The sequence below is a fragment of the Phacochoerus africanus genome, chromosome 10, assembly GCF_016906955.1.
Source record: "Phacochoerus africanus isolate WHEZ1 chromosome 10, ROS_Pafr_v1, whole genome shotgun sequence".
Classification (NCBI taxonomy): domain Eukaryota; kingdom Metazoa; phylum Chordata; class Mammalia; order Artiodactyla; family Suidae; genus Phacochoerus; species Phacochoerus africanus.
The window spans coordinates 131,620,641-131,742,536 of record NC_062553.1 but is presented as its reverse complement, the minus strand read 5'-3'; the positions used below and the strand labels follow the sequence as shown (position 1 = coordinate 131,742,536).

Here is a 121,896-nt window from a genome sequence, read left to right as displayed (position 1 = left end):
ACCAACTCAGTACGTCAGATGACTCCCGTAGAGAAAAAACCAGTAACCTAAGTAACATCACCATGCTCCTAAATTCTATACCCATGACAAAGCAGAAATATGTTCAAGAAAAAAACATTTTAAACAATCTCAAAAACAGTAAGATCAAGATCCCCCCCCACAAAAATAAATAGAACACACTAGTAACTGCAGAAGACAAGAATTATAAGACAAGAACTCCATTAGACATGAGAAATAGTTAAAGCCAGGTTTTGACCCTTATTTTCCACATCCATCCAGTTGTAGTGAATCCAGTGAGTGCTACAGCATTAAATGCCTTTGGGATTGACTGCAATATGCTAACAATTGCACAAGGGAACAGTGGTTTAGATCCAGCCATGACTTATGGACTTGCACGCAAGCTGATAACAAAAAATGGCATAGGGAGTTCCCGTTGTGGCTCAGTGGCTAAAAACCCGACTAGGAACCATGAGGTTGCGGGTTCGATCCCTGGCCTTGCTCAGTGGGTTAAGGATCTGGCATTGCCGTGAGCTGTGGTGTGGGTTGCAGATGCAGCTGAGATCTCACGTTGCTGTGGCTGTGGCGTAGGCTGGTGGCTGCAGCTCCAATTCGATGCCTAGCCTGGAAACCTCCACACGCTGTGGAGCCCAAGAAATAGCAAAAAGACAAAAAAAAAAAAAAAGGCATAATCTGTGAACATTTTTTCTTTTCTGGTCGTGCCCACAGCATGCGGAAGTTCCTGGGCCAGGGATCAAACCTGAGCCACAGCAGTAACCCGAGCCACAGCAGTGACAATGCCAAATCCTTAACTACTAGGTCACCAGGGAATTCCATATCTGCTTCATGAAACACCTTTATTTTTTATTTTTTGGTATATACAGTTTAATGAGTTTGGACATACGAACATACCTGTGATGTCATCAAAACACATAAGAGAAAATAGATACATATACATCAACCAGAGGTGTTTTTGTTTTTTGAAGCTGGTTTGGTTTGGTTTGGTTGTGAAACACCTATGATGACATCTACCCTCTTCACAAAGTTTTAAGTGTCCAATATCATACTGTTAGCCGTAGGTACTGCGCTGGACAGCACATCTCTAGAACATATTCCTCTATCCTAACTGAAATGACACACCTTGAAGAACTCCCCATTTCCTTTCGCTTCCAAGCCCTGGAAACCACAGTGGTATTCTCTGTCTCTAGAGTTTGGCTATTTTCGATTCCTCATGTAAGTGGAATCACGTAACAGCTGTCTTTCTTGTATCCGGCTTACTTCATATAGCATAATGCCCTCCAGGTCCATCCACGTTGTACGTGACAGAACTTTCTTCCCTCATAAGGTTGAATAATATTCCATTGTATGTCTGTATCATTTTCTTTATCAGTTAATCTGTGGATAGATCACTTAGGTTGTTTGCATATCTTGACTATTGTGAATAATGAATAATGTTGCAATAAGCATGGAAGAATGAAAGACCTTTACCTAAGCCGTCTTACAATTTTTTTTTTCTTTTCTCTTTTTGATCTAATGTACCCAAGGCACTGGCTCTCACACTGTGGGTTTTTGCCTGGCTGCACGGACAAGCCCAGTTTGCTATTCACTAATGACCGTCCTCACAGCTAACAGGCAATGAATCCAGAGCTAATGGGCAGGGCCGCGTTCTTCACTGTCCCCGCTTCCTTGTCAACCAGATGACTGACCAGCAGTAAACAACACGAAACTCTAAGGCATGACTAAAGGAAAATTTAGGACGGCCTGGACAAGAGGTACCAAACTGCACTACAAATACAAAATAGCATATTTTAATATCTTCATAAATATTTATAAAAATATATACATAAAATGAATAGGCCACTATAATGCTGGTAAAACCATGATGAGCTGTTAGATCAGGAGATGTGTCAATATCCTGGCTTTGAATTAATGTAAAGAAGTATTTCCTATTTATTCAATAAAGAAACTGGAGAAAATTAAATACCACAGGAAAAAACATTAGTTTCAGTCTTTCTCTGTTTCTACAGTATCTTTTATTGGTAATGCTGGACGTGAACTATCCAGGAGACTACAGTCCACAAAGGGTCTTCGTAAAAACGCATTCGTTTTCTGATAATAAATAAGTCCAGATTCTGTACAGTTAGAAAAACTATGATGGTGGCAAATAGAAAAACAGAAAGATAATAAATCTTGGGTTCAAAATGAAATGATTAAATTAAAGAAGTGTTAAACATATTTTTGGAGTCCCCTCATTAGGGAGTCATGTAATGGACAGCAATCCCTTTCAAGGTGTCTTAACTGGGCATTAGAATAATGTCGACTCTAACGCCTTCTCCCCTTAATATCTTCTCTGGTTCACTTTTTGCCTTTTATGAAAAATTTTTTTTTCTGTTTTTTTCCAGGACTGCACCTGCGGCATATGGAGGTTCCCAGGCTAGGGGTCTAATTGGAGCTGTAGCCTCCAGCCTACGCCACAGTCACAGCAACACCAGATCCTTAACCCACTGAGCAAGGTCAGGGATCGAATTTGCAACCTCATGGTTCCTAGTTGGATTCATTAAACACTGAGCCACGACAGGAACTCCATTTTTTTTTTTTTTAAACAAATCTTTTTTGCATGAAATGAAGAAAATAAAAGTGTAGATTCATTCAGATGGAATTAGTTCAGTTAGGTCTTCTGATGTCCTAACAATTCAAAGTGAAATTAGGGGCTTCTTATAAGCATTCCTATAAGCTTCTGAAAATGCAGCCAAAGGGCAGTCAGAAAGATGAAACATTTTTTCTACTTCTGTAAATACCCAAGAAATTGAAAAATCACCTAGAAAAAAGCAAGGCATAAATTCATCAGCACCAAGTAAAAATGATCTTCAAATGAAGCAGGTCTGTTATGTGTCTTGACATCCTTGTGTTGATGAATAGCTTGGAATCTCCTTTCTAGGGAAAGTCCATGGCCTAGGATTAACTCCCTTAGGTGAAAGGTAAAGCTCAGCAAATGACTTCATTTTACATTTTGTTTCATCCACATTTTTTTAAAAAAGGAATCTCAAGGTTTTGGCACTATTTAAACTTTTTTTTGGAGGAGGAGGTATGGTGTCAGGTTAGACTATCTCCCTTCCCTACTTCATTATTTGCTGAAGTGGGAAGTACCAGCTTTAACTTTATTCCTAGTCATTCTGCAGCTACCATTCCAAATGTTGCACTTAGTCACAATACAGCAGCCCGGATTTAAGTAAGACTCTAGTAGGAGTTAAAACTGTTCAAAGGTGGCCATTACAAAATCCTGGTTGTCTCTCTTGCCCACCGGATAGGACTAAATTGTTGGCAGCTGGAACTCGAGTCACATACAGTCAACCACATTACTGGATCCGTGACCTACATCTCGAATTTGGCTCGTTAAACAGGCACACACAGCTACACCTGCTCCAGCTCTGCAGTGAGACACAGATCCAACAAGCTCCCACCTGAAAAGACAGAGGAGGAAGAATGTTACCTTAAAACAAATCATGATTTACTTTACTCAAGGCAAAACAAAAACTCCCTATCATGGATGGACTGGTTTTGAAAGACAGCAAGATAGCCCAGAAGTTTTCCATTAACTCTATCTAGCAGCACTTTAGCACTCGGAGTAATCTGTTATGGCAAGATTTCATCAAGGCATAAAGGAAACATAGAAAGTACCTATTCAGCACTGGATCAAATGCTTCTACTGTATTTAAGTATGCATTGCCATTATGGCCACCAACTGCAAAGATTTTGCCCATCACTGTTGCGATCCCCACTCCACCCCTGGGAGTGGTAAGGGCTGCTACATAATCCCACTTGTTGCTTCGAGGGTCATACCGCTCAACTGAACTCAGAGGGGAATTATCATCAAAGCCACCTATATAAAGAAAGATTTTAAAAACACCGTTAGAGTTCACAGAAATTAACCATTAAACCTCAATTCAATAGCTTTTACAAACCAATCTTTTCAAAACATTTAAAAAAACCCTATCTATCACTACTACCAACTCCTATTATACATTTTCTACAATTCGAGATAATTTAAACTGCATTTTCTTCAATACTAGGATTAAAATCTTAAAGTAAGAAAAACTGGAAGCCCTATACTCAAGCAGATAATTTAGGAAAAAAAAAAAACCCTAAAGATATTCATATAATTTTTCCTTAGTCTCCTAAAGGAAAACAAGATAGTACTGAGATTCCTTCTCTTTGTGTGTACATGTACATATTAGATTTTTAGACAGTAGAGGGCTTGAGAAGAGAATTAATCATTTGACTGATTTAGATATAAATTAAAGTTTTTCAACTATTTCCCTTAGTATTGTAATTGCCATCATAATTAGAGATGGTGGACAATGACTGAATTCCTAGCATTTTGCCAAAACTACATCATCCTTTTTTTTGGCCACACCCCATGGCATGCAGAAGTTCCCAAGCCAGGGATCAAGCTCGAGCCACAGCAATGACAAGTCTGAATCCTTAACTACTAGGGTACCAGGGGACTCCCCAAACTCTATCTTCATGCTACATACTCTAGAGGCTGACTGTCCTGCCGTAGGATGTCCTAACAATGTTCCTTACTATGTTCCTGGGGGTTAAACACAGAGACTGTTATTTTAACAGTGCTCTTTCCTTTAAAAGTCAATGTATCTCTCTGACATAAACCACAGCAACACCTTCTCAGATCCACCTCCTAGAGTGATGACAGTAAAAGCAAAAATAAACAAATGGGACTTAAACTTAAGACTATCTACACAGCAAAGAAAACCCTAAACAAAAAGACAACTCACAGAATGGGAGAAAATATTTGCAAATGAATCAACTGACAACGGATTACTCTCCAAAACTTATAAACACCCTCTGCAGCTCCATACCAAAAAAACAAACATTACTGTCAAAAAATGGGCAGAAGATCTAAACAGACAATTCTCCAAAGAAGACATACAGGTGGCCAAAAAACACATAAAAAGATGTTCAACATCACTCATCATTAGAGAAATGCAAATCAAAACCACGATGAGGTACCACCTTACACCAGCCAGAATGGCCATCATCCAAAAGTCTACAAACAATAAGTGCTGGAGAGGGGGTAGAGAAAAAGGAACCGTAGTACACTCTTGGTGGGATTGTAAATGGGTGCAACCACTGTGGAAACCAGTATGGAGATGCCTCAGAAAACTAAAAATAGAACTACCATTTGATCCAGCAATCCCACTCCTGGGCATCTATTCAGAGAAAACCATGACTCGAAAAGACACATGCACTCCGATGTTCATTGCAGCACTATTTGCAATAGCCAAGACAGGGAAACCACCTAAATGTCCATTGACAGAGGAGTGGATCCAGAAGATGTGGTACATATACACAATGGAATATTACTCAGCCATTAAAAGGAAAGAAATACCAGCATTTTTAGCAACATGGATGGACCTAGAAACTATCATGCTAAGTGAAGTCAGCCATACAATGAGACACCAACATCAAATCCTTTCACTGACATGTGGAATCTGAAAAAAGGACAGACGGAACTTCTTTGCAGAACAGATGCTGACTCACAGACATGGAAAAATTTATGGTCTCCGGAGGAGACAGTGTGGGGGGTGGGGGGATGTGCCTGGATTGTGGGATGGAAATCCTATAAAGTTGGATTGTGATGATCATTGTATAACTTCAGATGTAATAAATTCATTGAGTAAATAAATTAAAAAAAGGTGAATGTGTCCCTTTTTAGGTTCCATCTCAGTCTACATGAGTAAGAGCTCTCTCCCATGTGACTAAGCCAGTTTTACAGAGGACAGGAAGTGTTGATATGATGATTGGTCTATTTAGAAACATAGTCAGTTAAAAAAAAAGTCAACAAAATCAACTTCTCTAATGGGTTTAATTTTATTAAATCAACAGGTAAAATTCACTGATTTAGTGCATAACTCAATGAATTTTAACGAATGTATACAGTAGCATCATTACCACCATACTACGATATAAAGCGTTTTTTCATAACAAAGGCTTTAATGTTAAAAAAATTTATCATAGTTGATTTACAATGTTTTGTTAATTTCTGCTGTACAGCAAAGCGACCCAGTTACACATATACATACATTCTTTTTCTTATTATCCTCCACTGTGTTCCAACACAAGTGATTAGATATAGTTCCCTGTGCTAGACACAAAAGCTTTAGTTTTAATTATTGCCAATGCTAATGTAGAAGATTAGTTTTTAATACAGGCCCTCTTTTTCACTGACTCCTTATCATTTTCGTAGGTAATGCATAAAAATCTTGAATAAAAAACTCAAAGCAGAGGAAAACGCAGGATGCAACAGTTTCCTGTACATACAATTACCTTCAAAGTTTTCTTATTCAAATCAGTTGTACCTGCTTTAAGTAGGAGTTGAATAACCGAAAGTGTTTCCTTTCCCCCACGGTTCAGCCTGAATCAGTCTTATCTTTACCATGTCTGTTCTATCTATAAGGGCCCAGAAGTTTTAAGAAGTAACAGAAACAACGATACCTCTATTAGACATACAACACAGGTCAACGACAACACTAGATAGGGAGCTGTGAGAGGAAGCAATGGTGTACAGTAAGAACTCCGGGTTCTCACAGATCCTCCTTCAAGTTTCAGCTCTGCCAACTTGATTAGGCATGTGGTTATGAGTAAACTATTCCTCTCTCAGTCTCTGGCTACCTCAAAGATCTACTGTGATGATCAGGTAAAACTGAAAAGGAGAATTATGTTATTTCTCTTCTTTAATATACATAAGCACTGAAATAGTCAATATCATTTCTATTACTTGCAAATGTTTAAACGCTAACAATATTCTACTCTCTTATCAAGAAATCTAAGTTTTGGAGTTCCTGCCATGGGCCCACTGGGTTAAGAATCCAAATGCAGATGGGATTAAGAGGGCAGAGTACAAGGACTGGAGCTCACCTTCTCTCATAAAAGCAACAAAATTACAACCAACTGCTGAACAACCTTCAACCAAATGACTTCCAACTATCAAAAAAGACAGCCTATCCCAGAAGACAAAGAGAAGGCCCCATCAAGATGATAGGAGGGGCAATTATGTGATATAAGCAATCCCATACCTGCCGGTAGGCAGTCCACAGACTGGAAAGTAATTGTATCACAGAGGTCCACCCATGGGAGTGAGAGTTCTGAGCCCCATGTCATTCCCATGCTTGAGAATCTGGCACTGGTGGGAGGAGGAGGACCCCCCCCAGAGCATTTGGTACTGAGGGCCAGTGAGGCTTGTGCGCAGGAGCTCCACGTGACTGGGGGAAACAGACTCCATTCTTGAAAGGAGCACACAGGCTTTCATGTGCACTGGGTCCTAGGGCAAAGCAGATACTCCACAGGAATCTGGGTCAGACCGTTTGCAGTTCTTGGAGGATCTCCTGGGAAAACAGGGGGTGACCGTGCCTCGCTGTAGGGGGAGGACATCAGAGGCAAAGGTCTCTGGAAAAATCATCAGTGTGTGCTCCTCTAGATGTGGCCGTTTTGGGAAAATCTGGTCCCACCCTCAGGGCTGAGAAGCTCCAGCCCAAACAACAATCCAGGTGGGAACACAGCCCTACCCATCAGTAAGCAGGCTGCCTAAAGACCCCCCAGGCACACAGCCACCTCTAATGTCACCCAGAGACAAAGCCCCACCCAACAGAGGATTAAGAATCAGCTCTACCTACCAGTGGGCAGGCACCAGTCCTTCCCATCAGAAAGCCTGCAGCAAGTCCCTGTACCAACTTCAGCCACAAGGGGGGCAGACATCAGAAGCAAAAGAATCTACAACCACATCCAAAAATCTATACGAAATGAAAAGGCAGAGAATTGTGACTCAAATAAAGCCTGAAAGAGAAAAAGCCCAGAAAAGGAGCTAAGTGATTTGGAGATTACTAACTTCCATGAAAAAGACTTTAGACTGATGATAGTAAAGATGATTGAAGATCTTGGGAATAAATTGCAGGTAAAGATAAACTATAAGAAACAATAAGCAAAGAAATAGAAGATTTAAGGATTAAGCAGAGATAAAAAAATACAATAATTGAAATAAAAAATTCACTAGAAGCAACCAACAGCAGAAGATAAGAGGCAGAAGAATGAATAAGAAAGATGGAGGACAAACTAGTGGAAATCACTGATGAAGAACAGAAAAAAGACTGAAAAGAAATGAAAACAGTCTAAGAGAACTCTGGGACAACGTTAAATGCACCAACATCCATATCATAGGGGTGCCAGAAGGAGAAGAGAGAGAGAAAGGGCCAGAGAAAATATTTGAAGAAATAGCCAAAAACTTCCCTAGCATGGGAAAGGAATCACTCCCTCAAATCCAGGAAGCACAGTGAGTACCATATAAAATAAACCCAAGGAGGAACACCCACACATATTAATCAAACTGACCAAAATTAAAGACAAAGAGAAAATTCTGAAAGCAGCTAGGGAAAAGAACCAAGTAACATACAACGGAACCCCAATAAGGTTATCAGATTTTTCGGCAGAAACTCTGCAGGCCAGAAGGGCGTGGCACAATATATTTAAAGTAATGAAAAAACCTCCAACCAAGAATACTCTACCCAGCAAGGCTCTCATTCAGATTTGAAGGAGAAATCAAAAGCTTTATAGACAAGCAAAAGCTAAGAGAATTCAGCAACACTAAACCAGCTCTACGACAAATACTAAAGGAACTTTTCTAGGTGGAAATGAAAAGGCCACAACTAGAAACAAAAATGTTACAAATGACAAGGCTCACCTGTAAAGACATACATGTAGTAAAGGTAGGAAATCATTCACATACAAATATGCTACCAAATCCAGAAATCATGGAAAGAAGAGGGTACAAATGCAGGACACTGGAGATGCACTTGCAATTAAGAGACCAACAATTTTAACCTTGTATACACATATATAGACTCCTATATTAAAACTTCATGGTAACTGTAAACCAAAAATCTACAATAGATACACACACAAATAAGAAAATGCAATCCAAACACAACACTAAAGATAGTCATCAAACCACAAGAGAACAAAAGAAAGGAAGAAAAAAGACCAACAAAACCAAATCCCAAACAGTTAATAAAATGGCAGTAAGAACATACATTTCAACAATTACCTTGAATGTAAATGGACTAAATGCCCCAACCAAAAGACAGAGAGATTGGCTCAATGGATACAAAAACAAAACCTATATACATGCTGTCTTCAAGAAACCCACTTCAGTTCTAGGGACACATACATACTCAAAGTGAGAGGATGGAAGAAAATATTCCATGCAAACGGAAATCAAAAGAAAGCTGAAGTAGCAATACTTGTATCAGACAAAATCGACCTTAAAATAAAGGCTATTATCAGAGACAAAGAAGGACAGTACATAATGATCAAAGGATCAATTCAAGAAGATATAAAAATTGTAAATATATATGTACCCATCACAGGATCACCTCAAAATATAAGGCAACTGCTAACAACTTTAAAAGGACAAATAGTAACAATAATAGTGGGGGACTTTAACACTCTCACTTATAGCAATGGACAGGAAATCAAAAAGGAAACACAGGCCTTAAATGATCTATTAGACCAGATGGACTTAATAGATATTTATAGAACATTCTGTCCAAAGCAGCAGGAATACACATTCTTCTCAGGGGCGCACAGAACATTCTCTAGGATAGATCACATTCTGGGCCACACATCAAGCCTTGGTAAATTTAAGAAAACTGAGGTCTATCAAGCATCTTCTCCAACCACATTACTATATAACTGGAAATCAACAACAAGAAAAAAACAGGAAAAAAAAAAAACCCACACACCTGGAGACTAAACAACATGCTACTAAACAACCAAAGAAATCAAAGAGGAAAGTAAAAAATACCTAAAAGCAAATGACAACAAAGACACAATAATCCAAAACCTATATGGGATATAGCAAAAGCAGTTCTAAAGAGGAAAGTATATAGCAATACAAACCTAACTCAGCAAACAAGAAAAACCTCAAATAAACAACCAAACTTTACACCTAAAGCAACTAGAGAGACAAGAACAGGTAAAGCCCAAAGTTAGCAGAAGGAAAGAAATCATAAAGATCAGAGATGAAATAAATGAAACAGAAATGAAGAAAACACAGAAAAGATCAATGAAACTAAAAGTTGGTTCTTTGAAAAGATAAAAAAAAATTGATAAACACTTAGCCAGACTCATCAAGGAAAAAAGAGAGGACTCAATAAATCAAATCAATAAACTTTGAAATGAAAAAGAAGTTAAAATACAAAGGATCATGAGAGACCAGTACAAGCAACTATATGCCAATAAAATGGACAACCTGGAAGAAACGGACAAATTCTTAGAAAAGTACAATCTTCCGGAGTTCCTGTCGTGGCTCAGTGGTTAACGAATCCGACTAGGAACAATGAAGTTGCAGGTTTGATCCCTGGCCTTTCTCAGTGGGTTAGGGATCCGGCATTGCCGTGAGCTGTGGTGTAGGTTGCAGACGCGACTCAGATCCCTGCGTTGCTGTGACTGTGGCGTAGGCTGGCAGCTACAGCTCTGATTGGACCCCTAGCCTGGGAACCTCCATATGCCGCGGGAGCGGCCCAAGATGTGGCAAAAAAAAAAAAAAAAAGACAAGTACAATCTTCCAAGACTAAACCAAGACAAAACAGAAAAGAAGAATGGACCAGTCACAAGTACTGAAATTGAAACTGTGATTTAAAAGGCCTGCAATAAAAGAAAAAATTTTTAAAAAATTAAATAAATAAAATAAAAACTTCTAACAAAGTCCAGGACCAGATGGCTCCACAGGTGAATTCTACCAAACATTTAGAGAGGAGCTAACACCTATCTATCCTTCTGAAACTATTCCAAAAAAAATTTTCAAAGGAAGGAACACTCCCAAACTCATTCTATGAGGCCACCATCACCCTGATACCAAAACCAGACAAAGACACCACAAAAAAAGCAAATTATAGGCCAATTATCACTGACGACTATAGACGTAAAATTTCTCAACAAAATACTAGCAAACTGAATCCAGCAATATATTAAAAGGACTGTACACCATGATCAAGTGGGATTCATCCCAGGAATGCAAGGATTCTTCAATATCCACAAATCAATCAGTGATACACTACATTAACAAACTGAAGAATAAAAACTATTGGTCCTCTCAACTGATGCAGAAAAAGCTTTTGACAAAATCCGACACCCATTTCCAATAAAAACCTCCAGAAAGTGGTCAAAGGGAACTTATCTCAACATAATAAAGGATATATATGACAAACCCACAGCTAACATCATTTTCAATGGTGAAAAGCTAAAGAATTCATGCTAAGATCAGGAATAAGACAAGGATGTCCACTCTTACCACTACTATTCGACATAGTTTGGAAGTCTTAGCCACAGCAACCAGAGAAGGAAAAGAAATAAAAGGAATCCAAATCGGAAAGAAAAAAGTAAAACTATCATTGTTTGAAGATGACATGATACTATACCTAGAGAATCCTAAAGACTCTACCAGAAAACCGTTAGACCTCATCCATGAATTTGGTAAAGTTGCAGGATATAAAATTAATACACAGAAATCAACTGCATTTCTATGTACTAACAATGAGAGATCAGAAAAAGAAATCAGAGAAACAATCCCATTTACCACTGCACCACAAAGAATGGAATACCTAGGAATAAACCTACCTGAAGAGACATATACTCTGAAAACTACAAGATACTGATGAAAAAATCAAATTGATACAAACAGATGGAAAGATATACCATGCTCTTGGATTGGAAGGATCAAATTTGTCAAAATGATTATACTACCCAAGGCAATCTACAGACTCAACACAATCCCTACCAAACTACCAAGGACATTTTTCGCAGAACTAGAGCAAAATATTTTCAAGTTTGTTTGGAAGCACAAAGGACCCAGAATAGCCAAAGCCATCCTGAGAAAGAAAAATGGAGCTTGAGGAATCTGGCTCCCTGACTTCAGGCTGTATTACAAAGCTACAGTCATCAAAACAGTATGATACTGGCACAAAAACAGAAATATAGAACAGTGGAACAATAGAAAGCCCAGAATTAAACCCACACACACCTACAATCAACTAATCTATGACAAAAGAGGCAAGAATATACAATGGAGAAAAGACAGCCGCTTCAATAAGTGGTGCTGGGAAATCTGGACAGCCACATGTCAAAGAATGAAATTAGAACACTCCCTAACACCATACACGAAAATAAACTCAAAATAGATTAAAGACCTAGATTTAAGACTAGATACTATAAAACGCTTAGAGGAAAACACATGCCAAACACTCTCCGACATAAACCACAGCAACACCTTCTCAGATCCACCTCCTAGAGTGATGACAGTAAAAGCAAAAATAAACAAATGGGACTTAAACTTAAGACTATCTACACAGCAAAGAAAACCCTAAACAAAAAGACAACTCACAGAGTGGGAGAAAATATTTGCAAATGAATCAACTGACAACGGATTACTCTCCAAAATTTATAAACACCTTCTGCAGCTCCATACCAAAAAAAAAAACATTACCATCAAAAAATGGGCAGAAGATCTAAACAGACAATTCTCCAAAGAAGACATACAGGTGGCCAAAAAACACATAAAAAGATGTTCAACATCACTCATCATTAGAGAAATGCAAATCAAAACCACGATGAGGTACCACCTTACACTAGCCAGAATGGCCATCATCAAAAAGTCTACAAACAATAAACACTAGAGAGGGATGGAGAAAAGGGAACCTTCCTACACTGTTCTTGGAAACGTAAATGGGTGCAACCACTGTGGAAACCAGTATGGAGATTCCTCAAAAAACTAAAAATAGTATTACCACTTGATCCTGCAAAACCACTCCTTGGGCATCTATCCAGGGAAAACCATGACTCAAAAAGATATGTGTATTCAATGCAGCACATGTACTACAGCCAAGACATGGAAGCAACCTAAATGTCCACTGACAGAGAAGTGGATAAAGATGTGGTACATATACATGATGGAATATTACTCAGCCACAAAAAGGAATGAAATAATGGCACTTGCAGAAACATGGGTGGACCTAGAAATTATCATGCTAAGTGAAATTAGACAGTGAGGCACAAACGTCACATGCCATCATGTGTATGTGGAATTTAAACAAAAAGCACACAGTGAACTTCTTTGTAGAACAGAAACTGACTCAGAGACTTTGAAAAACTCAAGGTTAACAAAGGAAACAGGTTGTCAGGTGGAGGGATGGGCTGGGGGTATAGGGTGGAAATGCTGTAATGTCTGGGTTATGATAATTACTGTATGACTATAAATATAATAAAATTTACTGAGTTAAAAAAAAATCCAACTGCAGCAGCTTGGGTCTCTGCAAAGGTGCAGGTTCGATCCCCGGCCCAGAGCAGTGGGTTAAACAATTTCATGTTGCCACAGCTATGGCTCACGTCACAGCTGAAGCTCAGATTCAATCCCTGGCCCAGGAATTTCCATACGCTGTGAGTGTGGCCATAAAGGTAAAAAGAATACTAAGTTTCATAACACCAATTTACATCAACGTGAGAAAATGTGACACGCTAGTGACAACCTCTCTGAACTCGTTTTCTCCTCTAGTAAAGGAAGGGATTGCTGGTTAAAATATAGCTACACATTCATTAGAAACAAAGTACAAAACTCAGTTTGAGATGCTTAACATACATTACCTTGGATTCTTTTTTTTTTTTGTCTTTTTGCCATTTCTTTGGGCCACTCCCGCGGCATATGGAGGTTCCCAGGCTAGGGGTCGAATCAGAGCTGTAGCCCCCGGCCTACGCCAGAGCCACAGCAACACAGGATCCGAGCCGTGTCTGCAAACTACACCACAGCTCACAGCCACGCCAGATCATTAGCCCACTGAGCAAGGGCAGGGACCGAACCCGCAACCTCATGGTTCCTAGTCGGATTCGTTAACCACTGTGCCACGATGGGAACTCCACCTTGGATTCTTAAAATAATTTTTTTAACGGCCACACCCAAGGCATTTGGAAGTTCCTAGGCTAGGGGTTGGATGTGAGCTGCAGCTGCATCCTATGCAGCAGCTGCAGCAACGTCAGATCCCTTAACCCACTGCGCTGGGCTGGGGATCCACCCCATGCCTCTGCACTGACCCAAGCTGCTGCAGTCGGATCCTTAACCCACTGCATCACAGCAGGAACTCCTGTATTCTTAAAATAATTCTTAAAAATAGGAATTATTATTTTTATTTCATTGCCCTTTAAAAGTCTTGCTATTGGAAACATGCTGAGTAGACCAGAAATGGCACTGATTATCACTTGGGAACTGTTAGAAATACAGAATCTGGGCCTCTCCTTTGCAATTTAACATATCTCCTTATTATTCACATGCATATTAAATTCTGAGAAAGCACTGCCCTCCAATTCTACCATACGTAAATCAAAAAGCAATATAGGAGTTTCCATCGTGGCGCAGTGGAAACGAATCCAACTAGGAACCATGAGGTTTCGGGTTCGAGCCCTGGCCTCGCTCAATGGGTTAAGAATCTGGCATTGCCATGAGCTGTGGTGTAGGTTGCAGACACGGCTCGGATCTGGAGTTGCTGTGGCTGTGGCATAGGCCAGCAGCTGTAGCTCCGATTGGACCCCTAGCCTGGGAACCTCCATATGCCATGAGTGCGACCCTAAAAAGTAAAAAAAAAAAAAAAGGCAATATAGAGATACTAATAGCCATTATGCATATATATTACCTACTGGTTTAAGTAGTCAACACAATTTCCTTGAAATGAAAATGAGATAAACATGTCTTACATCTTTAAAGATTTTTAACAAAGCACATTCAATGTTTCCTTACATTAAAAAAATACGTATCTTAAATGTAATCCTCTACTTTAGACATACTTGCTGCTACTCGTAAAAATATGCAGGTAGAGTTTTAAACATGGAAGATGAAAAATGTAAACAAAGAAGCATGAATATGAGCCTTAAGAATTCAAAAGAAGATCTTAGGACTTATTCCACTTGAGCTTAAATGCAACGGAATTTGTGTTACTATGTTGTTTTATGACACTATCATAAAATTGAACTAGAGAAATACCATCCACTCACCAACAACATATAAGCAACCATGGAGCTCACTAACTCCATTGCCTGCTCTTCGCTGACCCATTTCTTTAACTTCTATCCACTTATCCAGGTGTGGATCATATCTCTCCACACTAGAGAGAGAAGCTACTCCATCATTGCCACCTACTGCATAAACGTGGTTCTAAATAAAAAAAAAAAAATGACATTAGATTTTGAACTGATTTATATGGTGTCCTAATGGTAGACCAGAATGTGCAAGAGAAGAGTACTGCATGAAGTAATCTGGTGTGTAATCAGTATCTGCATACTGGAGATCTGAACATACCAGATCTTTCCTTATCTGGTTAGGAATGTGATGCAATGCAAGCCAATGAGCAAGTTGCCACCTAACTTACCGCAAGAGCCACAGAGCCAACTCCTCCACGGGGAGTATTCATTGGTGCTACTGTACTCCACTGATCGGATTCTATGTCATACCTCTCCACATCGTTGAAGCAAGTGTTGTCATCTAACCCTCCAATTGCATAAATTGGGCCTCCTAAGGAGGCCAAGGCAATTCCTCGCCTGCCAAAACAAGAAAACACCCTTCAGCATTCTCATTTGTTTCCAGAAGAAAGTTAGCAAAAAATATTGCTAGTGCACCCATTAATCAAAGTCAATGTGGCTTTTCCCCATTATTTTTAGATTTATCAAAGCTTCTGAATAGATGGCTACAGAGTTGCCAAATTGTGCAAGTCTATGTGAACAGTGCCTTCTGGAATTTTATAATGCACAGGTTTCTTTAAGCTTAAATGAAATAAAGGAAAGCAAACAAAACTAAACAAAACAAAAAACTATAAATAGAGTCTAAAACAATTAGTAAAACATAGAGTTGTTTGGGAGGTTGATGAATTAAGAGATGGTTTGCCACAGAAGCCAGAAGTCAATCTCACTACTAAGTTCATGTGACTGTAGGTCACATTTTGTTGCAGTGTTTCATTACACCACACAAAAAATAATTTCTATATTACAAGCTTTATATCACATTGCTTTACTTCTAAATGGCATTTATCTTCCTGGAAAGAAGAGACTTAGCTCATGTTAAAAGCTAATTCACTGTAATGGTGACCGGAAAGCAATTTATTCGATTTCTTAAAAAACACACTGCAGCCATCGAAAGCTGAACTATTCTAAAACTTATCTGTCACTGACTTGGTATGTACTTTGGATAAAGTGGACTGTTAAAACTTCTTCTACCTTGCTTCCTCATCTGTCATCCATTTGAGAAAGGAGTAGACACAGCTGGACAGTAATGAGTCAATATAGGTTATGCCCTAAGAACAGTGACTGGCCCATATTTAGTGCTACACATTATACTGTTATTATTACTGGAGGGAGCTGCTGCCCTACTGAGATTCTGACTCTCAGTTTACCGGAAGAGTGTCCTAGGAAAGAATTCTTAAGGATAATGTTGTCACATTCATTTTGTCTCTAATCTCTTTTCCCTTGAGTATAAAGCAGTGACTTATAAAATACTGTGGTTATAAACATTTTGGGGTGTGGGTGAACACAGGCATGTGCACTCTAGAACATATATCACAGCAGAAGTAAGTGTGCCATATAATTCTCCACACCCCACAACCAAGACTGTAGGACATTATTTCCTTCTCGTCAAAATCGTCTTCTTTTGACTTTTGTGCTATCATACATTTGCGTTTCCATCTACATTACACCTCTGGCTGGCACTTTTTCAGTGCCTTTATTCTGTCACTAAATCATGAGGTTCTCTAAGGCTTCTTATCACCCTATACTCTCTCTGTAGGCGAATTCTTCTTTCCATGAATTTGTAATTAATATATATATATTTCCGGACATATACCCAACTTCTACTTCAAATCTGTCTGTCTGGATATTCAACCTCAACTTTAATCTGAAATAGAAATTTACTGTCTACCTCCCTGTGGTAGACAGATTTTAAGATATCTTCCTCCACAATATTCACCTTCTGGTTTTACTCCTCTGGTTATGCTACATTATATGGCAAAAGGAGATTACTTGAGTGGGACTAAGCTAATCACACAAGCCCTAGAAAAGCAGGGCTTTTCTCCAGTTGGTAGCAGAAGACAGGAGAAACTCAAAAGAACAAGGTGGATTCTGCAAGTCGCTGCTTGTTCAAAGATAAAAGGGAACACTTGGAAAGGATCTCAGAGTGACTTCTAGGAGCTGAGAGTGACTCCTGCCTACAGCCAGTTAAAACAAGAAACTCTATCCTATAATTGCAAAGAACTAAATTCTATCAATAACCTAAATGACCTCAGTAGTAGTTTATTCCCCAGAGCCTCCATGAGAAACTACAGCCTCTATCTTGATTTTGGTCTGGTGAGATCCTAAGTGGAAAACTCAACTAAAGCTGATGGACTTCTTAAACCATACAAATGTTTTCTTAGGTCAGTCTCCCAAAGCAATAGAAATAAAAACAAAAATAAACCAATGGGATCTAATCAAATTTACAAAAGCTTCTGCACAGCAAAGGAAACCATTAAAAAACAAACAAAAAAAACCCCAAAAAAGACAACCTACAGAATGGGAGAAAATCTTTGCAAATGATCCAACTGACAAGGGCCTCATCTGCAAAACATACAAACAACTCACACAATTCAACAACAATAAAAAAACAAAAAACCCAATCAAAAAATAGGCAGAAGACCTAAAAAGACATTTCTCCAAAAAAGATACATGGATGGCCAGTAGGTACATGGAAAAATGCTCAACACCACTAATTACTAGAGAAATGCAAATCAAAACTACAATGATGTACCACCTCACACTGGTCAGAATGGCCATCCTTAGTAAGTCTACAAATAACAAATGCTAGAGAGGGTGTGGAGAAAAGGGAACCCTCCTACACTGCTGGTGCGAATGTACATTGGTCATCTTGGCCTCTACCACAAAAACAGCTGAAGTACCTCAGAAAACTAAACACAGAACTACCATATACGATCTAGCAATCCTGCTCCTGGGTATCTATCCAGACAAAACTTTATTCAGGAAGACACACTCATCCATATGTTTACAGCAGCACTATTCACATAGCACAGAAACAAGCTAAATGTACACTGACAGATGAACAGATTACGATGTAGTACATATACACAATGGAATACTACTCAGCCATTAAAAAGAATGAAATAATGCTATTTGCAGGAAATAGAGATTCTCATACTAAGTAAAGTAAGTCACAAAGACAAATAGCATATGGTATTACTCATATGTGGAATCTAAAATATGGCACAAATTAACCTATCTACAAAACAGAAATAGACTCACAGACAACAAACTTGTGGTTGGGGAGAGGTGAGGGGATGGGATGGGGTTAGGAGTTAGTTTGGGGTTAGCAGATGCAAACTATTACATTGAGAATGGTTAAGTAATGAGGTCATACTGTATAGCACAGGGAATTACATCCAATCTCTTGGGATAGACCATGATGGAAGAAAAGGAATGTTTATATGTTTGACTGGGTCACTTTGCTGTAGAGCAGAAACTGGTACACATTATACAGCAACTATACCTTAATTAAAAAAGGAATGCAAAACGGATGGACTTCTGACCTATGGAACTGTGAGCTAATAAACAGATGTTGTTCTAAGCTGCTAAGTTTGCCATTATTAGTTTCACTGCAACAGAGAACACACCCCATTACAAGACAAAAAAACTTTTATCCCGTTCACTGTCTTTGTTTTTTCTTAGTGCAGAAAATCACACCACTATCCATACCCCACTGTTTAAGCCAGAAACTAAAGGGTCATCTTGGCCTCTACCTTACTGTTCTACCTTCCACATCTAATTATCATAAAATCTTACTGATTATACTCTTCTGAACTATTTCTCAGGTATGTCCTCCTTACCTCAACTTCCACCACTTTAGTCCAAGCCACCACTATTTCCTGCTTGAGATATTACAGTAACTCTTTTGGTCTCCCAGACTGCCTTCACTCTGGTCCTCCTCAAATACCATCTCCACGTCATAAGCAAAGGATCTTTGAAAAGGGAAATCTGGCACTGCCAATCCCCTCCTAGCAAAAACAACACGTGCATGCACGTTTTTCAAAGCCCACCAGATTAAAACATCTTGGCAAACTGCAAGGCCCTTATTTCTTGCCTACTATGTCAACCTCACATCTGGACACCGCTCCCTCGATCTCTCAGCCACACTGGACTTCTTTCATGCTCTGCTCTCATTCATCTCCGGATTTTCAAAGACTCTTCATCTCTTTCCATCAACCACCAGTAAACCAGTCTAAATTCTATTCCTTCATAGCTTAGGTAAAACGGGACTTCATGAAGATCTCTACTTTCAAGCATCCTTTACTTACCTTGGTGCTAACACTACTGCCCTGTACTTCCGTCTTTATTTGTATCTTGCCCTTCAGAATGTAAGCTCTATGGAGGTAGGGACCTTGGCTGTCTCATTTGTTGCTATATCCTCAGCACTTGGTATATCTTGCAATGAGCACTTAACCAGTATTAGCTGAATAAGTAAATCAACCCCAGAGATGCTGTGAGGATGATGGGTTTCAATAAAACCATAGCCTGAATGAACAGCAGTATCCACGTTAGTAAAAAGGTGGGGGGAAAAAATAAAACCAGATATTTAACATGTGAATATTATCTTCGAACGCACCAAAAGAATGATTTGGGAGGATACAAAAATAACATGAGAAAATGACTGCAGTTCTATTTTTTTTTTTTTAATACAGTTGGAAAGCTACTGTAGTGCTCAGGGTACTGTTTAAAAGATTAATGAAATTCAACCCTATTTTGCTAGAGAAGTTTCACTCAATTCTTGGGTAAAAATTGCTTAGCGTGGAAGTTCCCATCGTGGCTCAGTGGAAACGAATCCGACTAGCATCCAGGAAGACACGGGTTCAAACCCTGGCCTTGCTCAGTGGGTTAAGGATCCAGCTTTGCCATGAGCTGTGGTGTAGATCTCAGACACAGTTAAGATCTGGCATTGCTGTGGCTGTGGCACAGGCTGGCAGCTACAGCTCCAATTTGACTCGTAGCCTGGGAACCTCCATATGCTGCGAGTGCAGCCCTTAAAAAAAAAAAAAAATTGCTTAGCATGATAAGAAGACAAAGATATAAAGATTTAAAATGTACTTTGGGATTTCTCTTCCATTTTAATGCATGTGTTAGAATTTAAACTATTTGTGTTACCATGTAGCAAATCAATCCCTATTAAAGTATTAAAATGGTAGGTAAAATAGTAAAATTAAAATAGTAAAATAGTAGGTAAGTAGAATATTTTAAGACCATTTTTCTTGCTAAGATTCTTTCCCCTCATGAGAAAAAAGCTAAAAATCTCTTTTCAGAACTCCACATTTCCATCTAATCTTTCATACTTTTATCACACAAGAAAACCCAGTTAAAAACATTATGCCTAACTAATCAAGACAGAAAATTAGATGACAATATATCCCCACAGGCAGTTCAATTAAAAATTGCTGTATCAAGCCACAGTGTATTTTGTAATTCAATTTATCAACTTGAATCAGAATGGTAAACAATAAAAGTTTTCAAATGGAAAAAATAAAAAAAAAATCGCTCACTTTGGTAACAAGTAGTTTTTAACTCTTATGGAATGTTGCTACAGTTTGCAAACTATACAAGCCACAATATTTAAAATTAGTTTTTGTTAGTTTGGGTTTGTTAGTTTTTAATAAAACCGTAATAAAGGTTTTTGACTTTTGTTCTTTACACAAAGGTATTCTTAAGCAGTATTTTCAATATCTATTCAGATAGACCTTTTTCTTTCCTCTATTATATTTTCACTCTGAAACAAAGCAGAATTATTCTAATATCTAGGTTTATATAAATTAGGCTCAGTCTCACCCTAAATGCTGAATTTCCTTCCTTCTAAAGCACCACAAATTTCTTAAAATATCTAGATACTCCCTCACGTCCTCTTGTCTGTATACCAAATCCCTTCAACAGTCTTATATACATGGTTTTCAGATCTCTTACTAATCTATTAGCCCTTATCTAACACGCATCCCACTATTTACTCTCACATGTATAACCATTTTTGTGTACCTTCACATGCCATAATTATTTTCAAATTATAAATATATAGCACCCTGTCAACATTTTATGTTCACTATAAAAAAATCTACTATTTTATTCCCATCCTCCAACTAATGTCACACATCCTAGTTTGAGACCACAGCTGTAGATACGGACAGATGAGCACAAAATATAGTACAAACACCATCTCCCTTGTTCTCAAGGCTTCACTTCTCTTAATGCAGCAACTATGTTATTTTCACTTCTTTTTCCTGTTATTTTTAAGAGCTGCGCTTCATATTGGTTCAGGTGCTTTTTTCCATATGAAACATAAACACACACACTAATCTGACTTCCCACCATGCTGCAGTGGTGTCATTCATTTTTAAAATAAGTAAGGCAGGTTTTAACCTGTTTAACTCTAACTGAAATATTTTTCCGTTTTGCCTACAGATCTAGAGTATGTTTGGTCTACAGTGCTTTTGAATAATGATTTGGTCATAAGATATTAGCTATCCTTCTATCTTAAGATATCTCAAAGTTTGGTATTCAAGGCTTGTCAGCATTTTCTAAATCGTGTTACTAAAAATCTCTCCTCCTCTAAAGAGACTGACTCATTTATCAACATATATTTCAATTTATTATAGATGAAAAACAGGAATACTAATGCTTAAAATGATAAAAATGAATAGAAATTGAGGAACATTTTCTTGAGATGTTAGAATACATGTGCCCTGACCCTAAGGCCAGTATCTTATCTAATCGGGAAACACTAGAGACATTTCCACTAAGATCAGGAATAAGACAAAAACACCTACTATCTCAGTTTCCGTTATATTAGATTACTAGCCAATATAATCAGACCAGAAAGATTAATCGAAAGCATAAGAATGTGTAGAAAAATTGGCAAAAGTCGAATAAGGTCTATAGGTTAATTAAGAGCATTGTACTGATACTAATTTCCTAGTTTCAGTAATTGTAGTAAGCTGGCGCAGGATGGCAACATTATGGGAGCTAGGTGGAATATACAGCAGGACTTCCCTATTTTGGCGCGACTGATATCTGGAGCCAGGTAATTCTTTGCTGTGGGGCTGCGGGAGAGCAGGGTTCTTGTACATTACATGATCTTTAGCAGCGTCCTTGGCCTCTCCAACTAGATATCAGCAGCACCTCCTCCAACCTCCTTGCCCCTAAGCTATGACAACAAAATGTCTCCAGACATTGCCAAGTGTTCCACAGAGGGAACCAAACCATCTTCATTTGAAAACCACTAATAAACAGGGACTCAACTATTTTTGAAACTTTTCTGAAAATCTCAAACTTTACAATAAAAATAATACATGCTAAGATCTAAGTCAAAACCATGACCATCATTATTATACTCAAAGACTAGATTCCACTCTTAATGCTCTGGAAAATTTAAGAAGTTATAACAAAGCAACGCAGTGGATGCTTTAAAAAATATGCTTAAGAAGGTATTTCAAGTTCCCAAATATGTAAAAAGTAAAAAGCAGCCTTCTCAATCACAGGAAGCTTTACTTTCCACCACCAAATCAAACCAGATGTCCATGCCCATCTACCTCTTCGTGTTCATTGATGCCTTCATCATCCACTTGTTGGTGAGAGGATCGAACATCTCCATGCTACCTAAATGTTCATTTCCATCATGTCCACCCACCGCATACACTTTACCTGCCAAGGAGAGAAGCACTTTCATTTGATTCCGCATCAAGAAATGTTCATGTAATCAACCCATAATTAAAACAGCATGATTTCTATACAATGAGGATATAACTAAAACAGCATGATAAATTAATTTCCAGCAACTTTTCTTCTACTGCACATTATGATCAAGGTCACTTCAGTGGTCCAATGAAAATAAATGTAAGCTTCTACTTAATAAAATGACTGATACATGCTGTTTTACAAAAGGGTACTTAAGTGCTCAAAAAATACCCCACCATTAGGTTTCCCAACTTTTTATTACTTAGTAGATGAAATCACTAATCACCCTTTCAAAGGATGTTTAATAAAATGAAAAAAGCTCTTATATAATGAAAATATAAAGCTCTTAATGCAATATATCAAACTTTTTCTAAATGAAATAAAAATTGGAACTATTACATATTAAAATGTTAATAACTATTTTGAAGTGTTTGGGTTACAGATGATTTTTATTTTCTACAAAAATGTTTTCATATTTACTCCTGAAAACATTTATACTTTTATTATAATCAGAAGAAAAGTGACTTTTTAAAGTCTACTAACAATTTATCATGGTACTGCAATTAATTCATTTTGAGTAACCAGTAAAAAAAAACCAAACAAACCCTCATTTCAATAATAATAATTAGATAGGTATAGAAAAAAAGCTGATATATATTTGTTATTTGGGCTCAATAAACATTTTTCTTTAGTTTGGGCCTTTTGTAAATATGACTCAGAACAGTAGTTCGCTGGGTACTTTTTCTTTTTTGGCCACCCCTTGGCATATGGCGTTCCCAGGCCAAGGATCAGATCTGAGCCACACCTGCTACCCATGCCACAGCCGGGGCAATGCAGAATCCTTTAATCCACCCACTGTGCCAGGCTGGGGACTGAACCAGCACCCTGGTATGGCAGAGACCCTGCCAATTCCGTTGCATCATAGGAGGAACTCCAGAACAGTTTTAACTCCTCTTTCCCTAATACTCCTGTTAAGTTATTTATATGCAAGAAGTTGTACATTGAGCATCTATGGACATAAAGCAAGTAAATATTCACCACCCAAGTAACTTACTGATATACTGAAACGTGTTTTAGGATATACGAATTTTCTTATAGGAAGGAATTCTCAAAGTTAAAATATCTAACAAGAGCATTGTCATCATGTGATGTGATTTAACACGAGAGCAGACCCACCTTCCACTGAGATTACACCCACGTGTCGCCTTCGACTATTCATTTCTGGTCCAAAGAACCAACTGTTTTTGTTGATAGAATAGCATTCAATACTGCGAAAGGGGTCACCTGATCCACCTCGACCACCTACACAAAATAGCACACCTAAAGGTAAAGCCACAAAATAGAGGTTAAAATCACAGCCCCCGATTTAAAAAAAAAAAAAAAAAAAAAAAGTGGAAAAAACTTCAATAAAAGTCAAACTTTTGATGAACAGCAAAAAAAAACACCCCAAGTTATTTGGATAGCAGTTAACATCGTACTACTAAAAATTTAATTTTCTCCCCCTCATCGGAACTTCTCAAAGAACAGGACACATCAGTTTGTCTCTGCTTGCTAATATCCCACTACAATGGATGAGATCCTCATGCACTCCATAATAAAACTGCCCTTGCCACAGTCATGATAAAAAACCTAATGAACTCATAACGTTAATCTGATTCAACACAATCACAACATTTGTATGGTGATTATCACGGTCATTTTTTTTTTAAGGGCTGCACCTGCAGCATATGGAGGTTCCCATACTAGGGGTCAAAGGGGAGCTGCAGCAATGCCCAGATCCGAGCCGCATCTGCAACCTACACAGCAGCTTGGGGCAACACCAGATCCTTGACCCACTGAATGAGGCCAGGGATGGAACCTGCATCCTCATGGATGGACTGGTGTCAGAGGTTTGTACCCCGCAGAGCCACAATAGAAACTCTTTAAAAAAAAGAAAAGAAAGAAATTGCTGCACTCTCTTGATTTCCATAATATCAAAGCCTCTTTTTATCTCCATTCCTCTCTCCTGTGTTTTTTAAGCTTTATTCTTAGCCTATTTCTCACATACTTCATGCTCATACAAGAAAAGTTCAATCCTTTACTTAAAATTCCATCTGTAACATAATGCCCCACAATCTATATTTCTAAGCCACATTTCCACTTGATGTCCCATAGGCCCCTCAAACCCAAGAGGTTCAAAGGGATCTCCCTTCCTCACCTACCTGAACAGGCGGCCTCCACCCCTAAGGTGTCCCTTTCTCTTGTTAGTCCCGCTGCCACTGCATTAGTGCAGACCCTCATCAGCTATTCTCTCTTACCACTTAATACTCTCTTTGCTTTCAGGTTGTCAACAGAATCATCTAAAAGGCTCTTCAACAGCTTTTCATTATCTTTATCAGTAGTTCTTAAAATTTTTACTGAATGCCACTAAATTGTATATTTAAAAACAATTAAAATGTGGAGTTCCCGTCGTGGCGCAGCTGAAACAAATCTGCCTAGGAACCATGAGGTTAGGTTGTGGGTTCAATTCTTGGCCTCACTCAGTGGGTCAAGGATCTGGCATTCCCATGAGCTATGGTGTAGGTCACAGACGTGGCTTGGATCTGGTGTTGCTGTGGTGTAGGCCAGGAGCAATAGCTTCAATTCGACCCCTAGCCTACAAATAACCATAGGCTGTGGGTGCGTGGCCCTAAAAGGACAAAAGACAAAAATAAATAAATGAATAAATAATAAAAGCGGTTAAAATGGCAAATTTTTTTTTGTCTTCTTTATTTTTAGGGCCACTCCTGCGGCATATGGAGGTTCCCCAGCTAAGGGTAGAATGAGAGCTGCAGCTGCCGGCCTACACCACAGTCACAGCAACTGCGGGATCCGACCCGCATCTGTGACCTACACCAGAGCTCACAGCAACACCAGATCCTTAACCGACTGAGCAAGGCCAGGGATGGAACCTGTGTCCTCATGGATGCTAGCCAGATTTGTTTCCGCTGAGCCACGACGGGAACTCCACAACTTTTAAAAAATCAAAATTTTAGTCTGATTCAGAAACTAAACCACAGATTGCTGGGCCTTGGCCATCTCCCCACCTCCCACCCCAACCCTGAGAGTTTTTGATTCAGTAGGTTTGAGGAAGGTCCAAAAGTCTGCATTTCTGAGAAGTTCCCAAGTGAATGCTGCTGGTGAAGAGGCCACTGCTTGCTTCACACTGGAAGCACCACTGTTCTACAAGATAAAGCCTCAGTACAACAAGACCTTGCAGCCAAGGCCCTGTCTTCCTCTTTCTCTTTAACGTTCAAGCTCCTGCAACACACATATCGTGGTCATCTTCAATGTTCTTACAGCAACTTCTGGTAATTATCATTCACTTAATACACAATATTGCAATAATCTATTATGTTATCATAGAGTCTAAGATATCATAGAGTCATAGAGTCTAAGATTAAGACAGTGTGTTAAGCGTTTATGAATAAAGACTAGCCCAGTGCCTGGCATGTACTAAGCTGTCAATAAATGTAAAATGTAACTAGCAACCAGAAAAGCATCTATTTATTATTCAAAATTAAGACTGGGTGTTACTTTTCCTATAAAACCTTTCCTGTCCCTTCCAAAGTAAAAATAACCACTTCGTTCCTTTTTTTTTTTTGAGCGTTTATAAACATGTTTCATTAACATTTAAAGATAATAGCTTTCGAATCTTGCATAAACTTTTTGAGAATACAAAAAAATGCAGAAGTCTTCTGTTTTATATAACTTTGATACTGCAACCAAACACAGATGATAGGTGAGCAGACATTGACAAGTTATCTCACTTAGAATCACTCTTGTTTTTGCTTTCTACTAAATCTTGTGATTGTATTAAAACACCTGTAACACTTCATTGAATCTATTCTTGGAGTTCCCGTTGTGGCTCAGCAGAAACGAACCTGACTAGTATCCATGAGGATGCAGCTCAATCCCTGGCCTCGTTAAATAGGTCGGGGATCCGGCATTGCCGTGAGCTGTGGTGTATGTCACAGATGCAGCTCAAATCCCTTGTTGCTGTGGTTGCGTAGGCCAGCACCTGTAGCTGATTCGAACCCTAGCCTGGGGACTTCCATATGCCACAAGTTCGAACATTAAAAATAAAAAAAGAATTTACTTATTCTTGTGTCTATTTCCTTAGACCAGACCCAAAGCTCTCTCAAAACAGGTCTAGCTACACTCTATTTATGTTTGCATTTCTAATGCCTAAGCCAGAACATGGCACATAGCAGGCACTTAATAAATGCTTGCTGGAGTTCCCTTGTGGCGCAGCAGGTTACATATCCTGTGTTATCACTGCAGTGGCCTGGATTCAAGCCCTGGCATGAGAACTTGCACATACCGCAAGTGTGGCAAAAAATAAAAAAAGTTTCTTGAATGATTGCATGAATGAGTGACTAGAACTGCTTGTGCTATCTTTTCCAACTACTTCAATATTTTAAGCCAGAGAAATTTAAAGTTGGAAGAGACATTAAAGATCATTCAGGAGTTCCCATCGTGGCTCAGTGGAAACAAATCTAACATCCATGAGGACACAGGTCCAATGCCTGGCCTTCCTCAGTGGGTTAAGAATACGGCATTGCCATAAGCTGTGGTGTAGGTCGCAGATGGGGCTCAGTTCTGATGTTGCTGTAGGCTGGCAGCTACAGATCCAATTTGACCCCTAGCCTAGGAACCTCCATATGACCTGGGTGTGGCTGTAAAAAGACAACAACAACAACAAAAAAATCATTCAATCAAAATTATTAATAAATAAACTGAGGCTTTCAGAGACTAAATCTGAAATGTTTAATGGCACAGCTGGAATTAAAAATCCAAGAATTATTGATCAGGTCTTATTTAAGTGGACACTAACTAGTATTTCAGCTATATAGGTCACCTAAGAATATGACATGGAAGAAAAAAAATTTAAATGAATTTAAAAGATCAGGATGCAAATCCTTTCTCTACAGTCCTGTGTAGCCCTGGGCATTCTTTTACCCTGATTCTTAATTTCCTCATCCATAAAATGGATTAACACCCTCTTTCTCATAATGAGGATCAAATCCTTCACTAAAACCTGCTTTAAAAAAGTTCTTACTATCATGTAAGAGATCAGGTATTTATGGGTCTAGCATATGTTGGGCACATAACCAGGACTCCCAAGACATGTGAATTCAAATCTGAAACTGAAGAATTAAATGACTTCCTGTAACAGGATTCATAACTTCAAAAAATCTACACTTCAAAAACAATTTACTTGATATCAACCTACAAAAAAAGGAAAATAAGCAGTTCTTTTCATGTAAACTATTTATTTAGAACTATTTCTTCATAGGCAGATCTATGACATTTAAACTTCATATTATCTAGATAAAATCTCACTCTCATAATCAAGTATTGCCTTTTGTTTGTTTTTAGGCTATTTCATGCATCTCTTTATTTCATAACTATATCAAGTAGCAGAAAATGTACAGGAAATCTCTGTTCAGAGGACCGATTCGTGAATTCATAGACCTCATTTACTTTCCCTTATTGCACAAATATATTCTTTATATTTATAAAAAGTAATATAAATGAGCATAAACTATTTTCTCAGGAAAATATAAAGTCTGAAAATTGTAGCAAATAAAGGCAAAACTGCATGGCTTCATCAAATGCGAGAGCTTTACATTCTCAGAGTCTAACATGGTCTGTTATACTAATGTTAGATGTATTTAGTACCTTTCTTTTGACCTGATAAAAGGCAAAAACAAAAATTTAAATACACAATATGTGCCAAACTCAATGCTTGGCACTAGGGATATAAACCTATTAAGATACTTACCTGTCTTTGAAGGGCTCAAAATATGTCAAATCAATTGCAATCCAACACAGTAAAATAAGTGCAAAGCAAATGCTCTAAAAACACAAGTGACAGAAATTCTGCCTAGAAGAATAAAAAAGATCCCCAAAGAAGAAATATTTCAGAAGGCTCTTCAGAGTTTATAGGCTTTATTGTGGCTTTTTAAAAAAACTGGCTTATTGGTAAAACTATCTGAAATCATGTACAGTAAGAATTCATATAGAACTTTATTTGCCCATTAGTCACTTTAAGACGATCAGATACTAATCATCTTACAATTAGGTTTGGGGATACAGAACCAACCCTTAAATCCAACAAAACTCTTTCCAGCAGAGTTGATAAAATGAGTAATTTAATTACCGGCAGTCTGCTTCCTTGGGGTAGTGCGAATGGAGTATTCAAAGTCAGGTACTGCTCTGCTACTCAAGTGAAGGTGGTAATTTCTTGCTTCATCCAGTAAATCTCTACACTTTAGATTCTGCTTGACAATCTGTTCTTTTGCTACAACACCCATAAGAAAATCAACTGGCAACAGCGGCAAACGAACCTAAAATCATGAGTAGTTGCAAATATGAAATTTAAGTTGCAATTGGATAGCTCATTCTCTACTTTCACTGCAGCATGTTCTCTTTTTAAAACGCATATAACTTTCTAATGTGTGAATGAAGTTCAGTGTACGAAGTTCCAAAGCAATTTCCAGGATTGGTCTGCACTAAAGAAATGAGATTATATGTTAAATATAGATTTTTAAGTAGACTGGATAAAATAATTCCATTGTCTTCATTCAAGTTACTCACTTCCAAAAATGGTACCGTCACAATCACAAGGCCTTCCATTGTTAAAGAAAAGGCACAATCGAAACACAATCACAGCACTGTGTCTTTTGCCTTTTAAAGCTAAAACCAAACATATGGAAATGTGACATGTTTCTTACACACACACACACACACGTTTATTCAGGGATGCAGAATAATATTCAGTAGAGGCACTCACCACTCTTCTCTTAAAGATGTATTGATTTTCTAGTGAATTAAAGGGATGATCAAACCACATACTGTGATTTTGAGTTAAAAGCATACACACACAAGGAAGATACAGGTCCAAGATAATAAAACTTTCTGGTTTTGTTGACAAACTTATTTTTCAAAATAATTCTAAGGCCTATTTGTTATCTCCCTGACCAAAAAACCCCTGTTAACTGTAAGAACAAACAAGTGATTTTAAAGGAGACATACTACATTAGTTCTGAGGTTACAGAAGTAAAACCAAGGTGAGGGAAAAAACACCGAAGCGATGCCTTACAGCGCCTTCCAGAACAAACCTATACGCATTAGGAATAAAGCTGCTTTCATGAGCAAAGTAATCTAGTAAGTGTAGAAACTATTGTGAAACAATAGCTATAAATTAATTTAGAGCTGTTTCCTCAGAACATTTTAGCATAAATAAAATATTCATTACTACCGTCACAAAGGGATTTTTGAAACATTCACATTAGAAGGCAGGTAATGGTATTTCTACTTCAAATATTACACATTCAGACTTATCCTTAAATGGTACAGTAAGTAGGAAAGAAAGCCATTTTCACATTGTATTACATCCATGGATAATCTACACTTCTCATAATAAATGGGTCAGGCTGATTTGCTGCCATAGCATTTTGTTTCTGTACACGATCTTGTTTCAGCCCCTACCTGTGCAAGTGTTTCATCCAGCCATTTGGAATGGTGCTGAGGATTGGCGAGAAGCCACTTGATGGCTGCACTATAGACCTGCTTTTCATCCTCAATATTGAGATCACTGGAGGACAAGAGCTTATGGAGATGCTGGGGTGACACACTTACGAAGTCTTCACACTCCACCACTTCAGTAAAATGCTCACAGGCATACTGATCCGCCATGTCCATCAAGTCTATTCGGTTGTGACTTTCTGCAAAGGCTCTTACTGCGAGACAATTGGAGGGATGAAAATGTAACTTCATGTATTCGCAACAAGCTCTAGCTACCAGCTCAACCTGTAGAATGCAGGCTGCATATAAGAGAGGCTGGACGTTGTCAACAGTCAAAGTGAGCCGTGAAGAATAGACAAACTTCACCAAGTCTTCTATGGCATCACCATCAAAATCTCTGATCTCGATCAGTGTTTGCTTGGCTTCAGCCATTTCAGAGAGAAACATGGCTCTGAAGTAGGGAATGACACAAGCCAATGCCAGTTTGTGACAAGAGATTAGCTTTGAGCCAACCTGTTCAAAACAAAACAAGACTCAGTTGAATGTGAAAATCAGTGGGACAAACACTCCAGACAAGCTCAGTGCATTTTTTAAATAATGTAATCCTTTGATCACTTACTTTCAGTCTAGGCCGATTTCTTAAAGTCGGGCAACATTCTTCCAAATTAGAATCAAATCTTTTAGATATGTATCTATAAGGTATATACCATAAACTATGATTTTTCTATATAATCTCCCATTTCAAAAGCATTTTGTGAATTAAAGAGAATAACAGCAAACATCACCTAAAATACTATGGATCAGGCACTATACTTTTTTTGGTCTGAGTCCCTTCTTTTTAAAAATGTTTTTCCAGTTTTATTGACATAGAATGTTGTATAAGTTTAAGACATACAACATAATGATTTGATATATATATATATATAGTGAAATGATTACCATAATAAGTTTTAGTAAAGCATTCATTACCTTATATAATTATAAATGTTTTGCTCTTTTTGATGAGAACTTTTAAGATCTATTCTTTTAGGAACTTTTTTTCTCTTTTTTGCTTTTTAGGGCCGCACCTGTGGCATATGGAAATTGCCAGGCTAGGGGTCGAAACAGAGCTACAGCTGCCAGCCTACACCATAATAGCCACAGCCATACCAGATTCAAGCCGTGTCAGCGACATACACCCCAGCTCAGAGCAATGCCGGATCCCTGACACACTGAGCAAGGCCAGGGATCGAACCCACATCCTCACGGATACTAGTCAGGTGTGTTACTGCTGAGCCACAACCGGAACTCCACAACTTTCAAATATATAATATGCAATATTGTTAACTACAGTCATCCTGTGAGGCTCTAATCTAAGTGTTTCATATATTAAATCATTTAATTGTCCCAATCTCCCTACAAGTAGGTAGTTACTACTACTATCCACCACTTATCAGTGAGAAAAGTGAAGCAGAGTAAACAAATGAATAGTTAGTAGAATTGAAGGATGAGGATCCAGTCTTGTCACTGCTGTGGCTTGGGTCACTGCCATGGTTCAGGTTCAATCCCTCGCTCAGGAATTTCTGCATGCTGCAAGCACAGCCAAAATAAATTTAGTAGTATTTACTATGAGCTTAACTCAAGTGTCCTATTTAGATTATTTCAAATGGGGAGTTCCCATGTGGCTCTGTGGTAACGAACCCGACTAGTATCATGAGGATGTGGGTTCCATCCCTGGCCTTGTTCCCATATTGCTGTGAGCTGTGGTGTAGGTTGAAGACACGGCTTAGATTCTGTGTGGTTGTGACTCTGGCAGAGGCTGGAAGCTGCAGCTCCAATTAAAACCCTAACCTAGGAACTTCCATATACCGCACATGCAGCCCTAAAAAAAGCAAAATAAATAAATACATTTGAAATTATATTTTATAGAAAAGTAATAAAGAAACACTGAAATCTCACTGTAATTGATGAAAATGTAATGGAGTATTTGTAAATTGTTATTATTTTCACCTCGTCAGTTGAAAGCTTGACAGCAAATAATTACACAACTTAAAGAGTCTTGGGCATGCTTATTACAATCCTATAAATACTCGTGTTAAAAAAAAGCATGCACTTTCAAAAAAAGATAACTATGATTGAAACATATTCAGCGGTGGTTTCAAGAGATGATGCAAGAGGCTGTCCTCCTCTAATATCTCTATCAACGTCTTCAGGTAAAACTAACGGTGGTCTTTACCAAGGACAATGACACTGCACAAAACGTAAATAAAAGCACCTTTGTAGATGCTACTTTTGTTGGTCTACGACATATAATCTGAGCATTACGAGTGCTATTCAATACCCCTCGCGAGACAACTTCCCTCTGCTCTTTCCCCTACCAAACTGCTGCCCTTAAGCATCTTCCCTCATTTGTAATTTCAGAGCTGCCACTAGGTATACTGCTGAAGAATATTTTCACAAATAAATGCAATACTATATAAGCAAGTTCTACCTCTCCCTAGAATGATCTCAATATATAATATCCAATGTGAAGCCTTCCCAGTCACTCTCAGACATAATTAATAGAACCTCTGCTATGTTTCCATAAAAATATCATAAAATGACAGTCACTACATTGTATTATAGTTAGCTGTATATGTGCCTATCTCTGGCTAAATTTCAAATTCCCTCAAGGCAAGTACAGCATACTATTCAGATTTATTTACACTCTTCAGTATTAGGGTAAGACCTTAGTAAATATCTGTTACTAAATCAACTTGTTGTTTCCAATATAGGTGCTCACTGTGGAATTTAAAAACCTATTAATGGGAGTTCCCGTCATGGCTCAGCGGTTAACGAATCCTTCCAACTTGGAACCATGAGGTTGCGGGTTCGATCCCTGCCCTTGCTCAGTGGGTTAAAGATCCAGCATTGCCATGAGCTGTGGTGTAGGTCGCAGATGCGGCTCGGATCCCATGTTGCTGTGGCTCTGGCGTAGGCCAGCAGCGACAGCTCCAATTAGACCCCTACCCTGGGAACCTCCATATGCCACAGGAGCGGCCCTAGAAAAGGCAAAAAGACAAAAAAAAAAACCAAAAAAACCTATTAATGGCCTTACATATGAACAATAAAAGTAATTTTGGTAATTATATTTCTAAAATATTGGTCCTAAAAGGAACAATGATCAAAGGAAACATACTGACAGAAAAAAGGAGATGAATATTCAAAGTACAATCCTCAAGATTATATGAGAGTAAAAGCTGAAGTTTATGTTGGACACTCTTATAAACTACCCCAAATCCTAACTGGTTTAGTTGTTCTATGATAGTTATAAACTCTGAAAATTTAAGCAATGTTGAATTTGGGAGTTCCCATCATGGCTCAGGGGTTAATGAACCCAACTGGTGTCCATGAGGACACGGGTTCAATTCCTGGCCTTGCTCAATGGGTTAAGGATCCGGCGTTGCCGTTAGACATGGCTCAGATCCCACACTGTTGTTTCTCTGGCACAGGCTGGTGTCCTGGGTGTCCTGATTCCTGTCCTGGGAACCTCTATGTACCACAGGTATGGCCCTAAAAAAAGACACATGAAAAAAGAAAAGAAATGTTGAATTAGAATTAAAAAACAAATCCATGGAATTCCTATTGTTCAGCAGGTTAAGAACGCGACTAATATCCAAAAGGATACAGGTTCGATCCCTGGCCTCTCTCAGTGGGTTAAGGTGGGTTAAGGCCTCACTCAGTGGGTTAAGTCAGTGTTGTTATAAGCTCCAGCTTGGATGTGATGTGGCTGTGGCTATGGCATAGACCGGCAGCTATGTCTCCAATTCAACCCCTAGCCTGAGACCTTCCATATGCTGCAAGGCAGCCCTAAAAATGGACAGAAAAACAAATCCAGTTACAGATGTGCTAAAAGATTAAGTTATAATTCTTTCTAATGATGGGAACAAGAATATACCATGGCAGGTATTTTGGTACCTGTGGAACAATAGCAGTAGTACACATAATGATTCTAACAGCTGATTACTATTCTGTATTAGGCACCGTTATAAGGACTTTATATGTTATTAATTCATTTATTCCTCACAAATCCTAAGTGTCATCATAATTTTACAGTTTGAAAAATAAAAATGATAGTCCCTTTAAATGAGTGAAGTTTCTTAATTCTAAATGACCTATGTTACTGCTTTAAACATAGCATTTTGGGGCTTTCATCATTGAGTCGTTCTGAAGTTTTCATTTCAACCTACTGCTGAAGTTAACCAATAAAAAAAGAAAAGTTAGGAGATTAGTTATTATCACTTGCCTTAAATGGCTGTATCCTTATTTTTCACTTAAGTTTATATGCAGTAGCTAGTAAAAATTATTCTAAAATCCAATTACAAAGTTTATGCAATCAAAAAAACTCTATTTCCCAACATTTACTGATAAGCTGAACTGGTAACTAATGAAATTCAAACGACTTATTTTACATTTTTATTTTTACCAATGCCAGTATGGGTCGCTGAATTCACACTAGGGTTGAAAATTAGAATAATGACATAATTAAACATACTATATGGATGAAAGAGTTTAGGTGTTCCTTCATTAAAATATATAACTGGCTAAATTTCACATAAAGCTAGAATCACTTAATGGTTTTTGCTCTCAGTATCTTTTACCTAGAAATATGTAAGGACACTAAGAGTTTAAGCGAAGAGAATCATATCATGTATTTACAAGTGTAACAGCATACTCCTGGGCGTTCTCGGCCTGAAACTCAGAATTTATGCAGTTGATAGAGTTTGCTCAGTGTCCCCCGATTTACTTCTCCACAATGTCCTCAATCCCTACATTCTGAGTTCTAAGAACCTGACTGATCACGAGTAGAAAGCAAAATCTAAGAGATCTCGAAGTAGCAATTCTCATGTGGAAAATGCTGCATGGATGCACATAAATCTCCAACTCCCAAGAATAGTAGTACTTTTAAATGAGCACTGAGAAATAATTAGAACACAGGCTCTTCCATGCTGCTTTATCCATTTTCCAACTTCATTCAAACCTTCTTTTGTGGCAGAGCAACATGATCCTACAGACCTTAGACGAAGTCTACTGTAGATTCTCTTCATCCAAGTCTTACTAGTCTCTGCTGCACTATCAGATACAGACAAATCATCTCACTTAAAAGACACTAGTATTGAAACAGAGATTACATTACAGGCATATCTTGTCAACATTGGGGGTTTGATCCCAAACCAGTGTGATAAAGTAAATATCACAATAAAGTAAGTCATACAAATTTTTTGGTTTCCCAGTGCATATGAAAGTTATGTTTAGACTAAAAAATGCTAACCATCCCTGATTGCTTAGGGTTGCCAAAAACCTCAATTTGTTAAAAAAACAAAAAACAAAATGCATTACCTGTAAAACACAATAAGGCAAAGTGCAAAAAAGAAAAACGATGTATGCTTGTATCAGAATAGGAATGTACAGTAAAACACTAGTGCATCTACATAAATAACCAAGAATACTGACCTCTAACCTATATCAAGAGTAAGTGAATACAACAGGATTTTTAAATTCACAAGTTAAACCCTATGGAGTCAACAGCAATTTACTTATTTCAGTAATAATAACTATTTGTTGTCTGAGGGCTCCAGAACTTTCAGAAGTTTAACTAAGAAACAGTGAATATCAACATTTAATTAGCTCAATACTAAGTTCCTTTTACTTACCCTCCCTGATATCCCTTCCCTTTCAGTAAAATAAAGGATTGATACTAAAATCATTCTGACCACAATAAAGTACAGCACCAAAATTCTGCCTTTGGTGGTTAAAGAAACCCTGATTTTTCATAACACACTGAAGAGGTTGAGAAAAGAAAGAAAAAAAGATTGTCTCACCTTCAGTGTGACATCACAGAGTTCTCCATTTTCATAAAACTGAAGAAGAGAACCATGGAATTCTTTCCACGCTTCATTTGCTTCAAAGATAAAAAAATCTTCCCCATCGCCATCGCTAATTGAAGATCTGTTCTTTATTTGCTGGTGCGGTTGCCTTTTTCCCTTTGTGAAGCGATTCCTAGCTTGTTTCACATTTGTAGATTCTGAAGCCATTTGCAGCACTCTTCTTTTAATACAGCTCTCTTCTCAAACATCCCATTAACGTTTTTGTAAAGGATGGGGAGAAGCAAGAAGGTAGATGCAGTCCACTAAACTTCAGATATTTCCCAAAATGTACTCAACTGCCATTGTCCAGTTCTCTGCGATTGAAAAAAAAATAAAAACAATCCCTCAAAATGAAAGATAATTAGTAATTACAGTTTATAAATACTATATATGTAAAATGACCATATATATCATTACTAAAAAAAGAAAAAAATAACTATTTTTACACTAAATGTCACATAAGCTACCTCAGCTAATTGTTTTATATCAGTGAAGAAAGTCCTTTAACTCCAATTGGAAAACTGGGGAAAGATGGTGAGGAGAAGCATGAGAAATCTGTCTCATCTATACAACAACTGTACTGGCAGAATCTCTCTCATGTTAACTATTGTGGAACTCTGGAGTCTACTGAAGGGTTACAATTTCCAGAAGAACACTTAGATAAGTAAATTACAGTTAATGTTGGTCAATTTCAGCTCTTTGTACTGTAGCAACTCCCATCTCACACCTTCAGCCATGTGGCAAGCAGCTGTGCATGTGTTTCTGGAATAGCTTGCAGAGTTTGCAGGAGCCACAATAGGCAAGAAGGATTCTGTCCTCCAAATATAAGGTATCTCTCCTCTGATTGCTGACTGCTCTTTCTGATCACAGAGGTCCAGACAAAGAAATGGGCAGCCACTATTACTACACTTACTCTCACTGTTGCAGCCCTTTCCCTCTCACCTGAAGGGACTTCCAGGAGATTTTAAAGGCTGGTGCCCTTTACCACTTCATTTTTCACTTTTTTTTTTTTTGTCTTTTTGCTATTTCTTGGGCCGCTCCCGCGGCACATGGAGGTTCCCAGGCTAGGGGTCGAATCAGAGCTGTAGCCACAGGCCTACGCATTTTTCACTTTTTAAAAAAATTTAAGGCCACATCTGCAGCATATGGAAGTTCCCAGACTAGGCTTCAAATCAGAGCTACAGCTGTGAGCCTATATCACAGCCACAGCAACGCCATATCTAAGCCACGTTTGCAACCTCCACCGCAGCTCGAGGCAAGGACAGATCATTAACCTACTGAGCAAGGCCTGGGATTGAATCCACATCCTCATGGATACTAGTCAGGTTCATTTCCACTGAGCCACGAGAGGGAACTCTTCATTTTTCACTTTTCCCCCCTTTGGGAGCAAGACACTGAAGACTAAGGCATCAAAAAACAATTGCGCACACAAGGAAAATTAGAAAGTGGCCACACATGCCTGGGAAAAGTCTAAGACAAGACTTGAGAAGACCTTAAGTTCACACCTCAGGCGGATTATCATTACAAGGATAACCTACACCAATCAGAGAAAAGCAAAACAATAACAAAAAACATCAAACCTTAAAGAATGGGGAGAACATGATCTCTAGAGTTACTACATTATTAGATTCAAATGTCTAGTATTCAACAACAACCACCACAAAAATCACAAGGAGAAACAGGAAAATATGGCCTATTCAAGGGGAAAGATGAACTAACAGAAACTCTCTCTGAAACAGAACTAAAGGCATTTATACTAGACAAAGACTGCAAAACAATTGTCTTAAAGATCCTCAAAGAACTAAAGGAAGAGAAAGTGTAAAAAGTCATTGTGTGAATAAAAAGGAACTATCGAGAAAAAACAGAAAACCTAAAAAAGGAACCATAGAGATATTCTGGAATTAAAAAGTACAATAACTAAAATTAAAAATTCATTAGAGGGATTTGAAGGCAGATCTGAGTAGGCAGAAAAAAAGAATAAGCAACCTTGAAGTTAAGACAATGAAGATTATTAAGCCTGAGTAACAAAACCATTGAAAAAAACAGAGGACTTCCGGTCATGACTCAGTGATTAAAAACCCAATTAGCATCCATGAGGTTGCGGGTTCAATCCCTGGCCTCGCTCAGTGGGTTAAGGATCCAGCGTTGCCTTGAGCTGTGGTGTAGGTTGCAGATGTGGCTTGGATCCTGCACTGCTGTGGCTGTGGTGCAGGCCAGCTGCTACAGCTCTTGACTGGACCCCTAGCCTGGGAACCTCCCTATGCTTCAGGCAAGGCTCTAGAAAGACAAAAAAACAACCACCAAAAAAAAAAAAAAAACATAAACAAATCCTAAGGGACTTGTGGGACACAATCAAACAGACCAACATATACATCATGGGAGTCCTAGAAGGATAAGAGAGAAAGAAAGGGACAGAGAGCATATTTGAAGAAATAATGGCTGAAAACTTCCCAAATTTGATGAAAGACATGAACAAAAACATATAAAGCTCCAAAGAAGGAAAACTCATAGAGACGCATACTAAGACACATTATAATCAAACTTTCAAAAGCCAAAGAGAGATCTTGAAAACAAGAACCTAAGTGAATCATCACATGCAAGTGATCTTCGGTAAGATTATTAGCAGATTTCTTATCAAACGTTGGAGGCTGAAACACAATGGGGAGATATATTCAAAGTACTAAAAAACAAACGTCTGTCAACTAAAGAGCTACATCCAGCAAGACAGTCCTTCAAAAGTGAGGGAGAGGGAGTTCCCGTCGTGGCACAGTGGTTAACGAATCCGACTAGGAACCATGAGGTTGCGGGTTCGGTCCCTGCCCTTGCTCAGTGGGTTAAGGATCTGGCGTTGCCGTGAGCTGTGGTGTAGGTTGCAGACGCAGCTCGGATCCCGCGTTGCTGTGGCTCTGGCGTAGGCCGGTGGCTACAGCTCCGATTCCACCCCTAGCCTGGGAACCTCCATATGCCGCGGGAGCAGCCCAAGAAATAGCAACAACAAAAAAAGACAAAAGACAAAAAAAAAAGTAAGGGAGAATCAGAGAGACAAGACGGCAGGTATAGGACTTGAGCTCACCTCCTCTCCTCTCACAAAACGCCAAAATCACAATTAACTGCTGAACGACCATCAGCAAAATACACTGGAAGCTACCAAAACAGAGATCCTACACCAAAAGACAAAGAAGCCACAAGGAGACAGTAGGAGGAATATTTTCACAATTTAAGTAATCCCGTATCTGCCAGGTGGGTGACCTAGAGACTGGGAAATAACTGTATCACAGAGGGTCTCCCACAGGAGTGAGAGACCTGACCCCACCTCAGGTTCCCCAGCCTGAGGGTCTGCCACTGGGAGCAGGAGCCTCCACAGCATTTTGCATTGAAGAAGTGCAGCTTGAGTGTACGAGCTCCACAGGACTGCAGAAACAGAGACTGCACTCTGAGAGGGCAAACACAGGGTTTCACGTGCAGTGGGTCCCAGGGTAAGGCAGGGACTCCATAAGAATCTGGGTCAGACGTACCTGTGGGTGCTGCAGGGTCTCCTTGGAAAGCAGGGGTCGACTGTAGCTCACTGTGGGGGAAGACCACTGAAGGTGGAGGTCCTAAGGAATAATCAGTGTGAGCTCCCCAGAGGCCGTCAGTTTGGAAAAATTGGCCCCACCCATCAGGGATGAGAAGACCCAGGCCAAACAACAAACAAGGTGGGAACAGAGCCCTACCAATCAGCAGACAAAGAATCGCAGCTATAGGCATCAAAACAGTATGGTACTGGCACAAAAAAAAAAAAAAAAAAACAAACAAATGCAGATCAACGCAACAGGATAGAAAGCACAGAAATAAACCCAAGCACCTGTGGTCAACTAGCCCATGACAAAGGAGGCAAAAACATACAATGGAGAAAAAGTCTCTTCAATAAGTGGTGCTGGGGAAACTGGACACCTACATGTAAAGAATAAAATTAGAAAACTCTCTAATACCATACACAAGAGTAAACTCAAAATGCATTAAAGACGTAAGACCAGATACTCTAAAACTCTTAGAGGGGAGTCCCCATGTGACTGAGCAGGTTAAGAACCCAACCAGTATCTATAAGGATGCAGGTTTGATCCCTGGCCTTGCTCAGTAGGTTAAGGATCCAGTGTTGCCACAAACTGTGGTGTAGGTCTCAGATGCAGCTCAGATCCCACATTATTGTAGCTGTAGCATAGGCTGGCAACTGCAGCTCTGCTTCGACCCCTAGCCTGGGGAACTTCTGGATGCTGCAGGTACAGCCCTAAAAAGAAGAAAATAAACAAAAACAAAACAAGCAAAAAAACTCTTAGAGGAAAACAGGCAGAACACTCTGACATAAACTGCAGCAATCTTTTCAGATCCACTTCCTGGAGTAATGAAAATAAAAACAAAAATAAACAAATGGAACATAATTAAACTTAAAAGTTTCTGTACAGCAAAGGAAACCATAAGCAAAATGAAAAGACAACGCATAGAACGTGAGAAAATCTTTGCAAATGAAGTGATTGACAAGCAACTCTTGCAGCTCAATATCAAAACAACAAAAAAAAAAAACCCAATAAAAAAATGGGCAGATCTAAATAGACATTTCTCCAAAGAAGACACAGATGGCCAAAAGGCACAGGATAAGATGCTCGATATTGCTAATTATTAGAGAAATGAATATCAAAATGAGGTACTTACCTTACACCAGCCAGAACGGCCCTCATCAGCATGTCTACAAACAATGCTGTAGTTTGTACGCCGGAGAGGGTGCGGAGAAAAAGGAACCCTTTGCACTGCTGGGGAGGATGTAAACTGGAACCACCACTATGGAAAACAGTGCAGAGGCTCCTCAAAAAATTAAAAGTAGAGTTGTCAGCAATATATTAAAAAAAACTTATTAATGTAAAAGCTTGTACTACTGTAATTTTGGTTTCCAACACCAAATTGTGTTTCCCACATAATTTAGGAGAATAACTTAAAAATAATTAAGTAAAAACTGAGAACTTAAAAAAAATTATACAATTTAAATATAATAATCTGAAAGGATTTTCAATTGTTTTGGGGCACACCATGTATAAAGATGTAATTTGGTGACACAAACACTGAAAGGGGTGGAGATGAAGCTGTACAGGAGCCAATTTTTTGTCTGTTATTGAAGTCAGGCTTATATAAATTAATAGCTTTATGATATTAAATCCTCATAACCACAAAGAAAATACCTATAGAATATACGCATAAGGAAATAAGAAAGGAACTTAAACATTTCACTACAAAAAAGTCAACCAAATACAAAAGACAACAGTAATGCAGGGTCAAAAAAGCGTTAAGGCATAGAGAAAACAGCACAATGACAGAAATAAGTCCTTCCTAATTAGTAATTACTTTAAACATTTGTGTCCAATCCAAAGACAAAAACAGGTTGAAATGGAAAGGACTGAAAAAATATTCCATGCAAATAGTATGCAGGGAGTTCCCGCTGTGGTGCAGCAGAAATGAATCCAACTAATATCCATGAGGATGCAGGTTTGATCCCTGCCCTTGCTCAGTGGGTCAGGGATCTGGCATTGCTGTGAGCTGTGGTGTAGGTCGTAGATGTGGCTTGGATCCCCAAGTTGCTGTGGCTGTGGTGTAGGCTGGCAGATGCAGCTTGGATTCGACCCCTTACCTGGGAATTTCCATAGGCTGCAGGTGTGGCCCTAAAACGCAAAAGCAAAAAACCCAAAAAACAGTAAGCAAAAGAAAGCAAAAATGGTTATAGTAGCAATAAACAAAAATAAGACTTTATTTTTGCTGTTTAGGGCCGGCACCTGCAGCATAAGGAGGTTCACAGGCTAGGGGTCAAATTGGAGCCACGACTGCTGGACTATGCCACAACCACAGCAATGCTAGATCTGAGCCACGTCTGCAACCTATACCACAGCTTACGGCAACGCTAGATCCTCAACCCTCTGAGCAAGGCCACGGATCGAACCTGGATCTTCATGGATACTAGTCATTCATTTCCCCTGGACCTCATGGTTCCTAGTCAGATTTGTTTCCGCTGTGCCACAATAGGAACTCCAAAAATAAGATTTTAAATTAAAAAGTTACAAGAAATAAAAAGGGATAGAATAGGAGTTCCTGTCATGGCTCAGCAGAAATGAATCTGACTAGCATCCATGAGGACGCAAATTCAATCTCTGGCCTCGATTAGGTTAAGGATCTGGCACTGCTGTGAGCTGTGGTGTATGTAGGTCCAGACGAGGCTCAGATCTGGCGTTGCTGTGGCATAAGCCAGCAGCTACAGCTCTGATGCATCCCCTAGCCTGGAAATCTCCATTTGCCACGAGGGTGGCCCTAAAAAGACAAGAAAGAAAGAAGGGGGGGGGACAGAAGATTTAAAAACTTGCAAAATTATGGATATTAACATTTTTTTTTTTTTTTTTTTTGCTTTTTAGGGTTGCACCCACAGCATGTGGAGGTTCCCAGCCTAGGTCAAGTCAGAGCTACAGCCGCTGGCCTACGCCACAGCAATGTGGGATCTGAGCTGTGTCTGCGACCTATACCACAGCACAGGGCAATGCCTGATCTTTAACGCACTGAGCAGGGGCCAGGGATCAAACCTGCATCTCATGGATCCTGAGCCCGACGGGAACTCCCTTAATGCAATTTTAAACCACCACTGGGTCAAGGAGAAATCCCAAGGACATTAGAAAATACTCAGAGATAAATGAAAGCGAAGACATGACATGCTAAAACTTATGAGAATCAGAGAAAGCAGTGCTAAGGGGAAAATTTATAGTTTTAAACACCTACTTTTTTTTAAAAAAGAGACATCTCAAATCAACAACCTATCTTTACAACTTCAGGAACTAGAAAAAGAGAAATTAAAGCCAAACCAGGCAGAAGGAAACAAATAATAATGGTGAGAGCAAAGAGAAGTGAAACAGAGAAGAAAAAAACAATAGAGAAAAATCAAACCAAAAGTTGCAAAGATCAACAAAATTGACAAAACTTTAGCTACATGCACTAAGAAAGAGACAAGGCTCAAATGACTATATTCAGAAATGAAAATGAAGACATTATTATTGCTGGTTCTAACGAAATAAAAAGTATTGTAAAAGAAAATAATAAACTGTACACCAACAAACTGGATAACCAATCACCTAGATGAAAAGGACAAGTTCTTAGAAACACAAAACCTAGCAAGACTAAATCACAAAGAAATAGGAAATGTGAACAGACCTGTAACGAGTAAGGAGACTGAATTAGTAATCAAAAATCTCCCAACAAATAAAAGTCTTATGATTTCACTGGTAAATTTCACCAAACATTTAAAAAAGAATGAATACCATTCCTTCTCAAACTTTTCCAAAAAAATAAAGAGCAAGGAACATTTTCTCACTCATTCTATGAGGCCAGCAGTACCCTGATACCAAACCCAACACGTTTTGGCAAAGCATGAAGAGGAACTAGAACCCCTGTGTACTCTTGGTGGGAATGGAAAATGGTACAGCCGCTGTGGAAAACAGTACAGGAGCTCCTCGAAAAACTCAGAGGGAGTTCCCTGGTAGCCTAGCTACCAACGATCCAGTGCTGTCACTGCTGTGGCTTGGGTTCAGTCCCTGGCCTGGGAACTTTGTTTTGTCAGGTACAGCCACCCCACCCCAAAACAAAACAAATCCCAAAACTTATATCAGAACTGCCATATCATGCAGCAATTCCACTGCTGGGTATATATGCAAAAGAATTAAAAGCAAGGTCTTGAAGAGATATTTTTACATACATGTTCACAGCAGCACTATTCAACAGCTGAAATGTGGAAGCAACCCAAGTGTCCACATGCAAATAAATGGATAAGCCAAATGTGGCATATGCATACAATGAAATATTATTCAGCCTTAAAAAGTAAATTATGCAATATGGTACAATGTGGATGAACATTAGAGATGATTATGCTAAATGCAATAAGCCAGTCAAAAAAAGATACCCTGGCACATGTAGACAAAATCGTGAAGACAGTGTAATGATGGCTGCCAAAGGCTGGACAGAGAGGAGAATGGAGGCGTATTTAACAGACAGAGCTTCGGTTTTACAAGTGTGAAAGAGCGGTGCGGATGGTGGTAATGATGGTCTAACAACGTGAGTGCACTTAATGTCTCTGAAACACGCACTTGATAAAGTTAGGATAGTCAATTTTATGCTATGTATTTTACCACAATAAAAAACATCTAATTTGAGAACAATTCATTACTACACGACTTTTAAGATGTGGAAGGTACTATCTCCAAAAAGAGAGATAATGGAGTTCCCTTTGTGGCTCAGGGGTAATGAACCCGACTAATATCCATGAGGACATGGCTTTGACCCCCGTCCTCACTCAGTGGGTTAAGGACCCAGCATTGCTGTAAGTTGCAGCGTAGGGCACAGATGTGGCTTAGATCCTAGGTTGCTGTGGCGTGGGCCAGCAGCAGCTCCGATTCCACCCCTACCCTGGGAACTTCCATATGGCATGGGTGTGGCCCTAAAAAGCATAAAAAGGGGGGGGCATGAGCTAGAAATTTTAAATTTAAAGACGTTATCCAATGATGCAAAGCAAAAATAGAGGTTATTTGACTGAATGAGGGTCATCTTAGATTTTGAGGTCAAATCGTAACTGTATCAGTTACCAACTGTATATAACCTTAGGCAAATGACAACACGCATCAAACCTCAGCTATCTTCTCTGTGAAATAGAGCAACCACTTACTTTACAAATATATTTTGGGGGTTAAGAGATATGGTGTTACTAGAAACAGGCACTGTCACATTATAAAAAAAATCTCATTTTATTTGCATTCTCACAAATGAATTTCCTAGTATTACATGAAGTCAAATTTACTCATTATCAAAGCATATATGATGACTATCCCACACCAAAAGTCTTATTCTATAATTCTACTTTAGTGGCAGTAACAACAAATTTTTAAGTTAAATTACATTATACTACTCACTGGCTATGTGTCTTTTTTTTGGCCACACCTGTGGCATGTGGAAGTTCCCCGGCCAGGGATCAAACCTATGCCAGAGCAGCCAACCCAAACCACTGCAGTAACAACACTGGATCCTTAACCCATTGTGTCACAAAAGAACTCCTGTGACTTTTTTTTTTTTAAGGCTTTGCTAACCTCAATTTCTTCATCTATAAACAGGTACATCTGTCTACTTCATAAGACTAGTCTAAGAATTATATCAAATGCGGAGTTCCCGTCGTGGCGCAGTGATTAACGAATCCGACTAGGAACCATGAGGTTGCGGGTTCGATCCCTGCCCTTGCTCAGTGGGTTAAGGATCTGGCGTTGCCGTGAGCTGTGGTGTAGGCTGCAGACACGGCTCGGTCCTGCGTTGCTGTGGCTCTGGCGTAGGCCGGTGGCTGCGGCTCCGATTCAACCCCTAGCCTGGGAACCTCCATATGCCACGGGAGTGGCTCAATAAAATGCAAAAGACAAAATAAATAAGTAAATAAATAAATAATAAAAGAAAATGGCCTATTATAGGAGTGCTCTGGTGACTCAGTGTGTTAAGAATCCAGCCTTGTCACCATAGCAGCTCGGATGGCTACTGTGGCATAGGTTCAATCCCTGGCCCAGGAATGTCCACACGCTGCAAGTGTACCCAAAGGTGAAAATAAAAATTAAATGTCTATTATATAACAGGAAGACAGAAGCAGGAAAAAATATTTACTCCAAGACATTTCACTCTACCCAACTTGGTTGAGTATGGGACTTACAAAGACTGTATATTAAACAATGAAAGTATAATTCCACCTAAACTCTAAGCCAGAATTTTTTTAATGTATCTAAAACTGATTCTTAGGGAGAAAAGAATATGATACTCCTCCTTCTCCAAATATGTTAAGAGATTATAAACATCAGAAAAAAAGAAAGATGGTCCATGGAAGTCTGTTTCTATCACACCTGGCACATTACAGTACTGAAACAGACAGGAAGTTGAGACCTTCTTTTCCTCTGCTCCTCTAAGTGCCAGTAACTCTTACCAAACAACAAAGTAAACAGTTCTGAAGAAAAAAGTACTTCCAAACAGAAAAAGATAGGTATTACTGGTTCAATGAAGAGTATAACAAAACTAATGCATTTATTTTTAATGTGGACACAACCTACAATGAATCACAGAAAAGAGGTCTTAAAAGCTTAAAAGGTACTACTATGTTAAGTCAGCCCACTTTACTCTTTTTTCAAATGTCCTTACATGTTTTTTTGTTTGCTGTTTTTTGTCTTTTCAGGGCCGAACCTGTGGCCTATCGAAGTTCCCAGGCTAGGGGTTGAATTGGAGCCACAGCCGCCAGCCTAAGCCACAGCAATGCCAGATCTGAGCCGCACCTGCTACCTACACTGCAGCTGGCAGCAATGCTGGATAGTTAACCCACTGAGCAAGGCCAGGTATGGAACCAGCGTCCTCATGGATACTAGCTGGGTTCTTATTAACCTGCTGAGCCACAATGGGAACCTTCTTCGCATTTATAATCTCACATTTTAACAGGTACTATTAATATAAAAAACTATGCAAAATACTGTACTTACACTATATTATATATTATTCTCATAAAGGTCTTTACATGCAAAGAGTGATTTTTATATTACATATTAATTAGAACAGTATTATACAGAAAGAACTCCAAATGGCATTCAGATTGACTGAAAGCATCTCTAAAAAACCCCAGTGCTATATAGTTCCTGCTGCAATACTTACTATAGGTGCTATTTGACTCCTTCTTCTTTAAAATACTTAATTTGTACTCTTTACAATTTATCTTTTTTTTTTTCCGTCTTTTCTAGGGCTGCATCTGCGGCATATGGAGGTTCCCAGGCTAGGGGTCGAATCGGAGCTGTAGACGCCGGCCTACGCCAGAGCCACAGCTACACCAGATCTGAGCGGCGTCTGCGACCTACACCACAGCTCAAGGCAACGCCAGATCCTTAACCCACTGAGCGAGGCCAGGGATCGAACCCGCAACCTCATGGTTCCTAGTTGGATTCGTTAACCACTGCGCCACGACAGAACTCCTACTCTTTATAATTCAGATGAAAAATTTAAATGACACAAATTAAATTTTCAGTAGTATCTAATTAATTTTAGAGCTATATTTGAAAGCTGACAGAGAACATGTCAGTATTTCCCAAGTTAATTTGTGTGTATTTGTGAAATAAAATGGTAAATCCCCCCTCATGTTGGCGAGAGGAAAACCTGATTGCAGGAATTCTCCACACATTCCATGCTATGTCACACTTCTCCATGTCGCTCTCTGCCTCTGTTCAGGGTGTCCTTTCATTTTGAAATGCCCTTTACCGACACTCATTCTTATCAGCTGACGCTTCCTCACCTTTTTCTTTTTTCTTTAGGGCCAAACCAGTGGCATATAGAAGTTCCCAGGCGAGGGGTCGAATCCAAGCTGCAGCTGCCAGCCTACACCACAGCCACAGCAACACTGGATTTAAGTCACATCTGTGGCCTATGACCTATGCTATAGTTTATGGCAACACTGAGTGAGACCAAGGATGAAACCACAAGCTCATGGATACTAGTTGGGTTCTTAACCTACTGAGCTACAATGGGAACCCATCTTCCTCATCTTCTAAGACTCAGCTCAGGTTCGTTTGCTCAAAAAGGTCATCCCTGGAGTTCCTGCTATGGCTCAGCAGGTTAAGAACCAGACACAGTATCCATGAGGATGCGGGTTCGATCCCTGGCCTCACTCAATGGGTTAAGGATCCAGTGCTGCCTCAAGCAAGAGCAAAGGGTGCAGATGAGCCTCGCATCTGGCATTACCATGGCTATGGGATAGGCCTGCACCTGCAACTCTGATGTGACCTCTAGCCCAGGAACTTCCACATGCCTCAGATGCAGCTGGAAAAAAAAAAAAAAAAGAAAGAAAGAAGAAAAAAAAGGAAAAAAACGGTCATCCCTGAAAATCTCCCTCATTCTTAGCCTGGACTGAGTGTACTTCCTCTATGCTCCTATAACAATTTGATCACAGCTTTTTCATTGCACTGAAAAGTAGATTATTCAATATTCAACTTATATATATATGTTTTTTCAATGATAAACTTAATCAAATTTACAATATTTGTAATTGCCTATTCACTATTACTTTCCTGTAAGACTACACATAAGTCTCCGAAACACAGGCACTTTCTTACTTACTCCCATAGTTTCCATGTTGAGCATAACACACACACGGTAGACAGAGGTACTAACAACATTTTGGAAAGAATGAACAGACTATGAACCCTTGAAACCCTTTATTGTTCAAATCAACATATTATTAAATTATTTGAAGTAAAATAACACTGCATTATTGATATGTTATTTTAATCATCATCACAAAGAATGTCACTTAAGGACATTTTTTAATTATTTCATTTCACAGGCAAACGTTTAAAATTTTTTTTACTTTTAAGTCAGGAAAAAATTAAGCTATACTCATTAGTTCCTTTTTATTTACAAAAGCAAAGAGTAGAGATTTTAAATTTTGAATCGAATGGTCCAGAAGAAAATGCATTGTGCCAATAATTAAAGGAGAATCTGCTCTTCTGACAAACTGGATTATTTCAGTAGTTCCTACTCGAGTAATAAAGGTAATGTAACCTTCAACAGTTTACTACTGTAACTTACAAAAAAAAATCTTTTTCTTCACTAAATTCTTACAATATTAAAGCCTTTCAGACGCCTGATGACATGATGATGTTGACACACACAAAGAAATGTTTTTCTTAGCATTAGCATGAATTAGATAATATTGTTATTTGTTACCAAAGTCTGCTTGTTAAATACTATTAGTCAATTCCAGGGTCTATAAACAACATTTTCACTGCACTGAATACTCTGTAAGTTGTTTCTATTTTAGGGTTTGTTTTATTAAGAAGGCATTCTATTGGTGCTTCACTACCCATAATCACTTCCTTGTTTGAAGTGGATCACTTAATTTATTATAGTCATAAAAGTTTGAATGTCTAGTATAAAGCAGTTAAAAAAAAAGGACTTGAACTTTACCTAAATACGTGAACTGCATTTGTGAACGCCTAGGAGAAGCTTCTATTATTATCTTTACTTGAGAAGGTGGAAAAAGTCACAGGGTTGTACTTAAACAATGAAATAATTATCAGATTAAAAATATAAAGCCTACTAAAAAAATACTAATAATTTGTTCCCAGGTGTTGAAAGATATATCCCATGCAATATCTGAATCAAAATTAAAAAACACAAAGCTGAATAATACTTATTACTTACTTCAGGGAGAACCATGCTGGTGGCACAGTTCCTCTGAGCAGATCACACTGCTAATCTCAGAGTTGGGAGGAAGTGTGGAGTGAGCGGCTGGTGGACTTTCAGAGGCTTGCAAAATCCTGTTCACCAAGGGAAGCTGTTGATGGGTTACACTAACTTACAACCAATTCTTTTTTTTTTTTTTTTTTTGTCTTTTTGCTATATGGAGGTTCCCAGGCTAGGGGTCGAATCAGAGCTGTAGCCACCGGCCTACGCCAGAGCCACAGCAACACGGGATCCAAGCCGCGTCTGCGACCCACACCACAGCTCACGGCAACGCCACATCCTTAACCCACTGAGCAAGTGCAGGGACGAACCCGCAACCTCATGGTTCCTAGTCGGATTCGTTAACCACTGCGCCACAACGGGAACTCCACATCCAATTCTAAAGTACAGTTGTTTACTGAATAAAGAGATTTGAAACTGGTTCTGGTGACTAGTTATTACCATAGCTATACACGGCTAACTCTCTTGGAGGTTTGGGAATTCCTTTTACTTTTACAAGGTAAGCACATAAACCAACATACACGTATATATACTAGGGTTATATACTAGTCTGGTGATTTTATAACATTTCAAGACATTTCAATAAAAAAACAGAAACACGGACAGTGTTAAGGATAAGCACCACTTTGTCTAATAATTCAGTCAGGCACTACATGCTACATTGTAGGTTCTGTATATTCAAAGATGACCATGAAAAGCAACAACCAAGTGCTTCATTACAATGCTATTCAAAGTGGGTCTTGACAGACACTGTAAACCAACTATAATGGAAAAAATATAAATTATCACAAAAAACACACAAAATGGGTCTGATCCACAAATTTTTTTTCTTTAACAGGTCTTCAATGAGGTTGGTACAAATACGGAGTGTTTAGAAACTTTTATAGCAAAGTTACATTTCGCAGTAATTTTATGTCTGTTGAATTTCACTAAAGAATTGAAGATTGTATTTTGCATGTCCTTTTTTCATTGTTCTACTAATTCAATTTTGTGGTCTTTTACCAAACTATTGGTTCATAAACTAGTTTTTTACTACAGAGTTTGGGAAGCACTACTTCATGGGACTCAAAAGCAGCTATCCACAGCAAGTGAGGCTGTGTTACATTCTGTTATTAAGATACATATAATACATACCAATAAAGTAGCTGCATCAAAATATGAAGAATGGTGTTGGTGGCCTAAAAGAAAAATCTCTCAAAAGATGATACAGCACACTTAAGAATGGCTGCATAATCAATCTCGACTAGAAGATTATAATGTATGGATAAAGAAATGACTGATTAAGCTGGTACAGCCACTATGGAGAACAGTATGAAGGTACCTTAGAAATCTATACATAGAACTACCATATGATCCAGCAATCCCACTCCTGGGCATACATCCGGACAAAACTTTCCTTAAAAAAGACACATACAGGAGTTCCCGTTGTGGCGCAGTGGTTAACGAATCCGACTAGGAACCATGAGGTTGCGGGTTCGGTCCCTGCCCTTGCTCAGGGGGTTAACGACCTGGCGTTGCCGTGAGCTGTGGTGTAGGTTGCAGACGCAGCTCGGATCCCGCGTTGCTGTGGCTCTGGCGTAGGCCGGTGGCTACAGCTCCGATTCAACCCCTAGCCTGGGAACCTCCATATGTCGCGGGATCGGCCCAAGAAATAGCAACAACAACAACAACAACAACAAAGACAAAAAAAAAAAAAAAGACACATACACCATGTTCATCGTAACTCTATGCACAATAGCCAAAACATGGAAACAACCCAAATGTCCATCGACAGATGATTGGATCAGGAAGATGTGGTATATATACACAATGGAAAACTACTTGGCCATCAAAAAGAACGACATAATGCCATTTGCAGCAATATGGATGGAACAAGGGACTCTCATACTGAGTGAAATAAGTCAGAAAGAGGAAGATAAATACCATATGATATCACTCATATCTGGTATCTAATATATAGCACAGATGAACCTTTCCACAGAAAAGAAAATCATGGACTTGGAGAATAGAATTGTGGTTCCCCAGGGGGAGGGGGAGCGAGTGGGATGGATTGGGAGCTTGGGGTTAATGGATGCAAACTACTGCTCTTGGAATGGATTTACAATGAGATCCTGCTGTGTAGCACTGAGAACTATGTCTAGATACTTACACTGCAGCACAACAATGGGAAAAAAAAATTATGTATACATGTATGTGTAACTGGGTCCCTATGCTGTACAGTGGGAAAAAAAAACAGTATAAAAAAAGAAAGAAATGACTGATTAAAATTGCTTCAAGAGTAAGACTGTAAGTGTGAAAAAATTTAGGAGTATCTTAAGCCATCTATCTCTTGTACTATCTTTTTTTTTTTTTTTAAATGTATGCAGAAGAATAGGTATTAACTCTTCTCTGAATGTTTCATAGACTTCACCTGTGTAGCCATCTGGTCCTGTACTTTTGTTCTTTGGAAGGTTTTCAATTACAAACTCAATTTCAGTACTTGTGATCAGTCTGTTCATATTTTCAATTTCTTCCTGGTTCAGTACTGGTAGGTTGTACATTTGTAAGAATCTATCCATTTTTTTTAGGCTGTCCATTTTATTGACATATAGTTGCTTAGAGTAGTCTCTTACAATCCTTTGTATTTCTGTGGAGTTGTCATTCCTCCTTTTTCATTTCTAATTTTATTGATTTGAGCCCTCTTTTTTTTCTGGCTAAAGATTTATCAATTTTACTGATCTTTTCAAAGAACCAACTTTTGGTTTCACTGACCTTCTCTATTGTTTTGTCTCTATTTCATTTATATCTGCTCTGATCTTTATGATTTCTTTCCTTCTGCTAATTTTGGGTTTTGTCTGTTTCTCCTTCTCTAATTGTTTTAGGTGCAAGGTTAGGTTGTTTATTTGAGCTTTTTCTTCTTTCTTAAGGTAAGAGTGTATTGCTATAAACTTTCCTCTGAGAACTGCTTTTGCTTTGTCCCCTAGGTTTTGGGTTGTTGTATCTTCGTTGTCATTTGTCTCTAAGTATCTTTTGATTTCCTCTTTGATTTCTTCAATGATCCACTGGTTGTTCAACAGAATATTGTTTAGCTTCCAGGAGTTTGTGGTTTTTGCCGTTTTTTTGTTTGTTTGTTTGTTTTTCTAGTTGATTTCTAGTCTCATAGCATTGTGGTCAGAGAAAATGCATGGGATGATTTCAACTTTTTCAAATTCACCAAGGCTTGATCTGTGGCCCAAAATGTGATCTATCCTGGAGAATGTTCCATGTGCACTTGAGAAGAATGTATATTCTGTTACTTTGGGATGGAATGTTCTATAAAGATCAGTTAAATCTATCTGGTCTTAAGTATCATTTAAGGCCTGTGCTTCCTTACTGATTCTGTCCGGATGTTCTGTCTCTTGACGTAAGTGAGTGTTAAAATAGCAGAGGAAGGAACACACCCAAGCTCATTCCATGAGGCCACCATCACCCTGATACCAAAACCAGACAAAGATACCACCAAAAAAAAAAAAAAAGAAAAGAAAAGAAAATTACAGACCAATATCACTGATGAACATAGATGCAAAAATCCTCAACAAAATACTAGCTAAGCAAATCCAAGTATAAGAATCATATACCATGATTGAGTAGGATTTATCATAGGGATGCAAGGATTCTTCAATACCCACAAATCAGTGAGATACACCACATCAACAAACTGAATAAAAACTATATGATCATCTCAATAGATGCAGAAAAAGGTTCTGACAAAATTCAACACTCATTTCTAATAAAAACTCATCAGAGAGTGGGGAAGGAGGGAACCTACCTCAACATAATAAAAAACATATATGAAAAACTCACAGCTCACATCATTCTCAATGGTGAAAAACTGAAAACATTCCCTCTAAGATCAGGAACAAGACAAGGATTCCACTTTCACCATTATTATTCAACATAGTTTTGGAAGCTATAGCCACAGCAATCAGAGAAGAAAAAGAGGAGTTCCCATCGTTCCTCAGTGGTTGACGAAACCAACTAGTATCCATGAGGACACAGGTTTGATCCCTGGCCTCACTCAGTGGGTTAAGGATCTATCATTGCCGTGAGTTACAGTGTGTGTTGCAGATGCAGCTTGGATCCTGCATTGCTATGGCTGTGGCATAGGCCGGCAGCTACAGCTCTAATATGACCCCTAGCCTGGGAACCTCCATATGCCTCAGGTGCAGCCCTAAAAAGACCAAAAAAAGAGAGAGAAGAAAAAGGAATCCAAATTGGAAAAGAAGTAAAACTATCACTGTTTGGAGATAACATGATACTATACTTAGAAAACCTAAAGACAGCACCAGAAAACTGTTAGAACTCACCAATGAATTTGGCAAAGTTGCAGGCTACAAAATTAATACTGAGAAATCAGTTGCATTTCTTTATATTAATAATGAAAGATCAGAAAGAAATCAGAGAAAATATCCCATTTACAATCGCATCAAAAAGAATAAAATACCTAGGAATACCTAAAGAGACAAAAGACCTATACTCTGAAAACAATAAAACGTTGATGAAAGAAATCAAAGATGACCCAAATGGAAAGCTATACCATTATCTTGAATTGGAAGAATCAATATTGTCAAAATGACTGTAATACTCAAAGCAATCTACAGATTCAATGCAATCCCTATCAAATTACCAAAGACATTCTTCACAGAAATAGAACAGAGTATTTTAAAATTTGTATGGAAACATGAGACCCTGAATAGCCAAAGCAATATTGAAAAAGAAAAACGAAAATGGAGGAATAAAGCTTCCTGGCTTTAGACAATACTACAAAGCTGTAGACATCAAAACAATATGGTACTGGTATAAAAACAGAAATACAGACCAATGGAACAGGATATAAAGCCTAGATATAAACCCAAGTACTTATGGGCAACTAATCTGTGACAAAGGAGGACAGAACATACAGTGGAAGAAAGACAGCCTCTTCAATAAATGGTACTGGGAAAACTGGAAAATTACATGTAAAAGAATGAAAGTAGGACGCTAACACCATAACACAAAAATAAGCTCAAAATGGATTAAAGATCTAAATGTAAGTCCAGACATTATAAAACTCCCAGAGGAAAACAGAGACAGAATGTTTTTTGACATAAATCACAGCAATATCTTGCTGGATCCACTTCCTAGAATAATGACAATAAAGACACAAATAAACCAATGGAACCTAACCAAACTCAAAAGCTTTTGCACAGCACAGGAAACCACTAAAAAAATGAAAAGACAACCCAACCCACAGAATGGGAGAAAATCTTTGCCAACAATGCAACAGGCAAGGGCCTAATCTCCAAAATATACAAACAATGCATGCAACTCAACAACAAAAAACAAACAACCCAACTGAAAAATGGGCAGAAGACCTAAAGAGACATTTCGCCAAAGACGACACACAGATAGCCAACAGGCATATGAAAAAAAATGCTCAATATCACTAATTATTAGAGAAATGCAGATCAAAACTACAATGAGGTACCACCTCACACCAGTCAGAATGGCCATCACTAACAAGCCAACAAATAACAAATGCAGGAGAGGGTGTAGAGAAAAAGGTAAACCCTGCCCCCCCACTGTTGGTGGGAATGTAAATTTGTACAATCACTATGGAAAACGGTATGGAGGTATCTCAAGAAACTAAGTACAGAGCTACCGTATGATCCAGCAATTCCACTCCCAGGCATATATCTGGACAAAACTTTCACTGAAAAAGATACATGCACCCCTATGTTCATAGCAGCACTATTCACAATAGCCAATACATGGAAACAATCTAAATGTCCATCGACAGATGAATGGATTAAGAACATGTGGTACATATATAATGGAATATTACTCAACCATGAAAAAGACAAACGAATGCCATTTGCAGCAACATGGATGGATCTAAAGACTCTCATACTAAGCCAAGTAAGCCAGAAAGAAAAAGACAAATACCATATGATATCACTTATTTGTGGAATCTTAAGTATGGAACAGATGATCCTATCCAAAAACAACAAACAAAAAACAGAAACAGATCATGGCCAAGAAGAGCAGACTTGGGGTTCCCGTGCAGGGAGGCAGGGAGCGGGATGGATGTGCATTCTGGGGGTTTTGGGATGCAAACTGTTACATTTGGAATGGATGGGCAATGGGATACTACTGTACAGCACAAGGAATGTGTGTGATTTTGTTGTACACTTTGTTGTACAACTTTGGGTCACTTTGTTGTACAACAAAACTTGACGAAAACTATAAATCAACTATACTTCAATAATAAGAAAATGTATGCATGAGAGTAACCTATTTTTTTTAAGGGATCTAAAATAAGTTACCCCAAAAAGATGAATAAGACATGACACAATTCCTACCATTAAGGAACTTGAATCATCTACATGGGAAATAACAGTAATAATAATAATGTGGTAAAAGCAACAGTAGAGAGCTATACTGAATATGGGAGAATTTAAACTAGGCTTTGTGATCAAAAGGGCTCCCCACTGAATGGAATAGCTCACATGTACTCAAATTTCCCATTTCACTATAACCAAGTTTCATACACTGCACTCCTTAAATTTCTCTCATATTGTTGGCCTTGCTTCTTTACCACACCAGTTTAGTCATAGGTCCCACTGTCGCAAAGCTATTATTACAGCCTTCCTACAACCTCTTCTCTCACGAATATATCCTTCATACCACTACCAGCTACCATTCCCAAATTCAAATCTAATCACATCACCACAATGTTTAAAAACTTCCATGAAAAATGTAATGGTAAGTAGAAAAAAACTAGGTACAGTGATCTGTATTTTATAAATGTTTATGTTATAGGTTTCTAACTCGAATTGCTGTTTTGAAATCAATTAATGAAATAATTCCAAAAGCCTTTTAAAAAAAAATTCTTTTTGTGGCAGAAAACAAGGAAATGCAAGCTTAAAGTTGGTCACAGAACTTTAAGACATGGGCCATACAAAGTATATTCTCAAATTCTAAGAAAAAGAAATAACTAAATGTTTAGTGTTACTATATCTAGCACGTCTGTTTTAACTAGGTTAAATATTCATCTCTAATTGATCTCTGAGATCTATATATGCCTCTGACTATTTTTTATTAAAGTATAGTTGATTTACAATGTTGTGCCACTTTCTGCTGTACAGCAAAGTGACCCAGTCATACATACATATACATTCCCTTTCTTTTTAAATTTTTTTTTGTCTTTCTGTCTTTTCTAGGGCCGCACCCACAGCATGTGGAAGTTCCCAGGCTAGGGGTCTAATTGGAGCTGGAGCCACCGGCCTACGCCAGAGCCGAGCCACGTCTGCAACCTCCACCACAGCTCACGGCAACGCCAGATCCTTAAGCCACTGAGGGAGGCCAGGGATCGAACCTGCAACCTCATGGTACCTAGTTGGATTCGTTAACCACTGAGCCATGACGGGAACTCCTACATTCCCTTTCTTATATTATCTTTCATCATGATCTATCCCAAGACACTGGATATAGTTCCCTGTGCTATTCAGACTATTTTTATAAAGTGCAAATCTAGAGAGCCAAACACAGTTCTGTTACTTTAGTTTATAAATCCCCAAGTATTTATTTAGATCCTCGAACCTTGAAAAGCATTCAGATATCAAACAGAAATACCAATATCAAAGGGGAAAAGAAAAAATTCAAAAAGACATTACTCCATTGGACAAATTTCCTAAATTTGTATAGCATCACTTGATTCATCTCATTAACTTCAGATCTTGTGACTGCTACTGGTAACTGACCCAGAAACGAAAGTTGGCTTCACACTGTAAAGCCTTACAGTCCAGCAATCTAGTACTAATAAAGAAAATAGGATAGTTTGATATAGCTTACTTCCAAACTATTACAAGAATGCACTCAAACTTAGAGCTCAAACCTACTTCTGAAATTTCCCAAACGCAAATAAGATTAGTTTTAAATATCCCAAATTAAAATCACAATCTAATCTACATAAGCTGACTGCAAATTTCTTTTTTTTCCTTTTTTTTTTTTGGCTCTTTTTAGGGCTGCACTGGCGGCATATGGAGGTTCCCAGGCTACGAGTCAAATTGGAGCTGTAGATGCTGGCCTATGCCACAGCCACACCAGATCTGAGCCATGTCTGTGACCTACACCACAGTTCACCACAACGCCGGATCCTTTAACCCACTGAGGGAAGCCAGGGATCGAGCCTTCGTCCTGACCGATGCTAGTCAGATTCGTTTCCTCTGAGCCAAGACAGGAACTCCTGATTGTAAATTTCATATTCTTTCCAAAACTAGCAATACTGATGTTAAAACGATCAACTAGGATATAATAGCACTAAATATTCTGTGCTATTTAAGAAGAAATATTACACCTCAAGTATACTATGTAAGCATCATCATGTAGTTTAGAAAATAATTTTCTTGAGCATTCGGCGTTTTACTGTGAGAAGGAAAAACAAGTCCAAATTTTAGAATAATCAAACCAAATTATCTTTTAGCATTTTAATATCATTCTAACATGCTGGATTGTACTAGGGTGCCATTCTTTGCCATGTATTCTACTGCTCATCAAGGCGGGAGCAGTGTGGGGGACAGTATCTGCCTAACAATAATGGATCAATCAGTGGTGTTTGCTCCAGGTATAAGCAGCAGCACTTTCACTGGTATGAACGGAATATATAAAAAATATCAACCTGTAGCTGTGGAAGAAAAACAGGCACTCACAATGCTTCAAAAAATAACTGTATACATACACACACACAAAAATCCTACTCACTTTCTCTTCTCAAAGACACTAATTTTAGGAGTTGCCATTGTGGCTCAGGGGGTTAAGAATCCATCTAGTATCCATGAGGATGTGGGTTCGATCCCTAGCCTTGCTCTTTGGTTAGAGGATCTGGCATTGCTGTGAGCTGAGGTGTAGGTCACAGACGAGCCTCGGATGTGGCTTTGCTGTGGCAACCGTGGGCAGCTGCAGCTCCAATTCAACCCCTAGCCCTGGAATCTCCATGTGCTGCAGGTGCAGCCCTCAAATGAAAACAAACACTAATTTTAAAAATAATCTACAAGGAGTTCCTGCTGTGGCACAGTGGGTTAAGAATCCGACTGCAGCGGAAAAAAAAATTTTTTTTAATAAAAATTTTTAAAAGAATCCGACTGCAGTGGCTCAGGTGGCTGTGGAGTCATGGCTTTAATCCTTGGCTGGCACGGTGGGTAAAAGGATCCCAGCTGAGCAGCTACATCTGCTCAGATTCAATCCCTGGCCTGGGAACTTCCACATGCCATGGGTGCAGCCATAATTTTTTTTTTTAAATCTGCAAAATATCTAGCAAAGAAACCTCCCCAAAGTGGGTTATGGGTTGACTAACTAAAGCGGGTGCCGGCTGGAAGGAGGAGGAAAAGCAGTAGCCAATGAGGAAAAAAAAAAAAAAAAAAAAGCCATTGCCAGTAGAGGTTCTCTTCTCATCCAAGTCTACCCTCTGGCAGGATCAAGACTCCAGGGAGAGAGTGTTAAAGGATTTCCTCGAAGAACGAGAATGAAAGAACACCAAGAGTCGAACAATTATCAACTCATACAGGAAAACAAAACAAAACAAAATTCAAAGAAAGAAAGAAAAAGTGCTACCAGCAGATAAAATACCTGTGTCAACCCAGCTTCTTTGAAGAACCCTGTCCTAAGAATCTCCCCAAAGTGGAGCCACCAGCACAAGGTAAAGGGCCAAACATAGCTATTAATACAATTAAAAGGAATACTGAAGAACTGCGCCGTTGCTGCCGGAGGTTCGTTCCCAGCCCCCCCAGCGGGTTAAAGGATCCCTTCCTGCCGCAGGTGCGGCTCATTTTCAATCCCTGGCCCGCGAGTGCATCCATAGAGTAAAAAGTCAAAGAAACCAGTAAAGAGTAAAGGAATACTGAGAAGAGTTCGACTTTCTACGAAAAGTCACCTGATCGCTGCCAGGTGGGAAAACACATGAAAAGCTTTTCAAACTCAGGCGCCTCAGCGCTAGGACGGTGCAAACCCAGCAAAGGGCCAGCCCCGGGCTAGAAAACTCCAACCGTGGGGACAAACCGCCTCCCTCAGGAAACCAACAAGCTAACTAAGCCCAGAACTGAGTGGAAGGAGGCAAGAGCTGGCACCAGCGGCTGTAAAACAACTCCATCGAGCCGCTGCGTGCTGTAAAAGAGGCTGCCGTTTCTGGTGTCACATCGATCCGGGCTCCACCCCCGCGGATGGTCCACCTGGCGCGGGCTGCTAAGCCCCCAACACCCGCCAGGCCGACCCGCAGCGGGCCCCGCGGACCCGCCAGTGCCCTTCAGGTGGGCCAAGCCGGGACGGGCGGCTCACCCTCGGACGCGCTGCCAAAGCCCCCGGGGCGGGCAGTCCCCGGGCGCCGCTCCCCCCGCCCCGACCCCGCGCGCAGAGCCGCGAGGCAGCCCGCCTGCCCCGCCCCCACAGGCCGCGGGTCCCGCGGGCCGCCCTCCCCGACCCCGACCCCGCGCCCGCCGCTCGGCGCGGATCGTGCCCGGACCCCGCCAAGCACCTGCCTGCTCCTCTCTTTCCTTCCCCCGGACGCAACGGAGCGAGTCCGGGGGTCGCGGGGAGGCTGACAGAGGCTGCGGTTCCCCTCGCCAAAGGCGACCCCTTTTCTCCCGCCAAAGGGGGCGACAGAAACCGTGCAGCGGTTTCATGGGCCCAAACCCCGTCCGCTGTGGAGTTTGGGTTACGGCTCGCAGGGCTGGAGTTTCCCCGCGCCCCCGATGTGGGGCTCGGGTGAGGGAGGACCTGGCGTCAGCGCACCGCACCGCACAAAAGAAGAGGCGACTGAGGGGGCACGGGCGTCGGGTTACCTCGGTCCTCGGCTCGCCCCCCGGCTCCGTCCCTCCCGGCCTCGCCAACGCTGCAGCCGGCCGAGCAGCTTCCCGCAGCCACCAGCTGCGCCGCACCAGCCCCGCGTGAGCAGCCGACGGACGCGCGCTCACTGGCGCGGCCCCGTCGAGCCCAGCCGGCGCCTGGCGTCCTCTCGCCCCCGCCCCCGGTGCTGTGGCCTCAGGGGCGGGGCGAGGAGCGCGCGCCTGCGCACAGCACTCTGGGAAGTGTGGTTTTCAATGACCTCCTGGGGGCCCGCTCCCGCCCCCGCCCCCACGCGCTCTCCCGGGTCGCTCACGGTGGGTGGTGGGGTTTTTTTACCCCACGGCGAAGGTTATCCTGCCCGAGGCTGGCAGATCAGGGCCTAGGGGACGTCCTGAAAACACATTTTTGGGTAGGCCACCGCGTAAATGCCTCCGGAGTTTTCCGTTTCTTTACTTCTTTGGCAGTTCAATAAGTGCCCTCCTGCTGGAGGTCGAGAGTCAAGGTTTATGGCTTTGAAAGGAAAAAGGTGCTTCTCCTTTCATTCCCATCACTTTCTCCACCTGCTCTACAGAGGCTATACAAAACAGCTGGTGTTTATAAATACATACCCACAGTTGATAAGCCTAAGGAAGCAGTTGATTGATCTAAGCACTCACTGCTAAAAACAATTGCAAGCAAAAATGATGTTGAAATAAGCTAATTTTTCAGTAAAACGTAAGCGGAGAAAGAGTAAGCAAGAGCAAAGAAAAAAAAAATTGAAGAAGGATATTCCCCTAAATGTGGCTTTTGTTAGAGCCACCTCAAATTTTCACACCAGGAATCTATTTCAGAATAAATTCCAACTTAAAGTTTATAAATATTAATATATAGGTTTGTATTGATTTTGCTAGTTATTTTCCCCCCAACATAAGCATCTTATGTAAAAACCCCGAAATGACTATTTCGAATTTGAAATTTTAGTTCCAGAGGGAAGAAAATAATCCCCTTTCTTTTAAATAGAAATAAATCTTTTTTTTTTTTTTTTTTTTTTTCGCTTTTTAGGGCTGAACCTGTAGCATATAGAGGCTCCCAGGCTAGGAGTTCCTGTCATGGCTCAGTGGTAAACCAACCTGACTAGTATCCATGAGGACAGGGTTCCATCCCTTGCCTTACTCAGTGGGTTAAGGATCTGGCATTGCCGTGAGCTGTGGTGTAGGTCACAGAGGTGGCTCAGATCTGGCGTTGCTGTGGCTGTGGCTTAGGCCAGCAGCTACAGCTCTGATTGGACCCCTGGCCTGGGAACTTCCATATGCCAGGGGTGTAGCCCTAAAGGAACAACAACAACAAAATGCTTGTAGAATAGAACTGCTCTTTTTCCTCTGCTAATTGCCATAAACAAAATAACAGACTACTTGTAGTTACTAACCACGTCAAAGAAGTATACGCCATAGTTCAATGTGATTACCATTTATCTTTTCAAGTATATTTAGTGAGCATCGACTCTGCCAGATGCAGAGCTAGGAATTGGGGTGAACTGAATAGCACCTGCCCTTGGGGAGATTTAGTATCTGGTGGAGATGGATAACTAAACACATAATCAGAATAAAAGGGTATGCAAGGGTGCCAAGAGGAGTGGGGAGCATATAAGGTATACCAGTCTAGAGCATTTTGTTTGGAGAGGGGAGTCAGGCAAAAATTCTGCAAATTAAATGTAATTCTCAAACCAAACAATAAACTGAGAGAAAAGTTCTTCCCTAAGATGTGATATATCCATAACAATGTTCTCAATTATTTTAAAAAATAGGTGTCTTACAAAACAAGATACACCTTGATGGGCTTCAGGACCCGCTACACCGAAATATGGCATCTTGGCATATGAGTATCTTCAACTGAAGGAAATTTGAGAAAATATCAGAAGCAGGAAGTCACTCTGCTCCCCCCACCCCCCCGCCACTGCTCTTCCAAAAACAGATCAACGAAACTCCCATATAAAAGTTACCCTCCGTATACCAGAGATGGAATTTAGGGCCAAGAAGGCTGGATAAATATACTTTTTTAAACTAACCCTTGTCTTCCTAGCTACTTCTTTGTCATTTACCAACTCTAGCCCAAAGCCGATTGTCTTATCAATTCTTCACAAATTTATTGTTGCTTTGTCAAAAAGATGTGAAAGCTTCCTGCTCTGGTCACTTCTTTGGGTCTTCATTCTCTGATGAAGTCTCCCATGTACATGTAAAAATTCAGTAACAATTAGATGCTTTTATGCTGTTATTCCGCCTTTGTCCGTTTCATTTTCACATGTAGGTAGAGGCCCCAGAGAGTCAAGGAAAAGATCTTTTGCTACAACCTCAACTGAAAGAAAAGAACACACGCTTCCTAAATACAGCAGATACCTTCTTAGCTTTTATTCATTCCTCCCTAGCTCCGTTTGAGAATTAAGGACTAGCCTTAATAAGTAAGGACCTTTCGTTAGACTCCATCCCTTCCCTACAGATCCCTGAATTAAAACCGAAGAAGAAGAGGATCTGCGATCTGTTGGCTCAGTGGCTATTGTACTTTGTTCCAAATGAACTGCAATGTTTTAACCTCCATCGACATTTGCATTTTAAGTCTTTAACTCTAATCCTGGAATAAAAGGCTTTATAGTCTCCAAAAGAATTTCAAATGTGGCCTTCTGAGGGATTTGGAAAGATTAATGAAGAGGATCAGTTTATTTTTATTTACAGTGGAGGCAAAGCTTTCAGTCGGGGGGCCGTTCCCTGGACGGGTGCCTGACGATGAAAGCTTCCTCACGGGGCCTGAACACCCCAGAGAGACCAGCCCCTCCTGTCCAGGCCAGAGTCACTGGTTGATGGGTCACCTTCTTTCCCACTCCTTCTCCTCAGCCAGCCTTTACAGCGGTGCTTCGGCTCCCCTAACAATCCCTTCCAGCCTGTTCTGGCCTCAGCCTAGTGGCCTGACTTAAGCTCGTTGGTTTCTAAGAGCTGTTCCATCCATCACCCTGGCCATTCATCTGACCCAGGTATCACTAAAGCTTTGCTGGCCTTTTTTCACTCTCATCTCTGAAATATTTGAATTCCCCCAATTTCTCTCCAGGCCTTTGTAATTGCTGTGCCACCTCCCTCTTGGTCTGACATAGATTCCCGCTTACCATCTAATGTCCACCCAGATACTGTTTTTGTTAGGAAGTCTTTCCTGGTTACAGTCTGCTTCCTCTCTATTCGGGGTTAGTGCTTCTTGTAATATGCTCGTGTTACAACCTATTTTTGCCCCTCAGGTAGCACTTATCCCTGAGCATTTGTTTTTTTTTTTTTGGCTTTGCCTGCAACATGAAATTCCCAGGGCACAGAGCCAACCCGTGCCACAGCAGTGACAATGCCACTTAACAGCTAGACCACTAGGGAACCCCCCCTTCCTTTTTTTTTTTTTTTTGGCCTATCAGTGAACATTTTAATGTTCTATTTAAATGATTTAAAAGAAAAGATATCTATTCTTTTGCTTTTTTGAAAGCTTTTAAAATAGAAAGTAGGAGCACAACACTTGATACAAGGTAGCTGTTCGACAAATACTGGGGAAATAAATGAATGCCTATCAACTTAGTGCAGTAAATAAGGACTCACCAGATATTTTCTATTAAAAATGTTAGGCTTGTGGACCTTGAGATTTCAGTCCAGCTCTGCTTCTTAAAGCATGATGGCTAAATCTCACTGGGTGGCTCCAGACTATCTATATAACTGAGAATTTGAGTAAAATATTTGAATGGAAGGAGCTGGGGTACCACTTTGGCTAGAGGATGTTACTTGAGGATATGTTTACGTCGCAGGTACATTGTTCTTGTTTGGAGTGATTGTTTATGTGGGGTAGTTTAGGGTTAATAGATGGAGCAGAAATAGAAGACATCTTTGGTATTGCCACTGCCAGTTCAGTTTGTGCACTACATTATTTCTCTTGAAAAATTACCTGTGTTGGTGAGTTTTTAAAACGTACAATTGCAGTTTGCTTCCCCTGCCCCCACTTTTAACAGTTCACTTTTCCTATTGCGTCCTGCCCAAGCCAGATCACTTACCACTCGCCATGAATTGCCTGGACGTGGCAGAGCTTCCAGGCTGCCTGTGTGGGGCACCAGGGGCTCCTCCCTAGAGCAGTACGTGATAGGACAGTGTGAGAGCAATTGGCATCCATCCCTTCCACACACCAGAAGTCTCCTTTATTGTAGTTATCAGCAAAACACATTTCGTGAAACTTTGTTTTCCAATATCTATGTTAGAAATATGTGTGATACACTTCTGAGCAAAGTTGTATCCACAGGTATGGGGGAAAGTGTCACATGATACAAATGTTATCGTGGTTCCATTCCAATATTATTCCAAAGGTATCATCCCTATGGAAACGACTTCTTTCATTAAGATAGAGATTATATTACATTAGCTTTCTAATATGGTCACATTCTCATAATGAAATCTACCTCTGCCAGGTTTACGTTATTAATTTTTTTTTTTAATTACAAGGCAGCATGGCAGATACTGTTAGTTACTTAAACAGTATCTTCTTGCCTTCTTCATTCATAAAAGACCCCAGGGTTTTGGGGTTTTTTTTGGTGTTTTGTTTTTTGTTTTTTGTTTTGGTTTTTTGGGTTTTTTTTGGTCTGGTTTGGGGGGGTTGTTTGTTTGTTTGTTGGGTTTTTTTTTTTTAGGGATGACTAGATACCCAGCTAACAGATTATTTGTCAGGCTTCCTGACAGACTAAGTTCTACTCATAAGTATAAGTACTAAGTGTTGCCTGGGACTTTGGGGATGGCTGTTAAAAGAAAATTGATTTAGCAGCTACCTCTCTTAGCCTTCTTCTTTCTTCCGGAATGTGACAGTTTGAGTTTAAGCAGCCACCTTGGACTATAAAGTTATTTGAGCATGGAATCTTGTGTAGGATGGTAAAAGAATGACAGAGCACCTAGGTCCCTGATGACCAATGAACAACCAAAACAGTCCCACGATAGGCCTTTCAGGGTTGAAAGTTGCAGTTCAGAAAGAACGTATTTGTATGTGATAAAGAAAATGTGGCTGCTTCTAAATTTTAGCGCTGGCACAGTGGCCTGCCCAGACTTGCAGGCTTTCTTTCCTTATTAATTAGGAATTTAGAACAGTTCTTCCCCTGGGTCAGTGAGGAAGAAGGTACAACAGTTGGGAACCATGAAGAGATCAGCAGATGAAAACATCAGCTGAAAGAGAGAAACCAGAATTGAGTAATCAGACAGCGTACGTGCATTTACTTCACTAACCCTTGACTATTTTGCACAGAAACCTTAAGACAATACTTTGAGGTTATCATGTTGCAACCTTGTGGTGATGATGTAATTCTTTCCCCTAAATGGTTGCTTGCTGTCCTGTAGCCACAAACTCATGCACCCGTAATCCTTGGGCAGATGGGGCAGAAGGAAGCTCAAATTTTCAGATCCTCTTTGCAAGTGATTCCCTTTGGGAGTTTATAAGCCAATGTTGAAAAAGAGAAATTGTAATTGCATTTCTTTTTCAAGGAAGCAGAACCAAAGGAAAAACTTTCAGCCAATTTCCTCAGAAGCAAAACTGGATTATTAGAATAGAATAGCCTGTTGTTCAGCCTATCTGGGACGTTTCAGTTGCTAGTTTTACCATCAGCTGAGACTTGAGTCACAGCAGCCCGGAGGGTAATTGGATATGTGCCTACCTGGTTGGAGGTACCACAAAAGGAAACTTGCTTTATGCTCACAACTGTTGATTAGAAAACAGATGAGGCAAGCAGGGCTCAATCTAGAAGATACATGATCACCTTTGCTGCGTGATGCTTTAACAAGCAGTCATTTACAGGTCAGCCAAAAATTTTTAACTTCAGAGTTCCCGTTGTGGCGCAGCGAATCCAAGGAGTAACCACAAGGTTGCTGGTTCGATCCCTGGCCTCGCTCAGTGGGTTAAGGATCTGGCATTGCTGTGAGCTGTGGTGTAGGCCACAGACATGGCTCTGATCCTGTGTTGCTGTGGCTGCGGTGTAGGTCGGCAGCTGCAGCTCCATTCGACCCCTAGCCTGGGAACCTCCATATGCTGCAGATGCGGCTCTAAAAAAACACACACACAGGAATTTTTTAACTTGACTCAGAATGTTGTCCTTAAATCTGGACTCTCATTTTCCTTAGATAAAATGTAAACGAAATGTCCATCTTACGTGCCTCCACTTCTCAGTGCGAACCCCTTCCTCAAGCTCTGCCAAAAGCTTGGCTCCTCTCTCCTCCCAAGAAGCCCACCCCCAGCCTCCTAGGCGGGCTGCTGGCAGAAAACTCATGGTACTGTTCAGTGAGCAGTTTGAGGCAAATTAAATGAAGGTGTGGATAGGTTCTAGGAAAAGCTTCAAGGAGCAGTACAGTTCTCCTGAGCTAGTAAGAGAGCAGTGACCAGAACCTGGAGAGGAGAGAAAGCTGTGCGCAGAGGCCCATGGACCGTAATAAGACTTGATGACGCCCTGCAGGAAGGGACTTGGGGAGAAATACCTCAATCTCCCTCTCCTCTTGGACTCCAAGTGATACCACCTGCCAAGACAGCGTCTGGAAGGCGGAGGACAAGGAAGCCTGTTAATTTTATCCATCAGGGCCAGTTTTTCTGGCGCAAAGCCGGATAGAGAAGGGTAAAGATATTCTGGAGAGACAACTGGAAGATCCTCAGCCCAGCCACCTGCTCTGACATTTTTCTCATGCTGGGCTTATCACCCAGAACGCCCTCTTTTTCAGCTGTCACATAATCCTCTGGTCTGGTCTGGGATTCAAGGGTATGGCCTACTTTTAAATACAGAAATGCCTCTCCCCTCAGCATTTTTCGCTGGATCACTCACACCGACACGTCACTGTAGGCACTCTTCATTGCCACTTGGACATGTCCTGGGTATTTAAGTATCCCATTACGTCATAAACTCTGTGGATCAGCAGAATTCATGAGTTACTCTTCTAGCTCCATAGCGCCTACCGGCGTTCAGCAAGACCAGTTGAAACACACTGTAATCTTCTTAATTCCCACCCTCCTTGTATCCCTACCCCCACCTGCCCGGAAGATGCTTATACCTTTCACATGATTGTGTGGGCATGCAAAGGAAAAAGAATCATTTAAAATCAGCATTAGAAAGCACGAGAACGTCTTAGGTGTGTCTACAGGGGTGTTCCTGAAGTTAAGATAGTGGAGCATGAAGGGAAAAACTAGACTTCTGTCAGCAAATACTCTGCAACTTTTTGCCCGATGGATTTTTTTTTTTTTAATGATTTTTCTTTTTTCCATTATAGTTGGTTTACAGTGGTCTGTCAATTTTCTACTGTACAGCAAAGTGACCAGTCACACACATATATATATACATTCTTTTTCTCATGTTATCCTCTACCATGGGGATGGATTTTTCTGTCTGCTTCACTAGCTCCACGGCAGAGGAAGCTAGCAGTACTGGCAAGTTTGGTGTTTCCGACTCCATCCAGCAGCCCTCAAACATCCACTGAAGGGAGTAAGGGATTTGGTGGCTATAAATCAAGCATCCTCACCTACCTTATGGGGGGAGCATTCTACATGGCTTCCCAGAATTCCCCTGGGGCTGTTGCCCAGTTGCCTAAGGGGTGATCTACACTATGATTCACCCTTCATTAGCTTCCTTCCCTTTTCTTACTCTCTCCTGCTGCCAGTGCTTCTTGGAATCACCTGACTTAAATTCTTATCTTCAAGTTTACTTCTAGGGCAGAATGAGGTGACGTCAACAATGATTTTTCAACCCACTTGTGGCAGGAATGTGCTGCAAGAATGTGCTTCACTTGATGCAACGTCGCTTGATATCTTTCTCTTTCTTTGCTTTTATGATATCAAAACATTTTTGATCCACCTGAGAAAAATTACACAGAATTTTTTTAAAACTAAAAATAAATGTTAGTTTTGGGTAGTGGTGTTGTGTCATTATAAAAGCAACATACGCTTATTGTTGAAAAATTAGAAAATAAAAATAATGCCACTATTCTGAGGTTGCAACTGTGTATTGTCTTGGAGCATTTTCTTTACATGAATTTATGTGAATAAATTGCTGTGTATTCTTTTGGAACTTTTTTTTTTACATGAATTTGTTTTTTTAATTGCTTTTTTTCCTCACTGAAGAATATATGCTGAATAACTTTTCATTTAACAACATTTAAAAATGATCGCAGGAATTCCCACTGTGGCTCAGCGGTAACGACTCTGACTAGAATCCATGAAGATGTGGGTTCAACCCCTGGCTTCCCTCAGTGGGTTCAGGATCCAGTGTTGCCATGTTTTACTATATGGACTTATGGACTTACAACTACTTACCCTTTAACCAAGCTTTCTTTTTCCCTCTTTCTCTCTTTTTTTTTTTTAGGGCATATGGAAGTCTGGGCTAGGGGTCAAATCAGCGCCACAGCTGCCAGCCTATGCCACAGCCATGGCAACACCAGATCTGAGCCACATCTGCAACCTATGCGGCAGGTCGCATACGCTGGATCCTTAATCCACTGAGCAAGGCCAGGGATGGAACTCGCATCCTCACAGACACTATCACGTTCTTAATCTGCTGAGCCACAACGGGAACGGCACAAGCTTTCATTTTTAGATATTTTGAGTATTTCAGTTTTCACAAAAAAATTTACTAAGTTGTATAACTTGTAACGAAATCATCAAGATATTTCCCCCAAAGTGGGACTGCTATATCAGAGAACACATATATTCAAAAATTTTCTGGCATCTCGCCTAAGTGGCTCCTTCCATCAAGGTATGAGATGTTTTTCCTGACAACTCTATCAACTCTGTTTCCCTTTTCTAAGCCTTTGCCAATAATTAATTTTATTCCTCCGAATAATAACAAGGATGAACTTTTTGATGCCTTCATTGGTTATTATCTTCCTTTTTTTTTTTATGATCTGCCTTGTTTTCTGCTTGTAAGGACAATTGTAGGAAGACAAAGCTGCTGTAATTCCAGCTGGAGGTTATGATCTTATTGCTTCTTTTTACTCAGTTGCTTATTCTGCCTCCAAGAATGGGCCTAAGAAAGGTCTCTGATGTTTCCTGGCTTCAGGTGTCTAATTCATACTTAAGTTTAACCTTGACCCCGTGCCAAAGACCTTTCATGTCCGTCTTTCCAGGAACCTACTGAATCTCTTCATTGACCTTCCTGTCCACATCCAGTTTTAGCATATTACTCCTGACTTCCAATCTGTTAACACTCCCAACTTTCTCAGTTCCTTCTGAACTCTCTCGGCCTCCAAACTTTGAAATAGCAGAACTTTTTTTTTTGTCTTTTTGTTGTTGTTGTTGCTATTTCTTGGGCCGCTCCCACGGCATATGGAGGTTCCCAGGCTAGGGGTTGAATCAGACCTGTAGCCACCGGCCTACGCCAGAGCCACAGCAACGCGGGATCCGAGCCGAGTCTGCAAGCTACACCACAGCTCACGGCAACGCCGGATCGTTAACCCACTGAGCAAGGGCAGGGACCGAACCCGCAACCTCATGGTTCCTAGTCGGATTCGTTAACCACAGCACCACGACGGGAACTCCAGAACTTTTTTTTTAACCTTTTTTTTTCTTTTTTATACCCAAATCCAATCAGACATGACTACGTGGTTTCTTGGTTCAGAATACCACACAGGTTTTTTTCCTAAAGCTTTATCCCTGCCATCCTGACTCGAATTTCGACCCATCCCCTTCTATCAGGAGGACTTCTACCTTCAGAGCTAGTAGAGCTTTGCACAAATAATTTTCAATATTTTAAAACATTACAATTATCCTGCGCTTAACAGACTGTGTATACATAAAGTATAAAAAAGTACTTAACTAAAATCTTATCTGAGGGTTTCTTTCCAAATGCATCCTCTCTCTCTCCGGCAGAGATAAACACTATCTATCCTGAATGTAATTTTATCATTCCCAGATACTGCTTTGTGATTTTATCTACTTGCATTTAATTTGCATGTTTTGGGACTTTAAATAAATAGTATCATATTGTATGTACGTTTTTGCAGCTTGCTTTTCTTGCTCAACATTGTATTGTGAAATTTGTCCTTGTTGATGTATTTGGCTGTGGTTTATTCATTTTTTACTACTGTGTGGTACTGCATTGGATGCCTGTGCCATAAATTACACATCTCTCCTGTTGATAAGTATTGAGTTGTTTCTAGCTTTTTTTTTTTTCTATTACAGACCCTGCTGCTCTGAATGCTTGTGACATGTACAAGCTTACATAGCAAATGCAAGGGTTTTTCAAGAACTCACTGCTGATTTCACAGTGTTCATGACTTTGTTGTCACTAGATGATGCCAAATTGTCTTCCAAAATGGTTATATCAATTTACGCTTTAAGAAAAGCTTGGGGATTTCAATTGTTTCACATTCTAGCCAAGACTTAGTTTTGCCAGATTTCTTAATTTTTGCCAATCTGGTAAACATAAAATAGTATCTCCTGGTTTGAATTTTCATTTATTTAATTATGAATAAGATTTTAATGTTTCATATGTGTATTGCCAGTCCAGATTGTCTTTTCTGCAAAATTCTTATTCAATTTTTCCCTTACTTTTCCACTGGATTTTTGCTATTTTTTCTTATTAGTGTTTACGAGTAATTTTTAATATTCTAAATAGTAATCTTCTGTTCATTATCAGAACATTAAACATCTCCTTCCAGTTTGTGAATTGTCTTCTTACTTTTAAATATCTTTTGATAATCTGTTCTTAGAAAGAAATAAAGTTTGTCAACCTTACCTAATGGGTTGAGCTTTTTATGTATTCCTTAAGAAATACTTTCTTATTCCTGAGACATAAAAAATTTTCTTTTAAAACTTTCGAGTTTTAGGAGTTCCTGTCGTGGCTCAGTGGTTAATGAATCTGACTAGGAACCATGAGGTTGCGGGTTCAATCCCTGGCCTTGCTCAGTGGGTTAAGGATCCGGCGTTGCTGTGAGCTGTGGTGTAGGCTGCAGACAAAGCTTGGATCCCGCATTGCTGTGGCTCTGGCATAGGCCGGTGGCTCCAGCTCCGATTCGACCCCTAGCCTGGGACCTTCCACATGCCGCGGGATCGACCCAAGAAATGGCAAAAAGACAAAAATAAATAAATAAATAAATAAATAAAACTTTCGAGTTTTACACTTTGCATCTAAATCCTTAGTCTACTTAATTGATTTTTATAAATGAAAATTGTATCATGCTGCTTTTTATGCCTACACCATAGCCAGCTCTATAGAAGATACTCAGTATTTTTCCACCTCTTTTTTCTTTGATTTATTATTTTAAACAAATTTAAAAAAAAATACTTATTTCAAGTTAAATGAATCTTTCGAAAGCACTCTACAATGCATTCTTTGTTATTGTTTAGATGTTGCATAAACTACTAAAAACACAGGGGAATCAAGAATTTACCTCACTTCTTAGATGTACCATTCGATTTAGAGCAGCATGAGTTCTGGGTCCATATTGCGTGTGTGTGTGTGTGTGTGTGTGTGTGTGTGTGTGTAGTCGATTAGAGATAGTTCTCAGTATTTGATCTGTTAAATGAAGAAAATATAAATGTATCCTGTGTCACCTTTAGAGATGAGTAAGCTATACCTTTTTTGGGGAAAAAACATGGTTGTTACTTAATCATCTTTATTATGACCTCCAACTATAGCAAATCAAACATTAAAAATTATGCTCAAGATTATATATTAAAATATGACCTCCTTAATAGAATACGGAGATGTATGATAAAACTGCAGAGTCTCCCTCTTCAGGTTTCCAAAACCCTACCACCAACTCATGTTTCCCTAGGGGAACGCCAGGCCCACTCAATGACTTGGCACCAGAATGAGGCCAAAACTTGTCTTTGGGACAGGCGCAGTGGGAAGACGCGAAGGCACCATAGTTATCCTTGGAAAACGCTTGGAGCTCCCTCTGCTGGAACATGTTGGTTAAGGAACAGCAGTGAACATATTGGTTAAGGAACAGCAGTGAACAGCAGGTAGGAAAAATGGACGCGAGAGGGAACAACCTAGAACTTAGCCTTGACACTAGGTGAGAGGGAAAGTTTAAAAGAACACTAGGCTTTTCTTCTAGGGTTTTATGTACAATGTGTCACTTTTCCTTCTACCTTGGGAATGTTTGCCTCATGGTACAAAAAGCATGAACGTGATTCCTTAACTGACACCTTATGGGAGCAGCCTCAGGGAAGAGCTTAAGGTCATTATATTCAGAATGTTGATGGCTGAAGATAAATGTATACAGTAGAGTTTTATGCGTTGTGTAACTTCTGGATAGTCATTGAACTTCTCTGACCTGTGTCTCTCTCATTTTCAAATGAAGATGACAATAATAGTCCTAAACGCCCTGACAATGGAGGGCAAATGAGAAGGCAACAGGTGTGAAACAAGTTGTCACATATCCCGAGGCTAAAATCCCAGCACGTGGTAGCCATGTTCCCGGATGGACAGCCTGGAGTCCCTGGCACCGTGTCAGACCCTGGTAACACAGTGATGAATACAGCAAGCCCCTCACCCTCCCAGAACTCAGTGTACCAGCCGACTGGGGAGGACAGCATAATATAGACAGTAACAATAAAACAGCAAATCAGCAATTCCCTGATGGTGCACAGGTGAAGGATCCGGTGTTTTCATGGCTGTGGCTTGGGTTTAATCCTTAGTGTGGGATTGGGCATGGCTAAAAACAAACAAACAAACAACATGGCAGATTTTATAAAAGAGGAATGTGTTGGAAGGTTGTAAAGACACTTAATTTTTTAGATGATCAGAAAAGGCCTCAAAAAAAATTGTATTTCATTTGGGACTTGAATGGTGAGGTACTTTCCAGTACATGTTTCTTTCTTAAAACTTTTGTTTATTTAGCTGTTTCAGTAGGAATGCTTCCAAAAATGTTTTTTAAAAATGCAATAATTAGGAGAACAGAAAGTTAGCCTAGTTCTAGTTTATTTCATCGGAAGTCTTAATAAACAACATACTGATGCAATCATTGGTTAAATAAATAAATCACTAGATGAGATAAATATATCAACATGGGAACAAGGAAAATATTGGCTGATGTACAAGGAGAAATTAATGGAGTGATACGTTATAAGTTATATATTTATCATTTATACCCTATTTCTGAATATAATATTAGGCTTGATAGCTTTTAATTGCTATTTTAAAGATAAACAAATTTAACATTAGCAATGACAATAAGTTCTCTTTTTGCTCTCCCTTTCCCCCCTCAAAAAAAAAAAAATCTCTGTCCTGTTAATACATTTAGGTCCTTTGACATTAAGCATTATATCTTATATTTCATATATTTAACATGTAATGACTTTTCAACAAAAATAGCCTTAGAACAGGGAAAAAAAAACCTTATAGCCTAATTTGCTGCCATTAGAAAAGAAGAAATGTCTTAAATCACTAACCTAGTTGTAGACCCAACGGAATTGGAAAACAAAGAGAAAATTAAACTGAGAGCATGCAGAGGGAAGGAAATAATAATTGGAATTATATGAAATAGAGGATATAAAAACAAAAGAGAAAAATTAAAGAAATCTAGAGTTTTTCTTTTTTTTCTTTTTAGGGCCTCATGTGTGGCATATGGAAGTTCCCAGGCCAGGGGCTGAATTGGAGCTACAGCTGAGGCCTACACCACAGCTATGGCAACACCAGATCTGAGCCTATGCCACAGCTTATTGCAACACTGTATCCTTAACCCACTGAGTCAGGCCAGGGATTGAACCCAAATCCTCACAGAGACAATGTTGAGTCCTTAACCCATTGAGCCACAACAGGAACTCCTTTTGTTTGTTTGTTTGTTTAGATCAGCAAAATGACAAAGTTTAGCAAGACCAACCAAAAACAAAAACAGGAAGACTCAGGAGTTCTTTGCAGTATGGCGGGTTTGTCACTGTAGCATCTGTGGCATGGGTTTGATCCCTGGCCCAGGAACTTTGATGAGCTATAGGTAGAGCATAAAAAAAAAAAAAAAAAAAAATTAGAAAGCCCAAACCAAAACAATGACAGCAAAAAAAAGGAAGACTCAAATTACTAAAATCACAAATGAAACATAGAGCATGGACATTAATACAAACCTTACAGAAATTTTAAAAAAGATTATACAGGAATACAATGAACATTACATGCCAGTTATAGGTTTTGATAACCTATGCAAAATGGACAGATTCCTAGATTTGTCCCCAATTCTCAACTCACCCTATAGAGCTGGTATTACTCTGACACCAATAAAGACATCATAAGAAAAGAAAACTGTGGACCAATAGCCTTTATGGATATAGACATAAAAACCTTCAACAAAATACTAGCAAACTGAAACCAACATTATATTTAAAAGATTGTATACCATGACCAAGTGGGATTTTTTTTTTGTCTTTTTGCCTTTTCTAGGGCTGTTCCCGCGGCATATGGAAGTTCCCAGGCTAGGGGTCCAATCGGAGCTGTAGCCGCCAACCTACGCCAGAGCCACAGCAACACGGGATCTGAGCCGCGTCTGTGACCTACACCACAGCTCACGGCAACGCCGGATCCTTAACCCACTGAGCAAGGCCAGGGATCGAACCCACAACCTCATGGTTCCTAGGCAGATTCGTCAACCACTGGGCCACGACGGGAACTCTGACCAAGTGGGATTTTATCTCAGGAATGCAAGGATAGTTCAACATGTAAAAATAATCAATTTAATATACCCTATGAAAGAAGGAAGGAGGAGGAAAAACTACAGGATCATCTCAACAGGTGCAGAAAAAGTACCGGACAAAATCCAATACCAGTTTGTGATAAAAACACACACCCAGCTAGAAATAGAAGAGAACTTCCTCATCCTGACAAAGGGTATCTATGAAAAATGACAGTTAACGTCTTAGTTAATGGTGAAAGACTAAAAGATTTCCTCTAATACAAGGAACAAGGAAGTCTCTTATTTCCACTTCTATTCAACATTGTACTGGAGGTTTACCCAGGGCAATCAGCCAAGAAAGAAAAATAAAAGACATCTAAATTGGAAAGAAAGAAGTAAACATTTTTTCTATTCACAAATGCCATGATTTCATATAGAGAAAAACCTAAGGCGTATACACACATACACACCACACAACCTACTAGAGCTAATAAATGAGTTCAGCAAGTTCATAGGATACAAGATTAATACGCAAAAACCAGTTGTACTTCTATACACTAGAATGAACAATACACAAATGAAATTAAGAAAACAATTCCACTTACAATAGCATCAAAAAATTATAAAACTCGTGCACTGAAAACTGTAAAACATTGTAGAAAGAAATGGAACAAGACAAATAAATGGAAACAAGATAAATAAATGGAAAAACATCTCATGTTCATTCATTGGAAGATTTAACAGCATTAAGATGATAATACTTTCCAAATTCATCTGGAGATTCAGCATAATCCCAGCTACCCTTTTTGCTTTTTTGCAGAAACTGACAAGCTGATTCTAAAATTCACACGGAGATACAAGGCACATAGCATGGCTAAACAACCTTTAAGATAAGAAAAAGCTGGAGGAGTCAGTTTCCAATTTTAGAAGTTACTACAAAGCGCAGGAGTGAAGAGAGTATTGTACTGGTAGAAGGACAGACAATACTGTATGTGCACATGCAGAATGGTGAATGTGGATGCCTATCTTGTGCCATGTACAAAAATGAACTCAAAACGGATCAAAGGTCTAAAGTAAAAACTAAAACTATAAGACCCTTTGACGAAAACCTAGGTATAAATCTTTGTCGCTTTCGGTTAGGCAATGCTTTTTAGATACAATACCAAAAGCACAGGTAAGAAAAGACAAATTTTAGAAACTGGGCTTCCCCAACAATAAGAGCTTCTGTGCTTCAAAGGACACCATCAAGAAAGTGAAAAGAGGAGTTTCCATTGTGGCTGGTGGTAACAAACCCAATTAGTATCCATGAAGGTGTGGGCTCAATCCGTGGCCCCGCTCAGTGGGTTAAGGGATCTGGGATTGCCATGAGCTGTGGTGTAGGTTGCAGACTTGGCTTGGACCTGGCATTGCTGTGCCTGTGGTGTAGGCAAGTGACTACAGCTCTGATTCAACCCCTAGACTGTGAACTGCCATGTGCCACTGGTACAGCCCTAAAGAAAAACAAACAAACAAAAAAAAAAAGAGGTGAGATGACAACTCACAGAATGGGAGAAGATATTTGCAAATAATATATTTGATTAGGAATTTGCATCCAGAATATATAAAGAATATTTGCATCTCCGCAATAAAAATACAATTCAATTTTAAGATGGGCAAAAGACTTGAATAAATATTTCTCCCAAAAAAAGATATACAAATGGCCAATAATCACATAAAAATGCTTACCACCATTAGTCATTAGAAAAATTGCAAATCAAAACCACAATGAGATACCACTCGCACCGACTAGGTTGGCTATAATGAAAGAAATAAGCAAACAATTACAAGTGCTGACGAGAATGTAGAGAAATCGAATCCTTCATACATTGCTAGTGGTAATATAAAATGGTGCAACCACCTCAGAAAACAGTTTGGCAGTTCCTCAAAATGATAAAGGTAGTTATTACATGACACAGAAATGCCACGCCAGGGATTTAACCGAGAGAACTGAAAACTTATGTTCATACAAAAATTTGCATATGAACATTCATAGACGCATTTTTTTGTAAAAGCCCCAAATTGGAAATAACCCAAATGTCCAGTAGCTGATGAATGAATAAACCTGGTGTGGTGTGTCCATAGAAGGAATAGAGTTCAGCCATAAAAAGAAATAATGTACAAATATAGGCGACAACATGGAAAAATCTTGAAAACACACCAAGTGAAATAAATCAGACAAAAAAGCCACATATCCACATATCCTATTTAAATGTAGTGGCCAGAACAGGCAGATTTATAGAGGCCAAAAGTAGATCAGTGGTTGTTTTTTTTTTCCTAAGTTGGGACTTGGGGAAGTCCATGGAATGGGCTGCCGGGGAGTGGGGGCATCACCCAGCGTACCAGGGACTTCACAGCTTTACTCGCTCACCCCGCTGGGTCTCCCTGCTTCAATTTCGGAGCTGGAGGTGAGGATCCCTGTCCTATTCTGGCATCTGGAGGGTTGGGCTGTCCACACTGAACACTGTCAGGGCCCGCCTCTCACTTCCCCTCGGGTGCAGCCAACCCACTTCCGGATGCCTGCATGTGCTTTTTTTTTCTGAGGACCTTCCTTCGCCTTGGGGGTATTTTCTGCCCCTTCCTGGAAGGCTGGAAGAGCTAGGGAACAAGCAGCATGGGAGCAGCTTGGCCTGTGATGGACGGGATAGGGGTGATGGTTGCAGAAATATGTGAAAACACCAAAACCCACCATATTGTGCACTTAAAAAAATTTTTTTTAATTCATAGCCTCAGCAACATTTTAAAACTTTGGAGGTAGCTATAATATCTAACACTTTATAACATTAATCATTGTTCATGTTCAAAACCCATTGCAGGAGTTCCTGTTGTGGCTCAGTGGTAGCAAACCCAACTGGTATCCAGAAGACATGGGTTCGATCCCGGGCCTCGCTCAGTGGGTTAAGGATCTGGCGTTGCCACAAGCTGTGGCATAGATTGCAGACACAGCTTGGATCCCGCATTGCTTGCGGCTGTGGTGTAGACTGGCAGCTGCAGCTCTGATTCCACCCCTGGCCTGGGAACCTCCCTATGCCGAAGGTGGGTTCTTAAAAAAAAGGCCTCCCCCCAAAAAAAAACCATTGCAGATTGTCCTCATCACAAGCCCATTACAGTTTATACCTTGTCCTATATTACTCTCCCCGCTTTTTAGAGGAGGAAACCTGAACCCAGGAGGTTCATTAACTTGCCTAAGGCTATACAGTTAAATAAGGGACACAGCCAGGATTCAAACCCAAGCAATCTGACATGGAAATCCATTCAACCAGGACATTACTTGGCTTGTCATTGTGACTATGCAACACATTTCCAAAGGAACTGGTAAACAGGAAATAATTTTATTAAAAAAATCATGGTGACAAAAACTATTTTGCCTTTTTAGAGGATACTGGAAAATTCAATTTTTTAAATAGAAAAGTGAAACAATCTTTCATTATCAATTATCCTGGGTTAGGAAAGGCCCTTTCCTGGAACTCCCATTTCAGAGATGATCAGCAGCATGCAAACCCAAAAGCTTCCATATTAATTATTTCTGAAATGAGTATTTTTATTAAATCTTTGAGTTCTATTTATAGCATTCAATAGACTTAGAAATATTCACTTTATTTTGAAGTGGCAGCTGGAAAAAACAGGATGGGGCATTTGGCTCTGATAGTTAACAAGGGCTGTGTTTTTTTTCATGCTGCCAACTCAAGCAGACTCAGTGAGGCTCGTGTTACAAACTGCTGTTAACAGTGGGATTCAGTTCATACTGGTGGCCTGGCCACAGTCCACTTTGTCTCTGCACAGAGGGGAGCACTTCAGAGCAAGCGAGGGCTTATTCTCTGGCATGCCAAGATGAAGCTGCTGTAAGTTCAATCATGTTCTTACCAAGAATCTCAAAAAGATGGTTTTCTTTTGTCCCAAAAAAGAGCTGTTTGGTAGAAAATGTTCACATAGCGTAGTCACTGATTATCTTGAAAACAGGAAAATCTTCACATGAAGTCATAACGGAGGAGCACAAGATTAAGGGCGATGACTAAGTGCTTGGAGGTGGCAATGACTTTGACTGTTTTCACTCTTGCCCACTATAATCCACTGTCTACACAGCAGCCAGGATGAGAATGAGGTTGCAAAAAGTTGACATCAATATTTTACTTTCCTAATGGTTTTCCATTGTATTTAAAACCTGAAGTTTTTACCATGGCCTATAAAACTCTAAAAATCTATCCCAGGCTACTTCTAATTTCTTCAACAAGTTGCAAAGAAAGAAAGAGTGGAAGGGAGAATTACATTTAAAGAAACTTAGACCTATAAAGCATATGCAATGAATGAATTCTTGTTAGGTTTTGAATTGAACAAAACAACTATTAAAAAATTAGGTTAGCAGAGTTCTGTTTGTGGCTCAGTTAACGAACCTGACTAGGATCCAGAAGGGTGCAGGTTCAGTCCATGGCCTCGCTCGTGGGTTGAAGATCCAGCGTTGCTGTGAATTGTGGTATAAGTTGCAGATGCTGCTTGGATCCTGTGTTGTTGTGGCTGTGGTGTAGGCCAGCAGCTACAGCTCTGATCTGACCCCTAACTTGGGAACTTCCATATGCTACAGGTGTGGCCCTAAAAACTGAAAAAAAAAAAAAAATTGAGGAAGCAATTGAAGTAACTTGAACGTGGCTTGGATATTTGAGTTAAGAACTGCTAGCTTTTTTCCTTTCTTTTCTTTTCTTTTTTTGTCTCTTTTTGTCCTTCTAGGGCTGCACCCATGGCACATGGAGGTTCCTAGGCTAGGGGTCGAATCAGAGCTGTAGCTGCCAGCCTACGTCAAGGCCACAGCAACGCCAGATCCGAGCCGCGTCTGCGACCTACACCATAGCTCACGGCAACGCCGGATCCTTAACCCACTGAGCGAGGCCAGGGATCAAACCAGCAACCTCATTGTTCCTAGTCAGATTCCTTTCTGCTGTGCCATGACGAGAACTCCTTGAACTGCTAGCTTTTCAGATGTAATAATAGTATTGTGTTTATGGTTTTTTAATTAATTTATTGGCCATGCTCATGGCATGCAGAGTTCCTAGGCTGGGGATGGAACCTGCGCCATAGCAGTGACCCAAGCCACAGCAGTGAAAATGCCAGATCCTTAACCTTTAGGCCACCAGGGAACTCCATGATTACGGTTTTTTAAAAAGAGCTCTTACTTTTCGAGACAAATACTAAAATCCAAGTGAAATAGTATGACACCTGGAATTTTCTTCAAAACAACCTAATGAGTTGAGGAGGAGTGCGAAAGGAAAAGTCAATCAGGATTGACTATGATGAGATAATTACTGAAGGTGGATAATGATTTTTATACTATCTTCTCTCTACTTTTTCTAGGGCTCTTCACTTTTCTGCCCATTTGCCATTTCTATTAATTCTCTCTAAACTCAGACACTATTGTTGTTCTCTTTAATGATCTTGAAACCGTAAAAACGCCCTGTTGATGGGGATTACTGTCGATTTCCACCTGATCACTTTGGTGAACTTTTAAATTATTCCCACGTTTAACTTTGTGGTTGACTATTTACTCACATTCTCAGGCCCTCAGATCCTGCGACTCCTCTGCTCCAACAGACGATACGGTCTTGTACTTCACCCTTGAAGGCCTAGATCATCCATCATGAAATCTCTTGCTATTGCTTTGCCTTCTAAAAACCTCTATTTCTGGATGTTCCCCTCATGGCTCAAGGTAACAAACCTGACTAGCATTCATGAGGATGCGGGTTCAATCCCTGGCCCCACACAGTGGGTTAAGGATCTGGTGTTGTGTGAGCTATGGTGTAAGTCGCTGACACAGCTTGGATCCTGCATTGCTGTGGCTGTGGTGTAAGCTGGCAGCTGCTGCTCCAATTCTATCCCTAGCCTGAGAACTTCCATATGCTGTGGGTGTGGTCCTCAAAAGACAGAATAAAGGAGTTCCTGTCATGGCTCAGTGGTTAACGAACCCGACTAGCAACCATGAGGTTCCAGGTTTGATCCCTGGCCTTGCTCAGTGGGTTAAGGATCCGGTGTTGCCGTGAGCTGTGGTGTAGGTTACAGATGCAGCTCAGATCTGGCATTGCTGTGGCTGTGGTGTAGGCTGGTGGCTACAGCTCCAATTAGACCCCTAGCCTGGGAACCTCCATATGCCATGGGTGAGGCCCTAGAAAAGACAAAAAAAAAGACAAAATAAAATAAATAAAAACCTCTATTTACCATATATTCTTTTTTTTTTCACTGCATATTTTTGAAATTTACTATGTTTAATACTTGGATAAATTTTACTCTGGAGTTTTTAAACTTGATTGACCTTCTACTATATATAATACTTGCCCATTTCAAACCTAATTCAGATAAAGTCAAAATCCAGAATTTAAGGAGAAGTAGTGTATATCATCACAAAAATCTTTTTATATATTTAAAAATGCAAACATTTTGACAGTGTTTGGAAGGCAGCAGACTGAGAAGATGGTGGACTCATGTCCCCAAAAACCACCTTGCCTGGATTAGTACTGAGGCTTATTTTTACTAAAGGGAAGGGAGTAAAGTCAAGCAGTTCCTGGTCTAGGTCAGCCTCTGGAGGGGATGTGTTAATTTCCTCCTTCCTACAGTCATTCACAGGTGGGCCTGGTCAGGATGTTTTGTGTTGCACTAAACAAAAGTTTTAGCTTAATGCTTATTACTTGGGAAGCAGGGCTCCTAGAAATGGGCCATTATGTATAATTTAAGCTTGTAGGCAACATCCCTTTAATGATTAACTTGTGACAGAACACAAAGGTTCTTCCCTATTGCAATTTCCCACTGTCAGTGACAACAACAAAGAGGAGGCTCTGCTCACTATTCAGAGCAGGCTGTGGTCACCACACCAGTTACACTTCCTATCAAAGAGATAATGGCCAACAAACATTGAGAAAAGAGGTGGAGGCATCCATGCTAAAAACAGCTCTCACACCAAAAAATATTAAACCCATGCAGGCTACACATGGATGCTCCCACATAAAATTAGCCTTCCAAGACCACAGTAGATAATTGACTTGGAAGATAGAGTAATGGAAATTACCCAATCATGATAGCAGACAAAAAACCAAATTAAAAAAAAAAAGAAAATATAAGAGATCTATGGGATAGTATAAAGCAGGCCAATATACACAAAATAGGGATTCTAGAAGGAGAAGAAAAAGAAGAGGGGATTGAAAATATATTTGAAGAAATTACGGCTGAAAACTCTCCAAATCTAAAGGAAACAGATATCAAGATATGGAAAACACAGGGCGCCCCAAACAAGGTAAACCCAAACAAATCTACACCAAGATATATTGTAATAAAAATGGTGAAAATTAAAGACAGAGAGGATTCTAAAGGCAGTAAGAGAAAAACAAAGAGTTAACTGCAATCCCATAGGGCTATCAGTTGATTTCTCTACAGAAAGTTTGCAGGCCAGAAAGAAGTGGCAAGATATATTCAAAGTCCTAAAAGGGAAAAACCTTCAACTAGGATACTCTACTTATCAAGATTATCATTTAAAAAGAAGGAGAGAGAAATAATTCATCAGATGAACAAAAATTAAAAGAATACAACACTACTAAACCTATCCTAAGGGGAATATTGGAAGATCTTTAAATAGAAAAAAATAAGAATCTATAGAAAAGAGAAAATCAGAATTGGAAAGTCAATCACTTAAGCCAATATGCAGATTTAGAAAAAATATAAAAACTTCTTTGAAAGTGATGTGATAACCACAATGAACAGCAAAAGGATGAACAATGAATGTGAAGATGCAAAAGAGGACATCAAAATCATAAAATGTGGAAGGGGAGTGAGAAAATGTAGATTTTTTTCCCTAGAGTTTGTTTGAGCCTACATGACTACCAGTCTAAGTAAGTACATATGGGAAGGGGTTAACATACATGAAAAACAGGGAAACCACAAGTCAAAAATATGCAGTAGGTTCACAGAAACCAAAAAGAATAGAACATAAGCCTAATGCAAAGGAAAATCATCAAACCACAAAAGGCAAAACAAAAAGAAAAATGGACAAAGAAGAAATATAAAATCAATGGGAAAACAAGGTTTATAATGGCAATAAATACATATCTATAAATAATGATCTTAAATGTCAATGGACTAAATTCTTCAATAAAAAGACACTGAGTAGCAGATTGGATAAAAAAACAAGAGCCCACAATATGTTGCCTATGAGAGACCCATTTTAGGGCAAAGGACACACATAGATTGAAAGTAAGAGGATGGAAAAAGATATTTCATGCAAATGGAAATGACAAGAGAGAAGAGGTTGTAATACTATCAGAGAAAATAGACTATAAAACAAAGCCAATGAAAAAAGATAAAGAAGGATACTCTATAATGATAAAAGGATCAATACAAGGAGAAGATTTTTTTTTTGTCTTTTTGCCTTTTCTAGGGCTGCTCCCATGGCATATGGAGGTTCCCAGGCTAGGAGTCTAATTGGAGCTGTAGCTGCTGGCCTACACCAGAGCCACAGCAACTCGGGATCCAAGCTGCATCTGCAACCTACACCATAGCTCACAGCAACACTGGATCGTTAACCCACTGAGCAAGGGCAGGGATTGAACCTGCAACCTCATGGTTCCTAGTCGGATTCATTAACCACTGCGCCACGACGGGAACTCCAAGGAGAGGATATTATACCCATCAACATATATGCATCCAATACAGAAGCACTAAAATACATAAAACAAATACTAATGGACATAAAGGGAGAAACTGATGGGAATACAGTAATAGTAGGAGATTTTAACACCCCATTCATGTCAATGGACAGACAGGTCTTCTAGAGAGAAAATCAATAAGGCAACAGAGGTCCTAAATGATATAATAGAACAGTTAGACTTAATTGATATCTTCAGGACATTACATCAAAAAAAAAAAAAAAACAGAATACACATTCTTTTCAAGTGCACATGGAACATTCTCTAGGATTGACCACATATTAGGACATAAAACAAGCATCAACAAATTTAAGAGGATAGAAATTATTTGAAGCATCTTTTCTGACCACAACAACATGAAACTAGAAATCAGCCATGAAAAAAGAAATGAGAAAAAAACAATTACATGGAGACAAAACAATATGCTACTAAAAAAAACCCCAATGGGTCAATGATGAAATTAAAGAAGAAATTTTAAAATACCCTGGGGCAAATTAAAATGAAAACACAACCCTATAAAATCTAGGGCATGTAGCAAAAGGAGTTCTTAGGGGGAAGTTCAGAGCAATACAGGCCTTCTTTAAGAAACAAGAAAAAAATCTCAAATAAACAACATAACCCACTATCTAAAAAAATTAGGAAAATAAGAACAAATCCTGAGTCCGCACAAGGAAGTAATAAAGATCAAAGAGAAAATAAATAGGGATTTTAAAAAAATAGAAAAAATCAATAAAACCAAGAGCTAGTTCTTTGAAAGGTAAACAAAATTGAGAAACCTCTGGCCAGGCTCACCAAGAAGAAAAGAGAGAAAACACAAATAAATAAGAATGAAAGAGGAGCAATCATAACTGTTGCTGCAGAAATTTGAAAAAAAAAACTTTAAGAGAATGCTATGAACAATTAAATGTCAACAAATTGTACAACCTTGAAGAAATAGACAGGTTCCTAGAAATATACATCCCACCGAAACTGAATCAAGAAGAAATAGGTAACTTGAACAGACCAATTATTAGAAGTGAATAGAATCTGTAAAAAAACAAAAAACAAAAAAACCCCAAAAAACCAACCAACCAACCAAATAAAAACACCCTGCAAACAAAAGTTCAGGACCAGATGGCTTCACTGGGGAAGACTCTTGAACATGCAAAAAAAACTGATACCAATCCTTCTCAAACTCTTCTAAAAGACTGAAGAGGAAGGATCACTCTCAAAGACATTCTATGAAGCCACCATCACCCTGATCTCAAAACTAGACAAAGACATGACCAAAAAAGAAAATTAAAGGCCAATATATTTGATGAATATTGATGCAAAAATTCTCAAAAAATATAAGCAACCTGAATTCAACACATGAAAAAGATCATACACCACAACCAAGTTGGATTCATTCCAGGATCACAAGGATGGTTCAACATACACAAAACAAAGAGATACCTTCACATCAACAAAAGAAAAGGAAAAAAAAACCCCACATGATCATCTCAATAGATGCAGAAAAAGCTTTTGATAAAACTCACCATCCAGGGGTTCTCTGGTGGCCTAGCAGTTAAGAATCTGATATTGTCACTGCTGTGGCATGGGTCACTGAGGTGGTGTGGGTTCAGTCCCTGGCTTGGGAACTTCCACATGCCACAGATGTGGCCAAAAATTATTCAATATCAATTCATGATAAAAGTTCTTACCAAAGTGGGTATAGAGGGAACATGTCTCAACACAATAAAAGCCGTTTATTAGAGTTCCCATTGTGGCTCAATAGAAATGAACCCAACGGTGAGGATGTGGGTTTGATCCCTGGCCCCACTCAGTGGGTTAAGGATCTGCTATTGCCATGACCTGTGATGTAAGTCACAGACATGGCTTGGATCTGGCATTGCTTTGGCTGTGGCATAGGCCAGCAGCTATAGCTCTGATTTGACCCCTAGCCTGGGAACTTCCATATACCATGGGTGTGGCCCTAAAAAGAAAAAAAAAGCTATTTATGACAAACCCACAGCCAACATAAAACTCAATGGTGAAAAAGTTGAAAGCCTTACTGCTAAAATCTGGAAAAAGACAAGGATGCCCACTCTCACCACTTCTCTTCAACATATTATTGGAAGTTCTAGCCACACAATCAGACAAGACATAGAAATAAAAGGCATTCAAATAGTAGGGAAGAGGTAAGACTGTCATAATAGGCAGATGGCATGATATATACAGCATATACAATACACACTGATATATAATATAATATAGAAAACCCTAAAGGCTCCACATAAAAACTGCTGGAACTGATAAACAAATTCAACAAGGTAGCAGGATAAAATATTAACATACAGAAACTGGTTGCATTCCTTTACACTAACCACGAAATATCAGGTAGGGAATACAAACAAATAATCTCTTAAAATCACATCAAATCAAATAAAATACTTAGGGATAAACCCCACCAAGGAGGTGAAAGACTTACATGTTGAGAACTACAAAACATTAATAAAGGAAATTGAAGATGATTCAAAGAAATGGAAAGCTACCCCATGCTCTTGGATTAGAAGAATTAATATTGTAAAAATGGCCATACCACTCAAAGCAATCTACAGATTTAAAGCAAGCATGTCAATTTACTCATGACATTTTTCACAGACCTAGAAGAAATAATCCAAAAATTTATATGGCTCCAGAAAGACCAGAATTGCCAAAGCAATCCTGAGAACAAAGAACAAAACAGAAGGCATAACTCTCCCAGACTTCAGACAATATTACAAAGCTACAGTAATCAAAAGAGCAAGGTATTGGCACAAAAACAGGTGTATGGAACAGAATAAGAGAGCCCAGAAATAAACTCACACAACTATGGACAACTAATCTTTAACAAAGGAGGCAGGAATACATGATTGGGAAAAGACAGCCTCTTCAGTAAGCAGTGCTGAGAAAGCTGGACACAGACATGTAAAACAATGAAGTTAGAACACACCCTCAACCCTACACAAAAATAAACTCCAAATAGCTTAAAGACTTAAGTGTAAGATATTATATCGGGAGTTCCCGTCCTGGCGCAGTGGTTAACGAATCCGACTAGGAACCGTGAGGTTGCGGGTTCGGTCCCTGCCCTTGCTCGGTGGGTTAACGATCCAGTGTTGCCGTGAGCTATGGTGTAGGTTGCAGACGCGGCTCGGATCCTGCGTTGCTGTGGCTCTGGTGTAGGCCGGTGGCTACAGCTCCGATTCAACCCCTAGCCTGGGAACCTCCATATGCCGCAGGAGCGGCCCAAGAAATAGCAACAACAACAACAACAAAAAAAAGACAAAAGACCAAAAAAAAAAAAAGATATTATATCATAAAACTCCTAGAAGAGAACATAGGCAAAATAGTCTCCGACACAAGTGACAGCAATGTTTTCTTAGTGGTCTCCCAAGGCAATGGAAATAAACAAATGATCATTAAGTTTTGCACAGCAAAATAAACAATAAACAAAACAAAAAGACAACCTATTCACTGGGAAAAAATACTTGCATGATGCAACTGATAAGGGCTTATTTCCAAAATATAAAAACAGCCCATACAATTCAATAACAAAAAAAACAAATGACTCAATTAAAAAATGGGCAGAAGACCTAGATAGACATTTCTCCAAATAAGGCACACAGATGGCCAATAGGCACATGAAAAAATGCTTATCACTGATAATTATTGGAGAAATGCAAATCAAAACTACAACCACCTCACACCAGTCAGAATGATTATCATTAAAAAGCCTACAAACTGGAGTTTCCTGGTGGCCTAGTGGTTAAAGATTCAGTATTATCACTGCTGTGGCTAAAGTTCAGTCCCTGGCCTGGTAATTTCTTCATGATGCAGGCAAAGCCAAAAAATAAAAAATGTCTACAAATAATAAATGCTAGAAAGGCTGTGAAGAAAAGGAAACCCTCTTACACTGTTGGTGGGAATGTAAATTGGTGTAGCCGCTATGGAAAACAGTATGGAGGTTCATTAAAAAACTAAAAATAGAGTTGCCATAGGATCCAGTAATTTCACTCCTGGCCATATAGTGAGACAAAACTCTAATTTGAAAAGATACATTCACCTGAATGTTCACAGCAGCACTATTTACAATAGCCAAGATATAGGCACAGCTAAAGGTCCATTGACAGATAAATGGATAAAGATGTGGTACATATATACAATGGAATATTACTTAGTCATTAAAAAGAATGAAATAATGCCATTTGCAGCAACATGGATGCAACTAGAGATGATCATACTAAGAGGAGTAAGTCAGAAATAGAAAGACAAATATATGGTATCACTTCTATGTGGAATCTAAAACATGACATAAAGCGATAGATCTATGAAACAAAAACAGACTTAGAACAAATAGGCTTGTGGTTGCTAAGGAGGAGGGGAGAATTGGGAGTTTGGGATTAACAGTGGCAAACATATATATAGGATGGATAAACAACAAGATCTGACTGTATAGCACAGGGAACTATATATTCAATATCCTGTCATAAACCATAAAGAATATGAAAAAGAATATATATGTATAACTGAGTCACTTTGCTGTATATCAGAAATTAACACATTGTAAATCAACTTTACTTCAAATTAAACAAAGAAACCAAAAAGAGAACTGCAAATATTTTCTAGAGCGTTTTGTTTAAAAATTAATTACAGGCAAAGATTTACATGAAATGGTAATGTCTAGTGTTCATGAAGTTACAGGAGAAAAGACACTTTTTTTCATTCTTTTAAAATGGAGTATTGTTTATTTACAACCCTGTGTTGGTTTCAGGTATACAGCCAAGTAATTGTGTAGAGGAAAAATTAGTTAAATTCTAAATGTCTTTATCTGCTATAAATGTCCATTGATTCGTATCTTTCTGTTTTATTTGAGCGTGACGTCTTGGAAATTACGTAACCTTTGACATAAGACATCTGGAATCCTCGACTCCCTCTTTTACTAATGGTATCACCTTGGGTAATCTCTCTCAGTATCTGCTTTCTTTTCTGTAAACCTAGGGACTGTAAAACCACATCAGAAGCAAAGTTGTGAGAATTAAATGAAATCGTGTATAAACCATGCATGTCAGTGTCTAGCACATAGCAGATGCTCAATAAATGGCATCTCTTACGCTTCATCAGAAACAGCCATAGAAGCAGAGCAGTTTGCTCCTGCTGTGAGCCACTCAGTTCTTCTTCCTCTGTACTGTTGCCTTTTCCCACCTGTGCACATTTTCTCTTGAGACTAGAATGTAAGCTGCTCAAGGAAGCTTTAGTTTTTAAATGTTGTTTATTGTGCCTAAAACAGCGATGGGCGTAATAAATGATCATTGATTGAATAAAGCAAAACAAGATGTATGGCCTCTGAGTTTGGGCATCAAGAGCTAATACTGAGGAGCTCCCGTTGTGGCTCAGTGGTTAATGAATCTGACCAGGAACCATGAGGTTGTAGGTTCGATCCCTGGCCTCACTCAGTGGGTTAAGGATCCGGCGCTGCCATGAGCTGTGCTGTAGGTCATAGATGTGGCTTGGATCTGGCGCTGCTGTGGCTGTGGCGTAGGCCGGCAGCAACAGCTCCAATTCGACCCCTAGCCTGGGAACCTCCATGTGCTATGGGTGCAGCACATGGAGAAGACGAAAAGACAAAAAAAAAAAAAAGAACTAATACTGATAAACAGCAAGGTCCTACTGTAGCACAGGGTACTGTATTTAATACTCTGTGGGAAACCATAATGGAAAAGAATATGAGCAAGAATGAGAAACTGAGACAACACTGTAAATGAACTAGACTTCAATAAAAGACATTTTTTTAAAAAAAATATGGAATTGCTAACCTTATCTGGGGACATCAGCAAGTATAGAGTTTTTTAACGAGAATGCTTATGAAATGCATATTTATTGAATTTGCAATATGTGCTAAGCCTTGTTGTAGGTACAACAGAGGAGTGAAGGTTGGAAAGAAGAAAAATTTCAAGTATTGGTTAACCCTATTGATAAATTGTATCCGTATTTTTCCCATTATTTTCGTTAATGTAAACAGTAGCACTTTCATCCATTTGCTGCCATTCTGTCATGTTTGGTGTTAAGGCCAATTTACTTGACAGTGTATGTGCTTGGCATTAAAAACAGGATAGGAATTCTATTTTCAAAAGGGGCACAGTCAACTGTTGGACTCTCTGCCAAAGTCATTTTCCCTCCCTTCCTTCAACCTCCCACGGAGACAACTGGTTACATTCTAAGCAGATGCTTTGCTCAGAGAGTGGGCAGCGGGCCCTGTGTGGGCAGCCTGCTCCCTTAATTTTAAGCAAGATCTTTGTGCTTTTTATTATATTAATTAGTGTACTGGCAAGGTCGAATGGGATTTTTCAACCAGCAGGGGTTTTGCTGATCCCTTAATTTGCAGTTTGTGATGGCTCTCTTGTTTTCCTTTTTGTTTAATGCGTCCACTCATTAAACAGTTCAATCTCACGTTAGCTGTAACTCCCAGTAATGCTAGAGCCTGGGGGAGTGGTGTAGAAAGATGCATGTTGGCTGTGCCCTGGGGGCAAAGTGCACTTTCTCTTTGGTACTGGTTTCAAAGCAGTTACTGTAGGCAGCTGAGCATTTCACTACAGGAACGAGGTCTCAGAGAGAGGATGCCACATCATTGCAGTGATATGTAGAAAGATTCTTCAACTTTAATTCAAGCTTTAGGTTATGCAAGTAAAAACTGCTCGACTTAGACCTGCTGGACTGGTAAAGAGGAGCCTGGGGGAGATGCCTCAGGAAACATTGATGTGTTTGTGGATTCGTGGATTGTGGATTTGAATATTTGTGGATTTGTGTAACTGAATGCTGAGGGAGAGTTTTCTGTTGTCCTTGAATCACCTGCTTATCTTCTCACCACTGTTTAAGGGCAAAGATGCTCCATAGGTTCCTTCATCTAACCCTCATCAGACCCATCTCACTTGGATGCTTCACTCTCAAATTCTACATAAATCTCTTTTCGCAGGGCAGCTTGATCCATGGCTTTGAGAGGAAGGCTGCATGGTCAGTTCCTGCATCCCTCTGCCCAACACCTATCAAATGAGGAAACTGTTTACCACTTAAAAATATTTGTTCTTAAAAATGCAAACTTTTGAAAAGTATGGGGCCTCAGTGTGGGGCAGACATGCCAAGGAGTTCCTGTGAAGGAAAATTTGAGAATTAAGAAATGATGAAAAAAGTCATAAATCAACTATAATAAAAATTGTTTTTAATGAAAAAAGAATTAATGAAGTCATGCGTAGACGCTTTATGGTTAATTTGGCAGTGTAAGAAATATCCTTTTGGGAGTTCCCGTTGTGGTCAGTGGTTAACGAATCTGACTAGGAACCATGAGGTTGCGGGTTCGATCCCTGGCCTCGCTCAGTGGGTTAAGGATCCGTCGTTGCTGTGAGCTGTGGTGCAGGCTGCAGATGCGGCTCGGATCCCGCGTTTTCGTGGCTCCGGTGGCTACAGCTCTGATTCGACCCCTAGCCTGGGAACCTCCCATATGCCACGGGAGCAGCCCAAGAAATGGCAAACACACACACAAAAGAAATATCCTTTTAAAAAACAGGTTTCTTTTATGTTTTCTTAAATATAGTTTGTTAAATTCCAAATGGAAGAGGTAAACTTCATGTAAAAAGATCATAACCAAACAAGTTCTTCCAAAAGGAATGAAGTTTTTACTTTTCAAAAGTTACTGTTTTGGCAGGGGGATCCATTTGCCACTGTCGAGGAGGCAGTAAAATGAAAGAGCAATGCTGTCCTCTTCTCCCACCATGAGACCAGGCCAGTGGCTTGGGAACCACTGGGATCCTAAAATAAATAAATACATAAACAAGCACAAGAGTAAACAAATAACTTCTTTAGAAAAAGAAAGATTTGGAGAGTCATTATTTAAATCACTTATTGTAAAATAGCCAAGTTATAAATAAGCACATAGAATAGCCTCTATGTTAGAAGTTAATTTGTTTTGACAAAACTTCAGGCACTTTCTAATTATTTATTGATTTATTTATTTTCAACAGAAAAATTTATTCTTTTTTTTTTTTTTTTTCCTTTGTAGGGCCACACCCGAGGCATATGGAAGTTCCCAGGCTAGGAGTTAAATCAGAGCTGCAGCTGCCAGCCTACGCCACAGCCACAGCAATGCCAGATCTGAGCCATATCTGCGACCTACACCACAGCTCACGGCAACACCGGATCCTTAATCCACTGAGTGAGGCCAGGGATCAAACCCACATCCTCATGAACCCAGGTTCAGGAAGGGAACTCCCCAGTTTCCAATTTAATACACACACCCTTTCTTCTTGCTTTCTCTTTTTCTTTCTTTTTCGAAGGAAATGACGTTTGAAAGGATACATGGCATATACATATTTTTTGGCTGCACTCACAGCAGGTGGAAGTTCCCAGGCCAAGGATCTAACCCATGCTGCAGTTGCAGCAAGGCCGGATCCTTCACCACAAAGGAACCACTTAACTACTATAACCACTGTGCCACAAGGGAACTTTCTACACGGCATATTTTTTTGAAGTGTTCTCTTCATTCACTGATAAAGAGAAATGTATGGTATTGAAAACTCTGACTGGGACTGCTGAATATGTGAGGGCCATCTAAAAGTCATCAGTGTTGAGTGTTTTGCAGAAGACTGTGTAAGGTGTTTGTAAATTGAATTTTTTTTCTTTTTCTTTCTTTTTTTTTTTTTGACGTTTTGTCTTTTTGTCTTTTTAGGGCTGTACCCGAGGCATATGGAGGTTCCCAGGCTAGGGGTCTAATCGGAGCTGTTAAGACACCAGCCTGAACCACAGCCACAGCAATGTGGGATCTGAGCCATGTCTGCGACCTACACCACAGCTCACGGCAACACTGGGCAAGTGGATCCTTCACCCACTGAGCAAGGCCAGGAATTGAACCCACAACCTCATGGTTCCTAGTGGGATTCGTTTCTGCTGCACCATTATGGGAACTCCTGAATGTTTTTTTCTGGAGACGTGGTCTAGAGTAGGTAAGAAATATTAATGACAATTTATCTTAGAAGAGATATTTGCTTTATAATCTAATTTAACTTCCCTTTAAATTTTATTTTATTTATTTATTTATTTATTTTGTCTTTTGTCTTTTTTGTTGTTGTTGTTGTTGTTGTTGCTCTTTCTTGGGCTGCTCCCGCGGCATATGGAGGTTCCCAGGCTAGGGGTTGAATCGGAGCTGTAGCCACCGGCCTACGCCAGAGCCACAGCAACGTGGGATCCGAGCCTCGTCTGCAACCTACACCACAGCTCACGGCAACGCCAGATCGTCAACCCACTGAGCAAGGGCAGGGACTGAACCCGCAACCTCATGGTTCCCAGTCGGATTCGTTAACCACTGCGCCACGACGGGAACTCCTAAATTTTATTATATAGTATTTATTCTGTTTGGGTATACATCAATGACTTGTTGATTCAAAAGGTTAGCCAGTGTATATCTGTATGGCTTATCATCTTACAGAGGAGGAGTTGTTTTTTTTTTTAGAGGTGCCCACAGTATGCAGAAGTTCCAGGGCCAGGGATTGAACCTGCACCAGTGCAGTGACCTGAGCCACAGCAGTGACAACACCGAATCCTTAAACCACCAGCACTCCCAGAGGAAGAATTTTGTATATAAAGCAATGGTGGTTTCTATAAAGCAACAGTGCCCCAAACTCCTCTGAACATCTTTGTCAGGAAATCAAATGACATGGCATGGCATAGAAACATGGACAAATAAGGACCTTCAGAGTCACATAAACCTAAGCCTTGCGTCTAGGCTCCACAGCCTACTGGCTGGGTCACTTTGAACAAGTTACTTAATCTCCTCTCAAAGGTAAGTTTCTAACCTACAAAATGGGTATCAGGATAATACCTGCATCTCCGAGCTGTTGTATGGAGCCTAGGAGAAACGACACGGAAAAGCCTGGCACAAGGGAATAAATACTAGACGTCGGCGCCCACGATTCTATCTTCAAAGATGGTCACTTTATAAAAATAGGCATCTTTCAGAGAAACAGACACAGCTCTTCCTGGTAGACACATGATCTCACTGAGCCTTCATAGGCCATTCGTAGAGTGAACAGCCTAAGTCAGGACCCACCGGCCACGCGTAGAGTGAACATCCTAAGTTAGGACCAATAGACCATTCATAGAATGAAAATCATAAGTTAGAACCAGATCCGAGGTCCTACAAATAGGATAATGTGTTCCCAGTTTCAGCAAAGAGAGATGAGTGGGAGGGGCCCACAAAGAGTCGGAAACACAGCAAACCAAACTGTCGGATGGAAACAACTGACATCAGGTTACAGCACAGGGAAAAAGAGCACAGCCTCTGTCACTAGTCCACTTGGGTTCAAACCCCAGCTTTACGACACTGGTGATAGAGGGCGAGTTCCTTCCCTTCACTGTGCCTCAGTTTCTTCTTCTTTTTTTTTTTTTTTTTTTTTTTGTCTTCTTGCTATTTCTTGGGCCGCTCCCGCGGCATATGGAGGTTCCCAGGCTAGGGGTCAAGTCGGAGCTGTAGCCACCGGCCTACGCCAGAGCCACAGCAACGCGGGATCCGAGCTGCGTCTGCAACCTACACCACAGCTCACGGCAACGCCGGATCGTCAACCCACTGAGCAAGGGCAGGGACCGAACCCGCAACCTCATGGTTCCCAGTCGGATTCGTTAACCACTGCGCCACGACGGGAACTCCCTCAGTTTCTTCTAAATTGAGGTAAATAAAAATGCCGGAAAGAGTCACTGAGATGATTCCCAGAGCAAGTATTCATAAAGTGCTTTGGCACAATGCCTGGCATATAGGAAAAGCTATAAATATTTGTTCAATAAATAAATATGACCCATGCCCTAAAAAGATAAGTAAATAAATAAATATGACCATTTGCTTATTACCTTCAAACAACTCCATATTTAGGTTGTCAGAGTAACTTAGGATGAAGAGAGTCTCAGAAAAAATACCTGTAATGTACATAAGGCCCACTTTTGCATTTTCCTTATTTCTCCTATTTTCCTCTTTTTCAAAAAAAAGTATTAATTTCTCCCCCCCCCCCCCTTTGGTCTTTTTAGGGCTGCACCAGCGGCATATGGAAGTTCCCAGGCTAGGGGTCAAATTGAAACCAGAGCTCCGGCTACCCACCTATGCCACAGCCACAGCAATGTGGGGTCCGAGCCATATCGGTGACCTACACCACAGCTCATGGCAATGCCGGATCCTTAACTCACTGAGCAAGGCCGGGGATCGAACCTGCAACCTCATGGTTTCTAGTTGGATTTGTTTCCCCTGCACCATGATGGGAACTCCAAAAAAAGTGTATTAATTTCACTGCCTTTAATTGTGGGAGAGGAGAGCTACGACTGTGATTTATCTTTTTAATGCTTCTTTGGGTATGTGAACTTGTTTCGATGGACACATAATCTGATGTTCATCCTTAATGCTTTCAGCAGCATTTTGGGACTGAATCACAAGGCCATAGAAAAGTTACTAGAGAAGTGGCCTTTGGGGTGCTTTTGCTTATGCCTCTAGCGCAGATGACCAGAGGCCCCAATACAGAGTACGCTCGTTTCAAGATTGGCAGTGAGCCCCCCTGCCAGAAGCACTGGCGTGCTTTTAAAATTGGAAGCTTTTCATTTTGGATGAGACTGTAACTGATTTCTATTTTGTGGCAGGAAGCTTTGATTTTTTGTTGTGGTGGTGGTTGTTGTTGTCTTTTTGCCATTTCTTGGGTCACTCCCGTGGCATATGGAGGTTCCCAGGCTAGGGGTCGAATCGGAGCTGTAGCCACGGGCTTACACCAGAGCTGCAGCGCAGGATCTGAGCTGCATCTGCAACCTACACCACAGCGCATGGCAAAGCCAGATCCTTAACCCACTGAGCAAGGCCAGGGATCGAACCCGCAACCTCATGGTTCCTAGTCGGATTTGTTAACCACTGAGCCATGACGGGAGCTCCAGAAAGCTTTGATTCTTGATAAAGTTCTGTTTGTTGCTCTGAAGTAACATTTGGGGAAAAGCATATCCCCAGATTTCCTTCTGGGAGAATTTTACTAAATCCTTAAGCAGTTTAACATTTTCTTGGAGGGGGGCATTTATTTATTTGATGGTGATATGAGTAAATAAAAAAAGGAACAGTAATAGCCAGAAATAATTTTAAACATCTATAAAAATCTAAAGTTCATACAATCTATTGCCAATATAGCTCCTAAAAGACTTTCTGATTTCTAGTACAGTTCAAATTCACCTGTCACTACTCTAGTGTTCTTTTCGCTGTAACAAAACTCCTTACTACATAAAACATTTCTTTGTATTTTCACACATTCTTTCTTCTTTTCCCTCCTGATTTAGTACAGTACGTGGCCTTTTTATTTTCCAAGGCCCACCCTTCTTATCTTTATTTCTGAGTTTAATGTTTTTATTTTTATTTTTTATTTTTAGGGCTGCACTCGCAGCATAAGGAGGTCCCCAGGCTAGGGATCGAATTGGAGCTGCAGCTTCTGGTCTACGCCACAGACACAGCAACGCCAGATCCAAGCCACATCTGTGACCTACACCACAGCTCACAGCAATGTGAGATCCTTAACCCACTGAGCAAAGCCAGGGATCAAACCTGCATTCTCATGGATGCTAGTCAGATTCGTTTCCACTGAGCCGTGACGGGAACTCCCTTAACCTTTTTTTTTTTTTTTTTTTAAGCTATGTGATAAATTCTAACTAAAAATACTTCATTAAAACTCAATTTGTTTCCCAACATCAAATTTTTTCTCTGTTTCTTAATTGCAGAGTTACTACACTCAAAACAATTCCAAATCTAGCAACTATAAAAAGCAATCTTGTGGACTGAGAAGGAAGTTTCTTGAATGGACAGTTCTTTCCGCATAAGACTGTGAGACCATAAAAATGACCAGGCCAGCGATTTTCAGCATCAATGGGAAGAATTATAATTGTTCTGTGACCTTCTGTCAATTAGAAACACCTTAAGACAACTAATTTAAGGTGGAAATTACCTTAAAACGACTCCATATTTAGATTGTTAGAGTAACTTAGGATGAAGAGCGTCTCAGAAGAAATACCTGTAACATACACCAGGTTCTACTATTGGTTATGAATGTAGAAGGAAATGAGAAGAATAGTAAAACTAATTTCGTACATTGTAATTGATTTGTTTTATTATGGCCACATCTGTGGCATATGGAGTTTCCCAGGCTAGGGGTCAAACTGCAACTGCAGCTGGGGCCTACACCACAGCCATAGCGACTCATGATCTGAGCCACATCTGCGACCTACACTGTAGCTTATGGCAACGCCAGATCCTTAACCCACTTAATGAGGCCACATCCTCACAATATTGGGTCCTTACCCTGCTGAGCCACAATGGGAACTCCTACATTGTAATTTAACATCTCCTTTGAAAACTTAAATGTTTATTTGTAAAAAATTTATCACAAGTAGTTTGAACAGTGCTTGCCTTTCTTCTTATTGCATAACATGATATGGAGCAAGCATCTTTTCTATGCCTTGGCGAATTATCATATTCCTTTCTAAGTTTGGAACAGCTTCCAATATTTTATCCTTTGTGCTTTGTAAAACATCTCTGAGATGCTTTAGTGTAAAGATTTTCGCTGTTGTCGTTTCCCCGGGACATCTTTATCCTTGTTGTTATAACTGCTGTCCTTGTTTATGTCAATAAATTTTGCCTTCACTAAGTTTCTCTGGCTGCATGTGTAATGCAACCATTGCTGTGGTCCCTGCTCTTTCTTTATAACTTCCTTTTTGTTCAACTTGAATTTATATCTAGTGGTACCACTTTTTGTTTCTTTGCTGTACTTCCATCTTTCTTAGTCAGTTCTCTCTTTCAATGATCCATTTTTGTAAAATATCACATGGGTTTATCAGTGGGAGACAAGAGGGGACCCCAACTGCATTTGTGCTGTCTGCATGTGAACTGAATTCCAGACATGCGGTGACCGATTGCTGACAGATTTCAAAAGGAGTGACATGACTGGTCACAGATCACATGTGTATCTGTTATTCACATATGATTTGTGGACTAAAGAGCAAGCTATAAAGTTGATACTTTATACAATTACTTAGTTACTGTACTGGGGTAACAGGGATTGGAACTGAGCTGTTGGGGGGATGGTGTTATTTAACCACACTGTGGGAACTGAATTTTGTGGTTACCAGAACCATGAGAAGTGAAGACTGACTGTACATAACTTGTGTGTTTACTCTAGCGCAACTTGAGGAAGGTTAAGACAATAGCTTTCTACCTATTTCCCAGGTGATCATTCTAGAACACTTCCTTGATTACATCATTCCTCTGCTAAAGGTCCTTGAGTGACTTTTCATGTAAGATTGTGAAAATGACCGTAATCCTTCATCTTCCCTGGAGCCAGGCCCTTTTCAATATGACTTTCCAGCTCCTCCCATCAAGAGATGAAGTGTATCTCCTCTCTCCTTGAATCACGGTTGATCTTATGACCTGTCTTGGCCAACAGGCAGTGATGGTGTGTCATGCTTTGTTCATTTCCTCTCACTCTCTTGAGATCCTCCTCCCTGCCATGTACACACATGGGTGAACCTAGCCTGGATTAGGAGAATTGTCCAGCTAAAGTCACACCAAAGGGCCCACCCACAGATCATGAGCTAAGTAAGTGCCTTTGCTTTAAGCCATTGAACTTTGGAGTGGTTTGTTGTGCACCCACAGGTAACTAAGTATCCCAATACTTATAGGACCAATTCTGACCACAGGCCTCCCAATCAAGGCTTGGGTGCCTCCAGCAACCAACAGAAGACTTCCTACCTTTAACAGTAACTTCTCTACTTTTGTGTAATAGGAGATGAAAAACAAAACAAAACCCAAAAAGTGTGGCACTGATCATGATAATTAACAAATCTTTGAATAGCACTGAGTATTTCTGCAAGTTATTTCTTTAAAATAAGTGGAAGTGCTTACCCAGCAGTTTCTATTCATTGGACCCAATTTTGCTTCTTAGGGCTACATAAAACCAGCTACATCCTCTTCCACGAGGATGCTCTTTAAGTACTTAAAGACAGCAGTGGTGTACCTCCTGACTCCTTGTCTCTTCACACGCAATATTTCTCATACTAACATGTGACTTTCTCCCAAGACTCTTGTCGTTTCCATTTCACCAGCAAATTCCTCTCCATTGGTTGGAGTTTGTCATACAGTAGCTATTCCCCAGCTCCCCTCATTTACATGATAAAACTGTCCAACATGTCAGGAGATTTTCAGATCAATGTTTTTCAGCTGATTCAAATACAGCCCTTCTGTTACCTGCACTATGAAAGTGGCTTCCTTCTTTTTTTCCTGCATCTGGGCTGCCTTAGCTATGACTCCTTAGAAAGGATCCTGAAACTGTTCCAAGGACAGACGAAAATTAGAAGAGGCTAGGATGCAAGTAATTTACACTTGTTAGACGGAAGTTGGGACTATTCTAGGATCTTTTGAACCCACTGTTCTTGTTGGAGGTGAATATGTATCTTTGCAGAAAGAACTGTTACACCCCGCACGCTGCTTGTGATTATCTAATGTTGCTGTCTGGACCTCTAAGGCCATAAATATTGATTTTCATCTGGATGCTGTCTCTTTGCATTTTAAACCCAGCCCCGAGGACTCACCTAAGACAACAGGAGCTGCTTCTGCCAGAGAGCTGTGCAAAGGAAGCAATGCTGTGTGCTAGGACAGAATGCCAGAGGAGAGACCAGAAGAAGGGACTGAAGCTTGCTGAATGTGTAGAGAGCACCAAGAAGCAAATTTGGGAAGATGTGGGCTTCTTAGGTGAATGACTCGTGTATTGAAATACCATTTATTGGTTAGAGAGGGTATAATGCATGTATGTGATCAGCCGCTAGGGTTCAGGGTGAACAAGGAGGAGTGAGTTATTTTTGCACGGCTCCCAAATCTAAAGTGGTATACCTTGGAGTTCCCGTTGTGGTTCAGGGGTTAATGAATCCAACTAGGAACCATGAGGTTTCGGGTTCGATCCCTGGCCTTGCTCAGTGGGTTGAGGATCTGGCACTGCCATGAGCTGTCGTGTAGGTTGCAGACGTGGCTCAGATCCCGCGTTGCTGTGGCTCTGGCGTAGGCCGGTGGCTACAGCTTGGATTGGACCCCTAGCCTGGGAATCTCCATATGCCATGGGAGCGGCCCTACAAAAGGCAAAAAGACAGAAAAATAAAATAAATGAATAAATAAATAAAGTGGGTGGGAGGAGGAGAGGAAGTCTTTAAACTTGACTTCTTACAACAATTTTTTGCTTAAAATGCTATTAGAGCAATGTTTCCCAACTGGTCCTCTTTTCCAAATTGTGTTTTCCTTTTTTTTTTAATGGCCATACTCACAGCATATGGAAGTTCCTGGGCCAGGGATCAAATCTGAGCCACAGCTGCACCCTCTGCCACAGCTGTGATAATGCTGGATCCTTAACCCACTGCACTAGGCCGGGGATTGAACCAGTGCCAACACATAGGCAATGCTGGATCCTTAACCTGCGGTGCCACAGCACACATTCCCCAAATTGTGTTTTCTCTTGTCACGTCTCTCATGGCAAAAGTTCTTGAAGTACTAATACACATATGGAGGTCTTTTCAAATACCCATTCATGCCTAGCCCCCAAATTGACATACAAGTTTTTGCAATTTTCTATTGCACTTTGGTCAGCATTTTTTTCACCAATATAAATGCACTGGTGCCTGTGAGTCCACAGCAGTTCTCAATGCTGGAGCCTGCACATTATATTAATTGCCATCCTTTCTCTATGTCTGTGGTGTATTCTATTTATAACTTCAAATTCTCTTCTCTCAAATCTGCTCTCTTCCAAATGTTTCTAGTGAGTGGTGATATGTAGTCTAGATCACAGTTTTTCATTGCTGCCTGATCATCAGCCTCACAGAAACCATTCAGTCTTTAAAAGATCTTTTTTAGGTTATAGCTAAAGTAGGATAAGGGCTAGGGTGAATACCAATTTCCAGCCACTGAGGTTATCAGGAGTTTCTTGGACTTTTGCTTTCTGAGAAGGTCATATAGCACTGGGTGTGTCTGGGTGTCTATCTGAAACAGTCTCTCCTAAATCTCACTTCCCTTAACCCTCATCGCCCCCCACCCCCCGCCACTCAAGTCTGTAGTCACTATTTCAGTCGTTTCCCAATTTCCCTGTGACTCTGACTGTTGAACTCGAAAGGCCGTCAGAGGTCATGCTCTGGGGTCTCTTCCCCTTCCATGGCCAAGAGTCTGGTTGTGACAATGAGGGGAGTTATCTGGTTCTAAATGAGGATTTCATCTGAGATCAAACTGAGTTTTTCACCTTTAGTTCACACGAGAGTGGATATGTTTCAAAACAAAATCACAAAACAAGGCAAACAAACTTGTTTTGGACACCTGGTCCCTTAAAGAGTTGGCTAAACTTGGCTCAAAACCCTCGTCTCGCGGTCTGTGAGGGTCGGATGTCTCACTCAACTCTCTGCCTTCACCACTCCCTTTCCCTTCAGACTATTTCTGATCAACCCTGTGAGATCCTGGAGAATAAATCTGTATGTGCATCATTTCCAACTCATTAACTTCAAGCCTTTCATGACTTTCCCCTGTAGACCTACCTGAAGAATGGTGATGGCCTCAAAGAGATGTCACCTTTTAGGTTTTTGTCATCCTCCTTCCCACAGGGATGGAGTAGGAGAGTTACACGGGTAGTGGAAGAAGTCCCAGGAGGGGACCACAGATAGGGAGGGAAACCTGGGGAATTTGGGGAGCCCACTGTAAGTTAATGATTGCTCAAGAAAGCTGTCAGAACATTGTGGAATGAAGCAGACTTGCTTAACTATAAAAGCACAAGACATGCCTCGGGTCATCATGTGAAAATTAATATGAGGCCTGCATTGAAGTCCAGCAAGATAATGATCCTTACTAGAAAGGATGGGAATTTGGGGGAAAGATGACATTCCAAAGTAGGAGACCCTCATTATACGGAAACCTGAGATGGTTCAACATGTTTTAATGTGTCTCACCACCCTTCCGCGGATTCGAATAAGCATAGAGACAGTCCTAGTTTGACCCCATAGGGTCAAATACTCTCTTCCCTGATACCAGGGAGGAGCTAGTGATGTAAGCCTGACGTCTACTCCCAGAAGGAGGAAGTCTTTTTCCCGTCCCCACTTTCCTGGGATTATAAAAACTGTTGGCCACCTAATCCTCGGGGCAGAGCCGCCTTGCCTGCCCACGTGCATCTCTCACAAGCATCCTGAATTAATAGATCTATTTCTTGCCCATCCCGTTGCCTCTCGCTGAATTCCTTCTGCACCGAGGCACAAAGAACCTGAGCCTCAGTGAGTCCAGACACCAGGTGAGTGATTCTCATTAAAAACACACGGGTTCAAGTCCAAAGCTGGGTTTTGCCTGGGTTCGACTCAGAGGTGTTTCGGTTTCACTTCCATCACCCCACTCCCTTCTTTTCTTCCTTTCCCTCTTCTTCTTACGAAACGACCACAAAATCCATCCTCTTGTCGTACATACGGCAGTCTCCTTACACAGCTTTGAGCAGGCATTTCTTTTGCACAAATACATTATTCTCCCTGAAGGGATTTCTGAGGAATCCAATTTTTCCACTTCATGACACTAGAAAAATAGATTTTTAAAGGTGCTGCTATAGCAGGAACTATTCACCATGCTATATTTGGGGAGGAGGTAGTATTTCATCTTCTCTTTTGTGGTCTATTTTTTTTTTTTTTAAAGTTGATTGTGCCCAATAGCTTCAAACAGCACAAACTAGAATAATTTTGACAGGCTCCTGAGACCGAGAAGCCCTTCACCCCTGACCCATGCATTGTCAATTTGGAAGCGCTTTCCACTTGCATCTCCTTTCCTTCGGACTCTAAGTTAAAGACTCTCAGCTGGTGTAAGTAGCCCATGGTTCTTTATGACAGCACAAAGCAAAGCCGGGAGACTCTTTTTGCCCTCAGCCCCCACCATGCTTCTTATTCCTGCTGATCTGCTTGTCTCATTTAAGCAGACTGTTTGAAAAGAAAGAGGAGGAAGGAGAAGGAACAGAAGGAAGAAAAGGAGAGAAGGAAGGAGACGGGTTCCTTAGTCACCGTTGCCATTTCCCCCTTCTTGCTGCAAAGACCTTCTGAAGTCCTGGAGCTCCCCGGTTGCAGTAGAAGGCATTATGTCAGCTCTCAAAGAAAATTCCCATTTGATGTGCAATATGAAGCATGATTTAGTAAGTGAAAGGGAGGACAAACAATCAGTGGGATACATGGCTAAAAATAGGTTATTAAGGAAAAGTTTATTTTTTCTTCTTTATTTGTACCACTAATCGTTGAGGGGAGGAAAGGAAGTTTTGTCTTTTTGTTTATTCTATTTTTTTTTCTTGGAGAATCTCTGCGTTTTAATTATTTTGTCAAAATTTAAATGAAGGAATTTAAAGAGTAGTAATCTTTTACTTCAAAGACGCAGAGAATTTACTGAGTTATTTTGCTCGTCCCAGGAGTAAATTTATTCCAGATGGGGCTTCAAAGAGTTGTTTGCCCAAGTCGGAAAATTCTCGTTAATGCATGTTTTCTCTCTTGAGCCATGTCTTTCTCTTCCTGCTCCCCATCTCTCTCTGGTTTTTTTGTCTTTTGGTTTTTTAGGGCTGCACCTGCGGCACATGGAGGTTCCCAGGCTAGGGGTCTAATCGGAGCTGTAGCCACCGGCCTACACCACAGCCACAGCCACGCCAGATCCAAGCCGCATCTGGGACCTACACCACAGCTCACTGGCCACGCCAGATCCTTAACCCACTGAGCGAGGCCAGGGATCGAACCTGCAACCTCATGCTTCCTAATCAGATTTGTTTCCACTGAGCCATGACGGCAACTCCGCATCTCTGTTTTTAATACTTTACAAATATTTAACACTTTCCATTCTCTCCCTCTTTTTATTTTTATTTTTTATTTTTCTGACACCACCAATTTTATAGCACTTCCTCTTTAGGAAGGAAAGAAAATATGAACACTAATCCTGCTGCAAAATGACTCAGTTCCCTTACAAACCAGGATTCCGGGACAGTTAGAAATGGTGCACAGCATTGTACGCCTATGTAATTATTTACTGTAGACCCACTGGCCAAACAGCCTTAGGCCCTTCCCAAGGGCCCCTCGCGTCGCAGTCATGAGGCGGTACTAACTGCCATGGGTGACATAGTCCTGGGTTCTTCCTTCAGCTTCGGAAGATGGGTCCCTAACTAGCCATGGAGGTACATTATTTCACTGTTAAATAAAAATAGATTTATCGAGCACTTATTTTGATATCTTACTATGTATTTTTTGACAACTGCTCTAAGTAACATTGATTTTAACTGTTTACTTTTTTATAATTTATATATATATATTTTTTCTTTGCTGGCACTTTATTTTTAAATTTTTATCTTTTGTCTCATGTCTTTTTAGGGCCGCTCCTGTGGCATATGGAGGTTCCCAGGCTAGGGGTCGAATCGGAGCTGTAGCTGCTGGCCTACACCACAGCCACAGCAACGCAGGATCTGAGCCGCATCTGCGACCTACACCACAGCACACGGCAACGCCAGATCGTTAACCCACTGAGCAAGGGCAGGGACCGAACCCACAAGCTCGTGGTTCTTAGTCGGATTCGTTAACCACTGCGCCACGACGGGAACGCCAACAGGCTTCATTTCTGAGTGGGTTCTGTGAGATCAGGAATTTTACTGCTTTACTCTTTATGCTGAATTCACATCGGCTACAGTAGGGTCTGGCATAGAGAAGGTACTCACTGCAAAGTGAGTAGATGAATTCATGACTAAAGGAATGGGGGGATTTTTTGGGCAATCTTTTGTTGTTGTCAATTCCTCCTCTCTTTCTTTTATCCTCTACAACTCGTCCGGTTCTCCTCCTTTCTAATCTTTCTCTCCTTTTATTTTAAACCTTTTTGTCTCTTTGTTTTAATTCCTGTAAAATTTCCTTGACCTCATCTTCTAGATTTTTTTTATTGCATGTCTAATATCTGTAATATTATAATTTCCAAAACTCCTCCTTTTACTTTCTAAAAGTTGCTTTTATAAAAGCACATTTTTCTTGTTCTAAGGCTATCTATACAGTGTCTTAAATCTTTGAGGATATCACTGCTTTTATTTGCTTGTTTTACTTTAATTTCCTCAAAAGTTAGGGGCAAAGGTCAGTTTGCTTCTTTAGGGTTTTGCCTTCTGGGGGTTAGGTTTTAGATTTCTCTGTTCTGCTCTTACTTACCACTCATCCATCTGCTTTGTACATTCTCTGTGGCAGCCTTTTCTTTTTTTATCTTGTGACTTTATACCTTTTAAAGTTTCCTTCGTTGCCATTGTAGAGGAGTTATAAGAGAGGATGATAGTAAGTATAATGTTTTAATCAACTAGTTTAACTGGAATTTCCCACTACATTTTCAGTGAAAAATTGAAAGGATTTAGGATTAGGTAGCTTTTTCTTTAACTTTCATGAAGAGGGTGTATGATATTGTTTTCGGATCATAAAATAGAAATGTTTCAATGTGTGACAGTATCATTTTTTAACGTGTGAAAAAGTGTCCTCCTAGATTTTGTTTAAAAGTTCTAGTGAATAAAATAAAAAATAAAAACAAACATAAATAAAAGTTCTAGTGAATTTTTTGAGGATTTATACAACTTTTGATGGCACCTACACAAATCCCCAAGGCAAAGTCATACTAATGGCTTCTCTATCTAAAGTGGAAAGAGAAAGAAAAAAAAAAGCCTCTGGAAATTATCCTTCCATTTGTATTAAATGTAGAAACAACTCAAGGACACTGTTAACAGCACTTTTATCCCAGAGTGGGTGCTTAGATGGCAGATTATTTTGCTCCCTCTGGGAGGAGCTGTTTGGAGGAGTTTATTGAATCAGCCCGTCGCTACTGGATGCAAAAAGAAAATGAAAGGAATCACGGCTAGAAGAACAGATGATAATGTTTAGATAAAATGTTGTTTCCCCTAAGCCATCTAAAGCAGCCGATATCTGGACTAGCAGTCTTTTGTTTTTTAAAATAATTTATTTAATACATACGCATATATTTAAAAGTCAAGTATATCACTTGATTGAAAATGTGTGCTCCTTCACCACTTCTCTTAGCTATTGCTTCTGATTTTTAGATGTATATTTCAAGGAAGAGAGATAGTGTTTAGACTCATCAATTTTAGATATTAATTGATGTGTGTGTTAGTCTAGGGCTTCCAAGAGGAAGACACGGAAATGAGAAATTGGGGGAAATGCCTATGAGAAAAACTGAGGGACCTGGGAGGGGGAAAGGCTGGGAAACGCCGTCCGACTGCCTTCAGGTCTCACTAAGTCAAGGGACAGGGAAGGAAGACGGGTGGAGTCACCTTAGGCCGCAGAGCAGCTGGTGAGGGCCAGCAAGGTCCCTGGGGAGTCTTTGCGTCCCAGCGGCCCATTGAGGGAATCCCCTCCCTCCCAGGGCCCTAGCATCTCTTCCTCGGTCACTGGCTGGGAGCAGCCCGTGAGAAGTAGGACCTCCATACCAACGTGGTGATGGATTGATTGCAAGCGCAGCAGCAGGGGCTGCTGGGTGGATATGTTCCCTGCGTCTAGTGATCCAGGAGGAGACATTTCTGATGTGACAGGTGAAGACTTTTAACGCCCTTGCACAGCCCCTCTTTCCTTTTTTCTCTCCTCCAACATGATTATAGTCCGGTTTTGCCTGGACTCGTATTCAGTGCTTTCCTTATAATGATTACGTAAAGTGTTGCCCCTAGCTGAGCCAGATTAATACATTGTAAGTATAGTACCTATATTCTGCTTTTCCTAGAGATAATAATTGCTTCCTTTTTCCTTCCCATTTGCTTAGTTTTCTTTGAATTTACGGCTCAAGTTTCTCACAATTCCCAACAGGTTTGTAAAATACCTCTTAATTTAAATTTCCAGATAACATTTGCTACTCTTTTGGCTAAGTTCAGGGGCAAATTGCAAATGTTTAACAACTAGCTTTCCTGGAGCAGGAGGGTTCCAAACCCTGGTTTTTAGCTTGTTCCTTTCTCCTGTGTAAATACTCCCACCCTGGCAGATTTCAAGCTACCAAAATGATAGCACTGAATGCAGAGTTGGAAAGAAAATCACACGGCCATTAAAGACACCCCCAGAAAAGTATGACCTGAGGTTTACTGGAAATAAAAATGTTTTAACTTGTAGTTTCCATAAGCATTTTTTCAAATTAATGTTATAATTTTATTTTCCTTTAAATTCATTTGAATTGCTATAAATGAATGTCTTCTACATAAACTACCTTTAGGTTTTCATGTTTGGACATTTTGCTGTCAATGAGAATATGGGGAAAAGAACAGCAATTATAATGCTTCTAATACTGACTTGATTCATCCATCAGCAACTTACAGCTTCAAAACAAATTTTGAATGGAAGTAGCCATGTAACTGAGTTCCAGCCAAAACGGGGCAAGAGGAAGTAATATATGTCATTTGTGAGCCTCGCCTACAAAACCTCATTTCTCTTTTTTACTTTCGGTTGACAGAATGCAGAGGACATCAAAGCCCTCAAAGGAGAGCAGGGCCGCACCAAAGTAGCTTGGTCCCCTGAATGGACTTCACATTGTAACCGCAGGACCAGCCCAAACTGGTCCTGCCTTGTCAATAGTAAGTACTGAGTTGTTTTTCAGAGACAACAGAGCCAAACCGGAAGTCATGCAGCTGAAGCACATGCAGAGAATTCTGACCTCAAATAACACTCAGAACCAAAGGACAGGAAAGTAAGCAGAACATGAAGACAGGAACACTTTCAGAAGGGAAGGTTCTGTGGTCCAGGAAGATCCACGGCTGAACTGCTTTACCGCATTTTACCACAAGAGGCCAAGTTCCAAAGCGAGCTGCCAGAAACTGGCCCCCCAGCATTTCCACATACCATGCTGTCCCCAACCTCCAAATGCGGGAGACACATCTGAGCCCTGCCTTCTGTCTCCCTGCCAGTTGGCCTCACAATAAAGCTTGCTTTGCTCAAAAGTCCGTGCCACAGTATTGATAGAGTCCAAGCTAGTACTGCTCACCCCACAACAAGGCAGTAAGTTGAGAGACGAGTTACTGGGGCAAGGAGAAGCCAGCAGACCAAGAAGAGGGTGGACTCGTGTCCCCAAAAACCATCTTGCCTGAGTCAGAACTCAGACTTCTTTTACGCTGAAGGGGAGGGAGTAAAGTCAAACAGTTTGTGGTTCCCGTCACCTCCAGAGGGGAGGTGCTCGTTTCTTCCTGCCTGCAGCCATTCCCAGGTGGCCCTAGTCAGGATGTTTTGTGTGAGCTAAACAGAGGGTTAGCTCAACTCTCATTAGCTAGGAGGCAGGGTTCCCAGGGATGGGCCAATATGTATAATTTAAGCATATAGGCAACATCCTTTAGTGATGAATTTGCGGTAGACCACAAAGGTTCTTCCCTATTGCAGTTCCTCACTGTCAATGCCCATTCCACAATCTCGTGGGCACGGACAAAGACTGCTCCAGCCACCTCCTGCTGAGGGCGGGCAATGAATATTCCTTAGACCCTTTAGTCAGCAATAAAATCCCCTCCTTATCTACAATTATTTGAACCTGATGAAACCCCTTAGCACTTTGCTGGCTCATTTGTAGCTGAACTTGAGGTTTGTATTCCCAATGCCCAATACACCTACGAAACTCCTGTGCTATTATTTATGCGGACAATTTTTTTTTTTAATGCGGACAAATTTAAACAAATAGGTTGATCCTTTTCCAGCGACAGTGAAATTACCATCTACTTGGATAGGCAGGTGGGGTGGAGGCAAACGCATGAGCAGAGGTTATAGTACAGTGCCCAAAGTGTTAACATAGTTGGCAATTGCTAATTCTTTTACTGGCAGACACTTGGAATGACTTGTCACACAGTATTTCAGAGGGACTTAATTTAAGCCTACTTCTGGGAGCCACTCATCTGTACCTGGGCAAGTTAAATTAGTCTTTTGACCTATTTTAGAGATGTTCCTGTTTGATGTCTGGTTCATCTTCTTGGTTCTTCCTGTTGCTTGTGGTCTCTAGGGCGAAGGTGATTTCAGTGCCTTGATGCAAGTCAAGGGCTAATTTCTTTAAGGAGGGCTTTAATCACTTCAGAAACTTTCGGTCCACTTAGCATATGTTTCCGCCCATCCTGAAAAAGTACCCACAGACACCAGCAGGTTATCTGAAATTTCTTGCAGCTGAGATGTTTGAGTAAAGTCTATTTTCCAGTCCTCGGTGGGGTGGGTTTCCCTGTGTTGAGTCACTATCTGGGGAGGTCTGACAGCAGCCCTGGGTCATTTTTAGCACAAATCATTGCAATTCTAAGTGACTTGCTGGATGGTCTTTTGTAGATTAGGCCCCATCACATATATTTTTGAATCCATTTTAAGGTGGCGGCTCTCTCGTAATGGGTTCTATTGTGAATGTGTTACAGCATAGTGTCCAAGAGTGTTTCAGGAATCAAAACAAAATTGTGCACTATGTTCCCAGCCAGGCGAGGTGTGCTCCAAGTGACACCTGATGCTTTGGGCCTCTTTGCCCCTTTCGGAATACACTGGCTGGTATTTTGACAAGTCAATCTGGGGGAGAAGAAACCCTCTTGCCTCAGAGATACTGTTTTAGATGTGGTGTATGAGCATCCTTTTTTTTTTCTCTTTTTTTTTTCTTTTTAGGGCCGCACCCGTAGCATATCGAGGTTCCCATTGGAGCCACAGCCACAGCAATACTAGATCCAAGGAACATAGCTCACGGCAACACCAGATCCTTAACCCACTGAGCAAGGCCAGGGATCGAACCTGCGTCCTCATGGAGGCTGGTCAGATTCGTTTCCACTGAGCCTCCATGGGAACTCCTGAGCATCCCTCTTTAATAGAATTGGTATTGGCCAATGTGTTTTGGCGTTTCCTAGGGTGCCGTTGGCACACCCTTCTGATCTTACCTTTTCGTAGACCCTGGGTTGGGGGAGACAGGGAGGGCTCTGTCTCCTTTCGCGGGGTTTTCATGAGCATCATCTGTAGGCTTCAAGTGTGTCCTGGTGGGACTCTGGGGAAAAACGTTAGGGTGAGGTCTATCAGAAGGTTAGCTCATTCGCCACTGCCAATGTTATCTGGGGCTCCTGTAGGAAATGAGGCACCTCTAGTCCAAGGGAGCCCCTGGGCCTCTTCATTCAGGGTGTTCCTCTCTTCTCAGTGCACGAGAGGCTCTTGTCTTTCATTGCTTTTCTTCGTATGTGTTAGCCCCCGGCCCTTGTTTTTCAGCGGTCTTGCCCCTTTTGGGAAGCACACAGTTCCTTCCCCGATGGCGCTTCTCTCTCGCCGGGTGCCTCGTCTTCCGGGAATCCAGTGCTGCCAAAAAAGTGGCATCTTGTTTTGCATCTTTTTTCTTCTATTATTGTCCCCTGTTGGACACTTTAAAAGCAGCATTTGCTGACTTTGAAGGGTTCTTGCCAAAAGCACCAATTTTTGCAACTTTATCCTGACATCTGAGGCACTTTGCTCTCCTGCAGTGTAAAATTTGCCATTCTAATATCTTCAAGGGTCTTGGATCTGTATTAGCATGATATCTGCAGGTCTTATAAATCTTTTCCAAAAATTCAGAGTTTTTTTTAGGGGGGCTTAATTTTTTATTTATTTTTTAAATTTTTATTTATTTATTTTTGTCTTTTTGCCATTTCTTGGGCCGCTCCTGCGGCATATGGAGGTTCCCAGGCTAGGGGTCCAATTGGAGCTGTAGCCGCCGGCCTATGCCAGAGCCACAGCAACACGGGCATCTGAGCTGAGTCTGCAACCTACACCACAGCTCACGGCAATGCCAGATCCTTAACCCACTGAGCAAGGGCAGGGACCGAACCCGCAACCTCATGGTTCCTAGTAGGATTCGTTAACCACTGAGCCACGACGGGAACTCCTGAATTTTAAAAATTTTGTTCAAGCTCCTCTGCTTTGGTCCCCGTTTTTGAAGCTCTGCCAAGATGCACTAATAAGTACCACTCTCATAACGGCGTTTCTTTATTTGGGGGGTGCGGTGGGGTTGGGAGATCCTAACAGCTACCACAGCTACACATGGATTCAATAAAATATCTTCCTTTATCATCTTCCTTTCACTCATAGGTTCATGGCTGTAATCAGAGCACTTATCCAAAATGTATGTCAGAGAACTTTCTTTAGGGAGAGTCGAAACATTCCCCCTTTCCAAAGAATAGAAATTTAAGACAAACAAAACACAGACAGCACACCCACACGCTAGCATCCAAAGAAACAAAGGAACCAGTGCATGAATCAGGTAAATGCCCAGCAGGAGTCCTCTCTCCAACAGGGTGCTTCGCTCAAACACAAAACAAACTGGCTTATTCTGGAGAAAAAGTTCCAAATGGAAAGGAAAGAACGTTTCTACTGACGACACCAGAAGACTTACTGTACGGAGCCCACTGGCTTCCAAATGTTGGGAGGGTTGGTGCCGCTTCCCGGATCTTTGACGGGCAGCTCCTCAAGACGAGGGGTCCCAGCAGCTGTGAGGTCTTTACTCCCAAATCCCTGAATCCAACCAGCTGGCCACCAGCAGCCAGGCTCCTGGCTGGGTTGTTAAAATGTGTTACTCAGTCCAAGCTTTGTAGTGCTTGCTGCAAGACAGGCCAATAAATCAAGAGATAAGTCATTGTGGCAAGGAATAGCGACTTTATTCAAAAAGCCAGCAGACCAAAAAGAGGGACTCGAGTCCCCAAACACCCCCTTACCTGAATTAGAATTCAGGCTTCTTTTATCCTAAAAGGGGAGAGCGTAAAGTCAGACAGTTCCTGGTTCTGGGCAGCCTCTGGAGGGGGTGTGTGAATTTCTTCCTTCCTGCCCTCATTCCCTGGTGGGCCTGACCAGGATGTTTCCTGCCAGCTTAACTAAACCAAGGTGTTTTAGCTCAGTGCTCCTAGCTAGGAGGCATGGTTCCCAGGCATAGGCCATTATGTATCATTTAAGCTTACAGGCAACATCCCTTTAGTGATTAACTTGTGATGGAACAAAAAGGTTCTCTCCAAACAGTGTCGGTTTCTGTGGGGGGGGGGGAAGGGCAGCAAGTCCTTGCTTGGTAACAACATGAATGATACGTAAAATTTTATTCTATGAAACCTCTGGGATTTGGGGATTTATCTGTCAAAGTGGTTAGTGTTATCTTAATGAATATACTTCTTCCCACAACGATTTTGCATATTCATTTATTCAAGAAGTATTTTCCACCTAACAAATAGGTATTTTATCAGGTAGTTGGGATACAGTGGTAAATAAGACTGGTGAGGTTCTTGGAGCTTACATTCTCTCACAAGGAAGAGAACCACTAAGCAAATAAGCAAATAAATAGTAAACAAATATCAGATAGTGGGAGGTACTATGAAAGAAATACAATGAAGTGAGAAATGACAGGACAGAGGTGAATCCGGTAGGGGTGGTCATGGGAGAATGCCTGGAGGATATGACATTTGAACTGAGGCCTGAATGATGCCTCAGCTGCATTTCCAAATCAAAATAAAGACCTCAAAGTAATCTTTCCCAAGACTGAACTACTTTGTATTTCTGCTGCTTCCAAAGCCCTACCATGGATTTCATCTTGCACTGGCCAGGGAAGAGCATGACTAGAAGCAGCCCCATCATACTTTATGGGCTGCTTCTCTACGACCTATGATCTTTAGATTCCACTTGAATTAAAAGGGTGAGAGGAGTTCCCTGGTGGCTCACTGGGTTAAGGATCTGGCTTTGTCTCTGCTGTGTCTCTGGTGACTGTTGAGGCATGTGTTTGCTCCCTAGCCTAGGTCTGGGAAAGAATAATGAGAGTTTGTTTTTGGAGATATTTATTTTTTAAGACATTGTGTGTGTTATCTATCAATAGCCCAAATGATTCTGAAAGTAGGTACTGGTTGTCAATTTTGTTTTACAGATGAGGAAACCCATGTTAAGTAAATTGCACACATTCACATACTAGTAAACGGCAGAGACAAATTCGAACCCGAGTCTTTCGGAATCTAAACCTGGGGTTCATCCCACTACCAAGCTGTGCTTATCTACTTCTGCAAACTATTTTTCACCTTATTCTCTCTGATCAAGAATTGCTCCAAGTTGCTTTCTCTACACATTCTTTTTAATAACTCTCCATCTCTGCTACCCAGTGATTACACATGATCTGATGATTAAGCATATGATCTTTATATGGTGACCAAGAAGGCAAGGATCGCTAATCATCAAGTCTTCCCTGAGCTTCCAATGCATATCATCAAGTCTTCCCTGAGCTTCCAATGCCTAGATGGACAGCACACTCTCAGTTCCCCTCACAGCTCCGTGTGACAGTATGACTAAGTTATGGTTGAGCCGTAGGAATGGAAATGGCTTGGGTGTGACCTCCGAGCTGTGTACTTGGAAGAAGACATCTTTTCCTCCACTTCCTCTTTCCTATTTCCTTTGGGCTGGAACCACGATGTGCTGGAATACAAGGGATACAGCCCAGGGGAAGGGGGAGCAGCACCGTGGAAAGTCTGGATCCCTAAATGATCCCGTGGAGCAGATCTGGCCTCTTCTCCTGGACCTCCCAAGAGCTTAGACGTTTAAAAGGAGAGAGAACTAATCCCTGTCTTTTGCGTAAGCTAATTCTTTTGTGTAAAGCAGCTTGGGAGTTCCCTGGTGTCTTAGTGGGTTAAGGATCTGGCATTGTCACTGCTGTGGCGTGGGTTCGATCCCTGGCCTGGGAACTTCCGAATGCTGTGGGTGCAGCCAAAACAAAACAAAACAAAAAAGCAGCTGAACCACTCTCTTAGCAAAATATAGCACGATTTAGTCTCAATACACCACGACTTCCTAGAAGGTGCTATGTATAGGATAGTGGTAAAAAATACAGGCCCTACTGGGCCATGGCTCCAGCCTTGGGTGGCCCACTCAGTAGCTGCACGTTCTGACCTAGTTAAGTAGTTTCTCTGTACCTTAGGTCCTAAAATAAGGATACATAAGAGTGTCTATCTCATAAAGGTTCTAGTATGGTTAAATAATTTAATATGCTCAGGGCATTGACAGCACAGGCTGGGGCGTGGTAAGGACTCAATAAATATAAATAAATACAGATAGTATTGCAAAAGGTGAGAGCAAACTATTACTGTTGAAGGAAAATAATGCCCCAGAAGATAGCTCATTGGATAGGGATGAGTGAGCATCAGGAATGGTTTAATTTTTTAAAAGAATACTTCAGTGTTTCACTGTCTCCCTCCCCAGTTTGGCAGAAAAAGTTAGCTGTCCACCCAGATTCCGTGCCCCCTCTCACAGGGTGCAGGGATCACTGAAAAGCAGCTACTCAGTCAAAGTGTTTGTTCCATAGGCTCCCGACCAGTTTTTCACTGAGGTTTTTCTGTTTGTTTGTTTGTTTGTCTTTTTAGGGCCACACCTACAGCATATGGAGGTTCCCAGGCTAGGGATTGAATCAGAGCTGTAGCCGCTGACCTACACCACAGCCACAGGCACGCCAGACCTGAGCCGCATCTGCGACCTACACCACCGCTCACGACAACACCAGCTTCTTAACCCACTGAGTGAGGCCAGGGATCGAACGTGCATCCTCATGGATGCTCGTCAGATTCTTTTCTGCTGAGCCACGAGGAGAACTCCAGGTTTTTGTTTTGTTTTGTTTTGTTTAAATTGTGGTAAAATATGCTTAACATAAAATTTACCTTTTTTTTTTTAGTATATGTGCTGCTGAAGCGAGCACAAAGTTACCCTTTTTAAGTGTACAGTTCAGTGGTGTTTAGCACATTCATGTTGTTGTACAGTCACCACCACTCTCCATCTCTAGAATGTTTTCATCGTCCCAAACTAAAGTTCCACACCTTTCGGAGTTCCCGTTGTGGCTCAGTGCTTACGAACCCGAGGAGTATCCATGAGGACACGGGTTCAATCCCTGGCCTCACTCAGCGGGTTAAGGATTCGATGTTGCCATGAGCTGTGGTTTGGTCATAGACGCAGCTCAGATCCTGCATTGCTGTGGCTGTAGCATAAGCTGGCAGCTACAGCTCCCATTTGGCCCCTAGCCCGGGAACTTCCATATGCCAGGGTATGGACCTAAAAAAAAAAAAAAAGCTCTGTACCTTTGAATAACTCCCCAGTCCTTCCCCCAGCTCCTGGTAACCACTATTCTACTCTCCGTCTATAGGTGTTTGACTGTTCTAGAAACCTCACATTAACTGGAAGTGTACAATGTTTGCCCTCTTGTGTCTGGCTCATTTCATTTCTCATGATGTCTTCAAAGTTCACCCATGCTGTAGCATATGTCAGAATATCCCTCCTTTTTAAAGGCTAGATAATATTCCATCATGCAGACAAATCGCATTTTGTTTCTCCATTCCTGGATGGGGTGGGGCTGCAGGTTTTCTGAGAATGGATGAGGCATTTCCATTCTCTCTCACATCATCCACTTCAGAAAACTCGGAGATCTTAGAAAACAGAACAAGAAGGATGCAGATCTCACACCCTGGAATGACCGCGAAAGCTGTCCTCTGAGCAGGCACACACGCCTGCTCAGGTCGTTTATATGAGTAAGAAACACATTGTCATTATATTGATTAACCAGTGGAAATGTGGAGTTTACTTAGTTTTACATAACAAGCATTATCAAGCCATTTATCCTCTTTTACCTACTTGGTAGAATATTTTTGGGTCACTGACCCATGAAAATAATTTTTTCTCTCTCTACTTCCACAATTTCTCTGCTTCTAGAAAAACCACAGTCCCTTAAAAATCAAGAAAGCAAACAAAAATGAAGAGGTTCTTTGCGCACTTCGATTCCCCCTACCCCCAGACGCTGCCACTAAGAGTAGGAATTATGATGTCTTTTCCAGAACCTACTCTAGGGTAGCCCCCCTCTCAACTCGACTGAAACAAGATATCCTTCTGTGTGGTGAACAGGGATCATGTTTCAGTTCCAAGAATGAATATTCTGTAACCAAACCTGAACAAAGTTCTTCCCAGCAAAATCATCAGGCCCTCTCCGCAAATCAATAACACCTGCTGCCCTTTGTCTTGGCACCACCCAATGTGTGCTGTTTTTGTTTTTTTCAACTTTGTCAGCCAAGTTTTATAATGATCAACTTTTTCCTGTTTTAGCAAAGTTCAGAAAAAAGAGGGCAGTGCATTCTCTGAAGAGTATACAAACTCTGATAAGACGCAGGCACCATCAGGTGATAAGTTATGTAAGTGGGAATAAAACACGTCAGCAGGTTCCATGCTGGTGAGAGTCAGACCGATTTACCTAATTTCCAGGATTCCAGGAGCCCTAGAGGTCACTGATCCGTCTCTCTCCCCTCACATCTATTTTCAGGCCGTTGCAAAAAGATTAAGGTGCTCTCCAAGACATCCTTGAACGAATGGATTCCACGGATTCAGTCTGGGATGATTAAAAAACAGGAAATCAACATTTTGACATGTATGTTGGAAAACTCAAGGGACGGTAGCTGACTCCCTCTCTGCAGAATCAAAAGGCCCTTAAAGCGTGGTCACCCTTGGAGGGCAGAGGGGGCCTGAGCCGAAACACCAAGTCTCCTTGTCTCCGGCCACACTGGGCCCTGGGCACCAGCTCTTCAAGGTCTCACCCTGAATGGGGAATGGAGGCGGGTGAGGGTTGGACAGAAAGGGAAGGGGGAGAGAAGAATGGGAATGATGAGAAACGAGAAAACATCATAAATGGCAGGAGACAGGGTGAGGGCGGAGGACCTGGCAATGGAGTGGGTGAATTAGGAGGGAAAGAGATGGAAGAAGAACAAGAGATTAAAGTGGGGAAGAGGAAAGGGGAGGGGAAAAGGGGAGATGGGAGGGGAGAGCCTAAGGGGTGGAAGGCAACCTCCATTGGTGCTCTAGGTAAATGGTAAAACAACCTTGAAGTTGGAGCCGTACTTTCCAGCCTGAAGGGACAGAGGCCAAGGCTGGGGTTGGTCACTAAGGCATGATGTTTACAGGGCTGATGGTGTCCTGGAGGTGTCTTCAGCTGGGGACCGGATCCATAGTCAGCAGGGCCCTGTGCAAAATGAAAATGCAGGATCCCTTGTTCCAAAATTATTAAGAATTTCAAGGGCGTTCCCTAGGGGCTAGCGGTTGAGGATCCAGCATTGCCACTGCTGTGACATGGTTTTGATCCTTGGCCCAGGAACTTCCAGATGCTGTGGACACAGCCCCACCCTCACCCCCAAATCAAAATGATGACAGCAGAGCTCCTAAATCATTCATGGGGCCCTTCTGGGCATAAGGTTCTGTGCAAAGGCACAGCTAGCATGTCCATGGGCTTGTCTTCAATATATTGACATAACCAGAAAGTTAGAAAAGGAGCGCAACATTTAAGAAGTGTCTATATGATATCAAACTATCTGCTTTACTGAGACTGGATCTTTGATGCCATCTAAGTGAAATGTCTGCTTGTTTGACTTCTTCTCAAGCCAACTAGTTACCTTGCGATCTATGAATGGAGTCAGATTTTTCTTTCACACTTGGCTCTACTGCTTAGTGCTTTAAGACTTGTGCTTGCTTCCTGGATAACAACTGTGAAATTAATAGCTACTCCTAGTTTTTAATATCAGGCTCAGAGAAGATGTTAGTTGCACAATAAAGGAAGAAGTGTTAGCTCACATTTTTGGAACACAGGGAGAGCTTATGATAAATTCATGTAGGCACATGGGAAAAAATCATGGAAAAGAAATTCACGTAATTATGTCCTGCCGAGACCAGCTCAGCAGGATGGGGCTGAAGAACGGGTGCTGTGGAACTTAAGGAAAGAGCCAACACAAAACAAAATGCCAACACAAAGCAAAACACAGAGATAGCAAAGGTGGGAACCCGGGGGACTCAAGGTCTCCAGGACCAACAGCCCTGCCTCAAGAAACCACACGCTTTTATTTCACTCTTTTGATGAGCTCACATGAAGAGGGGCCAGGGGTGGATGATCAAGCAAGAAGATTGGAAAAACATGTCTCGCAACACATCCGATTATTAGGAAGGCTAAGTTAGTTCATTTAACTTGTATATATTTTTTTCATGCTAAAAACAATACATTAACATGATAAGCTCCCTTCTCCTGTATTCTACATAGCTACAAGTTTCATATTTCGGTTGTCTTCTTGTGGATGAAAATTATGTTCTTTTTTTTTTTTTCCGGTCTTTTTAGGGCCACACCCACATGGAGGTTCCCAGGCTAGGGGTCGAAGTGGAGCTGCAGCCACCAGCCTACACCACAGCCACAGCAGTGTCAGATTCAAGCCACATCTGCAACCTACACCACAGCTCACGGCAATGCCGGATCCTTAACCCACCGAGTGAGGCCAGGGATTAAACCCGCATCCTCGTGGATGCAAGTCAGGTTCATTAACCATTTAGCCATGATGAAACTCTGAAAATTATGTTCTTTTTTTTTTGTCTTTTTTTGCTATTTCTTGGGCCGCTCCCACGGCATATGGAGGTTCCCAGGCTAGGGTCGAATCGGAGCTGTAGCCACCGGCCTACGCCAGAGCCACAGCAACGCAGGATCCGAGCCGCATCTGCAACCTACACCACAGCTCACGGCAACGCCGGATTGTTAACCCACTGAGCAAGGGCAGGGACTGAACCCGCAACCTCATGGTTCCTAGTCGGATTTGTTAACCACCAAGCCACGACGGGAACTCCCCTGAAAATTATGTTCTTATTTAAAAGTCAAAGATTAGGAATTTTGTGGGTACTCCTGCTTAGTTGTTGGCACCTGGCTGTCCTTTACACATCAGAAAGGGAGATGGGTCTCTGGGCAGGAAGCTCCCAGCATGCCCTACTCTTGCTTGGTCATGTAGGATGACCAAGATTATTATTATTATTGTTATTATTATTATTGTTGTTTGTCTTTTCAGGGCCGCACCCGCGGCACATGAAGGTTTCCAAGCTAGGGGTCTAATCAGAGCTGTTGCTGCCAGCCTACACCACAGCCATAGCCACAAGGGATCCAAGCTGTGTCTGCGACCTACACCACAGCTCAAGGCAACGCCAGATCCTTAACCCACTGATCGAGGCCAGGGATCGAACCCGCAACCTCATGGTTCCTAGTCACATTTGTTTCCGCTGCGCCACAACGGGAACTCCAGGATGGCCAAGGTTATTACCCTTTTATTTTCACCTTCCTGCAGTAGGTGCATTTTTCAATCTCTAACCCGCTGAGTTTGGGATTTTTTTCCCCCCATAACCTGTGGCATTTGGAGGGTCTAGGGCCAGGGATCAAGTCTGAGCCCAGCAGTGACCTGTGCCACAGCTGTGGCAATGCTGGATTCTTAACCCAATGCTCCAGGCTGGGGATCAAACCTATACCTCAGCAGCAGCCCAAATCACTGCAGAGACACACTGCTGTGCCACATCAGGAACTGCAAGCTTGGGATTTTAAAAGGGCAAATCTAAGTTTTATTCAGAAGAGGCCAATTATCTATAGAGAAACTAGTACTCAAACGCTTTTATTTTGAAATAACTTCAGATTCGCACAGCTGTGGCAAAAACAGTACAAGTTTCTACAGCTGTTAACATCTTACACAGTACAATTATTCAAAATCATAATTCAGAGTATAATTATTAAAACTGGGAAGTTCCCATTGTTCTGATTCTATAATCTATAGATCTTATTTCCATTTTGCCCGTTATCCCATTGATTTTAAAACATTCAAACTGATTTTGTGCTGAGATGTAGCCGATCACATGGAGTCTTCTGAGTTAAGAATTTTCCCCTGAAAGGTGTTTACCATCTGAGGCGTTTGGAATCTTAGCACAACTCTGATGCTGGTGAAAATCCGAAATTGTCACCTTAAGGCAATTTCTATGAATTATTCAGCATCAGTGCTTGACTGGGGAACTTGTTTCCTTTAAACTCAGGCAGGATGAATTTGTGAACTTCAGTAATGATGCAACATATTTCTAGATTTTAAAAAAATGGAGCAATTTGCCCACCGATAAGTTCGTTCTCTCCTTTGATTACGCCTCTGCCCACGTAGATATCATGTACCATAATGCATACCCAGATGCATATCATATTGAATTAGGGGCTTGACTGACTGAAGATGAAATGGCCTCAAGAGGATTGGATTAAGCTGAAATAAAGAACATTTCCAATAATACATAGGATTTATTGAAAAGTAATAGAAGAAAGAGGTGGAGACAGTCCGAACACTCATTGACAGGAGAGTAGATAAAACGTGGTTTATTTGCACAGTGGCGGGCTCTGCGGCCTTAGGAAAGGACATCCTGTCACATGCTACTTTCGACCTAGAAGAGCCTTGAAGACAGGGTGCTGAGTGGAATGAGCCAGTCGCAAACGGACAAATACTGTATGATTCTACCATGAAGTATCTACAGTGGTCAAAATCCTAAAAGAGAAAGTAGAAAAGTGGTTGCAGAGGAAAAGACCTCGGCTAGCATCCGTGAGGACGTGGGTTCAATCCCTGGCCTCGCTCAGTGGGTTAAGGAAGAATCTGGCTTTGCCCTGAGCTGATGCTGCTCTGGTCTGGCCCTGCCGTGGCTGTGGTGTAGGCTGGCAGCTGTAGCTCCAATTTAACCCCTCGCCTGGGAACTTCCTTATGCCGCAGGTGCGGCCCTAAAACTCAAAAAGGAAAAGAGAAAGTGGTTGCCAAGAGCTGAGGGCAGGAGGAGAGAAAGCCGTTCCACAGTAATGTCAGTACCCTTCACAGCCTTTGAGTGTAACCTTAAAATGGTTAGGATGGTGAAATTAATGTTATGTAATTTTTAACACCACAATTAAAAAAAAAAATAACAGAAGAGGTGGAAGCAGATATAAATGAGGATCAAACAAGCTAGCCAAGAGCTGACAATTGGATGGGCAGATGACGGGTATATAAGAGTCATTACACTATTTTAAAATATATTCTATAAATCTGTAAAATCAAAACCCTAGGAGTTCCCTTGCGGTGCACCAGGTTAAGGATCCAGCTTTGTCACTGCAGTGGCTTGGGCCGCTGCTGTGGCTGGGGTTTGATCCCTGGCCCAGGAACTTCCATATGCCATGAGTGGGGCCAAAAAACAAAAGAAAAGAAAAGAAAAAACCCTCTAATGCACAAATGCCAACAGGCTAAGGCTCTAAGGGAAGGTTGCCATTGCCAAGGCTAATACAACTGAAGAGTTCCTCAAATCAAAACAAGTCAAATGGACTACTCTGTCCATTGCTCTGAAATCCACTGCTTTCGTGGCCTTCAAGTTTAACTGTCAGCACTAGAAGAAAAGGAACAAGAGCGCATTAGCTCCCAGGGCTTAGAGGTAAGTGGAAGGCTTGGGGACACAGCAGGGGACTGCCTACTCTTCTCTGCAAATCACACGGAATGTCAAAAGTGTACCTCCCCCACATTCAGCAAAGGTCACCTTGACCCTAAGGCCTAAGAGCCAGAATATTGGAATTTACCCAACTCAGCCTAAATCAGAAGCAATACGCCTCCTTTAGGGTGAATTAAGGTGTGGGCACAAAAAAGACAAATTTAGGAGTTAGAGTTTAATGAACTTGGTGAGAAAGAATTGACTCCTTTGGATTAATCTGTAATGTTGTTGACACAAGATCAGGTGACTCTCAAAACTCATATTTCAAATGAATACACGTTTACCTTTTACTCTAGTCCCAGAAAAGTATATCTATCAGGCTCCCAGGCTAGGGGAGGGAAGAGAAAGCAAGCTCAATGAGCCCAGCAGGGGAGAGACATCTATTTCATTTTAATTAATTTATTAATTGATTTATTCTGTTTAATAATATACTATTTTTTCAGATTTAACTGTCCTTATTTTTTGAATTACTTAATGAATTTTATTACATTTATAGGTGTACAACAATCATCACAACCAAATTTTACAGCATTTCCATCCCAAACCCTCAGTGCATCCCCCCGACCCCCCAACCTGGAGAGGCATCTATTTGAATAAGGCTGGAGGTGGTTTGGCCACTGCCTTTCTCAGATCAGCATCCCTGAGGTGCAGGCAGGGAAACAAAAGTACCAGGTGGTCTGATGCCTGACTTACCTATCCAAGTTCCACCTGCTCTTGCCTGCCTGCAAAGAAAGGAGGTGGGTTAGACAATTTTTATAGAACTAGCTGAGTCAAGTGAGAAACAAAACAGGAATATACTTCAGGTCACCCGGA

At 40.6% G+C, this 121,896-nt stretch overlaps 1 protein-coding gene and 1 long non-coding RNA gene across 7 annotated transcripts; one reads left to right on the top strand and one right to left on the bottom strand.

Moving 5' to 3' along the window:
• Positions 1–2,564: 2,564 nt before the first annotated feature.
• Positions 2,565–60,563, bottom strand: KLHL8 (kelch like family member 8). 6 transcript variants are annotated; one of them, XM_047798912.1, is made up of 13 exons: positions 60,419–60,563; positions 49,545–49,677; positions 40,977–41,126; positions 39,803–39,883; positions 36,243–36,601; positions 30,367–30,915; positions 29,036–29,222; positions 24,028–24,171; positions 22,707–22,818; positions 15,477–15,645; positions 15,103–15,262; positions 3,676–3,877; positions 2,565–3,458 (listed from the first exon to the last, which is right to left on the bottom strand). In XM_047798912.1, exons 5-13 carry the CDS (start codon positions 36,453–36,455, stop codon positions 3,335–3,337), a joined length of 1,860 nt encoding a protein of 619 aa, XP_047654868.1. In that variant the 5' UTR covers positions 36,456–36,601; positions 39,803–39,883; positions 40,977–41,126; positions 49,545–49,677; positions 60,419–60,563; the 3' UTR covers positions 2,565–3,334. The 6 variants fall into 6 exon arrangements, with proteins under 6 accessions (XP_047654868.1, XP_047654870.1, XP_047654869.1 ...); XM_047798914.1 differs by lacking the exon at positions 39,803–39,883; XM_047798913.1 differs by lacking the exon at positions 49,545–49,677.
• A 42,098-nt stretch (positions 60,564–102,661) lies between these two features.
• LOC125137832 (uncharacterized) lies at positions 102,662–107,753 on the top strand. Its single transcript, XR_007137521.1, has 2 exons — positions 102,662–102,965; positions 107,270–107,753. It is a non-coding gene; the product is annotated as an uncharacterized LOC125137832 (long non-coding RNA).
• Positions 107,754–121,896: the final 14,143 nt, after the last annotated feature.

Excerpts from the sequence above, each read along its gene's own strand:
- KLHL8 (XM_047798912.1), bottom strand. The coding sequence starts at position 36,455 with ATGGCTTCAGAATCTACAAATGTGAAACAAGCTAGGAATCGCTTCACA. Across the intron at positions 29,223-30,366 it reads TGGATGAAACACTTGCACAG|GTTCGTTTGCCGCTGTTGCC; the intron begins GTAGGGGCTGAA and ends TCATGATTTTAG. Across the intron at positions 15,263-15,476 it reads TTGGCTCTGTGGCTCTTGCG|AACCACGTTTATGCAGTAGG; the intron begins GTAAGTTAGGTG and ends TTTTTTATTTAG.